Source organism: Anabrus simplex, chromosome 2 (assembly GCF_040414725.1).
Source record: "Anabrus simplex isolate iqAnaSimp1 chromosome 2, ASM4041472v1, whole genome shotgun sequence".
In the NCBI taxonomy this organism is placed as follows: Eukaryota; Metazoa; Arthropoda; class Insecta; order Orthoptera; family Tettigoniidae; genus Anabrus; species Anabrus simplex.
Window position 1 is genome coordinate 242242285 of NC_090266.1, and position 124791 is coordinate 242367075.

The window sequence follows — 124791 nt, forward strand, 5'->3', positions numbered from 1 at the left end:
TCTATGTTGATTAATCCCACTACCCAGTCTAGTTACTTGTTCATAGGTATATCTGATGCTACCAGGGCCTTGCTTCTCGTTATACGTGGTTTTTCTATTTGTATAATAGATCCACTTGGGGAACTAATTATTTCCTCCTCTGACCCTCTAGCTTCCTCTGACCTAGTCAATCCTTTCCTTGCCCATATGTCCTTTAAATTTAACGCTGGCTTACGTTTCTTTTCTTCTTTTCTCCCTGCGGTGTCTTGCTTTCTCTGGATCACATCTCCTTCTTGGGTTGATCTCCTGGGTTGGTGATGTCCGGTTTCTGTCGTCACAACATCCAGTTCGTTGTCCCTGCTTGGTAGGATTGCACACGTACCTGTTGACTCAGGAGTGCTGGCGTTGCTCACTGTACTGCTGTTCTTCCGCTTAGTTGACGTATCAGGACAATGCCCTAGCTCACGTAGTTGACCAGCTGTCCATGCCCTGCTCCACGAATCGTCTGATATAATAAGTCTGTTTCCACGTATAAAGGCTTTTAGTCCCGAATGCCTAGCTTTTCCTTGATGAAAACGTAGTGTTCGTACATTCTCCATTTCTTCCTTGTCGAGATCTTTCTTTATCCATATCTTCGTGCCTTTCAAGTTTCTGGTGTTTTCCAAAATTTTACGGGCCTTCAAACCAGATACCATGCAGACTTTTACTGGTCTTTTCCCCATATTTCTTCCTAATCTGAAGGCGTTATCAATATCACTATCATTGCACTCTATTTTCAAATTCTCTCTGATTAGAGAGAGTACTCTATCTATCAAGTCATTGAAGTTCTCTCTCCCTTGTTCTGCCAATCCGTAGATTATTATGTTTTTCTTCCTCTCTTCTTTCGACCGTGTTTTTTCTTTTTCCTCGAGTATCCTTAATTTTTCTTCTACCTCCAGTGCTTTCTTCTTCAAACCATATATTTCATTTTTGTTTTGTAATACACTCTCTTTAATACCCTTCAGTTCTGTTTGTATAAATGATTTCAAGTCCTTGAATTCATTTTTCTGTTCTAGTAGCATTTCTTTGGTCTTTTCTGCATGGCATTTTTGCATGACCTCTTTAATCTTCTCAATATCGTCCCATGTCATTCCTGGGCCAGGGTTCATCTCCACTCCACCAATCACTAATAGTACCATCACTACAACTAATGACACTACTGTATGAGTGATGTTGATATCGTTTTTCACCGTTTGTAACGACTTCTTCCTACATCGGGCCTGCCATCTGCCTATAGCACATCTGTATTGTTCAATTGACACTCCCATGCTCGCGCACTCCTGTACTTCCCGCACGTTCAGCACTACGTCCGTTCACCTCGCTAGCTGAATTGCAACTGAAGAATATACATAATGCGACATTTCTCATAGATCAGGAGGAAATCAAAATGGCAATTCAAGCCTCAAAAAACAAAAAAGCGCCAGGACCGGATGGTATATGCATCGAAAATTTGAAAGACTCACGTGACCTATTGATACTGTACCCATACTGAGTAACTTAGGACAACTATTACATAATTCGGTTTCACAAACAGGTGTATAGATGGAATTGTTGGATGAGAACCTCCAGAAGTCACTTACTAGGCTTGAAGTCTCGTCGTCCCTACTTTCATTGCGTCACCGGCTAAACTCATAAAGCATAATGACAATGGAATGTTTGAAAAGAAAAATAGGCACTACACAAAATACAACGAAAGTAGGATTCTCTATCATGTGAGAGGAATACACTAATATTATTAAATGAGAAGAATCTTCGTTGAAATATATTTGCTAAACATTTTATTATACTGATAAAATCACAAATATATAAACAAAGAAACAATCAAGATTGATGCAAAAATTATATATCTAGTATGCCTTAACGTCCTTGTAGTTTATTCACAATTGTAGTTGGTCCTTGGCATACCTCAATCATTTGATTAATACACACTGATACGTGGATTTGTTTATCTACAACAGTGATACTAAATGGCATCCGTTTAGTTTAATAAGCTGCTGTTAATTAATTACGGTTAATGATGTATTTAATTAACATCATTAGTCATGTATTTAATTGTCATGGTTGTAGAAAGTATACATTACCACAAGTACGTTTCCTTTAAAACACGAGATTACATCGCAGTATATCAAACACATGGTCTATTTGACCATGACAATTTATATATTACACTGAACACATACGTGTACCCTGGGTTTACCTAAAAAATTATATTCAAAGGAAAATCAGCCAACGCCGGAATCGAACCCATCACCATAGAACACTTTGGGGAATAATAAAACACGTAAACACACTACATAAAAAATATTAAACATATATCATACAATACATCTTGAAGATATGGCTTAATCAAGCCATAGTGTCAAGTTAAATTCTTCGTTCCAACATGGGCCGAACTCAGGTACTCCCGCTTCCAAGGTAAAAAATCTGAAACTCCTATCACGAGCTAACTTAAAGCATAAAAATGAGAAGGAATCTATCCTTCGCAAAATCAGAAAGTTATCCGCGTTACTCTTAACGTATCATTAGAATGGAATTGAGACTGCATTGACAAATGAAAGAGATCCTGTATGTAAACATTAAGCTTGTTGGGAACAGCAAACAATCTTCCTCAGATCCTACAAGTCCTCTCGTTGTAAATCTGTCAGTTATGACAATGCCTGCGTCTCCAGCTCTGTGGCTACAAAACACATTGAACTCGTCATTTCTTTCTTTCTTTCTTTCTTTCTTTCTTCCTTTCTTTCTTTTTTTATATATCATCTCGGCTTTTTCTCAAGTACTCATTCACTTGAGAGCCGTTACTTCTTATTATTCATTATTTGGCTATATATTCAGCCTAATTCAATATATCATAACAGCCATAATTATTATTATCTTTTATCATTCCAACATCATAAACATGTCACAAGCTTCACCCTTCCATATCATACCATGGCATCTCAAATCCGTTCTCTTAATTTACAGAGAAGACTCCATTCTTACAGGTTATTTAATTCTTGTCGCATATTTATATAATTCACATAATACCTCGGTTTGGGACATCTTCAATGATCATCTATTATCATACGGGATTTATAAATACCTGAATTACCTTCAAGCAAACATACAGTTTATATTCAAACTACTATGAAAATCTTTACCAGATAGTAACATTACGAAGAAGTTATAAGTTTAGCTAAAGCGCTATTCTTCTCGAAATATGTGCCTCATATACTCTTAGAATTTATAGGATCTATATAATAATTCATGCAAATAAACCTGCTAAAAATCAATGATTATTCTTAAATCACTTGAAAACCCTAACTAAAATAATAAATCTTTTCCCAGTCACACGCGTATAGTGTTCCCTGCATTTAAAATGATTAATTATAACATTCTAATATTTACAAAATAAAAATAGCTACTGGCATGCAAATCTCATGGTTTAATGTATTCAAATCAGTTGTACTCATCAAATGCTGGGTACGGTTTGCCGTCATCTCGAGATACATCTTAGATTTTTACTCCGTCATGACGAGCGGTCTTCTCTTTGATAGTCCTTGGTTCCTCTTCATACTACCACAATCCATGTCTCTAACTGTGGTCTTCTTAGTTGAATCTCTGGACGTTCCTTGTAGAAATGACTGCAGGCACTTAGGCGCGATTCTTGTAGGCTCCAGATCTCGGGGTTAGACGACCACTCACGAACATACAGGCAAAAATGGGAAATCAGTTATCAAACACTGTTTATGTACTTTCAAAGGAATCTACTGATGATAAGATCCACTAATAATTTTAACTAGATTAATGCAAATAGTGGCAAGTTCGTAGAAATCACTGTTCATTTCCCCATTAATCAGACAGTCTATTACCACGAGTGTCCATGGAGTATGCAAACGCTAACTTTATCAGGAATAGTTCTTTAATTTTTACTGAACGTCACTCACTCTTAAAATGCTTGAGATCGGTCACTATTAATTACTGAACGTAATTAGCTGTCTCACTACCTCTAAACAACCTGACGCGTTTGCCCTTTCACTGATGATTGCATCATGAGCCGCAACTGACTGTCGTTGTTATTTAAAATATAAAATGTTGAGATGAGACTTTTATTCATCAATACTGCACATTATCTTGTACCACACGGCTTATTTCGCGATATTTTACATCGCACTGGTGTGTTTTTCTTCTATGACACAACACTCCATACACTGATATCCAAGTTCACTCCTAAGTGTGTGTACACAAATGACAATGGGATACTGTATCTAGGTCCTGGCTCTACTTATAGCCTCCGGACAAAATGGTCAGGGGGGAGGTAAATCATGCCCCTGCTGAAACTGAAGGTCCGGTAATCGGAATCTTTCAGCGACGTGTAAACAATCAAATTATAGCTTGCGACTTCTGCTTTCTACTGATCACATATAAAACCAAAGCGATGAGTGGATCATTCACAATCTCAAAAGCGTCCTTTTAGAAAATCACGCGTCATGGTTCATCACGCAAGACCTCCCACTTTTTTCCACACGTTGTCAGATTTCAGCAGTCATCTTTAATCTGCGTACTACCATATGACAAGCGTCATTATCTATCCACCATTAAAGTATTGCATTTATATGCATCAACAATTAGCATTAAATACATCGGTTCGAATGAGACCTGACTCATAAATTTCCAAAAATTATTTCAGATGAAGGTGTTCTTCTTCTTCGTCTTTTTTAGTAAATTGTGGTGAAGTGGCACCAATGAATGCGGTGTTGAATTAGTAGAGGACATTTATTTCTCAGGGGTTAACACACCTTAACTCAGCCCACTCTCCGACAACCTGCATTCCTACGCGTAGCGTCAGCTTTCCTTCTCGCTCCCTCGAAAAGAGAGTGCGATTTCAAGGTTCAGCAGTACTACGTTATCCTTTTCTCGTTACAGCGCAGAAAACTGATCCCTTCGGGCTGGGATATCGCAAATCACATCCCGGTTCGGCATGTAGACTGCTAATTACTACATTATATGTCACAGAATGTTGCGGAAAACGGCATATATAATTGATCAAACCTCCTAACATGCCTATGGCATGGTGATGAACGGTCACAATACATATATGGTCCACCCTATTCAACACATGCATGACAATAGGAGAAATACCGGATATATGGAGACAGGCTGATATAAGGATGCTCTACAAAGGCAAGGGATACAGAGAGGACCCTGACGCCTACAGAGGCATTGCTCTTGAAAATGACATCTTCAAGATATATACCAAGATTCTAGAGAATAGACTCGCTTTAGAAACGGCAAGATCGATACCCGAAGAGCAGTTCGGCTTCATGAAAGGCAGGGGAACTCTCAGTACAATACAAAACTTCATCGACAGCATACAGAATGCAGCGAGACATCAAAAAAGGGAAATATTACGTTGTTTTTGTTAACTTCAGGAAAGCTTTCGACCTTCTAAACAGAGAAATACTCCTTGGTAAACTGGGAAGCATAATCGGATAAAATAATCCACTGACAATAACGATAAACGACGGCCTGGCACACAACATAGTCAGAGTTCACGATGGCAAGGCATCTTCGGTCCCCATAATACAAACAAATGGAGTGCTGCAAGGTGATCCACTCAGCCCCCTGCTATTCAATATAGCCGTTGCTGATATCATAAACACCGAGCTCGATAGCTGCAGTCGCTTAAGTGCGGCCAGTGTCCAGTAATCGGGAGATAGTGGGTTCGAATCCCACTGTCGGCAGCTCTGAAGATGGTTTTCCGTGGTTTCCCATTTTCACACCAGGCAAATGCTGGGGCTGTACCTTAATTAAGGCCAGGGCCGCATCCTTCCTATTCCTAGGCCTTTCCTATCCCATCGTCGCCATAAGACCTATCTGTGTCAGTGCGATGTAAAGCAAATAGGAAAAAATCATAAACATCACTCACAACAATTCGGTTGCAATATACATGTATGCAGACGACATAGCCATAGGTTCAAACAACAGAGATGAACTCCAAGAAGTAATGGTTAAACTTGAAGTTTATGCCGCAAACAACAGCCTAGCAATCAACACTAGCAAGACGGTGCAGATGGTTTTCCGAAAGGGAGGAAGAATCTCACGCAATGGCAGAATGCAATGTGGCGGGAAAGACATTAAAAAATGTAAAATCGTTTAAATACCTCAGAATAACACTTCAACCTTCAGCCACCTCATTTAGGAACCATATAAAGGAGAGGGCTATGGCAGCGATAAAAAGTGTATATGATATCAGTGAACCCGATTTTCTATATCCACAGCCATGACTCTGTTCTACGCCAAGGGGCTTCGAGTACTAACCTATGGGCTAGAACTTGTCCTTAAAAGGATTCTAGGAATCTCCAAGATGTCACGCTCAAGACTGGCAATATTTCTAATAGAAGATTTGAGAATCAGACTGCCACTCCCATCCACACAGCAGGGACAGGCGAAGGAAAAGGGCAGAGATTGACCCAGACTTCTACTCAACAGAAGCCATGTAGGACCGAAGCTGGACAGGAGCAAACAACGACCTAAGACGCGCCTTGAACAGACTAGCGGTACATGGATTTCACCACGAACTATGTGCGCGCCGAGGTTTTCACGACCCGTCTCCACAGTTTATGTGTGTGTTGTGCAATAAACAATGTGAACTGTACCATTTCAACAAATGTACAATGAGAACAAAATCATTACTGGAATATTGTAAATGATAACGTTTTGTATACCATAATAGCCGTTCGGCTGCAATATATTCTTATTATTAAAAAGGAAAAGTCCCAGAAAATGACATTTTGCTTCCTTTTCCCCTCATTTACTCTGTTTTTCATTACTTGAGCTAGGCTGTGCAACATCACTTTCAGAATTTTCTGATTCACAGTCTTTTGATCTGTCACTGTCATCACTCATCACTACTACTTGACAGTTCTTCACAATATCACAGTTCTGACTCACTTTCAGTCTGGTTTCTGTTCAGAATTTCAGAAATATATTTGTTTGGTAACAATAGCCTTGTATGCAACAGGATTATTGCAATTGGCATTGGGTTGGGTGAGGCAAGCGCGAAATATATTCACACTTATTGAATAAGATAGGGAATCTGCCACTTGGGCGACTGCCCTAAATGCAGATCAATGTTGATTGATTGTTGTTGTTGATTGTTCGTTCCATACGCTGGCGCTTAGTTTCCGAGGATCATTCTCCAGAATTTCTGATAAGACATTCTCCAGAAAGTTCAGGTACAATACACGAGTCATATGCAGTGTTTATGAAAAAAATATTTTTAAAATGTAGTTTTTGTTGGGTCCTTGATGGGTCACATCTGTCTATATAAAACGAATATTTTAAGTTTCTGTATTATAATAGGAATTGGGACAGGAAAGCTGTTTGTCCCTACAGAAAAGAGGGTATAGACACACGGTTTGATTTATTTTCCCGTGTAGGACTGTACAGTATCGCCCATTAATTTCAATAGACCAGGTATTTTTCAGGAAATCGACATGTAATGCAATTACAAGTTATTGCTTTACAGTTGATCGTTTAACTGCCCAAATACATGGCGTATTTATGACCCATTTCTGTCTAGTTTAATACATATGTAGTACCCACGAGTGGGTCTTCCAGTAGCAGTGTACCCCTCTATAATGTTTATATTTTTCATTACACTTATTCTGTTAGAGCCAATTTTTGATATTTGAGAAGTTTTCTATCACCTACGATGAGACTTTGATTGTTATAGTTACTTGAACAGCTCACTATGCTGAAATTAAAAATGTTATTTAACAGCTCAGAAAAGTTACCTTAATATTTATTCTTTCTTTAAATTCATTAAATAATTTTATAACCTTTTAAATTGTCGAATAAACTCATTTTACATGAATAGGTTTATATCACGCACACGGAGGCCTAGTTTATTCTGTATTATATGCATAATTGGCATATTTAGGGACATTTATTATATTTATAATATAACATCATATTAATCTATATTATGTTCATCAACTTTTCCATAGTAATAAATTCAGGCAGATTTGATTTAAAATGCCAGTGTAAAATTTGTATGTTTGATAAAGAAAGCGATGTGTTTGCATTAGGTAAAATCATGTTCTTTACATAAATATAGATACCTGGAGCTGTGTTTCACTTCTTGGCCCAGGGATCGAATGCGCTAGCCTAAGTAACATAGACATCGGTGCTGCCTCTTTGCTACTTTCAAGAACACTGTGTACATCAGGACATTGCTATGATAAACTGTTTAACACAGTTCAGTTTACTGGTGATAGTTGAAGGGACTACATGATTTCTTTTACTTCAGGAGTGAAAATATCGCTTGAAAAACATGCTGCAATTGTAGCATTTGCGAAGGTTGCTTCGTCGAAACGTCAAATTGCTAAAGAATGTCAGGTATCTTGCGGTACATCTTAAGTATGGTCTTACTCCCTATACTAATACAGGCAGCAACCAAGGCCAGTAAACCTCACAAACTACAAAAGGTAAATGATAAATTTATCAGAATTACCAATAAAAGGAAATGATCTAAAACTGCACCACAAATAAGTGAAGAACTAGCAGAAATGAACGGAAAGACTGTGTATGTTGTAACAGTAACAAAGAGACAAGTTGTTCTAGAGGGATATCTTCAGGGCGGCCGAAGATGGGATTCGAACGCACGATCTCCCGAATGCCAGTTTCCAACTACGTGGCCCGTACCACGCTTCCAAATCACTCTGAAGAGAAGAATGCAAGCCCACCGTCATAAAGGAGAGAATATATCCCACCAGTGTGTCCTGCCAACCATTAAACATGGTGCGGTGGCTTAATATTGCTTGGGAATGATTTTCCGGCATTGATGTAGGGATATTGTGGACATCGAAAGAAAAATGGACTAAAAAGACTACTACAAAAATTCTTCAGTACTTTGAAATACCATTTGTATTGTGTACAGTAGGGAAAGATTTCACCTTGCTACAAGATAAGGGACCTAAACATCCATCTGTCTGGAACCAGGTAACATGATAACGGAAGTCACCGCTTGTGACAATGTTTTCAACAATTATGGTACGATTTGTTAAAATATTTCTTCATTGTTCACTGCCATACTGGGTCAGCATGTCTCCTGCACGAACCCATATCTCTGAGTTAAACCACAAGAAACATTGCCACCCCTTCGCAGAGAAGGAGGTAGTTAATTATATGGAGAAATGTTCAAACGAAATTGACGGGCAAAGTCCGAGATAAGAGAGAAAATTGACATTTCTTGTTCCTAATGTAACTTAATTGTCTGTTAGTACAATATAATAGCTAGTGATAAAAGATATTGTCCTGATGTGTTAGAGGCTGAGTCTTGTGTGTGTTGTATTTATTATAATAAACCAGGATTGAAAAGGACGTTTAATTTTATTCAAATTACAATACATACAAACAGCACATACACATATATACATAAATTATTTGTCATGGATATAGGTCCATATAACTACCAGACATACACAGGAATCAAATGAAATAACAATTTGGCTATTGTGGAAACTGATAAAACTAAATTCACACTCTTATAATAAGAACCATGTACTTCAATTTTGTTATCTAATTTTTACATTATAATATATATATATAGTAGCAATAATAAATAATCAATAATCCTAATAATTTAACTGAAAATATAGATAAATAAATTAGAAAATAAATACATTACATTTATGACTATTTTCTAACTATCAGAACAATCAGGAAAACGGAATATCATTGTAACACGTACATCTTAATCATAATACAAGAAATTGTAGTATGTGCAAGTTTATTTTGATGTCCTTGTGTTCATATATCTTGCAAATATTTATCAGTGGAATTATAATGGTCATAATATAAATATATCTAATACTGGATTGTAACCTTACATGAACCTAACGCCTGATATATTTCCAGGAAATACTACTTCACATATAAATATCTGCTCAACAAGTACAAACCATTCATATGCCGCTTCTAAAATAAAGAAGCTTGGAAGTTAAATTTTGAGGAATTTCTCGGAAAGATGGGGCCAACTCCACGTTGAGAACAAATTATCTTTGAGCCAGTTTGAATAGAAAGGTCTCATTACCACTATGTTGCTGTGTCTGGGAATACTAATTTTGTTTCAATTCTTTCAGCTATCTATCTATCTATCTATCTATCTATCTATCTATCTATCTATCTATCTATCTATCTATCTATCTATCTATCTATCTATCTATCTATCTATCTATCTATCTATCTATCTATCTATATATTTATCTATCTATTAAGTGTAAACAGTTCAGTGTACAACATTACAATATACATATCGTGATGTTACCTAACTAACTTAAACTTCAGAAAGGAAAAAAAGATGTTTATTCAAGAAAGCCAGTTGACAAGGGACCGCATGTGACTCCACTTCATAGCTATAAATATGGATATAGATCGTTAGAGGTTACAGTGGTAATGTTGCTGTGCAATATGTCCCGAACTATTAGATATTTAAAATCAAAGCCACATGAAAACGAAAAAGAAGACCAGGAAGAAAAGAAACTTTTCATTATCACTTTACATTCGACACACGTTCAATACATGCTACATCCAATTTTATACCTTAAAATGAACATTTAAACTTTTATATCAATATATTATGTTGTATAGTATATTATTGTACACATTATGAAATTATTTGTCTAACATCTAAAATTTATCTTAGATCGGAGAACAGTACAGTCATTTGGACTGTTATAGCTCTGAATATACAGCAATATTCAGACAAATATTTCGCAATATCTATCTTAATAATAATAGTAATACAGGATCGAACCTGCCAAGCTTGCATCAGAAGAGCAGCGCCTCGACCGTCTAAGCCACTCAGCCCGGTAATATATATCTTACTATTTGAGCCGAGATAATTCAGTTCTTGTCACAACGTATCTGTAAACATTATTTAACTGCAAATTTTAAGATCATATTCAGTCGCTGAGCACTGGTGACATGGTAAGGGGCCTACGCCAGTGCAAAGGAATCAAATACCTGTCATACTGAGTCAGAAATTATGGACAGCAGGGTGATATTTTCTGTTCCTTTATCAACCAAGTCATCAAATATAGATCAAACTTCAGTTTCCTTTGCAACTTCAGGTATCACTCCCGTCTTAATTTTTTCCCCATAGATGATACAAATATGACGTAGGTTTCAGATTATACTGCAGATAACAATTTTCACCATTAATTACCCAGTTTGTTTTGTTATTAGTTTATGTGTATTTCTGAAACTCGTTTATTCATAGAAACGATGATAACTGTGGTTACTAGTAGCCCTACAGGTGGCCGTGAGCGTTAAGGCGTGAAGTCTTTCTGGTCTGACAGCGTGTTCAGCTGATTCGAGAAAATGTCACCATCAGGATGTTGGCCGGCAGGGTAGGAAATGTGATTGTATACAATTTCTAAGTCTGCCTCTGTGGCGTGAATAGCTGCCACCCCCGGAGGCCCGGGTTCGATTCCCGGCTCTGCTACGAAATTTGAAAAGTGGTACATGGGCTGGAACGGGGACCACTCAGCCTCGGGAGGTCAACTGAGTAGAGAGGAACTAGATTCCCACCTCAGCCATCCTCGAAGTGGTTTTCGTTGATTTCCTACTTCTCCTCCAGGCGAATGCCGGGATGGTACATAACTTAAGGCCACGGCCGCTTCCTTCCCTCTTCCTTGTCTATCCCTTCCGATCTACCCATCCCCCACGAGGCCCCTGTTCAGCATAGTAGGTGAAGTGGTCCTCCTCCCCATTTGTAATCCAGCCCCGACCCAAAGTCTCACGATCCAGGACACTGCCCTTGAGGCGGTAGAGGTGGAATCTCTCCCTGAGTCCGAGAGAAAAACCAACCATGGAGGGTAAACGGATTAGGAAAGAATATAATTTCTAATCACTGGATTGCATACCGAAAGCCCTGATTCATTGTTCATATGGAGTCAGGGCGTAAGACGCTTTTGATGGTGAATCGTCCATCAGTTGGCGACGTTAGTTTTATTCGACATGAGCAGACTATGCCCCGACACCAGGTTTCCACCTCTTCCTACCTCATTATCGTCATTTCGAACGCGAAGATCACCCCTGGGCGTCATTTCTTAAAAATTTGCTCTGCTTTACCTATAACCGAGCTCGATAGCTGCAGTCGCTTAAGTGCGGCCAGTATCCAATAATCGGGAGATAGTGGGTTTGAGCCCCACTGTCGGCAACCCTGAAGATGGTTTTCCGTGGTTTCCCATTTTCACAATAGGCAAATGCCGGGGCTGTTCCTTAATTAAGGCCATCGTAGCCGTAAGACATATCTGTGTCGGTCCGACGTAAAGCAAATAGCAAAAAAATAAAATAATAGCTTTACCGATACAAATAGATCTAATGGCGACGATGGGATAGGAAAGGGCTAGTTGTGGACAGGAAGTGACCGTGGTCTTAATTAAGGTAGAGCGCCGCATTTTCATGGCGTGAAAATGAGAAACCACGGAAAACCATCTTCAGGGTTGCCAATAGTGGGGTTTAAACCCTGAGCGTCAACTAGAAAGAATTACACTAGACCTCTACTTTGGGCCACACCGAATCACATGGCGAATAGTTCCTAAGCGGATGTTATTACCAAATTTCATATTTCGCTTCATTGTGGACAGAGATCAATAATAATAATAATAATAATAATCGTATGGCCTCAGCTACCGTGTGCAGACATTTCGATTTGACGCCATCTGGCTGTCTGCTCGTCAATTTCGACGTTCCGTTTTACTCTAGGTCCGCTAGATGGCAGACAGAGTAAACCGGATCTCTCTTGGGCGTCTATGGCTGAGATTTAATTAATTTTGTCGGGTAAATACCAAATGTATCACCAGAGATCTTTTACATGCCGACATCGTACGACATGGAGTGTCGAATGGACTTTTTTCCGCCCTTCAAAAATCCGACTACCTCTGCCGGGTTTGAACCCGCTATCTTGGGATCCGGAAGCCGACACTCTACCACGGATCCACAGAGGCAGCTACAGAGATCAATAAATTACCAAGACCTTATCTTTAAGAATATTTAGGTGATAAGCAATTTCACACATTCATGTATCAAACCTAGCTCCACAATTATCACCTCTTAATCACTTAGCACAGCAGCGATAAACATTCTTCAGTGATGATGACTTATTCCCTAGGCCATAAATAATGCATAGTGAACTTGTTTCTTCCCTAGGAGAGTTTGTAATTTATTTTTCTTGTTCCAAATGGTGGACTTATTTTTACCACAAAATAACATTTTAATTATTACTAGGCGCAAACATCATCACAATTCCCTCCTTTGGCCCAACGTTTACAGCATTCGTATATCTGAAACAGAAGATGTGAAGTATTGTAATTATTGTTCGGAAAGTATAACAAGAGAAATGTTGGGTAATCGTTGGAGCAAGAGGTTTATTTCCCTTAGCCCCATAGAGAATGTGTTTGTTCAGTTTCTCCATGGTTTGTACCCTAATGAGGGGTGTAATTGAGCTTGAAATCATTCTGGTTTTGAAATGTAAACGGGAACAAGGAGTCTGTCTCACACCCAGGTGACGGTACGTAGGTCAATCTGTAGAAGAGGGATGGTTGCTTACAGGAAACTGACATACCTTTGAGTGTTTCGGTAGTCATCCTTACTTACGTACTTTTATTTTAGATCGCAAATGGGAAATGTCCCAGTGGCAGTGGTCACTTACAGTAGTGTAATAATAAAGTAAAGTTAACATAATTACCCAACAACCAGACAAACAAACAAACAAACAAACAAACAAACAAGAGTACAACAAGTAATTCCATGGAAAGGAAATATTACAGGAAATACTACTAGTTTAATATTCGAAATCCAGCATCATCATCATGTACAAATTCACAACCAACTTAAGTATTTCCAGTGCTTAACACTACGGCTTGCAATACTATAGGTTGAGCTTACTATTAGCTTAACATTATATGTGATAATAAAGTGAAGTTAAACCACAATCACCCTACAACAACAACGACAACAATAGTACAACAAGCAATTCCATGGAAAGAAAATATGACAAGAAATACTACTAGTCTAACTTTCTAAATCCAGCGTCATTATATACAAATTCGCACACAACTTAAGTATTTCCAGTACTTAACACTACGGCTTACAGTACTATAGGTTGAGCTTACTACTGTCTTAACACTACAAGTGATAATAAAGTAAACTTAAAACATAACTACCCAACAACAACAACAACAACAACAACGACAACAACAACTGGACTACAACAAGCAATTCCATGGAAAAAGCATTACAAGAAATACTACTAGTTTAATATTCTAAATCCAGCATCGTCGTATATGTGGATGTACCAGGCAAGGCATTGGGTGCGAAAACGAAATGATCTCGCATTTATTCAACTAGGTGACGTCCGGCTGCATGGCTAAATGGTTAGGGTGCTGTTCCTTAGGTCAAGGGGTCGCGGGTTCGAAACCCGGCCAGGTCGAGGACTTTAATCTTCGCTAATTAATTCCGATGTAGCTAAGCTGTGTGTGAGTGTGCAGTCTACAGCATTGGAATTTGATTTGTTAAGAAGGAAACCATACTTTTCAATGTCGACTTACAGTAGTTAATATAACAATAAGGATTCCGGTTGAGAACAAACACTAATTATAGCATATACAACACGATAACATTCCTGTTAAAATACTATTAAATTTAAAATGACATGTTTCACTCTATAGGAATATTCTCAGATTCTATCAAATCCCTTTAAAACATGCGCACATGTTTACAATATTGTTTACGTTGCGTGAACGTGTCAGTGCTTCTCAATTGGTGATGTAATGAACAGCTGTTCCGCAGATTGGGTAGAGGAGGAAAGGGGTAAGGGGAATGAAGCAGGAGTTCATTCCGTTCATTAGAGAAGGGAGAGGAAGGGCTGTTCCTTCAGCTTATAATGTATTTTTGTGTGTTGGGGAGTAAATGTAAGTTAATAATTTTGAATAAATAAAAGTATGGAATTGAATTAAAAAGTATCTTCTAAGATACCAGTAAACGTTTTAGGGATAAATAACAATGACCTACCAAAACGAGTCGCGTAATGAAGGCGCTGCGTAAATACAGAAAATTTGTGGGATTCATTACTGACTAATGCAAAGAAGTGTGAAATGTTGTACAGAAAAATTAAATAATTAGGGCGAGGAATGGGGGATTTTTAAACGTGTGATTAGTGAGGACAGTTTGTTTAGCATTCTTGTGAGGTAAATTTCGATAGCATCTTTAATGTTCAAAGATTTCCTTTTATTTTCGATGTGTAAAATGTTTTGACTCGTTTTGCTGTTTGTGAGATGATATAAGTTGTCGGATATGTGTACTCTGAAGGCTTAATGCCGATTACGTCGAATCGTATATTTATGCACTGTGTATCTGGTATGGAAATTATGCTTTAGCTGGCCTATATACTGTATGTTGCGTTGCAACTTGGGTCTTGACATTTGAGTTCGTAAACTCCTGACTTGGAGAAAAGTTTATTTTCTATTTTTTAAGAATAGGTTGCACTTGCTGATGATTCTTTGCAATGTGTTGTTCGTACTGAACCATTCTGTTCATGGACCAATAGTATAGATTTTAGTATTAGATATTGGGATTACATAAGACCACCCAGGGAGTCATTGTCTTATGGTTTATTTCATAAAAGATTCCAGAAGAAGCGTTCTCGTGTGAAGAGAGCTAGAGCGTCATTATGAAAATCTCCAGAACCTCATTAAAGGGAGTTATGTCCCAAGCCAAGCCTCTTAATGAAGATTGGGGACGCTCCCCAGATCTCGGCAAAACTAACCTTCGGAGGGAAGGAGGAATTAAATTAATATCTTTGGTTACAGAAGAGATGCATTGGATCTGATACAAGAATTGCAACCTGCATAATTTATGCTTAATTTTGATATGCATTAGGACTGCAATCATAAATGCATTCGTTAAGTAGGGTACTTGACGTGCTTTGTGCGGGAAAACTTCGAGTCGCGGGCGCGCGTATCCTGCACGCGATCAAGCGGCGTGGCTACGCCAACCTGATTATAAATGCAAGGCCGCCTGGCGCATCAGCCTCATTCTCTGACCGTAAGGCTGCTTGAACGAAGTCGCCATGCTACAAGTCGGCACCGCGAACAACGTTTTATCTTCGAGCTGCACATACAACTATTACTACTGAATCTGCGAGGAAGTAAGTAATTAACTAGCATATTCAGCTAAATTCTTGATATTACCTGTGTTGATATGCTATGGTGAGATGAGGTACTGCCTATAATAGACTGATGAACTAGTAGCTTCATATTTCTGTGAGGTCAAGTTGTAACTGACGTAATGCTAGAATAAATGTAGGCTCAGGGTAGTTCTGATACCACTACATGTTGTCCGAGTGAAAGGATGGAATAACAGTGTTACTAAGAGTGGTGAAGAAACTATAGTGTACCAGGTTTAAAATTCAGAAAAAGACTTGGTCAATGTAACGTGTGAGGCACAATATTGGTGGAAACAGGCATCGAGTCTGGACAGTCTGTAATAAGGAAATTTGTTTTCAGTTACCCCTGCATCAAGCCAGAACGAGCTTCTACATCATCATTGCGAGGAAGCCACAACGGGAGCTGAAGTCGGCACGACATCGGGAATCGATCCAGCAACGTTGGGCGTACCTGATCAGCGCGACGTCGAAGAGGACATCTTCCAACCATCTAAGGAGCTGTACGAAGGACTTACGCAAGATATAATGTCTCCAATTGTTCACCAGTATCTGCTGCAAGCGTCGCAGTTTGTCATGATGTGGTAAATTCAGTGGTCCACAGGAAGGGCCGCTCCGTCATGTCATCAATCCTATAAGGTCAGAGCTTTCCAATTCTGTTTCAAGCATGTCATTTAAATTTAGATAGGAACAAAGGGGGCCGTCAGCCAACCGGTTAGTTTATGGTAGGAAAATTCTTTGTAATAAAGAGCTAGGCCTCAAGCTCGAACCCCGTACATTAGGGTAGATGATAGTTTGTGGATCCCTTATTGGTGTGTTTATATTACATTTCGATGGTATTATATTAGTGTACGTGTTATCTTCATGGGTCAGGTCGAACTCCCTTGGTCATGGTAGGTTAGTCAGACAGGCAGGCACTGTTTATTGTGTCGCGTTTAGGCATTTGTCTCTGCAGACGTAGGCTGTATAGTTGAGACCAGGATTTACCCCGTAATTCACCTAGCTTTACTGACAGGGCGAGCGAGTCCGAATGTTTGAGAGATGTGGGCATTATGCATGTAGCTGACTGTATGAATTGATATGAGAGAGCCCCAGCACAGTTTGAGAGTGTATTGGATGCATTTGAGATGCCTTATTATGGCCATGTGACTATAGCTTACTGTATTGTGCCTTTGTATTATCAAGGTTGAGCCCATGGGAGGCGGAAATAAGATTTGTTATATTGCTGGTGATATTGAGATGAGGGCGGATAGCCCGTGTGTATTTAAAAGAGTGCTTTTAGCAGCCAGATTATGTGAGGTACTTTGAAAGGCGAAGTTTCTTAGCACGCAGTCAGTCAGCTGGGCTCATAAATTGTGTGGCCTGCCGCCTGTCGAGTGCTCGGTTGGTGAGGGTTATTGTGCCTGACGTCACAGTCTTGAAACTTGGTTATATGGCTGTCTGCGGCTTGTCGAGTGTGTAAGGGGGAGAAGACGACCTTGATGTTTTGAATGCAAGGAGAGATTTTTGTTCTGTTTGTTCTACTTTAATTTTAACACTGGCCCATTTGATATTGACCCCTTGGACATGTTGGTTGTGTTCCTTTTACACTGACTGACTGACAGAGCAAATGCAACACCAAGAAGGAGTGGTTCGAAAGGGATGAAAGTTGGGAAAAAAACAGAGACGGCACGGACGAATAATTGATGTTTATTTCAAACCGATATGCAGGTTACACAATGCGCACGGCATCGACTCAGTAGGATGTAGGACCACCGCGAGCGGCGATGCACGCAGAAACACGTCGAGGTACAGAGTCAATAAGAGTGCGGATGGTGTCCTGAGGGATGGTTCTCCATTCTCTGTCAACCATTTGCCACAGTTGGTCGTCCGTACGAGGCTGGGGCAGAGTTTGCAAACGGCGTCCAATGAGATCCCACACGTGTTCGATTGGTGAGAGATCCGGAGAGTACGCTGGCCACGGAAGCATCTGTACACCTCGTAGAGCCTGTTAGGAGATGCGAGCAGTGTGTGGGCGGGCATTATCCTGCTGAAACAGAGCATTGGGCAGCCCCTGAAGGTACGGGAGTGCCACCGGCCGTAGCACATGCTGCACGTAGCGGTGGGCATTTAACGTGCCTTGAATACGCACTAGAGGTGACGTGGAATCATACGCAATAGCGCCCCAAACCATGATGCCGCGTTGTCTAGCGGTAGGGTGCTCCACAGTTACTGCCGGATTTGACCTTTCTCCACGCCGACGCCACACTCGTCTGCGGTGACTATCACTGACAGAACAGAAGCGTGACTCATCGGAGAACACGACGTTCCGCCAGTCCCTCATCCAAGTCGCTCTAGCCCGGCACCATGCCAGGCGTGCACGTCTATGCTGTGGAGTCAATGGTAGTCTTCTGAGCGGACGCCGGGAGTGCAGGCCTCCTTCAACCAATCGACGGGAAATTGTTCTGGTCGATATTGGAACAGCCAGGGTGTCTTGCACATGCTGAAGAATGGCGGTTGAGGTGGCGTGAGGGGCTGCCACCGCTTGGCGGCGGATGCGCCGATCCTCGCGTGCTGACGTCACTCGGGCTGCGCCTGGACCCCTCGCACGTGCCACATGTCCCTGCGCCAACCATCTTCGCCACAGGCGCTGCACCGTGGACACATCCCTATGGGTATCGGCTGCGATTTGACGAAGCGACCAACCTGCCCTTCTCAGCCCGATCACCATACCCCTCGTAAAGTCGTCTGTCTGCTGGAAATGCCTCCGTTGACGGCGGCCTGGCATTCTTAGCTATACACGTGTCCTGTGGCACACGACAGCACGTTCTACAATGACTGTCGGCTGAGAAATCACGGTACGAAGTGGGCCATTCGCCAACGCCGTGTCCCATTTATCGTTCGCTACGTGCGCAGCACAGCGGCGCATTTCACATCATGAGCATACCTCAGTGACGTCAGTCTACCCTGCAATTGGCATAAAGTTCTGACCACTCCTTCTTGGTGTTGCATTTGCTCTGTCAGTCAGTGTATATGAATATTCAACGCCTTGCTTTTCATGGGACCAGGGTTCGAGACCGGGTCAGGCCACTGTACATTATGTGTTTATATTTGTTTGCACCGGGGTTAGATGGTACGAGGCATAGTAAATTTTATGGAAATTACTGTTAGATGTGTATTTCAGCAGATATCCATTTTTCTAGATTTCATTACTTACACAATTGTAACATGCTTGTTACAGCAGAGCTGTTTCGTGAAGGCAGTGAACTGGTTGTCATCGGCTCAACGTTATCTTTACCCCAATCATATTTGAAAGCTCTTATATTTGTAAATAGTATGTTTTATGTAATAAATCCCTGGTTGTAAAACTTTGAATGCAGCGATGTTTTCTGTTAGATATTGTTTTTCATTTTATTTTAGCTGATTCTTACCTGATTAGTCACATATCCTAGTATTTAATATTGCCCTTTGTTCTCCCTTGTTATGCCTGAGAAGTGCGCGATTGTGCGGCCGAGCGTGGATATGTGTTCAGGTAAGACTATGTGCACAAGCTCACGGTTGTGGGAGTTCTTTCACTACTGTACTCTGGGTTCGAGACCGGCATTCGCCTGGCCGGAACCATAGGGTCCTGTAGGGCACAGTACTAAAGCCTACTTTTGGACCTTATTTTTTTCAAAATGTTAGGTATATTGTATGTGTTCTTGTTTATTTTATTGAGGACAATGCATTTTTCTCATGTGTCTTATTTCTGCTATTTTCCTTTATTTATTTAATAGTTTATCTACTGTGCTAGGAGGGAGGTTGTTTTATTGCGCAGTTTGGTTTATTATTAACTATATCACTGAAATTTGTTGTGCTCATTGGTATGGAAATTGCTCTGAATATCACTGTATAGTCATGCTATTTTGTGTGTGTATGGATGGTTGGATTCTTTGTCAGTTGTGTGTGATATCTGAGTGGTTTCTCTGTATATTTTGTTTGACAACCTAGAATGTTAAACTAGTAGTATTTATTCTAATATTTTCTTTCCATGGACTTGCTTGTTGTACTCTTGTAGTAGTAGTAGTAGTGGTAGTTGTTGTTCTTTTAACTTTATTGTTACACTTCTGTAAGTGACCACTGCCAATGGGGATATTTCCCAACTGCGATGTAATTGTTAACAATAAAAAACAGAACTAGTCAAAGAACTAAGTTAACTAAATATAGCACAGGGCACAAAAATGGTACCATCACCAATATGTACGCTAATGTACCAGTAGATGTATGAATTAAAATACAAATATATCTACTAGACATCAATTCATTGCCAGAAACAAACGAAATAATTAACCTTCTTAGAACAACCTTATAGTGTGATTAGCTGCCACCCCCGGAGGCCCAGGTTCGATTCCCGGCTCTGCCGCGAAATTTGAAAAGTGGTACGAGGGCTGGAACGGGGTCCACTCAGCCTCGGGAGCTCAACTGAGTAGAGGTGGGTTCGATTCCCACCTCAGCCATCTTCGAAGTGGTTTTCCGTGGTTTCCCACTTCTCCAGGCAAATGCCGGGATGGTACCTAACTTAAGGCCATGGCCGCTTCCTTCCTTTTCCTTGTCTATCCCTTCCAATCTTCCCATCCCCCCCCCCGCAAGGCCTCTGTTCAGCATAGCAGGTGAGGCCGCCTGGGTGAGGTACTGGTCATCCTCCCACGACCCAATGTCTGAAGCTCCAGGACACTGCCCTTGAGGCGGTAGAGGTGGGATCCCTCGCTGAGTCCGAGGGAAAAACCGACCCTGGAGGATAAGCAGATTAAGAAAGAAAGAAAGAAAGAAAGAAAGAAAGAAAGAAAGAAAGAAAGAAAGAACAACCTTAAGTCAAGAATGTTTTACATTCCCAACCAAAGAGGTTCCTAGTTTAACACACAGGCTTAGTGGTCAGCTCACGTGCTTCTCTGAGTAATAGTTCGTACACTCGTAGTTGAGGATACCCGGCCCTGATTGTTTTAATTATTGGGATGTGGGACTCTCAGCTTCCTTTGTACTCATGCTTGGAATCCAGCCTGCCTACGAGCTAGAATACCGGATCGAGCCCCTGAGAATACACTGCGAATGCCTTAGGTGCTGTATCTTGGTCCTGGGATCGAATACGGACGGGTCAATAGTAAGATAAATAAAACCATGGTGTAGCAAAGCTAATATTGTGAGTTTTCAATTTTCATCAACAGTATTCTGTGTGAATGGCTTGAGTTCGCAGTCGAAATCATCATTCATAGCTATGTTTTCAGGTCCATTTTACTGGAATGAAAAGTAGATGTAGTTGGAATTTTTTATACAGCAGCTACAGCTCGCATGGTAAAATCAGTGAGATGATTCCTGGTACAAAACGATAGGAGCATTCACAGAAGGCTGTTGGTAATTAAAGTAATTCGATTGATGAAGCAGTGCTTATGTGGCTGTTTTGGTGGTGTTGTCATGTGAGGTGAATGGAGGGGAGAAATTATTTTGGAGTGTAATGAACACAACCAGAAGCTGGCGTTTAGACTTGTTTATTCATTATTTCATAGTAAGAGGCATAGAAGGAGATAACATGGCACCAGTAGCTGCATTTAGAGTATTGTAAAGTCACTTAGTTCATTTACAGTGACTTGCAGACTGAAAGTTGAAAGACATAACACTCGACAATGAAAATATACCAGTAGAGGCAAATGGTAAGTGAATATGTGTGGAGAATTTTATTCCAGAGCACATGGAATCTCTAACAGAAAACCACCTGCAAAATGTACGCCTCCTTATCGTAACGGTTAACACTATTAGCTGGCATCTTCAGAGGTCCTTGTTCGATTCCCGGTACTGCCAAAGGTTTAAGAATGACAGAAGTGCTGGTATGTGGTTAAAGTGGTACATGCAGCTTACCTCAATTGGAGGTGTGACTGAAAAGAGGGGTACGGTACCACCTCGGCAGGAGAACACGTAATTACTTTTTTACTGTCATGATAAGCCACTTGGGCAGTGACACACTTTTGCCAGCTTCTTCGTAAAAAATGCCGCAGTCCATCGTTAGTCACTTCCCGTGGAGCGCACCTAGCTTTCGTCTTCATCTCTTTGACCGATGTAAACGCGTGCCTCTTCAGCAGGGATTTGACTTTCGGAAAACTGTCGTAATCCGCTGGAGCAAAATCTGAACAATGCCTAAAATGAGGAAGGAGCGGTATGTTACGGGGTGATCGGTGAGCTGGTGCGTCGTCATGATGGAAAAACCTATTCCTTTATTGCCACAAGGGAGGCTTTTTACGTCGCTCTGAACCATGAGTGGCAATGTACTTACAATATGTACTTATGCATGATAGATAGATAATGTCTTTATTGGTGGCGAAGTTAGGGCTCAACGCCCTCTCTTACATTCAACCACTAGAAGAGTATACATGTAAATAACTTTTACAGTAATTACAAATATAAATAACACAAATAATATTAATAACATTAACAATATAGACATGATGCTGTATAGGCTTTTGGGCTTATGCCGTGTCAAGAAAATATGGTGAAATTCTAAATTGACCTGTATAGGCTTTTGGGCTTATGCCGTGTCAAGAAAATAAGGTGAAATTCCTTAATTTTAAAATATACAAAATAAAATACACTTAAATGACGTAACTACAGTAATCCATTCATTCATTCATCCAACAGTTATCCAGCAAGTCAACGGGATCTACTCAACAAATTCTCGCGGCACGCCACTTTAAACTTGCGATGGGAGGGATTGTCCCTAATGTTTGCAGGTAGCAAATTCTATGTCCTGGACTCTGATATTATGAAGAAGTGGTTGTATTGTATCCGGCAGAGGCATGAACCAAGGATCAAGAGAATAAAGGTGAAATTATACTTCATTGTCTGTAAGTTCGCGGGAGGGTGCGGTTTCTTGCTAACTAATTCTCCAACCCATATGAAAACAGATTAACAAACATTGTTTCCATTGCAGTGCATTTCAATTACCGTAATGAAGTTATACGACACTGAACATGAAATTAAAAGATTAGTAAATCAATTAGTGGAATTTATAAAGACCCGTGGCATACTTTATGGTAATAATAACTGAAGAGAAGGGAAACTAACGTATTATGTAAGAGCGGAAAGGTCCATAGCCATTTGGCAAATGTTCGTGAGACACTCAAGACTGGGGAATCACCAGCACGAAGAGAGCATCTATATTATCATATTGTAAAAACCCAAGTTCGAATCCTGTACAAAATTACCCCAGTCTGATACTAATGATATTGGCCACCCGATTGCCGCATTATTTCATCCGTAGCACCGCGTGAAAAGAGGGAACCCAATTTTGAGAGGGGGAAATTAGGCGGAGTTACGCCATTATGTAGTTTAGGTGACAAAAGTAACCAGAGGCACTTCCTAAACATCATTTGACTGGTCTATCTCGTACGTAAAACAGGTACGTCCGTGTTCGGGAAAATCTTCCTTTGTTAGATTGACTTTTGTGAATAATAAAATAGTAAAATGTATTCAATAAAAGAGATTAGGGAAATAATACCAGTGAAATAAGCGCGAGTGCGGGAAACGAATATTTGATAAACTTTCCGGGAGGACAAACTCGGATCATCAAAGCAGGTCGGGAACCGCAAGTAACACGGGACAACATAAGAATCTGATATGGGACCTAGTAAAACGCGTCAGAACGTATAAAAGCTCGTTAAATCAGAATGCAGAACAGTTTGTCATTAAAAGCCGAACATAACAAAGTGCATGTGAATTGTAAACTCCTGAACGAAACAATAACTTTGTGTGTCTCCCAGTAGCTAGGATTGGATACGCAAACGATTCAGCGCCATGATGAAATGTAATGGCGTATGGCTTTTAATGCTGGGAGTGTCCGAGGATATGTTCGGCTCGCCAGGTGCAAGTCTTTTGATTTGACTCCCGTAGACGACCTGCGCGTCGTGATGAGGATGAAATGATGATGAAGACAACACATACCCCAGCCCCCGTGCCGGCGAAAATAACCAATGTTGGTTAAAATTCCTGGCCCTGCCAGGAATCGAACCCGGGACACCTGTGACCAAAGGCCAGTACGCTAACCATTTAGCCATGGAGCCGGACAGTGCCATGATTATCATGGTAGTAACAGGATTCTGAACCAGGACTTCACGGAATTCAACGCCAGTAAATTGCAGTGTTGGACTCCCAGGAGCTTGAACGGTGTGGAGATGACTCGGAAAGGCTGAATACCTCATTTGCATTTATTATTGCATGGTCATATGGCGTGGTTTTTCAATTTTCTAAATATTAAATGATAGGGCTAGATTTGGAAGATGCCTGTAGGGCATATAATTAATGTTGGGTGTGATCTGAGTGGTTAGATTTATTTAATTCAATATAAATATGCATGCAGATTTGTTTGGGAATATAGTTGATTTTTTCTTTCTGGGGTAGATTTTTATATATTTCTTAAAACGTATATCACGTGTGTTTTGGGAAACATTTAAAAGTTGTAGTGCCAGTGTTGGTATCGTAAGGTCACGACTGGGAGGATGCAGGATTTTGTTAGTGTTTATGTGAGGGTCATTTGTTAGGACATGAGATGTTTTTTTGTGAATTAGGACTAGGTCCGGCATTCAAATCCAAAGTGTAATTTTCATGTGCTTGTTAAGTAGTAAAATAAGCCTACAAAAATCATGTCATGAAAAGAGGAGATGTCAAAGAGGTTCGAACAACGTCCACACGATAGCTAGGCGAGAGACAGAGATAAATTAAAGGCAGAGAATATGGCAGTTTCACCCTACTTTAGACCAATTACTTTTAAAAAGGAGTTAAGTTAGTTATGAGTTTACCTAAGGGTACAATTGGGTCTGGAAGCCAGTACTCTGGTGTGGAGAGATTTATTATGCACTGTGCAATGGATTATGTATGAGATGTGCCTCAATGAAATAACATTGATTATATAAGCGACGAAGTTTAAAAGCTGGGAAGGCAGAATGCATATACTGAGAATGAAAACGTTTTAACCCATATGTGAGGATGATTTGTAGATATCGGCTGCTCCAGTGAAACAGTAGAAAGGCAGCGATAATTCTGTATTTTTTTGTGAGGCGAAAACATAGCGAGAGTCTGTTTACGGTGGGACTGAATACCAAACATCCATTTTTGGTGGATTCATTAGAGAAGGTTATATTTCCTTCATTCTAATTTGATCGGTGGTAGGGTCATTGGTGTATTGTAATACAGCAATTATCTCGAATAAGGTAGTTAAGGTGTTCAGGACCCATTTTCGGAGAACATAGTCCTCTCGTTCGAACCTCAACGGCCGAACCATGTGTGGCCAATAATACAGAATGGTCCTGTGTTCGACCGGATTTATTGTGTCTACATTTGTATTAGTGTGCATTGTACATAATTTGTGTGTATATTGATGACGCAGGTTCTGTTCTTGGGTCAAAAATGTATGTCCAATGTTCGAGTCCGAACCAGAGTAGATTTGAGTTTTAGTGTGTTTCCAGTTGGTGTTATTTTAAATGGTTTTTCTTTGAGTTGGTCAGGTTTGTAATATAGGTGCCACTCAGACACGCATTGTAATCGAGTAATAGGTACGTTTCCAGTGTTTATGGAACCATCTCAATAATTCGTACCGCACACACATGGTCATTGCGATGAGTTTTAATCAAATTGTATTCAGTCATGCCTTATCAATAAAAAAATGCTCAACTACCAAAACGTAAAAATGAATGAACGTTAGTGAAGAAGTAACCTTATATTAAATGCTCAGCGGACAGGTTCATATTTGTTTATTTACCCCGGTTAGTGTTATTTTTTTGTTTTATTGCTCATAATGACCAAGAGTTAATAAACCCCTTTGTATTTAAAGCCGATATTGATTCTTATTCGTTGTAGCTAGATGTTACCCGTTTCCAGCCCAGTATAGACCCATAAGTTTTATAATACCATCTACCCGATGACACAGTATATGACGCTGATGAAAATGCCGGAGATCTTTTGAAAGGTAGGGTGACGGGTGCATCATGTATGCATGTATGAATATATATGTGTGTTTTAGAGATGGGGAATCTGATTCATTTAGAAGAACCGATTCATTTGAAACGATTCACCAAAATGATTCGTTTATTTGATTCCTTCATTTGATTCGTTCATTCGATTACCACGTGACTGAGAGCCGGAAGCGAAACCATGGACTCAGATGAACCATTTCGTTATGTTCGTTATAACTGCTACTGCTTTACAAGTTTACAGGTTACAAGAAGTGAAATATTGAAGGTAAACGCTAGCATTTTAACGAGAGTAATATCCTTTTTAGGGGTTACAGTCGAAAAATGCTACACCACTCTCCGACTAATCCTTTCCAAACTTAAGTAGGTTAAGAACTGCCGATGTTTAACTGTGATTTTAAGAAAGTAATGTACGTTCTTCAAAGCTACGATTCGAAACTATACGACAATCGAATTTGAAATTTATAGCTGATATGAACATTTTTGTGGCAATTCGAAAGTGAATATTGACAGCAGCTCACCATCAGTTATTTACTTTTCATTATTTTTTAGTGAAGAAATATTTTTAACATATCTGAAACTAAATGTAAACGTGGTTATCTGACTGTGAAATAATCAACCGTGACAAAGTAACTGCTACGTTACGGTTTTTTGAACTTCGATTGTTCTTAACAACATTCCTTACGATTTTCATTAAGTTCACAAGCTACTCACTAGATAGCAAATTTAGGCAAGTCACTCACTCTCTGTAGTAGGCAATGCAATAATAGGAAACAAATCTGTGCCAGGGATGAGAACGAAAACGGGGAATCTTCCATGTTCCACAAGTTAGTTCACAGTACTTCACGAGAACGAGAACGGGAACCTTGAAGTAAACTTAACCTAATATTTCGCAACGAGCTGGAAATTGAGTGTATATTACAGTTCCGTGAAATGTGTGACTTGAAACGGTGTTATAATTTCTTATTTAAAAAACTGACTTGTGAACCGGACTTTTAGTTCAGGTTAAATAAAAAATAACAGAGTTGTTCTTCACAAGTTGTCATTGATTCAAAAAAGGTAGATGCCCGATTTGGCGATATGAATCAGAACGAACGAGGAACGAGGAACCAAGGAACGAGTTGCGGCTGCCATCTCTCGATTCAGCTTTCGATTCACAAACGAGTCGATTCATTTCGTATACTGAATCATGATTCAATCGTTCAGTGCAATGATTCGTTCATTATGAATCACTCGTTCAGAATCTCCCCATCTCTAGTATGTAGGTAACGGAAATCAGTCTACACTATTAGCCCACTCCAGAGCGTAATCATTGCAAGGAGTTCCAATAATAATAATAATAATAATAATAATAATAATAATAATAATAATAATAATAATAATAATAATAATAATAATGATAATAACTTTTTCTTCTGCGTTTGTCCCTCCTGCTGGCGGAGTCCGCTACATGGATTCGTTACCTCCATTTAGTTCTGTCCTGTCAGGTCAAGGTGGAGATTGACGCACTTCAGATCTTTATGAAGAGTATCGGCCCATCGCTGTTTTGGTCGTCCTTTTGGTCTCCTACAGGCGACTTCTAACATGTAATCCGTCTTAGCGATAGTGTTTGCGTCTGCCCTTTGTACATGCCCAAACCATCGCAGACGACACGCGCACATTTTTCTTGAATCGGTGCAACGCCAAATCTCTCCCTCATGGAGTCATTGGAGATGCGATCCAGTTAAGTGACGCCAGCTGTCCGTCTCAGCATCTTAGTCTCCAAGACACCCAGTCGACGCTCTGTCTCAGTCGTAGTCAGCCAACATTTGCAGCCATACAGTGCAACAGGTCGGATTTGAGATTATCTTTCGTCCTCCGCTCGCAAGTGACGCCGGTTGTTGTTCTCCATAATAATAATAATAATAATAATAATAATAATAATAATAATAATAATAATAATAATAATAATAATAATAATAATAATAATTGCAATAATAATGGCGCCTGGCCTCCGGAGAGGCCTGGTGAAGGTCATTCGAGTTGACGTCTGATAGGCAACCTGCGCGTCTTTGAGAATGGGGCCGTACTTATGATGAATTATAATGCTGATGATGGCACACAAACACACCCAAGCCCCGATACCTCGGAATTATCCAGTGAAGCTTAAAGTCACCGACCCAGCCAGGAATCGAACCCTGGACCAAAGGCCAACGTACTTACAATTTAGCCATGTAGCCGGACAAAGGAGCGTTAATGGGAAATATTTAAATCGCATTGATTAAACAGTTAAATACATTTTGTTTGAAATTCTATATCAATGTAATTTGAATTTGGTACCTTGATATCTTAGCAATCGAGAACATTGGTTATAAAATTAAGCTATACTTTATTTGAAATCAACTCAATGAAACAAATATGTAAGCTGGTATCTTACAAAATTCTGGATGATACAGTTGTGGTTCTGATGCTGCGAACGTACACTTCTGCAGTGTCAGGCACGTGGAAGAATACTCCGAGGTCAACTACTTGAGATGTGTTGCTCCAGTTCATAACCGTGGCATATCCTGGTGTGCCTGGGTATTCCCTGCAATTTCAAAACAATTGTCAAGTTTTTCATAATGAATATGCACTCATTTTAACAATACAGTACGTTTGTGTGTGTTAATTCATGTGCAGTCTTATACAATGTGACTAAAAATTCATGCAACTGAAATTACGAAGCTTTGGTAGCGGCTAACACAGAACCAGACACGGACAATCGATGTCATATCTACATGTTGCAGCGTATTAATGACATTGGTTAACATCAAAGGGTTCTTAAATGCCAGGGACGCGTGTCCGTCGATTTAATGGAATGTCAGAATTTTAGCTCTCAGACCTGTCTTAATACCGCCAATAGTTTAACGGATTTGCTGACTGGCAGATGTATATTTTAGTCTTAGATAGTCTTTGTACTGTAGTTCATCTGTGGAGTGCATCCCGCATGTCTGAAGTCTATCCATAAATGAAATGGAGTATGGCTTTTAGTGCCGGGAGTGTCCAAGAACAAGTTCTGCTCGCCAGATGCAGGTCTTTTGATTTGACTCCCGTAGGCGACCTGCGTGTCGTGATGAGGATGAAATTATGATGAAGACGACACATATACTCAGGCCCCCATGTCAGCGAAATTAACCAATTATGGTTAAAATTCCCGACCCTGTCGGGAATCGAACCCGGGACCCCTATGGCCAAAGGCTAGCACGCTAACCATCTAGCCATGGAGCCGGATAGTCTATCCATAGATTATTTATGATGTTCGGGGCTTAGAAAGACGAAGTATATAAATCAAATCTGAAAATACGAAGATAAAGCCATTTCCAAGCAGAACATCACGAAGAAAAATAAATTTTCCGGAAGATAACAGCTATAAGTGGGTTTTAAACGAAGGTCAAAAATTTCACTTTCCCCTTTAATGTAGATATATATTGACACCTAAGTTGTATGTCATTAGTTTCTATATTTTTTCGCATTTATACGCTACATATTCCAGGCAGTGACCTTTCTCCACTAACATTTTGCTCAGTTACACAATTTTCCTTTAAAAGTGTTACTCATTAACTGATAAGTATATATACTGTATTTTAAAAAACAATGAGAAATTAGAATTGAAATACCACGGCAGGGTGTAATGGAAAACATCATACATGGAAATAACAGCTACGGCCTTCATCAGCTGGTCTTAGGAATGATGCCAGAGAAACGTATTATTCCGTACAGTAATGTGTACAGCTCATTGTCAGTATCTGCATCTTTCCATCCCATTAAAATCACTTCAGAAATCGCCGGGGCTTGATCGGCGTGCGGTCAGAACCGGACCCGCGAAAGATAGCCCGGAAAACAATGGGAAGTTGTGGGTGAAGCAAAACCCCGCGAGAAAAAGCGCTCTCAAGTGTAAGACATAGAAGGAGAAAAGACGCGACGCAACGAACAGTCTAATACGCCCTGAGGTGTGGCCTAATTTCCAGGGCCCAACACTAACAGGAGAAACTTCCTGTTTTTGCTGCATGTTTCACGTGTGCCAACGTCGAATTTTGACGAGCAAAATTATGTGATATTCTGATCCAGACATAGGAAAAATATGCGAGGCACATCAATGAATAAAGTTGAATTTTCTGTGTATCCCAGACTGAAAATACGGAATACTTTATTCACGGTGCGAATTGAGGCCACCAGATGTCCAGCTGTAATATATTGCTAACACATGTGAATATAGCGCGTGTCTCCCAAGCCGAGAATCTCGCCCAAAGTTAAATCCTCGCTCGATGGAACGCGAGTGCGCTAATTAATATACGGGAGCTTGATAACTTAAGAACTGCCGGTCGGATTGCGATCACATTTGGCTTGGGTGAAAGAGGGAATCAAGATCTACAATAAGCACCCCTTAAATGTCTTGAACTCCAGTTATTAACGGAGCCAATTTCCTTAATTCAGCGTGAAGGAGTCTCCCACCCCAAGGACCAGCGAGTTGACAATATAAGACGGTCCTGGCCCTCGCTGAGCAGAGTCTATTGACCACTTACAAAGACTAGGTTGTTGTGCCCGTCGCGACCGTGAACTTTATAACCCGGGAACACATTTTGTGAACTGTGTATTAGGAACATGAACAATAGCCAAACGAGCCTAGTCAAGTGTCTCAGTGCTGTGCATCAGTAGGTAGATAGAAAAATTTGTATAAATGAATAGGGGGAGTTGGCTATGAACAACGCCGGCATCAATTAGTACCCACTGTCAGTGAATTAGTGGTATCCAATTCGGAGCAGTAACTTTCGGCGATAGAATAGCGTAGACAGGGACAATCCGGAGGAAGGGTTTCTCAAGCCTTATGAGTCACCCTGCTCATTGTGTTAATGCGTGCCGACCTTGAATAGAGTGACCTGCCTCCATAAGGGAAACTCCTGTGTAAATTCTGTGTATGTGTCGTTGTAGGCCAAGGGAACTTATGACGAGTTCTGGAGCTGATACCAATTGGATTACTTCAAGACTTGTAGCAGTTGAACGAGCCGATCACGGTGATGGATTGTCGCAGACCAGGTTCGAAGGCTGATAATCTCCGTCCACAGCGCCGAGAGGATGGACGAGTAGAACTCTACCATGGGTTTCCCGCGGAAGCAAAAACGACCACCAAACAGATGAGTTGTCATTTTATTTCTTAGCACGTTAAAGTATAACAGGAGTGACATAATGTAAGATTTTCTTTTGTCAATACAGAAATTCTGGAAATAATGCCATGGAAATTGAATTTTCCTTTGGCATGTGTCCTTCGAACCCAGACGACGACCAGAATGAGCCGGCATGCGCAAGCTTGCATTAAGCTATCGCCGGGGGCAGAAGAAAGTGATATCCATGTTTTTCTTACAGGAGTGTCCCCATTTGTACATATAATAATTAATCATTTCGTGTGGCTATTTCTAGCCGAGTGCAGCCCTTGTAAGACAGACCAATCGATGAGGGTGGGTTGCATCTGCCATGTGTAGGTAACTGCGTGTTTTTGTGGTAGAAGATAGTGTTATGTGAGGTGTGTGAGTTGCAGGGATGTTGAGGACAGCACCATCACCCAGCCCCCGGGCCATTGGAATTAACCAATGGAGGTTAAAATCCCCGACCCTGCCGGGAATCGAATCCGGGACCCTATGAAGAGAAGGCCAGTACGCTGACCATTCAGCCAACGAGTCGGACCATCTGTACATAAATTGTACATATGACTTCATTCAGGGTATTGTTTTATTTCTTTGAGTTCAAACAGAACCGATGTTCAACATTGTGTGTCTTGGTGTCCGGGGCAACGGAGAGTCCGGGGAGTTTTAATCATTGTTGTATGTTTTTTATGTAAATATTTTTCTCATGTGTTACCTATGTAGCGTAGTGGCCAGTTAATTACGTGCTAAGAATAGAGTATATTATTTAGGGGACATCGTCTCAAATGATATGGTGAAAGTCAATCAGTCACTACTGATCTGCATTTAGGGCAGTCGCCCGAGTGGCAGATTTCCTAGTCTTTTCTTAAATGATTGCAAAAAAATTGGAAATTTATTGAACGTCTCCCTTGGTAAGTTATTCCAATCCCTAACTCCCCTTCCTATAAACGAATATTTGCCTCAATTTGTCCTCTTGAATTCTAACTTTATCTTCATATTGTGATCTGTCCTACTTTTAAAGACACCGTCCAAATTTATTCGTCTACTGATGTCCTCCCACGCCAATCCCCGGTCAATCCCCGACCCTGCCAGGAATCGAACCCGGGACCCTATGAACAGAAGACCAGTACGCTGACCATTCAGCCAACGAGTCGGACCATCTGTACATAAATTGTACATATGATTTCATTCAGGGTATTGTTTTATTTCTTTGAGTTCAAACAGAACCGATGTTCGACGTTGTGTGTCTTAGTGTCCGGGGCAACGGAGAGTCCGGGGAGTTTTGCTCATTGATCGACTGAAAGAAAGTAAATTAAGGACGGAAAGATAGATGATTTTTAATTTCCAGACTTCGATTGTATTTCATTGCCAAATGAAGTCTGTGCTGAGTGAGATCACTGAACACCCTTCAGGCGAGTCAATTGAGTTTGCATATTTTTTCTTCTTACCTCCGTGCACGGAGATTTTATTATAACAGTGTTCTTTTTCTCTTGTCACAATTCAGGAATAAATTGATATTCGTGACCACATTACATGATTCTTGTCATTTCTAGCAGTGCTAAGCAGTATCCAGTAGATAGTTGAACCCAGAAATCCTACTTTCACATTCGACAAGACATCTTAAGTTTTTTTCTTATTATCCTTTTTTTTCGAACGTTACCATCCCCCAAGTACTCGAGTGGCCGAGGCTAGCACAGAAAGTAGGAGGAGGGCGGTTCGAAGCCCATGTTGGCAGCTCGGACCGCTCTTCGATATGGTCCGAACCGTGGTTGTTCGCCAGGTTACGCTGACGCATTATTATGCTTGGTCTCCCATCGAACCCCGCATGGGTCTAGTATATACACTGTATTTTAAAAAAACAATAAGAGATCACAATTAAAATACCACGGCAGTGTATTTTTTGCTAGGGGCTTTACGTCGCACCGACACAGATAGGTCTTATGGCGACGATGGGATAGGAGAGGCCTAGGAGCTGGAAGGAAGCGGCCGTGGCCTTAATTAAGGTACAGCCCACCATTTGCCTGGTGTGAAAATGGGAAACCACGGAAAACTATCTTCAGGGCTGCCGATAGTGGGATTCGAACCTACCATCTCCACGGCCGTGTACAATGGAAAACATCATACATAGAAATAACAGCTACGGCCTTCATCATATGTTGCGGAAAGTACAGGTTACTGGAATGTACATATACAGATAAATAACACATAACTCCCAGCATATTAAAACAAACACCCATGAACTATCTACTTACCAACTCAATTCGTCGGTTACTGGACTTTCGAAAGCTTGCGTTAAGATTTGGCGGATGTTCGAGATTGTAAATTTCGCCGAATTTCCTTCGTTCTGAAGAAAAATCGGCGCTTTAGATAATGATAAACAAGTCTGGGGATTATATCCATAAAATGTTGAAAACAACAGCCAGCTCCTGAAGTATCAACTGAATATTTTTCTATGGAATCGATGCAATCAAAAAAATATTTCGCTCAACAATAAACTCTCTAACATGAATTCATTGCTCTCCCTCATTACATTAGAAGATTTCACCGGGCATTTCTTAAGCATGGTGTCGATTATCATCCTTTCCTTCTTGCTAAGGTCTTTGTTATCTCTATAATTAATTTATTGTATATTTATAACCTGATTTTCCAGCAAATTATCTCTCGATTTTGCTGAGTTGCGACTGAGTCTAACTCGAATTTAATTTCGATAGCATTTTTAGGCGCCTTTTGAGCGATAATATTGTCTTTTCAGCATCAGAAAGTACACTAGAATAACCCAAATTTTGTTCAACATTAGAATTACCTTTCTATTCCCCATTCGCTGCTGCACTCCCGAGTTCAGTCTTCTTTCTTCTTTTCCCAATGGTGTCTAGGTTCTTTTACCTGTTGGCAGTTTCATGGGATTTAACTTCACTTGAAGGGTATTTTGGCAAATTAGGGAAAATGTGAGGCACTGCTCCTGGACGTAATTTCCATCTCACACGAGAGATATCCACTTTTTCATAGTTGAATATTAAATTGTCTGATTTTAATATCAAATCATCAGAGAAATGAACGTGACAAATTCTGCTATTACGCGTTAACTCCTTGTCCTTCCATGGAATAGCTCTGGCCCATTTTTCAAATTAATTTCTATCCTTTGGGGAGAAAAAACTCATTACATCAACCACTCTACCATAGACTGACTTACAGCCAGGCACAAAACAGTACGGCATGTTGAACTATTAAATTAATCGAGCCACATAAGATACATGCTTGGAGCACACAACACACAATGAACTGAGTTCAGGAACGGAAAGCAAAGACAACTTACTCACTGAAGTATCTTTTTTTTCAAATTTTATTTTCTAGAACAAAGTAAAGGATACATAATTAATTACAGTGCTGCGTAAATTAGACATACTGTTACAGATAAACATCAAATACAAAATCAACAAAAAAACACCAAACAAATCTTGAGAGATATCACGACCTTTAAGATATCGTGTTTTTAAATAAATATAATTAACACACGTGATCCATCACTTTAATGAGGAACGGGAAGGCGACCCACTTTCGTCAGTGACCGATACACTATACAATTACATCGTTAATTTAGATTATTAAATAGAGAAACAAATAAATGCAAACAGAAACAAAGTATTATTTACACAATCTGTATCATCACAAGTTAAGAACACAAAGTTCATTGAATTTCTCCTGACCTCCAGAAGCACTATACACTTTCAGTTTTTGTCTCACTGTCTTGAGAAACTGCCTAAAACCTTGTACAGAGCATTTTTCGTTGGTCTGTGCATAATGAAGAAAGCCCATTGCTAGCCATACTAGGGCAAACTTGTTGTTCCTGTTGGGTATGTCCAAAGCTAACAAGATACGATATATATCGTTAGGGTTATTGGAAGATGATAACTGCTGCACCAGAGTCAGTGTCCATCGCCAAACGTCCATCATACCATCACATCGAGTTAGTCTGTGGAGTTGTGTGTCAATAGTTGGAATCTCACATTTGTGGCACAAGGGTGACTGGACCAAGTTGTGGCGAAATTTTTTCTCCTCGGTTGGTATTGTGACCGTGAAGGCCACCGATGAGTGAACAGGTGTTGGTGCGGCTTGTGTTCGCTTGTCGGCGAGATGGGGTGCGCGCGACCTTGGACAAGGGCGAGAACGAGTTTTTTTGTGCAGAGGGCGGCCAGCTGGCTAACGGAATAAAAATAAAAAAATGAAGGTTGGCGAGTGAGAGAAGGAGGCCAGCGCGTGTCACCTGTAATTGCGAGGAATGATATGAATGAAATATTTGTAATATCTTTGATGGCGACGTGCATAATTACGGAAGGCTCAAGGACTAAATTAAAATAAACTGGATAAAAGAATAGCACATATGGAGGATATAAATTAAAAACTGAAATTTTGGAATAATTTACACGACCTTGTGGCTAAAATGGTGATGAAGTTGTAGATTCGTACAGTAGAAGAATTTAGTGTCTAAATTGACTTTACTTCCGTGCATGTGCACCAGACATGATATTTAAGTCATGTGATACGAATACTCATTCTCACACACACTCTGGCGTGTCTTGGACTATCACCTTCAGTCGCTCAGCGTGGAACGTCGTGAATACTGGCTTCACTCCTGTGCTCTACACCTCCGATAATTGGATACAATTTAGGACAGTGCTGTGATCAGACGTCGAATGTGCAGATATTAATCCCTTAAGTACGTGTCATTTCTAAAATACAGTTACGTGTGTGTTTGGAGCCTACTCTAAAGCATTTTGTGTAAGTTTCAGCTTTCTTACGAGTGGACGCGGAAGACGTGGACGTGAATATTTCCAGAAGAGGACGGAATCTCACACCATGGATTACCAGTGCTTCACCATGAAGTTCTAAACCTTTGACCATCGTTGGCGGCGTCGGGATGCAGATTCTTTCATCCTGGCATGGCTGATTGAGAACCCAGACTTCCAGACATGAAGATTTCTCTATAAGTTAAGTCGATTACGTCTCATTTATATCTGTTCTATGTAGTTTTGTTCTATTCTTTCTTTCTTCTTAGTAAGCTATTTTGACACATTTTATGGTTGTTTATTTGCTCGAATACGTCGTAAAACTGACACATGTGATTACTTAACGACCATGTGGCCATGAATTTGACAGTGAGGGTTCTGATAGAGTTATCCATGTGTTATCGACACCATCTTTGCTTATTGAGTAAATTTCGTCACGAATATGAATTAATTTATGTCTGATAGATTTACTGGTAGGATATTTCGTCCATATTTTCTATATTTTCCTTGTAATGGAACTTCTACTTGTGCCTCGTGTCTGAGACAACGTGTCATCGGGATATTGAGTCCGAATTCTATGTACGAATTTAATGTGAACATGTGCATCGGGAGCATGTGATAATTAGTTGGAGTAATTAATCATCGAGACACTTTTAAGTGGATATTATGTATTTGCAGGACGTTGGTAGGTCCTGATATTTCATGGCTACACATATTTGAGATTAAGATGCGACAAGTTAGGGTCGTCATTGTGGTACACTGTACGGGTAGAGTATATGGAATAATTGTGCGTGGCACAAATCTTCGCGAAACTGAGCTTTTCACATGTTTATGGATTATTCGCGATAAATGCAGTGTAGCCTAATATTGGTGTCTTCAGATGAAGAAAATGAAAGTCCATGTTACTTGATGTACTTTTTTTAATTCGTGGGAATATCCCAAATTTTCTCAGGTAATCCAGTCATTTCAAGCTCAAGGTACAGATGAATGTTCGAGAAGGCCTTAGGTCTAAAGAACAGGTCTTCGACGAAATATCTAAATAATATCTGATTCGTGACTATATCAGCTCATTCGTTGATGCAATTTGTCGCTCTCATGTGATAACTCAATCTTGCTGTAACTCAATAAATTTGTTAATAGGAGAGTAATACGGTTGATCGACACTCGTCGACATGTACATAGTGTAAATATTTTCTTCTTGGTACTCACAGTCTTCTTGCCAATTTCCGTAGTTAGCTGTAGGAGTAGTTATTTGTTAGTATTTAGAGGATTATTTTTTTATGTGTTCTGTTCTGAAACATGTGATACTGATATTATCGATTGATAGTGAACAGGATTTCCACATGGATGGTATTCTCCCCATTTACTTACGTTTGCAAGCCCAGGAGGCGTTTTATTTTGTTTAATTATTGGTCAAATACTTAACGTTCAGTATAATTCTCACGGAAAGAGATGTGAGACGGCGTGAACAGGTATATCCGACGTCTCGGATTAACTTAGAGAAAACCAAGGCAAATTCAACTTTTCATTTTATTGTTAAGACAACGACTGTAAATTTTATTTTTGCTATGAGTGTTAACTTTTGAATCTTGGATATCTCTTTATTATACTCGTTCTTACAATTACTGCATTTTTTCCAGATTATCGATGAAGGCTTGGCCCAGACCTCATTTTTCTGAATGAAAATTTTAATTCAACTTTAAACCAATAACTTAATAACTTTAAAGACGAGAAAAAAATATTTTTTCACAATGTAAATACTCTGTTAGAATGTCAGGGAAATAACTGTCGTGTACCATCCCATTTGATTGCACATAGGTTTGTTACATCAAGAGCCATATTAAATTCCATAACGTAACGATCATAATCATAATCACAGATTTCAGGATGGCCAATACTGCATTTAATTAAATAAAAGTGTCACATTTGTTTTATACTTGGAACGTGCTTATTTGATGAACCCTATGATAAAATCCTGCCACATTCATTTATTTTATAAGCCTACAGCCACCGGACTGAGCACCCCTGGGGTGTCTCGTGTTCACGACTGACTATGACGGGCACATCTTAGTGGCTAGTCCCTTCCGTGGGGCTCGATTTGTGGCTTAAAAGTGGCTTAATCCATCGTGGAATTTGATTAATTGCTTCTCCACGTGGTTTAAATTGACTTGCTCAAATTACTAATTATTCAAGGTTCGGCAGGTTCATTTCAGATTTAATGCCATCCCAGTTAGGTAAAATTCTAACAGAGTACGCGGAATTTTCAGAATATTTTACTTATGATGATGTGTTTCACATGGAAAAATGAGGGTTAGGAATTTTCTTCATGAAACTTGAATTTGCCTTATCACAATCAACATGTCTGGGGGGAAAGTTTCTGCATTTCGGCGTTTGCTGACACAGGTCACTTTATGAATAATAGAATGGATCTCGAGGAGATTAGGAAGTTATTAGAGACTCTGACAGTAGAGAGTAGGAGAGCACAGGACGAGAATAAAGAGGAACTCAGAAAAATACAGGAAGAGAGTAGGAGAGCACAGGAAGAGAGTAGGAAAATGCAGGAAGAGAATAAAGAGGAATTTAGGAAAATTCAGGAAGATAGTAATGAACGGTTGAGTCAAAAAATGAACATTATGGGTGCTGCGATACAGGAAGAGGCGAAAAAGGGTCGTGACGAACTATATGCAAAACTGGAGGAAACTAGTTGTCGGATTGACAATATCGTGTTAGAGTGCAGGGAAAATCAGAAAAAAAACCCTGGAACAAGTTGTTACTTTGACAAGCCAGATTAAAGAGGATAATAAGGTTATCACCGGGAAGGTCACCGCTCTTCAGAGTGACGTAGTCCTAGTCAGAAATAACATTGAATCCGTGAGGAAGGAGATAGATGTTATAAAGGTAGAGATTTCTACGGCACAAGAAGAGATGTCAGAACAAGTGAAAAATCTTAGAGGAGAGGTCACAGAAGACTTAAAGAAAATAAAAGAGAAGGTCGACGATGATCTCCGTTCCGTAAAGGACAGTATCTCAGTCAACCAAATGGAGATACAAGATATTTCACTCCAGTTCGATGATATCAAGAGCATGATTGACAAAGACAAGTCGGAAATACTCGAGCAAATTATTAATCTTGCCGGAGATGTCAAGTCCGGGAAACAGAAGATGGAGGAAAATATGGACGCCCTCCAAAAATTAGAAAAGGAAGTAGGATTCTTGAAGTTGCAGGATAGGAGCACTAGGGTCTTAGTGACATCATTAATGGACCGACAGAGTAATGTCGAAGAGGTCGTACAGGCTAAATCTACTGTAACAGAAGGAATATCGCCCGTAGCTGAATCGTCTCAGAATATTACCCACATTGAACAACCCACAGTAAATCTCAGTACTACACCGGCACAAAGCGTACCTCAAATCATTAATTTTATCCGAATGAGCGAGGACAGGCCTAGAAAATTCAACAACTTAAACGGGGTCACGCCTAAAAATTTCATTAGGGACCTTGATGAATATATTCGTGAACAGAAGATCCCTACTGAAAAACATCTGCGAACAGCGGAGAAATTTTTAGAGGGAGACGTGCTCAACTGGTACCATGCTTTCCGTTATACGTTTGAAGACTATGAAGGTTTCAAGCGCTTATTCCTACAGAGATACTGGGGAGCGGATCTGCAACAAGCACTACGGTTGGATTTGTATTCACGAAAATATTCCACAGATGGGCAGACGCAGTACGCTAATTACTTCTGTAATCAAGTACGACGAATGAAAGACCTCGACACTCCACCATCTGAAAATGAGTTGGTCCAGGCGATAACAAAGCAGTTTCCTGTGGAAGTACAGCGTTTACTCATTGCTGCCAATGTTCAGACTGCGGTGCAGGCTGAGGCTATCCTCAGACAACTCGACCATACTATGAATGTCTCAACACTACCTAAAACTCAAAGAAGCAATACTTATCAGGTCAACGTAATAGACACTCCTAAAAACCGAAATTCAACTCCAATGCCTGAAAACGGAAATCAGAGTGGACCTAAAGAGTACAAAAACCATCCCAGAGTGTACGATCGTCGATGGGAAGAGAGAAGAGCGAGACCCAGAGAGGACAGGATGGAAGATCCGAAGAATGTCCGAAGAAGGGGAAATTACAGGATACGGGACCGACCACAGGACTACAGACGGAATAGGCCCTATGATAGACCTAGATATTATTCAGATCGCAACTACCGGAATTTCAGAGATGAAATGGAGAACCGTCATCGAGAAAGCATGAGGTACATTGAAGAATTAAGGAAGGAAACTGAAAAAGGCTCGAAATGGAAGGACGCCATTCATAATCAAGACACCGATCCAGATGTGATGGGAGCCGAGAGCCCACAGTTCCAGCGATACCGGAATTCACCTCATGACGATAGATTAAATCCTTCGACACCACAATATCAACCTGAAAATCAGGGCGCCAGAAGAAAGACTCCGATGTGAAGATATCAAACCATTACTCTCCTGTGAACATTTTTATTCAATGCCTCGAACCTAAGACTCTACCGTAAAGCAGAAGAGTGAAGAGAAAAAAGAAAAAACCCAGGTCGGCTGTCGAAGAAATACCAGTTTGTGTCGTGCAGAACGATTACCGTTCAGACAACTGACAGATGTTTGGAAATTATAAATACCATGGAAAATTAAACAGTGAAGTGGACAGCATACGGACCACATTTTAAGGAACGAACATAATTTAAAAATTTTTTAACCTTGTTTAAAAATGTTTGTCCCAGTAAGAGGTGGATGTGACCGTGAAGGCCACCGATGAGTGAACAGGTGTTGGTGCGGCTTGTGTTCGCTTGTCGGCGAGATGGGGTGCGCGCGACCTTGGGCAAGGGCGAGAACGAGTTTTATTGTGCAGAGGGCGGCCAGCTGGCTAACGGAATAAAAATAAAAAAATGAAGGTTGGCGAGTGAGAGAAGGAGGCCAGCGCGTGTCACCTGTAATTGCGAGGAATGATATGAATGAAATATTTGTAATATCTTTGATGGCGACGTGCATAATTACGGAAGGCTCAAGGACTAAATTAAAATAAACTGGATAAAAGAATAGCACATATGGAGGATATAAATTAAAAACTGAAATTTTGGAATAATTTACACGACCTTGTGGCTAAAATGGTGATGAAGTTGTAGATTCGTACAGTAGAAGAATTTAGTGTCTAAATTGACTTTACTTCCGTGCATGTGCACCAGACATGATATTTAAGTCATGTGATACGAATACTCATTCTCACACACACTCTGGCGTGTCTTGGACTATCACCTTCAGTCGCTCAGCGTGGAACGTCGTGAATACTGGCTTCACTCCTGTGCTCTACACCTCCGATAATTGGATACAATTTAGGACAGTGCTGTGATCAGACGTCGAATGTGCAGATATTAATCCCTTAAGTACGTGTCATTTCTAAAATACAGTTACGTGTGTGTTTGGAGCCTACTCTAAAGCATTTTGTGTAAGTTTCAGCTTTCTTACGAGTGGACGCGGAAGACGTGGACGTGAATATTTCCAGAAGAGGACGGAATCTCACACCATGGATTACCAGTGCTTCACCATGAAGTTCTAAACCTTTGACCATCGTTGGCGGCGTCGGGATGCAGATTCTTTCATCCTGGCATGGCTGATTGAGAACCCAGACTTCCAGACATGAAGATTTCTCTATAAGTTAAGTCGATTACGTCTCATTTATATCTGTTCTATGTAGTTTTGTTCTATTCTTTCTTTCTTCTTAGTAAGCTATTTTGACACATTTTATGGTTGTTTATTTGCTCGAATACGTCGTAAAACTGACACATGTGATTACTTAACGACCATGTGGCCATGAATTTGACAGTGAGGGTTCTGATAGAGTTATCCATGTGTTATCGACACCATCTTTGCTTATTGAGTAAATTTCGTCACGAATATGAATTAATTTATGTCTGATAGATTTACTGGTAGGATATTTCGTCCATATTTTCTATATTTTCCTTTAATGGAACTTCTACTTGTGCCTCGTGTCTGAGACAACGTGTCATCGGGATATTGAGTCCGAATTCTATGTACGAATTTAATGTGAACATGTGCATCGGGAGCATGTGATAATTAGTTGGAGTAATTAATCATCGAGACACTTTTAAGTGGATATTATGTATTTGCAGGACGTTGGTAGGTCCTGATATTTCATGGCTACACATATTTGAGATTAAGATGCGACAAGTTAGGGTCGTCATTGTGGTACACTGTACGGGTAGAGTATATGGAATAATTGTGCGTGGCACAAATCTTCGCGAAACTGAGCTTTTCACATGTTTATGGATTATTCGCGATAAATGCAGTGTAGCCTAATATTGGTGTCTTCAGATGAAGAAAATGAAAGTCCATGTTACTTGATGTACTTTTTTTAATTCGTGGGAATATCCCAAATTTTCTCAGGTAATCCAGTCATTTCAAGCTCAAGGTACAGATGAATGTTCGAGAAGGCCTTAGGTCTAAAGAACAGGTCTTCGACGAAATATCTAAATAATATCTGATTCGTGACTATATCAGCTCATTCGTTGATGCAATTTGTCGCTCTCATGTGATAACTCAATCTTGCTGTAACTCAATAAATTTGTTAATAGGAGAGTAATACGGTTGATCGACACTCGTCGACATGTACATAGTGTAAATATTTTCTTCTTGGTACTCACAGTCTTCTTGCCAATTTCCGTAGTTAGCTGTAGGAGTAGTTATTTGTTAGTATTTAGAGGATTATTTTTTTATGTGTTCTGTTCTGAAACATGTGATACTGATATTATCGATTGATAGTGGACAGGATTTCCACATGGATGGTATTCTCCCCATTTACTTACGTTTGCAAGCCCAGGAGGCGTTTTATTTTGTTTAATTATTGGTCAAATACTTAACGTTCAGTATAATTCTCACGGAAAGAGATGTGAGACGGCGTGAACAGGTATATCCGACGTCTCGGATTAACTTAGAGAAAACCAAGGCAAATTCAACTTTTCATTTTATTGTTAAGACAACGACTGTAAATTTTATTTTTGCTATGAGTGTTAACTTTTGAATCTTGGATATCTCTTTATTATACTCGTTCTTACAATTACTGCATTTTTTCCAGATTATCGATGAAGGCTTGGCCCAGACCTCATTTTTCTGAATGAAAATTTTAATTCAACTTTAAACCAATAACTTAATAACTTTAAAGACGAGAAAAAAATATTTTTTCACAATGTAAATACTCTGTTAGAATGTCAGGGAAATAACTGTCGTGTACCATCCCATTTGATTGCACATAGGTTTGTTACATCAAGAGCCATATTAAATTCCATAACGTAACGATCATAATCATAATCACAGATTTCAGGATGGCCAATACTGCATTTAATTAAATAAAAGTGTCACATTTGTTTTATACTTGGAACGTGCTTATTTGATGAACCCTATGATAAAATCCTGCCACATTCATTTATTTTATAAGCCTACAGCCACCGGACTGAGCACCCCTGGGGTGTCTCGTGTTCACGACTGACTATGACGGGCACAGTATGGCATCTTGGATGGCTATGTATGCTGAACTTTTCCAGTCTGTTGGGATCTCTTGTGTTGTGAACTGCTTCCAGATATTTTTCCAATTTCTGTTGGGGAATTTTTCCATGATCTGTGGGGTAACAAGTTGACGATTTAAAAGACGACGGTAGATGATTTGCGTGGGTGGAATGCACTGTTGATTCACATGAGGACAGAAAGATTCAATAGTATGCAGTACTCGTTTAAAGCTTCCAGTTCGAGGTGATGTCCAAAAATGCATATCATTAATATCCCCGAGTCCGTTCTTTGCCAGTAGAATTGACCTCAGAAGCAGAGCCTGGCATTTAGCGGAGACGGCGATGAGACCTAGGCCCCCTTGATCAACTGGCCTTCTGAGCTGATTTCTTGATATGCGATATATTTATCCTCTCCATAGATAGTAACTAATTCCAAGTTCTGCTCTTTGTGCATGTTTCTCTGAAATGGGGAAGACCTGAGCCGCGTACCATATCTTGGACGGAGCGAATGAGTTAATGTGCCATACTTTCTGTATTAGATTAAGATTTCTGCTGAGATCCTTCGTCATTATGTTCCGGACAGTGTTGATGACTGCAGTCCAATTCTTTTCGACTGTCTCCTGAAATTTGCCTGTAAATTTCAAACCGAGAATTGTTATTTCTTCTTTGACAGGGATTCCAGCAATTGTGATGTGGTTTGGCCAGGTACCGAGAGGTAACAAGACAGATTTCTGATAATTCACTTTCGCGTTGGCGGCTCTTTCGTACACAGATATTATTCCAATCAGCTGATCCGCTTGGGCTCGGTTCCGTAATAAAAGTGTTACGTCGTCAGCATACGCTCGGACGGTAAACATCTTGTGCGGATTTGGTACATCCTTTAGGAGGTGATGGACAGCTCGAATGAAGGGTTCTATACTTAAGAGAAGAATTCGGGAATGAGCATGAGTGTATAGAGATCTAATGATACTACATATTGACTGTGGAATACCAAACTTATCGAGAATCGTAAACAAATAACCATGGTGAACTCGATCAAAAGCCTTTTCAAAGTCAAGATTAAGTATTGCTGCGTCATTGTGAGGGTAGTATTCACATAATAATATAGCATCTCTAATTGCTTGGAGATTAAAAGTGATTTTCTTGTTCGGAATGCCACACGTCTGCCCTAGCTGAATGATGGTTGCCAGAAACGGCCGTAACCTGTTGGCCAGAATTTTCATAAATAATTTGTAGTCTGCATTTAGTAAGGTTATAGGACGATAGTCTGATAAAGTTCGGGGCATTGACACTTTTGGAATAAGAATGATTATGCCTTCGCTGAATCCAGTTGATTCTTCGGAGTTGTTTAATAGAATGTTCATCAATTCTACGAGCGTATGTTTAATGACTGGCCAGTACTTTTTGTAGAAGGTGAAGCTGAGACCGTCTGGGCCAGGAGATGATCTGTCACTTGCAGTGCGCAGGGAATTTAGAACTTCCTCCTCGGTGATCTCACGGGTCAGTTGCTGTTTCCCTTCCTCAGGCAAACGTTGATCTAAGTAGGATAGTATTTTGTTTTGGTCTGGTATCGATATCTCACTTTCACTACATGTTCTCTGGAAGAATTTTTCGGCTTCAGTAATGCAGTCTCTTGTAGTGTTAAGACTCCTATTGTCATCTGTAATTAACGAGTGAATGTATTTATTTTTCGCTTTATTCTTTTCGGAGGCAAGGTGGTACAACTGTGCTTTCTCTTCGTGTATGACTGATGTTGCACGGGAGCGAATGATTGCTCCTCGGAGAATAGTTTCCTGTATTGAGTTGATTCGGCGTTTAACAGCGGTCAAATGATTGGATACGTCATTTCCGGCTTGCTGACGGGTGACAAGATCGTGAAGAATCACGTAATAAGAATGCAGCGTACGGCGTCTGTTGATGGCCTTTTCTACTCCCTTTCGTTTGAAAAAGCTCTGAATAGCTGGCTTAAACTTGTATAGCCAAGATTTGATCGAAAGTTGTCCACCTCTTCGCACTCGAGTTTACAGATCATTCCACAGGAGTGAAAATTCATTTTGTATATCGTCGTCAGACAGTAAGGAGCTGTTTATTTTCCAGTAACCCCTTCCCATCTGTGCCGCCGGTCTATGCCCCGCAGTCTTCATCACTACTGCATGATGATCGCTGAATGGTGCAACATTAACAGTTACTGCTCGGATATTATTCTCTGATTCTTTATTTACATAAAAGCGGTCGATACGTGAAGCAGCCGTACCTCGGAAGAAAGTATATTCGACTCTGTTACCATGAAGAACTTCCCACACATCACAAAGCCGAAGTTCGCGATATACTCTCCCTAATGCCAGGGAGGGATGGAATTCACCTGTCTGATCTTTTGCATTTAATACACAGTTGAAATCACCTCCGAGAATAATGTTATCATAATTGTGACGCAGAAAATAAGGCAGTTCCTTCTGAATGAAATCTTCCCGTTCTTGGCGTCTGTGTGTTCCTGAGTGTAGATATATATTAATCATCAGTGTATTATCTTCGGTAAGTATGCATGAAATTCTTCCACTCGGGTGACATTCACTGAGCTTGATATTTATCCCAGCTCTATAGACGATGGCAGTTCCTCTTAAATTTTCTCCGGCATTGATTATATAACTGTATTGAGATCCAAGGAAAGCTAAGTTCGTGACGTTAACCTCTTGCAAGAAAACTACGTCTAAATCATAATCTTTAATAAATTCTTTTAGCAAGACCTGCTTGCTCTGACTTCGGAGGCAGTTCACATTCAGAGTACCGTAGCAGCTAACTACTGACGTCACAGCTAAGATTACCAAGAAAAAAACATTAGCAGCTTCCATACTCGTTTAGCGTTACCCAACAGCACGTAAATATTCTTCAGATTAGGTTTGTGAAAGACATTTACTTAATTTTATTACTTTCTTCCTATCATTCCCCCTCAACCGATCTTTTTAATCTTGGATCCCTGTGACTAACTGCTTGGTTGGATTTTGAATTGGTGGTTTCCGTTTCCATTAAACTACCTTCGTCACCGCCTACTTTGTTTGTGCACTGTGCGGAATGCGTCGGCACAGACTGTGTGGTGGTGTCATTTTTTAAGCCATTCATGTCACTGGTAGGTGTCGGGAACGGTTCGCTGACAGGTTCACAAAGTTGTGTCTGGTGCTGTGAGGGTGGTTCTGATAGTACCGGTACATCATTTAACTGGGTATTATTTTGGTTGGTTGATAAGCTGAGCGACTGTTCCACTGGGGAATTTCTATCGCAAACAGGTTCTGTTGTCTCCTCAAGGTGGTTGTGTGCTGGCTGCACTACTTGTGTCTCTTCCTCTTCTGTGGTTATTTCTGCCTGTTGTGCGGACGGTGTGTTTACATGTGAGTCTGGTGTATCAGCTGATCGTGTGTCCACCTCTGGAAAATCTGGGGTGAATTGTGTTGTTGTGAGAGGTATACGTTGCGTCGGTAGCTTCCCCAAGGCTGAAGTCAAGGTCGCCCAGGTTGGCTTGTCGGGTGTAGCAGGTGTTTGGACTGGTAAACGTCGCGTTGGGCACTCACTACGGTAATGGCCTATCTTACTGCAGCTGGCACAGGTTGGTGGTTGGTTATCATAACTTACTAAAGCCTTATTTCCTACTATGTCTACGTAGGAAGGGATATGTTTTTTAAGCATGATGCGTACTGCACGTATGCCATTGTGCACCTTATATCGAAAATTGGAACTCCACGTTTCATCACTTTCTGAAAATACAGTCCCGTACTGACGCAAAACGTCTGAAATGTGTCCATGAGATGTTTCGGTGGGGAGGTTAAAAACTCTCACAAGTTTAATCCCTAGGCCGGCCGAATCAACAGTTATTTTACTACGATAGCCATTGCTATGAACAAAATATTGCTCACCTGCATAGTGCTTGAGGAGATGATCAACTGTCTCTTGCCTCCTGCACTTAATGAAGACTTGTCGGGAAATTCCGTTGAGCTGTAATGTTTCGATGTCGGCTTCATCAAGTTTCAAATTTTCAAAAATCCACTCGTGGATTTCGTAGGGGGCTGGTCTTGGTATATCTCGTTCTGTGAAAGTGATGACGATTGTATTTTTCCTTTCAACTATCATCATTCCGTAAGGTCGTTAGTTCCCTAAGCGTATAATACGCAAAACACTGAAACCAAACGGGCTTTCCCCATCCCCACTTCACTGTACGGCTCCACACTTGTACACACTTGCTCGAGATACGTGTTGCTCGTGCTAAGGCTAAAGCGGAACTGATCGCACAGTAACGTCTCCCGCACTTTTCTATACCCGGCTTGCTGGAACCACTGGAGCACGTGCTTGCAGTGGCGGGACCACAAACTACCATGGTATAATGGCTGAGTCTCCACACTTCGTCTTATATTCGTCATGCTTATATGTAGGGTGTCCAGATGTCCCGGTTTTATCAGTGCAGTCCGTCGTTTTTCACAAATAGTCCCGGTGTTCCGAAAAAGTTACTCGGGACGACTGAATATCCCGGTTTTTATTTTTGAAGTATCAATGTGAATGCAGTTTCAGCAGCAATTTTCTAATCGCATTGGAAAGTTGCTAGCACCACTTTGACAGTGGTGATTATCGTCCCAGAAATATCATGCCACTAAGGCAGTGTCTCAAGTGTTGGTATGTCGGATTTTTGATGCTGGCATTTCTGCTTCCAGCGTTCATAGTGAAAGCAATAATTGCAAAGCGGATAGCATGCATGGAGTGAGTTTACGGCTTGTTAAAAAGTGTAATACGTGCTCTATATTTTTCACCTAAAACTTAAACAACTAACCGTAGAATATTTAGGAAAGTTAACAATTTTCAACAAGCCTAAAAAAATGTACATTCAGTGATAAATTCAAAAGAGACTTTCCGTATATTCGAAAGTCAAAATTTGAAGAGGAAGTCGAGTGTTGTACGTGGTGTAACTCCACGTTTCAGTAGCATAGCATACGGCAGCAGAGCAAACATCAACGACCGCATTAGAAAGAAATGAAAGAAATGAAATGGCGTATGGCTTTTAGTGCCAGGAGTGTCCGAGGACATGTTCGGCTCGCCAGGTCCAGGTCTTTTGATTTGACACCCGTAGGTGACCTGCGCGTCATGATGAGGATGAAATGATGATGAAGACGACACATACACCCAGCCCCCGTGTCAGCGAAATTAACCAATGATGGTTAAAATTTCCGACCCTGCCGGGAATCGAACCCGGGACCCCTGTGACCAAGGGCCAGCACGCTAACCATTTAGCCATGGAGCCGGACATTAGAAAGAAAAAACATAAAGATGCACGTTACCATCATCGTTGAAAAAATGACGGATTTATGCAAGCCTATTGTTGCAGGGAAAAAGAACTACCAGATACAGCAGAAGAACGAATATTTCGTCTTATGAACGCTTACTGGAATGATGAGAAAAACAGGGTTTCACTTAGTTTAGTTAAATCAGTTTTAGTTGTTAAAAGTCACTTTGATCTTACTTATGTATATTTTTATGACTTAAATAAAAAATAGTCCGCCTCTGTGGTGTAGTGGTTAGCGTGATTAGCTGCCACCCCCGGAGGCCCGGGTTCGATTCCCGGCTCTGCCACGAAATTTGAAAAGTGGTACGAGGGCTGGAACGGGGTCCACTCAGCCTCGGGAGGTCACCTGAGTAGAGGTGGGTTCGATTCCCACCTCAGCCATCCTGGAAGTGGTTTTCCGTGGTTTCCCACTTCTCCTCCAGGCAAATGCCGGGATGGTACCTAACTTAAGGCCACGGCCGCTTCCTTCCCTCTTCCTTGCCTGTCCCATCCAATCGCCCCATCCCTCCACAAGGCCCCTGTTCAGCATAGCAGGTGAGGCCGCCTGGGCGAGGTACTGGTCATTCTCCCCAGTTGTATCCCCCGACCCAAAGTCTGAAACTCCAGGACACTGCCCTTGCGGCGGTAGAGGTGGGATCCCTCGCTGAGTCCGAGGGAAAAACCGACCCTGGAGGGTAAACAGATTAAGAAGAAGAAGAAATAAAAAAGAATCTAAACTGTTTTCAGATATACAGGATTCCAAGAAATACAAAATAGAAAATGTTGAAGGTGATTGAAAGTTATAATGTATGCAAATACATTGTGGCACTACCATAGTAGTCCGGATCCACGGTTAATTGGTTAGCGTGCTGGCCTTTGGTCACAGGGGTCCTGGGTTCGATTCCCAGCAGGGTGAGGAATTTTAACCATCATTGGTTAATTTCGCTAGCACGGGAGCTGGGTGTATGTGTGGTCTTCATCAACATTTCATCCTCATCACGATGTGCAGGTCACATACGGGTGTCAAATCAAAAGACCTGCACCTGGCGAGCCGAACATGTCCTCGGACACTCCTGGCACTCAAAGCCATACGCCATATCATATAGTATCATAGTTATTTTTTCCAATTTTAGAGATATTTTTGAAAATGTACAAGAGAGTCCCGGTTTTTCATTTCCAGAATATCCGACTCGTTGGCTGAACGGTCAGCGTACTGGCCTTCTGTTCAGTGGGTTCTGGGTTCGATTCCAGGCCGGGTCGGGGTTTTAACCTTAATTGGTTAATTCCAAAGGCACGGGGGCTGGGTGTATGTGTTGTCTTCATCATCATTTCATCCTCATCACGACGTGCAGGTCTCCTACGGGTGTCAAATAGAAAGACCTGCACCTGGCGAGCCGAACCCGTCCTGAGATATCCCGGCACTAAAAGCCATACGACATTTCATTTCATTTCCAGATTCTGCTTATATCGCGTGTCCACAATTAAAGTTATGTTATTCAGCGCGGTACAGCACCGACTATAATGATCGCAGGATTCCCAAATTTCGTAGATATGCTAACTAAGCCATGCGCCTTCGAATTATGCCACAAAAATTATTAGTTCCAAATTTTGCCACCAGCCGAAAATATGGCGCTGTACGCGGTCAGAACGTGCAATATTCCGTAACTCTGGCGTCAAAACATTCTTCCAGTAGAATTGCGTTGTGTCAGTCCCTTGGTTAACCCTGATAGTAACACCATACATTTTCTGACGTGTTGTGCGAATGAATGCCATCTATTCCTCTTAATAAGGGGAGAGTTATCCCCTCCACCACCTCTATTCCTTGTTCATTCCATCCGGTAACTTTAATGTAACTTTAAATAACAGGCTTTGAGTGACACGTCTTCGAAACGTGTGGTGTAACTACAGCGTTGTTTATAGACTTTATAGACGTGTTACTGTCAGGGTTAATTGGTGATGCATGTTGATTCCTTTTGTGAAGTGAATCTTCGTTGTAACGAAAGAAAGCTGAACTTTTTCGTGTGAAACATAATGTGTATTGGAAAGAGAGATCGCGCACTACTAGTGAAGTTGTTTTATCAGAATGGTAGCAATAGCAACGGTGAACTGCCGGAATATCACAGACAGAAATAGTAGAGAAGAAGTCTCATGACAAGTAATGGGCTGAAGAAAATGATTAAGAAATTCGAGGAAACAAGTGAATTAGATGTCACACCAGCGAGAGGACGATGGCCCATCCAAATGGATGTTTTTGATGAAGTTTCTGTAGCTGTAGCAGATCATGCAGCACATTCTCCCAGTGCTCGAGCTGTGTCACGTGAACTGTCGCTACCCCGTTCAACAGTTCACAAGATTTTGCGGTTCATTTTACACTGGTAATATCCCTACAAACTTCATACTGTTCACAAATTGAAACCCCAAGATGTTGCACAACGCGTGACATTGCCCTTCGGTTTCTGGCGCGCATGAAAGTGGACATATTCTGTGGCCTGACGAGGCGCATTTTACTCTGGAGGGTGCAGTGAATGCACAGAACTGTCGCATATGGGATTCGACTCCTCCAAACGTTGTGCAGGAACATCCATTGCATTCAGCTTACTTGACTGTTTCTGTTTACGTTTTTCTTTGAGGAGATGACCCCTCGTGGGCTTGTTAGGTTTACAGTGACATCTGCACGTTACAGGGAGCTCCTTGTGCAACACGTGATTTCAGCTTTCAGGAACGCAGCTGTGACCACACAGTTATTTTCATGTAAGATGGGGCAACACCACATATCGCTCGCCAGGTGAAAGAATTGTTTCGAGAAACCTTCGGTAACGACCGCATTATCTCTAGGCATTTTCCAGATGCGTGGCCTCCGATGTCCCCCGACCTAAACCCATGTGACTTTTGGTTGTTGGGATATTTGAAAGATCGTGTCTATCAGGGACCCGTCCGGTCTCTGCCTGATTTAAAGGCATGCCGCACTGATTTCACCCGATATGCTGCAGGCAACTGTCGACCATGCCGTGTTACAGATGTAGCATGTTGCTGAGTTCGGAGGCCATATTAGACAGTGTTTTTGACCATAAATGCTAATAAACCTCCTAGAACCACCGTTATCACGTGTTTAATCTTTCCTGCCTTTTTTCTGCGACCCTACCATTGCATACAGCGCCATGCGTTCGTCTGCTGGCAAAACATGGAACTAATATTTTTGTGGGATAATTCGCGAGCACATTGCTTAGTTAGCATATCTACGAAATTTCAGACTCCTACGAATATTACAGCACGTGCTGTACCGCGCTGAATAACATAACTTTAATTGTGGACACCCGGTGCATAACAATTTTTCCAACCCCGAACGCAATGTCTATTTCTTATTTCATTAATTTTTATAATCTGATTAACGTCCCACCGACACAGATAGGTCTTATGGCGACGACGGGAAAGGAAAGGGCTAGGAGTAGGAAGGAAGCGTCCGTGTCCTTGATTAAGGCACAGTGTGAAAATTGAAAACCACGGAAAACCACCTTCAAGGCTGACGATAGTGTGGTATATTAATTTATAGGCCTACATCAATTTTTATTTTTTTCAATTATAACGTGTGTAGCCTCCGTGGCCCAGGCGGCAGCGCGCCGGCCTCTCACCGCTGGATACCGTGGTTCAAATCCCGACCACTTCATGTGAGATTTGTGCTGAACAAAGCGGAAGCGGGACAGATTTTTCTCCGGGTACTCCGGTTTTCCCTGTCATCTTTCGTTCCAGAAACACTCTGCACTATAATTTCATTTCATCTGTCAGTCATTAATCATTGCCCCAGAGGAATGCGACGGGCCTCGGCAGCCGGCACAATTCCTATCCTCGCCACAAGTTGGGGGCTTCATTCATCCCATCCCTGACTCGATCATTGACTGGAAAACATGTTGTAGGTTTTCATTATAACTTGTGTTCTAGAAACTTCTTCGCCAAGTCCTTTCGTAAGCTAGATGGTCAACTTGTGCGACGTTTTGATCTACACTGAAGTCACATTTTTCTTTGAAGCGATCTCAAGGTTGTGTAGCGTATAAGAAAAGAGTAGTCACTCAGAATATTACCATGTTTTAATAAATATATTTGTCATATTGATCGCCACTCGTATCAGTCCTTTTCATCGGGAATCCCCTTGGCAAACCGGAATCATTCCCGCTGAGTAAGGTGGCATGCATATACAAAGACAAGAAAAGCATGCATCCCTTCTATCCTATTGTTGCGTACTGTATCATATTTTGGCTGTTGTTTGGCAATATTCTTTGAATTGTTTGTTAAGAAGGAAGCCATATTTCCCAGTGTTGTGTATTGTTTTACAGGTTTTTGGTAGTGTTATATGTGTTATAATTATTGTTTTAGGCAGACTGAAAAGATTTAAAGTTACTATATTTCTGTGAAGGCATTTTCTTCTGCTGTTTTACATTTTAAGCGGCTAATAAGGAGACAGTTGGTGAATATCGTGTAATCTTGGAATTCGCGTTGATGTTCTATCGTGTTAATTTACTTTACTGTTACTATTTGTCACGATGCAGTTTAATAATTAGTTCTAATTAAAAATGTCCATTTTTTCCACTTGCACATTTTCTCATGTATACGTTATTTAATCCATGTCCCTTGAGAAAGTGTAATTGTATTTAAAAGTCATCTTCATAAACTTCACGATTTAGATCTGTTCTGTCTTCAAGGATACTTGATCTTAGCATATTTTGATGGGTGTTCCTATCTGCCTGTCGGTTGAAGCTAGTTGATTCGGTCTAGAATACGGTTGTCGTCCATTCTCGATACATAATTATACCAATAATTCCTACATTAAATAAACAAGGTGTCCATAATCTTTAACATGCCCAGTTGGTATTGGATACCTGCATTCCGTTGATGATCCAAAAAACTGAAATTAGTCAAAGACCACAGCATTAACATTTCTGATGTTTCAATAATATTTCTTGTGGCAGATAGTAAGACTTATTTTTCTCATCTAAAATGTAAGTTTAGAATAGCCATTGTCATGCAGAACGTTAGAACTTTATTAGGCCTTTTGTTTCTCAGCATGATCTTTGTCATAGTTCCAGCAAGTATACCGATTTAAATTAGTTTTACCTCAGTCAAATCACCCTTACCATTTATTTATTCCAAGTCTTTTACCTTTAAATGGAGCAAATAGAGTAGTAGCAACAACTATAGGAATAGTCCAGGGAAACCATGCAGCCAAGGTATTCAAAAGAGCTAACCTTTATTTTAATTTTAACTTTAACATTTAATTAGAATAATTTGTTTGTTGTTAATATTTTTATCCATATAACAGATCACACAAACCTACGTGCGTTCTACATGCTATAGTTTCATATAACTTACGGTCACCACTAGTAATGCGATATTCGAAGATACAAGCATAAGTTCATTTTCGATTTATGATTCCGTAGATATATTCTTGTTCACAATTTAATTTCACCTAGTGGTCTAACGTCGTACTAATACATTGGTGGTTTTCGGCGACGCAAGGATGGGAAAGGGCTAGGATTGGGAAGGTAGTGACCGTTGCCTTAAGGGACAGCCCCAGCATTTGCATGGTGTGAAAATGGGAAACCACGGAATTCAAATCCACCTCTCCCAAGTGCAAGCTCACAGCTGCCCAACCCTAACCGCACAGCCAACTCGCTCGGTCAAAAGTTTTTTTTTTTAAATCGAAACCATTTTATAGCATAGATTGAGGGCTTAGTGTGAAGGTAACCTAATTACAAACCATTAATTTTTCAGGTGACAAAATAGTATTTTGTACATAGAAGAGAAATTGTTTTATATCTTTAAGAACCAAAAACATCATGTATGAAGGAAATATTTTTATAAAATATGTTTTAGAATGCTCTTTAAACGTAATCAAAGCCTTCCATTATGTTAATAATTACTGAGGTACGTTTTTATGTCACTAAACAAGCCAAAGTAAATATATATACGCGTAAATTACAAAGTTTTGTTTGTCATTACGAAGAACTACAACTTTTCTTAACTCTCTTCTTCATTGTTATCACTACATATATCCCCTTTCTCATCTGTCTGATTATGTTTTTAATTGACTTGTAGAAATGATAGGATTAGGAACATGCGTTTCTTTTACATTAACATGCTGAAATGTTATTCACACAAAATTCTTAACAGGAAATACGTTCATTCCAAATGAAATATGCCATCATACTTTGTAGTTAACAACTGCATTGTATACAAAACTGCTAGGAACTGCGTTGCGATATGTTGTCACCAAGTACAGGAATGAATTCGCTAACAGTAGGTCTCAAAACATAAAAATGTTAATTATTGTAGATACGATTGTGTTACACTAAGCCCTTGAGACGTAGTAGGAATAAAGAGTGTAATAGTGTCAAAATTATGATATGTAACTGATATCATTTACGTACTTACCTAGTAAATGCAAGGACAGTGTTGTTGTTAAGGACTTTCATATCCAAACTGCCATACATGATCGCAGGGCTCTTCCTGGCTTTCACTAGTGCTTTGTATACACTTAGATGACTTGGACCATTTAATTGGGCTTCGACATTGACTGTTTTATAATTTTCATTGATGGGTAACCATGTAGAGTTAGCGTCAGAGAAACCTGAAAAATGGGATAGCAGTAATAAAAACAAAACAAGAGTTGGAAATATAACCATATATATGGAGTTAACAACAGATCGTTGTAGATAAAACTCGAACCTAATGTTCGGTATTTTCATCAAGGCGTGTTTTTGAGAGATGTTAATTCTTACATCCGGATAAACCAGCTATGGTATTCTGGGATATTCTGATAAGGTGCCCAAACAGTCAAGATACTGGCCCTGAGAATGACTAGTATCGATTAACGGTAATTTAGTACATAGTATGTGGTTGAATTTAGAGTTTATAAGGTTTATTGGGACTTATATATGTCTTGAAACCATTCTTATCAAGGTGTGGAAAGAGTTAAGACCCTATTTATAGTTTTGTACAGAAACTGTTATTTAGGGTATGGTAGTGGAATTGGATCTTCTCCATGGCGGGTACGTCTTGAATCTCAGTTAAGACACGTTAGACCTTTAAAACGAAACGATACGTCGCTGTAGCCTGAATTACTGTACGGTACGTGTGAAAGTGGCGAGCTCGTTGTTATGATCACAATATCAAAAGTCACGTAAAACCACAAGGTTTTAAAAGATATTATTGTGAAACACTCAACAAGCTGGCCCAACCATCTAGGGGTAGTGAATCTACCATTTACCGGAAGGACCCGAGTTCGATCGGCAAGATCAGGGATTTATACCTGGATCTGAGGGCTGGTTTGAGGTCCGCCCAGCCTACGCGAGAACAATCAAGGAAGCCATCTGACGGTGAAATAGTGGTCTCTGCCTGGAAAACCAAGAATAATGGTAGCGAGTATTCGTCCTGTTGATCACACGTCACCTCGTAATCTGCATGCCTTCGGGCTGAGCACTTGGCACTTCGTAGTCCAAGTCCCACTAGAGCTCTAGTGCAATGAGGTTTGTTTGTTTCTGTTTCAATAACTCAGGAAACAAAGGAAATTATGCATGTGAGGACTTTAAATGAAAGTGGGTGGTGGGAGAGGCTGAATGAGAATTTGACTTCAGCTTGTACTTCATCATCAATAGCAGAACACTGGATTTGAAAAGATATGTTTGCTGTTAAGCGATATTTGTAACTTCGCTGCATCAAATGCAGTATTCTTAAGGTCATTGAAGGTTTAGTGATAGGGCCTGCTTCGCTGAAGAATTTTATTGTTCCTACAGCAAACGAGACAGAAAACTTTAGAATAGCTGAAGAAGGGTTTTAACGCAGAATGTAGCGATGAAGTTCGTGATTTGTCTCGAGACCTTCGCAGGTCTCTTAGAGATCTGAGAACCTACTATGCAATTTTGTGTAGAAATGTTTTCGTTTTTAGTTGAGTGAACAAAAATTACTTCGAATGGATTATATTTTCACGAATCTTTCCTTTACAAGTTGTTTTACGTCGCACCGACACAGATAGGTCTTGTGGCGACAATAGGATATGAAAGGGCCAGGAGTGGGAAGGAAGTGGCCGTGGCCTTATTTAAGGTACAGCCCCGACATTCGTCTGGTGTGAAAATGGGAAACTACGGAAAACCATATTCAGGGCTGCCGACAGTGGCATTCGAACCCACTATTTCCCCAATACTGGATACTGGCCGCACTTAACCGACTGCAGCTATTGAGCTCGGTCTTTCATGAATCAGGTCCATTCCTGTCTTAAGGATCATAATAGTACAATATGCAACAAGCCTATAATGGCAATAATTAAGACGAGTATGTTTATAAAACGAGCGAAGCGAATTACTCGTGTCTTCATTACCATTATAGGCGAGTTGCATACGACTATTAATGCTCGACGATAATTATAACTCTATTTTTTTAATATTAATAAATTTCTGTCGAGATTTCGCTTGAAGGTTGAGTTTACTGAACAGAGCGCAGAGCGCATGCGCTGGGTTACTTATTTTCCGTGAGTGGATCAGAGACCTTGACAATGTCATAACCGGGCGAGTTGGCCGTGCGGTTAGAGGCGCGCGGCTCTGGGCTTGCATCCGGGAGATAATGGGTTCGAATCCCACTGTCGGCTGCCCTGAAGATGGTTTTCCGTGGGTTTCCCACTTTCACATCAGGCAAATGCTGGGGCTGTACCTTAATTAAGGCCACGGCCGCTTCCTTCCAACTCCTAGGCCTTTCCTATCCCATCGTCGCCGTAAGACTTATCTGTGTCGGAGCGACGTAAAGCAACTAGCAAAAAAAAATGACAATGTCATATGTTTTCCAAGCTTTAATAGAAGGTTATCATAACCTAGTTTTATTTCAAATAGAAAATGTTTATTGTACAGTTGGTGAAGTGAATTTGCGGGAATATACCGTGTGGTTGTGGAATATTGGAAGTAGAAGGTGCATTGATGTTAATATGTTTGTCCGACACGTTTGATTTTGGAAACAAGTGCGAAGCTAGTGCATTGAGCGCAGGCGCGATGCTATCCTTACCTAATTGGTCAAACAGTTGTATCATAATGAACAATCTGAACTCTGATTGGTGGAGAACCTGTATCATAATGAAAATCTGAATTCTGATTGGTGGAGAACCTGTATCATAGTGAAACTTGATCAATAATGAGCCTCATTAAGATTCAGTTTTCTGGCATATAATATTTATATTTCAGCATCGTCGAGCATAAAATATGCATTAATGTTTATGTGTACATTAACATGCTAGTACCCAATACATTCGTAGAATTTAGGACTAAATTGATGAAGGAAAGGTTGCAGCCGGGAAAAATAATGAAAATTGTCCTTGAATCAAATCAGATAAGTCATATATAAGTTAGCCCTTTATTAATGATGGATTCGCTCTAATTTTTAAACAGCAGTCGGTACCGTAACAGGAGGTATCATCTAGATAGTGCGGGTAGGGCGTAAACAAATCTCTGCGAAACCCGACGTAGAAAAATTTCACGAAGTTTCAGGGATGTGTTGGACATCAAATTCTGTAATTCCGTAATTTTAGTGAAGTTTAAAATTAAATATGGAATTTTTCATGACATTTTTATTGTTTGTAATATGATAATTTTGGTAAGGACAAATATAAAATGAGAGTAGTTAACTTTCTTTGTATTGAACACTGGCATTTATTAACAAATAAAAGATGTCGAAAATGAATTGAATTATCATGCAAACTCATCCAGTTGATTAGTATACAATGAAAATCTCTCGAAGATTAGTGAGTTTAGAGTTTCAATGATCATGAAATGATTTGATTTAACCATTAACTTGAAACAAGTTTTACACTCACTTATTATCACAAACTATTATTTTATATTATCTTTCGCTGTTCGTGTACTATTTTTAAATCGATAATGCAACTTCTTTGATCTCGAATTAAATGAAACATATTTTAATCAAATCAATAATGTAATTTAGCTGAATTTAACATAAAGAAAATAATTATTTGACTGAAGTGGTTTAAATGGTGAAAAATAAATTAATGTATGAGGAAAATAAAAATTAAATCTTTCTTCTTTAAATTAATTCATCATTCAGAGCTCATAGTCTCATTTAGATTTAACTGAACAATATTTTGTCGATGATAAACACAAGATCATTGGATCTAAAATCTTTAGTACTTAAATTTACAATAAAATTAACTGCTGAAACGTTGTTGAGTTTATATTAAAATTTAGGTTTTGAAGTATTGTTGGGTTTACAATAAACATTTAAGTATTGAAATATCGTTGGGCTTATTTAACTTAAAATACGTTCTGGTGACGATCAATTATAACTCTGACATTTAATCACAGATCCATTTCACTAGTACATTACCTAAATAACGCTCCAATAAGGTTCCCCTGTGACAGAACGCAAGGAAATCAACATCCAATGATAAATAAAACAATAATCACTACCATCAAATAACTAACCAACTACACCAAAAATCATATTCACATCAGCACACAAGTTTGTTTAACAAGGATATGAGCACCATTAATTTTATCAATATCTTTAAAACCTAAAAATAGGTGAGAACTAAATTTTAGAGGATTTTATAACTTCTAACTATAAATTCCGTAGTCTACGAGTAAGTTTGTGACTTGGTTGATCTGTTAAATCCAACAGCAAAAGCATGCACATCAAATTAAACCATGTTGAAGAGTAAGCTAAGGAACGACCCTACTACACATACATAATTCCTATCTCGTCTGGCATGGACTTGTATTCGGTTACGATCACCATAATTTATTTTGAGTGAGCATTAAAATTCTTTACTTCATTAATCACATAATGTCTGATATAATGTCCATAATCCATATAATTCTAGGTACGACAACCTGACCGTTTGTTCCACCGATAAATTCACACGTAAATTGAGCACACAACTCCGTATATTCATTTAAATACCAGCAATATGTAAAAAAAAGGAAAGTCATCTCCTTACAGGCCATGAAGGCCCTTGGAGGGGTGGAAGGTAACGGCTTCCACTATCCGTAACCTCAGCACTTGATGGGGTAGAGTGGTTAGCTCTACGCCCGGCCACCTTTGACCTCAGGAATTAACGTGTTACTCATTTTTGTTGTAGGCTGAGTGAACGTCAGGATCATATGCACCTCCAGAAGTGGAAATATCGTTTCTTAAATTTTTCGACTTCCTTACAGGGAACCACGTCCTTCCGGGAGAACCGAGCACGCCTTTACCGCCTCGGCCAGACAACTCCTTCAGCAACATGTAAATACTAAACTCGTCATTTTAACAGATCAGTTATCTTGGTGATTCACTATTTAAATTTATAACAGTTATTATTACTCCTGTAACCCAGCCATGTCAAGATTAGTCATAATAAATCTGATGACTTGCACAAATATCCTCGATGTAGAATTATAATTCAAGAAGAATTCAACTAGCTCCTCTTAACATTCATTTGAACAATTTTAACACTGAAAATAGCCTTTCGGTGCATTGGTTTAACGTTTGGGGCTGTTATTAGTCTTCATCTTCTTCTTAATCTGTTTACCCTTCAGCGAGGGATCTCACCTCTACCGCCTCAAGGGCAGTGTCCTGGAGCTTCAGACTCTGGGTCGGGGATACAACTGGGGAGGATTACCAGTACCTCGCCCAGGCGACCTCATCTGCTATGCTTAACAGGGGCCTGGTGGGGGGATGGGGAGTTTGGAAGGGATAAACAAGGGAGAGGGAAGGAAGCGGCCGTGGCCTTAAGTTAGGTACCATCCCGGCATTTGCCCGGAGGAGAAGTTGGAAACCACGGAAATCCACTTCCAGGATGGCTGAGGAGGGAATCGAATCCCCCTCTACTCAGTTGACCTCCCGAGGCTGAGTGGACCCCATTCCAGCCCTAGTATCACTTTTCAAATTTCGTGGCAGAACCGGGAATCGAACCCGGGCCTCCGGGGGTGGCAGCTAATCACACTAACCACTACACTACAGAGGCGGACGCTGTTATTAGTACTTCACTGATTATGAACTTTCAACATTGATCTAATAAATACTGATTGCGCACAAGTTATAACAGTTCTACTCCCACAGTCAAGTCACAAAATTGACCGTTACCAATGTAAGAGAGAAACGGAAAGTATACTACTACAAGAATTGAAGCTAATGGAACCCCCCCACCACGGCACTTAACGCCCTTGAAAGGGCTTTGGCCTGCCCAGCGACCGCCGCTCAGCCCGAAGGCCTGCAGATTACGAGGGGCCGTGTGGTCAGCACGACGCATCCTCTCGGTCGTTATTCTGGGCTTTCGAGACCGGGACCGCTATCTCACCGTCAGATAGTTCCTCAATTCTAATCACGTAGACTGAGTGGACCTCGAACCAGCCGTCAGGTCGAGAGAAAAATCCCTGACCTGGCCGGGAATCGAACCCGGGGCCTCCGGGCGAGAGGCAGGCACGCTACCCCTACACCACGGGGTCAGCAGCTAATGGAAAAGTACACTATAAAAATAAGAAAGATCGTAATATATTTTTAGGAAAGCTTGAAAGAAAGTTTACATTATAAAATGGTACTCAGTTTGATTATGGGAATCGATCTCGTGGTGCCTTTATTTCTCCGGGTGCCCCATTCCTAGAATCAGAGTGGCGATGACTCACAGGTAGAAACCCTCTCATTTTTGCTGGATACTCTTGAAAATGTAGCATTGAATGTTCCGCTGGCACTACAAAGTTCATTTCGCGTTGTCAGGATGTGCACTTCATTTTCAGGAAGATGAAACTGATCCAAAAGTTTAAAAAATTTCGTTCACGACCACGTGAACATTTACGATTTCGCAGCTGCGTGAAGATTACTTAACTTGGATCGGTGCGATGAATCAAGAAAGTAGAACGAGTACTCTCCTCAGTTGCTTATATGGATTTTACGTGCCTGGAGGCGTGACAAGACACAAATGTACTATTGATTTTCACACGTCATTCCCTGGAGCTCATTGGTTCTTATACCGCGGTTAGAATATTCCGGAATAACACGCGCTGTCACCCAATCTGGCCCGGAAACAATACGCTTGATATCATGTGCTACGAGTCTCCTCTTACACGCAAAAAGCAAAGAAATAAGACACCCTAGTTAGCGAGCTGGATATCATAGTTGGCTGCTGACCTGGTCAATGTTATGCAAAGATAGTGGATAGCAGATGATTCATTCACACGGCGAGCAAAATGATGTTTACCGCGGCCTCCCAATTGTAATTGCAATTCGTACAGTTAATGTGACGTGGACAGTATGTGGTAGGTACCTCATAAATGAAAATCCACAGCCTGTTTCCAGTCATTCGACGGGGGTCAGGAATGGAATGACTGAAGCCCCCTTCTAGCGGCGAGGATAGGAATTGTGCCGGCTGCCGAAGCCTGTCGCACTCCTCTGGGGCAATGATTAAAGAATGACAGATGAAATGAAATGATATTGGAGAGTGTTGCTGGAATGAAGTATACGGAGAAAACCGGAGTATCCGGAGAAAAACCTGTCACGCCTCCACTTTGTCCGGCAGAAATCTCACATGGAGTGACCGGGATTTGAACCATGGAACCCAGCGGTGAAAGGCCGGCGCGCTGCCGCCTGAGCCACGGAGGCTCCCTAGGTACCTTGTAAACCCTAGCATATACAGTATCAATCGCAACCATCTCGAACAGGTGTGTCATAATGAAAACAATAAATTAAAAGCCGTCCCTGCAACACGGGTTGCCGACTTTACTGCAAAGACGTATTGAATCAACGTTTTCCGTTTGCTCTTACAGGATTTTCAGTGAAGGACACATATACGCAGTTTTACGCGTGGACAGCGATGCAGATTGAAAGCATTGTCCTTATTCTTCTGTTATACCCGTGAATGATATTCGGTAATCGCTTAAATTGTTGAGTGATCTGTTTTATATACTAATCAGTTGTACACAACCACAACTGTGTAATTTGATGTCTATATGCAAAATAAAGTCTTTGCTTTTTACAGCTTATAAAGAGTACATTATTTATAAGATACTCCGTAGATGAACACAGGACACGCTACTGATGTACGTCATAGCTGTAGGTAGTAGCGTAGCCAGGATCGACCGGATGGGGGTGGGGGTGGGGAAGTATAGTTACAAGACGATGATTTTTTAATTTAAAAATGGAATTCGTTCTGGGTGTCGACCTAAAAAGATCTTTTGCCCCTACTTGCGTGTATTTGGATATTGTGGAAGTGTAAAGTGTTTAATGTGAGGAAAGGAACGTTAAGGACGACACAAACATCCAGTCCCCAGGCCAGGGATATTAATCATTTACAATTAAAAACCCCTGACCCGGCGGGGAATCGAACCTGGGGCCGCCGGGTGACAAGATGATGACAGATTATAATGAAGGTGCTTATGCGTGTGTGGTGCGCGGAAGCATGAGTGTCGTTATAAGGGCACTGATAAGAGTGAATTATGTTGATATTCAGATTGCAGTACCGATACACTACAAAATCTTACATTAAAATACAGAACAAGGACAGTACGATCAAGGTCAACAGTTTTACAGCGAATGGTATGTTCAGGTTCTCAGAAAATTGATTCAAGGTTTATCGGTTTTACAATTATGACCACCGGGCGAGTTGGCCGTGCGGGTAGAGGCGCGCGGCTGCGAGTTTGTATCCGGGAGATAGTGGCTTCGAATCCCACTGCCGGCAGCCATGAAGATGGTTTACCGCGGTTTCCCATTTTCACATCAGGTAATTGCTGGGGCTGTACCTTAATTAAGGCCACGGCCACTTCCTTCCAACTCCTAACCCTTTCCTATCCCATCGTGGCCATAAGACCTATCTGTGTCAGTGCGACGTAAAGCCTAAAAAAAAAAAAAAAAAAAAAAAAAAAAACATGCCTCTGTGAATGTTCAAAAGAGCCAACCCATTGAATCGACTTTCACTTGTTTGTTGTCAGTTTCTGTTTATTTTCTTTTGTAAAAATTCCATGGAGCGAGTTCTAACCCCCAGTGCCCCCTTTCGCTACGCCCGTGGCTGTAGTGTAGACTACCCGTGCTGCATGGATGGTTTTTAATCGTTTTCACTTTGCCACACCCACCGGAGAGGGTTATGTTTGTTACTATGTATACTCGGGGTTACTGAGGTGCCATACACTAAGGACGTTAGTCACTCGAATATTTGTATTTGTTCTTGCCAGAATTATCACACTGTAAACAATAACAATGCCATGAATGTGATATTATTTAATTTTAAACTTTGTAAACATTATAGGATGTTTGTACTGATGCCTCTCTTGTCCCTGAGATTTTGTGAAGTTTTCTATCCCAGATTTCGCAGAGATGCACTTAGGCCCTGTCCACACGTTCAAGTTCACACCTCCTCTTACGATATCGACAGCGGTTTGAAAAGTAACACGGCCGGGCTGAGAGGCTCAGACTGTGGAGACTCTGGCCTTCTGACCCCAACTTGGCAGGTTCGATCCTGGCTCAGTCCGGTGGTATTTGAAGGTGCTCAAATACGTCAGCCTTCTGTCGGTAGATATACTGGCACGTAAAAGAATTCATGCACCTTCGGCGTCTCCTAAAACCGTCAAGAAGTAGTTAGTTGGACGTAAGAAACAGTAACATTATTATTAAAAGTGGCACGAAGGTTTTTTAATGAAGGGCTAACGATTGGTATATGACTTGTCCGATTTGACTCCAGCGCAATTTTCACTGTCTTATCCGGTTACGGCCTTTAAACTGCCGCTACAAATGTGATATGATTTTAAAGTTAATAATAATAATAATAATAATAATAATAATAATAATAATAATAATAATCACAGAACGATTTGGCCGTCCGGTTAGGAGCGCGAAGCTCTGAGTTTGAATTCTGGAGATAGTGGATTCGAGCCCCACAGTCGGCAGCTCTGAAAATGGTTTTCCATGGTTTCCCCATTTTCACACCAGGCAAATGCTGAGGCCGTACCTTTATTAAGACCACGGCTGCTTACTTCCCACTCCTAGCTCTTTTCTGTCCCATTATCGCCATAAGACCTGTCTGCGTTGGTGCGACGTAAAGCCAATTGTAAAAGAAAAAATCACTATTATCATCTCAGACATATTTATGTAAATTTGCACCAGAATACGTTCTGCTTTATCAATACAAATTGAAGGGATGTTTAACTGGCTATATTTACAGTGACGTGCTCTCACTGAATTTATTTTCTCTCTCAAACTCCAGGCAAGTTTTCGAGGCACCTCTCATGGCCTGCAGTGCTATGCAGCCTGGTATCCACTATCGTATCTCAGACCGTGCCACGTTCAGGGCAGCGAAATTGCACCTAAGGCCCTGCGCACATTGGGACGCGGGCGAAACAGCTTACGCAGCGCAGATTGGTTTTTTGTAATTCACACAAATCATTGTATCATCGCAAGTTGAGAGGCAGGACAGGGCAGGGCAGAGCAGTACAGGACAGTTCTACACCTACTACCGCCTACCCCACGCAGTGTTCGGTACACTGTTTCCTGCGCATTTGCGCATAGTTTGTTGAGAAATAAAGCAAATTATCAAAGCCATTCGGTCTCACTGTGCTTTATACGAAGTGAACTATGTGGACTACAACACAGTTTTTTAATGTTAATTTCCACCAGGTATGTGTGCACTGTACAAGCATCATGAGAAAATGGCTAAACATAATTTAATGAAAATAGGTATGTAATGTCTGGGAGTAAAGTACTACAATCTAGGCTAGAAATAATTTTATTCACACTGGTGAAATGGTTTAGGAGAAGGCCTAAAATGTAATTCTCAAATATCAGTTATTAGTAGTCCTATCCATAAATACTACACAACATAAGTTATAGATAATACAATTTCGGATCACTGATGTTGTCTACAGTGTATCGTACCGGTTATGATAACAAAGATATTAAGGAATTCAGGCTTTTGTTGTTTAGTCCATTTGAACGCCGAGTACCACTAACATAGAAATATTGCTCAATGGTATTAACTGGCGAAGGTGGTGGTTTTTTGTCGTGATTGTGTTGAGGTGAGAATCCGCGTGGTCTTCAGGCCATATCGACAAAGAAAATTGTGAAGATGACTGTAAAATAAATATAAAGTCGCGAAGGAACGGACGCTTGAAGAATAAGAAAAGAAGTCATAAAAGGAAGAAGAAGGGCACTCTTTATATTGGTTGGAAGAAAGCATTATTCTTTATTTCTTTCTTTCTTTCTTTATTTCTTTCTTTCTGAAAACCGGCGAGACACTGCGTAGCAATGGGTGCTCACAGTTTCGTCTGCTCTACACTATCCTGCTCTGCGGTCAACTCATTCAATGTGAGCCCGGCCTAAGCGTATCCGAGTTTCGAATCTTTGCGTTAACAGCAGACATCCTAAGGTCGATATTCTCTCCTAATTTCTCCATAATTTTTTATGGTAAATAATGGGAAAACTTTTCTCAGTTTCCTGAACTCCTACCCAAATTATTGTCCCAAATACATTTACAGTCTCCGTCTCTATCAGTTATTACTACCCACAGAATTCTTTATAATGTATTTAAACCTATGTAGTCAATTCATAACAGAGATAATAGGTTTATAAAGACTTATACTTCAATTCCCGTCCCTATAGCACTGAATTTAAGAAATATTTTATTTGCACATCACACATTCTTAATGCCTTCAACCTTCGCAATTTCACAGATACTGCAAACTATGCCCTACTCAAATAGTTCTTGCCATTGTTCTTCCTGGTGGAGTATATAGCGGGATGACAATACGTAAACTTGTTTTTCTCAATCAAAAAGCCGGATATTTCGTAAATAATTTGTTTTTATTACTACTATTTTTTAATTCTTGAGTATCAAAAATAAATGAAGACTCCACTTCCAAAACTGGTTCCTTCCAATTTGTAGAAAAAATGAGGTAATTGCGGTTTTAATCTCTCGCCAACTCTTCTAATAAATCTGTTACCCATTTCATGGCTAAAATTGATATTGACCTGCGTAACTTAGCTTCAAAGTATATGTAATTTTTCAAAACTCTCTCCTTCCACCACGTGTACTGCTCCAAAACTCTCTCTTTCCCTACATGAATTGTTTTCAGAACTTCTTCAGTCCATATGCAAGATTACTATTACTTGTTGTTTGGGTTCCATCCATTTAAGTTCATGTTTTCAACCATTACTAACAATGTATAAGCTATATTGCTATCACCTCCTGGTAGAGGACGAAATAAATTAAATGATCCGTCAAAATAGAGGAAAAACAAAGAGAAATATAAGAGGCAAGAGTACCTAAATTTTTTAATTCCGAGGGTGCGTGTCCTAATGCTGTAAACAATTAAAAAATAATGTCAGTATTAATTACTTTTGATGTATTTCATTTTAATAATGAAAATAAAACATTTACTCCCCACTGCACTTGAAATGGGGCCTGTCTTAGGTCTACCCGATGGAGATTCTCCACGCTCCAATAGTGCATATTGTGCTATTGTGATACTGGCTTTACGTCCCATTAACTACTTTCAGGGTTTTCGGGGACGCCGAGGTGGAGGAATTTAGTCCTGCAGGAGTTCTGTTACATGCCAGTAAATATACCGACAAGAGGATGTCGTATTTGAGAAACCTTTAAATACCACCGGACTGAGCCAGGATCGAACCTTCCATGTTTGTGTCTGAAGGCCAGCGCCTCAACCGTCTGAGCCGCTCAACCCGGCTATTTCTTTTTAGATATAGGCCTACTTCTCTCGCTAATCTTACAGTATGTAATAAGAAACTGTGTGTTTATTGTTGTGATGATTTGACAATGCAGGATATACAAAATTTTCATGCAGGCCTTTATGCCAACTATTCAAAAATAGACCAAGATAAATTCACAATGAAGCACACATGTCAAAGTATTCCTACAAGAAGTATTCCGTCAAAGGCATTCGACCAGGAAATTCAGTTACTATCGGTTATTTTGTAAAAAGTAAAAAGTCTGAAGTACGCCTTTCTGAATATGGAATCTCAAAATTTCGAATGCAGAATCTGAGTCGCAAATTTACGAACACGGGCAGCATCCATAAGGAAAATAGAGGTGGTAATAATAATAATCGTATGGCCTCAGCTACCGTGTGCAGACATTTCAATTTGACGCCATCTGGCTGTCTGCTCGTCAATTTCGACGTTCCGTTTTACTATAGTCCCTCACGAGATGGCAGACCGAGTAAACCGAAACTCTCTTGGGCGTCTATGGCTGACATTTAATGAATTTTGTCGGGTAAACACCAAATGTGTCACCCGAGATCTTTTACATGCCGACATCGTACGACATGGAGTGTCGAATGGACTTTTTTCCGCCCTTCAAAAATCCGACTACCTCTGCCGGGTTTCAACCCGCTAGCTTGGGATCCGGAGGCCGACACTCTACCGCTGATCCACATAGGCAGCTATAGAGGTGGTGATAAACGTAGAAATATTGTCAAGGGGCATAAGGAGTCAGTTATTACTTTCATTTCCAATCTAAAATGAGTTGATTTGGACTATGGTAGAGAAGGTCTGCACGGCAATATCTTCCTAGTGAGAGTAGCATTAAAAAGCTGTGGAAAACGTAACCTATTGCACAGAAAACAAGGATCTGTTGGTTAAATATGAATATTTTTAGAAAGGTTTTTGTCACAATCTTCAATATTGGCTTCAAATCTCCAGCAACGGTTGCCTGCTCTGAGTGCATCGGACTTAACGGCTTAATTGTCGCATATGAAGTGCCTCATGAAAAACTGAACTCATGAAAAAATTTAGGGTGCATACGCAAAAAGCAAAAGCATTTTATAAAGACCTTAAAACTCCTGAATGAAAACCAGTTCAATTGTCATTTGATTGTCAGAAAAATATGCTTCTTCCCAGGGTTCTTAATCAATCATAATTATAATATTACTTTAGTCCAAATGATAAAGTAATTTTCAAAACTCTCTCACTCCGGTGTACAATTCCAAAACTTTCTACCTCCAACCACATTTCTTTATTAACTTCGCAAATATCGAGCCTTGATTTTCTTAATTATGACTATAATAAATGTGTGTTCACTCAGCTATAAAACTGAAAATAGTTGGCCACTGCCACCAAAACGAAAGGAGTTATTAGTTTTCCGCGATTTTTACAAGATCGTGTTAAGGATATAGGCAGTTTTGGAAGTGGAGTCTTCAATTATGTTTATGCTTTAGTTTTCAATCATAGTGAGCAATGTATGTCTTAATTTAACTCGAGTTGATATTTGTACAAGCAGTCCTGATATGAATCTCTTTTAAATTTAATATTTAATTAATTCAATATTATATTAATTTAGTTAGCGATTGCATGCAGAGGCATTTCAGTAGTTATCTACGTTTCGCATACACAAAATACCTGACAGAATATCTCTAAATAATGTAACAGTGCTAACATTTTATCCGGAGGTATCATTTCCGTTGCAGAAACATCACAGGGAGGTAGGCAACTCTCTCGACACTCACGGTGATGTGGGTGTCTAATCTTGGATGGAGTGGGCTCGCGAAGCGAGGATGTGCTGTATAACTGTGAAGATCGCAACCTCATTCTCTTCCACCATCAGCCAGCAGCAAAAGGTTATCTTCAACTAAGTGCATTATTCTCTTCTGAGAGGCCTACAGCTTACTACAGCTCTCATTAACGACTGTAATGTTAAATGTGCGCAGGTGGATGTATCTGTGGAGGGACCTTTTTTGACCTCGAAGTCCGGAAAGCACAATGTTGTTGATAACACTGAAAGTGTCACACAACGTCTAGATTACGCTCATGATATTAGCTGCTATTGGAAAGCCTCGACCCAGGAGAATGAAGGAAATTTGAGAGGTTCGAGAAACATCTGTCTCTGAATAGGAAGATGATATATAGGATATAGGAGTCACTTTTCACAAAGTGGTCAACGTAAGAGTACACAAAATTATTAAACCAGGGCTCACTACTTGCATTATTAACAACGAATGAAGAACGAATTACTAAAACATGTGGTTAACAAAAGACGTGCCCCGCGTTGTGGTGACAATTTGTGGTTATCCTTATTATTAATTAACTCATTAACCATACTGCAGTGCCTGACTGTGATTTACAACTATAATCTCCATCAATATAATTGATTATTACTATTATTATTATTATTAGTAGTAGTAGTATTAGTAGTAGTAGTAGTAGTAGTAGTAGTAGTAACTGACATTGAATAACTCTTATTATCACTGCTATTAAATTGATTGTTAAACATTAAACATGTATTTATATATATTATTCATTATTGAGCACCGATCACTATCAAAACGTGACAATTAGGTAGAGAATGACTCCTTCGTATTCTCAAAGATGTGGGGTGATACCTCACTCGACAACATACTGTACGATGATACAGATTTTGGAGGAGGACAAAGTGGTTAGATTTCCACATTGATTTAGGATTACTTTAAGCTGTTCTACTTGAAATAATTAACTGAACGCATTTTATAACAAAACCAAATTATATTGGCTCAAATTTAAAAGAGCAATTGTGAGATTTGATGTTACAAGAAACTGAAATTTCCAGAAACATGAAATAAAAATGAAAAAGAAGCTATTGGTGTCCGCTTGAATTAAAATATCGTCGGAACATATCTCACCATCTTTGGAATATGGTATTCCTCCCACTGGCTTGTGTTACCTTAAACAGCCCCGGAACGGCTGCTAAATCTTCCTTCTGGTGCGTGATATCAGATGATGTGTCCTTGGTTCCACTGCACGTCTGTCCACTTATGTAAGCGAATCTAGTTGAACCAGTCCTGACTACCTAGTTTCATGTTCGTGACCCAATGTCAGCTTCTGAATATGCTTTCGTTTCGTCAATGGAAAGATTAACCAGATACAGAGCCTGCTACAGTTAGGTATACTGCTTTCTGTAAAGATTTCACTCGCTCTGCTTTTTATATTTCCGGTATTACTGATCGGACTTATATCCACACTGGTGGCACAGCGCACAGTATTTCCTCTTTATAATAACTTGGATAGAGTCGTACTTGTAATTTCTTAACCATGGTGACAGACAGAATCAATTGGAATAAATCTGAAGTAGATAATAAGTTATCAGTATAAATGAGCTCTCCGAAAAATGCAAGCCCTTATAACACCTTGCTCGATCACGTGGCTTCTCCTATAATAAATATCCCCGTCTTTAAGAACATCGGTCATCCTGCTAATTTCATCCCCTAATTACATCCCATATTTTGACACTTTATTCAAAATTTTTCCGCTCCTTCTTGGCGTCCTTGCGTTTCAATGATTGTTGGCCTTGTGCCGTGAGCGACCTCGCCCTCGGGCAGTGGCTATTCCGACGCATTCCCACACTTCCTCTTATTAATACCTAGCTTTGCACAACTACATGTCAGCTTCTGAATTACTTTAGGTTAAAATATTACGTTATTCAACAAATCTCACCGAATATGCAAGTTTTACCTACTCTAATAAACATGGTACATGATCCGTCCTAATATTATATAATACATAGTTAATGATATGAAGTGGTGTGAGCTAAAAATAATTAGTATAGAAAATCGATGATGGTATTGAATACAAAAATAATGTAATTAATAATAACTGATGATAACGGATGTTTGTAACTAAGTTGAACAGTAGCAACCTATCACAGAATTTCAACAGATCTAAAACAAAAGTAAATTTGTTCAGGACGAACATACGCGGTACACATATGAAATAACCTGGCTGTATTTTTATGAACGTCCTGAAATAATTAGCACACCAAAGATTTCGCTTTTGACTTTAAAAAAGTGAACTTCCGTGATCAGTGCAATGACTCCTTCTTCAGTCGTTGCTCATGAAGCATGTGTTAATCACTCTGTGAACTCTGACCATGGCCACTTTGTGAAATATAACTTCTTTTTCTTCTTGTTCCTCCTCCTGACCTTCTCCCAGTTACCCGGTGTCGGCACTTCTTGTAGATGTATCCCATTTTTAAGGACGGATGTCTCTTCTGACGCCAAACTTTGTGACATACTCGTATAACTCCTGTCACTTTTCTATACAGAGGCAGATGCTTTTCGCAACACCCAAAGGACTGAGAGGTACGGGCCGTGTAGCTCTAAATTTGCATTGAAGTGTTAATGTGTTTGAACATCACCAACGGTAGACATGAAGGTGATTTTCCGTGGTTTGCCACCTTCACACCAGGCTGTAAGTTAATTAAGGCAACGGCTGTTTCCTTCTCAGTTCTACCCTATCGTCACCAGAAACCTATGTGAGTTACTGCGGAGTAAATCCGCCAGCAAAAAATAAATACAAAGTTCCAGCATTCTCATGAAGACAAGGTTTTCCATTGGCAAATAACATTACGTATGCAAACTAGTCCCTGTGAGATTACTTTCAATGATATAAACAACGCCGTGTTTTTTCGACCTCGAAGTGGGATAGGTTCCTCTCGAGTCAAACGAATGGGAACGAGCTCCGGGATACGACATACAATACCGTTTCATTATTTACTAGTAGTGAGATCAAGGCAAGCCTTTCTGATATTGATAACTAAGTATGTTAGTTAGAAAATTTGAATACATCGGCTTCCTTCGTGTCTTCATCTTCCGGTCATATTTTCCCAATTCACTGAAGTCGACAATTGTAGCTAATTTGGCCCAGTTTTATGGCCGGATGCCCCTACTGACGCCAACCCTATGTTCAGGGACGTATTCACTACTGCCTGTTTGTTGTGGTGATTGGTAGTGCAGTCTGTTTTGTGTAAATGATGGGGCGTGTATTAAGCTGAACACATATACCTAATTCCCGAGGTGGGGGGATTAAGTTAAAATCCCCGGTCTAGCCGGGAATCAAACTAAGGATTCTCTGAACCTAAGACCAGCACGCTGGCAACTCAGCCAAAGAGTCCGAATAGCCTCATGTTTCGTGAGTTAATAGGCCTGCAGTTGGACAAGAGTTCATTTGAACAAACGTCAAATTAAATCGACTGAATTTGACCAGTCCACTCTTGTGATGAAGATTGCAGGCCGAATCTGGGAACGATCAATTAGGATTTAAGAGTGTCTAGATGCAAGGATGGCTGGCCGCGTTGCTCATTTAGTTAGATAATCTTCTCCTCCACTAAATGTTGCTGGTTCCAATCTCGATGTGCTCGTTGGCGTGTAAATTCGATAATCTGTTGTCATTACATACACTGGCACGTTAGTAAGTCTCATTTTCGGAGAATAATCCCAACGTCTCTTAAGTCTATCGACTGTTAAAATCTAAATTATTAAAATATCAGCGTAAATATGCCATGTAGTCCAGTGGGAGCATAGTAGCCTTCCATTCGAATGGAGAGGGTTTCATAATGGACACCACAGAAAATGAAGACGTTTTGAGTACACTCCCCTTCAGGTAACATAATTGGAAATAAAAGTGAGTCAAAAACCACTTTTCGTCATTCTAGGAGTAGTTTTCTGTATTTTTTCTACATCAAATCCTGGCGATTACCGGAAGAGTACCTAACATAGTTCAAGATCACTTCGTTCCCAATTCTAGCTCAACTCATTGTATACAAGATGCACACACACACACACACACACACAGCTACTAAGTTCAACGGATGCACATCACACGTGTTAAGTATACAGATATGTTGTCCTTGACGTTCCAGGTCATACAATGAAGTAGCAGCAACAACAACAAAAACAACAACAGCATATTCTTGCACATTCATATTAAATATATTAGAGCAGTTTGAAGTATTAAGTCTCGTATATTACAAACCACAAGCCTTCATTTAAATTTGTTTAAACAATGACAATACTTATTATTTCCAGTAGGCTATGTCTGGTGGTGGTGATTATTGTTTTAAAGAGAAGTACAACTACGAAATCATCCCCTATTAACAACAATCATAACAGAAAAAAGAGGCCAGATCCTTCGAAGCCTGAAGATGTCAACGAATGAATGGGGAACCCCCTCGAAGGGCGTGGAATCGAAAGACTCCCTATACTTCGTAGACATAATACAGTACAATCGGGATCGGAAGAAAGCAGGAGCTGACCAAGAAAAGATCGGATAGGAAAGTAGAAAGTGAGGGCTGACATCCGAACTTCTCCGACTTGTTATGATCAATTTCAACTAATTTTGCCCATTATCAGACAATATCCATTAATGCTGATATCCGCGCAAATTGAGAGGATACACGTGCGAGTGATCCCCGTTTTGTACCTTTTCTCCTTTAAAAGCCTCTTTTTTCAAGAAATAGAAAGTAGAATATCGTAACTGAATCTGTTATTCGATAAACTGGACAAGTCCAGAAGGGTATATTTTACATCAATTAAAAAAGTATGTCTTTAACACAAACAAAATATGAAAGGATTGTGAGTGCTACACCTTTCGAAAGAACATCTTAAAATTACTTGACCATCACATGACTAAAATGTTTTCGTTATATGGCATATTTTTTTAACTAGGACTTGTGCTATTTCTCAAACAAACGTAAATAATTTTCATCTTTTCTATTTTTAAGACTCTTAATGTCCATAATATTTACTGGATTTCTTAACAGTGACCAATTTAACATTCCTATGTGCTTTAATTTACATTTTATAATTACTTCTAAAAACTATAATGTTCTGTGCTCCAAAAACTCTACGACACACTATCGACACACTATGTTGACGCTTTACTGCTAACATTTCCAGGCAGAGGCACAGGTGCTTTCACTCTATTTCGATTTCCATATCCTTCGTAACAGTTAATCCTGGACATGTATTATTTCTCAAACTACCATGATTTTTAAATTGCGATATTGGGATAGGAAATCATTGTACTTGTGTCAGTTCTGTGTAGCAGGATGCACTTACGTTTGAAATACGTAACTATGTTCATAACACAAATCTTCAAAAAATGGACTTGTGCTGTTTCTCAAACAACAGATTAATTTGTATTTGGAATAGATTTCCTAATGAATTGAACCGAGTGGTATTTTCTTTTGAAGCATTACCTGCATTCTTCTCTGAATTCCATTGCATAGGCGTTCTTTGAGGGTCACGTGTGATGTATTGATAATACTTGGGACCCGCATTTCGTCCGGCGGGGTCGAGATTCTCGTCCCAGGTAACGGGTGTATCCTCCATACCAATCTCCTCGCCAGCGTACGTGATGGCTGTCCCAGGAAGGAGAAGTGCAAGCATATTCAGTCCATCAACAAGTTCAGCTCCAAATCGTGTGGCTACACGGCTGTTGTCGAGGTCTCCCAACTGCAAGAAACAGTGGCATTGCGTGAATGTCAAGGAATTCGTATCTTACGAGTTTTCACACGAATACAGGATAGAAGAGGTAGGGTTTATCGCTCAGGAATGATCATTTATAATTATTTTTAGGTTGTACCAATTATGAACGTCATAATTTTCAAAGTTTTGCTCACTGGTCTCACCGAGCATGTAGATGTAAGATTGAATTCGGTAGGTGGTGGTATCGAATCCCGGCATCGGCAGACTGGAATATGGTTTCCAGTGATTACCCATGTTCATACCAGACTGTACCTTAATTAGGGCTACAGTTGTTTCTTCCCAGTCCATGCCCCTTCCTGTCAATCAAAAGAACGATGAATCACTACTGATCTGCATTTAGGACAGTCATCAAGATGGCATATTCCCTATCTGTTGTTTTCTTAGCCTTTTCTTAAATGATTGCAAAGAAATTGGAATTTCTTTAAATATCTCCCTCGGTAAATTATTCCAATCCCTAACTCCCCTTCCTATAAACAAATATTTGCCCCAATTTGTCCTCTTGAATTCCAACTTTACCTTCACATAGCGATATTTCCTACTTTTAAAGACACCACTCAAAAGTATTCATCTATTAATGTCATTCCACGCTATCTCTCCACTAACAGCTCGGAACATACCACTTAGTCGAGCAGCTCGTCTTGTTTCTCCCAAGTCTTCCCAGCCCAAACATTGCAACATTTTTGTAACGCTACTCTTTTGTCGGAAATCACCCAGAACAAATCGAACTGTTTTTCTTTGCATTTTTTTTCCAGTTCTTGGATGAAGTAATCCTGGTGAGGGTCCCATACATTGGAACCATACTCTAGTTTGGGTCTTACCAGAGACTTATATGTCCTCTCCCTCACATCGTTACTACAACCCCTAAATACCCTCATAACCATGTGCAGAGATCCGTACCCTTTATTTACAATCCCATATGGTGATTACCCCAGTGAAGATCTTTATTAACACCTAGGTACCTACAATGATCCCCAAAAGGAACTCTGTATCCCACACATCCAAAATCTATAGGTGTTAGTGCGACGTCAAAACGCCAGTAAAACAGTCACTAGTCTCAAATATAAGTCTCTCCGATCTGCAGGCATACATTCACTGGAACTGGAGGTCGAATTATTGCTTAACCCTTCCCCATAAACTTCAATACTCTCTTCGCTGACCTCTTCTTGATTCGTGTCACATGATCCTACCATCGAACCAATTTCATTTTGTATGTTTATTCCGAACTGCTGTGTTATTCCTGCATTCGAATATCGTCCTCTCGTCTATTGTCAACCAAAAAATATAAAGACTGTTCAATTGGAACAAGGAATAAAACGTGACATGATTCATTTCTTTTACAAAGAAGGTCTTTTGACCAGGAAAACTGTCACGAAGTGTGTATGTGCTCCACGCCAACGCAACCATGTACACTCGGCGCCGTTATCGCTGGGGTTTTATGGATCACCCACCTTAGAGCCAAGACCTCCCCCGTCAATCAATCAATCAATCAATCAATCAATCAATGATCTGCATTTAGAGCTGACACCTAGGTGGCAGATTCCTAACTGTTGCTTACCTATACTTTTCTTAAGTGATTTCATATAAGTTGGAAATTTATCGAACGCCTCCCTCGGTAATCCCTAACTCCTCTTCCTATAGAATAATATTTGCCCCAATTTACCCTCTTGAATTCTAACTTCATCTTCATATTAAGATTTTTCCTACTTTCAATAACTCCACACAAGCTTATTCGTCTGCTAGCGTAATTCTACGCCATCTCTCCACTGACAGCTCGGAACATACCACTTAGTCGAGCAGTTCGTCTCCTTACATCCACGTCTTCCCAGCGCATACTTTCCAACATATTCGTAACACTATTCTTTTGTCGGATGTCGGATATCACCCAGAACAAAAAATGAAATGGCGTATGGCTTTTAGTGCTGGGAGTGTCCGAGGACATGTTCGGCTCGCCAGATGCAGGTATTTGGATTTGACACCCGTAGGCGACCTGCGCGTCATGATGAGGATGAAATGATGATGAAGACGACACATACACCCAGCCCTCGAGCCGGCGAAATTAACCAATGATGGTTAAAATTCCCGACCCTACCGGGAATCGAACCCGGGACCCCTCTTACCAAAGGCCAGAACGCTAACCATATAGCCATGGAGCCGGACACCCAGAATAAATTGTGCTGCTTTCTTTTGGATCCTTTCCAGCTCCCCTTGAGACCATCACGTATTCGACCATTTGAAGAAAGAAGTCCCTAAAGAGAAAGTATTTTACCACTAATCAAGCGGTTCGCGATCCAGGGTGCAGGGATACGTTTTCGGCGTTGAGATAAATACCTGAACGGTGACAGTGATTATCTACAGACTTCCTTGAACCCTTATCAGTATGTAGTCGTTGTAGCGTAATTGTCCAACACACATAAAGTAAAAAAAAAGTAAAGTAAAGTAAAAAGTAAAAAAAGTTTATAGACATCAGTCTATGTTTCAGTTGAACAACAGTTGCATCTAAAGATTATTTTGGTGTCATCAGTTTAAGAAGCTACTCACCCCCCAATTGGACCATTTGTTGGGCGGGACGTTGCTCAGCCACATGTTCACAGTTTCCATCACGTCCTCGGCGGTGGAATGGTTGTTCAGCTGTGTGATAAGTAGAAAGTTGAAAGGGAAATCTGCCAGGGGATGTTTCTCATCTCCATAGAATTTCATTGTGTTTTCTACGGAGTCATATACTTCAGCCATCATAAGCCTAAAACATTCAAAGTGCACAGTGTATTATTCTCTCAACACCCGGCACTCCAAAGATAGCTCCATACACGCCAATGAGTATTAGCATATAACAAATTACACTGACTGACAGAGCAAATGCAACACCAAGAAGGAGTGGTTCGAAAGGGATGAAAGTTGGGGAAAAACCAGAGACGGCACGGACGAATAATTGATGTTTATTTCAAACCGATATGCAGGTTACACAATGCGCACGGCATCGACTCAGTAGGATGTAGGACCACAGCGAGCGGCGATGCACGCAGAAACACGTCGAGGTACAGAGTCAATAAGAGTGCGGATGGTGTCCTGAGGGATGGTTCTCCATTCTCTGCCAACCATTTGCCACAGTTGGTCGTCCGTACGAGGCTGGGGCAGAGTTTGCAAACGGCGTCCAATGAGATCCCACACGTGTTCGATTGGTGAGAGATCCGGAGAGTACGCTGGCCACGGAAGCATCTGTACACCTCGTAGAGCCTGTTGGGAGATGCGAGCAGTGTGTGGGCGGGCATTATCCTGCTGAAACAGAGCATTGGGCAGCCCCTGAAGGTACGGGAGTGCCACCGGCCGCAGCACATGCTGCACGTAGCGGTGGGCATTTAACGCGCCTTGAATACGCACTAGAGGTGACGTGGAATCATACGCAATAGCGCCCCAAACCATGATGCCGCGTTGTCTAGCGGTAGGGCGCTCCACAGTTACTGCCGGATTTGATCTTTCTCCACGCCGACGCCACACTCGTCTGCGGTGACTATCACTGACAGAACAGAAGCGTGATTCATCGGAGAACACGACGTTCCGCCATTCCCTCATCCAAGTCGCTCTAGTCCGGCACCATGCCAGGCGTGCACGTCTATGCTGTGGAGTCAATGGTAGTCTTCTGAGCGGACGCCGGGAGTGCAGGCCTCCTTCAACCAATCGACGGGAAATTGTTCTGGTCGATATTGGAACAGCCAGGGTGTCTTGCACATGCTGAAGAATGGCGGTTGACGTGGCGTGCGGGGCTGCCACCGCTTGGCGGCGGATGCGCCGATCCTCGCGTGCTGACGTCACTCGGGCTGCGCCTGGACCCCTCGCATGTGCCACATGTCCCTGCGCCAACCATCTTCGCCACAGGCGCTGCACCGTGGACACATCCCTATGGGTATCGGCTGCGATTTGACGAAGCGACCAACCTGCCCTTCTCAGCCCGATCACCATACCCCTCGTAAAGTCGTCTGTCTGCTGGAAATGCCTCCGTTGACGGCGGCCTGGCATTCTTAGCTATACACGTGTCCTGTGGCACACGACAACACGTTCTACAATGACTGTCGGCTGAGAAATCACGGTACGAAGTGGGCCATTCACCAACGCCGTGTCCCATTTATCGTTCGCTACGTGCGCAGCACAGCGGCGCATTTCACATCATGAGCATACCTCAGTGACGTCAGTCTACCCTGCAATTGGCATAAAGTTCTGACCACTCCTTCTTGGTGCTGCATTTGCTCTGTCAGTCAGTGTATTACAAACTTTACAGTTGTGTGCTCCCAGCTCTAACAGTTACTTTCTTAGCCCAGCTTTCTATACTTTCCATCAGAAAAAGTTACGTTCCTTTTATTTCGAGTGTATGTAAGTTCTGGTTTTATTTCTAAAGACAGCATCGTAGTGTGAAGTCAAGTCGTAGTGTTAACACTGGAAATAGTTATGTGTGAATTTGTATATGACGATGCTGGACTTAGAATATTAAACTAGTTGTATTTCTTGTTATATTTTCTTTCCACGGAATTGCTTGTTGTGCTCTTGTTGTTGTTGGGTAATCATGTTTTAACTTTATTATCACACTACTGTAAGTGATCATTGCCACCAGAATACTTGAGTTGCCAAGATGCAAAGAGCCTTAAGTCCACAAAAAATAAAAATTGAGATAAGACTACCATTTCCTTCTTCACATCATTTAGCATTGATTAACATTAGCGTAGCCAAAATCCTCTATTTGCAACTAGTGCGGTGGCCTCATTTAGTTCTATACCCCTTATCTTTAAATCGTTAGAAACTGAGTCTAACCATCGTCGTCTTGGTCTCCCTCTATTTCTCTTACCCTCCATAACATAGTCCATTATTCTCCTAGATAACCTATCCTCCTCCATTCGCCTCACATGGACCAACCACCGAAGCCGGTTTATGCGTACAGCTTCATCCACAGAGTTCATTCCCAACTTAGCCTTATTCCCCTTATTCCGAGTGCCCTCCTGCCATTGTTTCCACCTGTTTGTACCAGCATTCATTCTTGGTACTTTCATGTCTGTTACTTCTAACTTAAGAATAAGTTATCCTGAGTCCACCCAACTTTCGCTCCCGTAAACCAAAGTTGGTCTGAAAACAGACCTATGTAAAGATAGTTTCATCCGGGAGCTAACTTCCTTTTTTTGTTTTTTTTTTTGTTTTTTGCTTTTTTGTTTTATGTCGCACCGACACAGATAGGTCTTATAGCGACGATGGGATAGGAAAGGCCTAGGAGTTGGAAGGAAGCGGCCGTGGCCTTAATTAAGGTACAGCCCCAGCATTTGCCTGGTGTGAAAATGGGAAACCACGGAAAACCATCTTCAGGGCTGCCGATAGTGGGATTCGAACCTACTATCTCCCGGATGCAAGCTCACAGCCGCACGCCTCTACGCGCACGGCTAACTCGCCCAGTAACTTCCTTTTCTACAGAATACTGTTGATCGCAACTGCGAGCTCACTGCATTAGCTTTATTGCACCTTGATTCAATCTCACTTATATATTACCATCCTAGGATAACACACATCCTAAATACTTGATATTATCTACCTGTTTCAGCTTTGTATCACCAGTCTAACATTCAGTTGTTTTGGATGTCTTACTGACATCAATTTAGTCTTCAAAAGGCCAATTTTCATACCATACTCATTGCACCTATTTTCAAGTTCGGCACAATGTGCCATTAAGATCAAGTCGTCAGCATAGGCCAGACTGCTTATTGCATTTCCACGTAACTGAATCCCTCCCTGCAACTTTATACCTTTCAGCAGATGATCCATGTAAACTACGAACAACAAACCCTTGTCTAACCCCTGTAAGTACCCTGAACTATGAAATCATTCTACCATCAATTCTCACTGAAGCCCAATTGTCAACATAAATGCATCTGATTGATTTTAATAATTTACCCTTAATCCCATGGTCCCCCAGTATAGTTAACATCTTTTCCCTCGGTACCCTGTCATATGCTTTTATACAGCCTGAAGAATGACAAGTAGATCAGCTGAAACTTGACGGTTTAAATTAATGTAAAGTACCTGCTGCCTTCTAAGTTAATATTTTGTGAAATATTGTTTTGTTTCTCTGCCACAAAATAACGGAAATGTAAGAAGAATAAAACAAATGGAAATAATATATCGTAATTAAATGATTTTGGTCCGCCTCTGTGGTGTAGTGGTTAGTGTGATTAGCTGCCACCCCCGGAGGCCCGGGTTCGATTCCCGGCTCTGCCACGAAATTTGAAAAGTGGTACTAGGGATGGAATGGGATCCACTCAGCCTCGGGAGATCAACTGAGTAGAGCTGGGTTAGATTCCCTCCTCAGCCATCCTCGAAGTGGTTTTCCGTGCTTTCCCACTTCTCCAGGCAAATATCGGGATGGTACCTAACTTAAGGCCACGGTCACTTCCTTCCCTCTTCCTTGTCTATCCCTTCCAAACTTCCCATCCCCCCGCAAGGCCCCTGTTCAGCATAGCAGGTGAGGCCGCCTGGGCGAGGTACTGGCCCTCCTCCCCAGTTGTATCCCCCGACCCAGAGTCTGAATCTCCAGGACACTGCCCTTGAGGCGGCAGAGGTGGGATCCCTCGCTGAGTCCGAGGGAACAACCAACCCTGGAGGGTAAGCAGATTAAGAAGAAGAAGAAGAATGAAATGATTTCTCAGATTTTCTTCTTCCTCCAGTCCACCTAAGGTTTTGTTCCCAGTACTGTAGCATATGCCATTAATTACATTAAGCTGCTTACTGTTGCAAATACCCTTATCTACAATGCAATGCAGCATAATGCCTTATGTCCAAACTAAACATTTAAATATCTAGAGAATCATAGATATTTCTTGGCAACTCATTTTCCAATTGCGATGTATTTGTCAACAAAAATTGTAGCTAATAACTCGTGTAGGGGACATCGCCAAATCAGACTGATGTTCATTAAAGGGGTAAAATGACTTGGCACGGTGTATGATCATCATCATATTTAGAGACCGCTAAATTTTGAACTACTATAACAGTACAGGAAGACCTACACAGGTTATCAGAAAGTACTCACAAGAGGCTATTGACCATGACGTTCCATGCCCTTTAAATGAAACAACAATAGTAACATTCACTTCGATCCCAGTTTTTGCCATGCATTTCCAGCTCTTAGTACACACCTGTACAGAGCCTCCGTGGCTCAGACGGCAGCGCGTCGGCCTCGCACCGCTGGATACCGTGGTTCAAATCCCGGTGACTCCATGTGAGATTTGTGCTGGACAAAGCGGAGGCGGAACAGGTTTTTCTCCGGGTACTCCGGTTTTCCCTGTCACATTTCGTTCCAGCAACACTCTCCATTATCATTTCATAGCATTTATCACTCATTAATAAATCACCTTGGGAGTGGCGACCCCATTGTAATAACAGCCTATATATGTTTCATTCATTCCATCCCTGACCCGGTCAAAGACTGGAAAACAGGTTGTAGGTTTTCATTTTCAGTACACACCTGTACATGATATAAGTGTACACCACGAGAACTAGTGGCTGCAAAACCTAATGCGAAATCAGGGTAGTCATGGAAATTCTACTATTGTAGTTTTGTTACTTTTATGGACGAATGTGGTGACTGTATAAGGATAAGAATAAGAAGAAATTTCAAGTCACAATTACGACCAGTCAATCTCCACAGGTAACCGAATATGTTGACCGGATCCACTGCTAAATGGTTAGCATGCTGGCCATTGGTCCAAAGGTCCCGGGTTCGATTCTCAGCCGGGTTGGAGATTTTAATATTTCCCTTAGCTCCGGGACTGGGTGTTTTTGGTGTTCCCGACATCCCTGCAACTCACACACCACACATAACACTATCCTCCACCACAATAACACGCAGTTACCTACACATGACAGATGCCGCCCACCCTCATCGGAGGGTCTGCCTTACAAGGGCTGCACCCGGCTAGAAATAGCTACATGAAATTATTATTATTATTATTATTATTATTATTATTATTATTATTATTATTATTATTATTATTACCGAATATGTTTGAATTCCATCAAATGTATGTAATTCTCTAAATTTGTATGATTTTAATTCTAAATCAGGAAGAATTCCCTTCCGTTTTATTTTCTTAGCTGAAAATGTAGGCTATTTCTTTGTCGAATATCAATATTTTCTTGTTTCTAACAAATGAAAAACACAATACCAAACGAGTACAAACGCAGCGACGTGGACAACTTTGACTAGAAGATCACTGATCAACTATTCATTGCCTTTATGTCCAGTCGCTGAAAGAAAAGAGCGCATTGTAAGTTCCTTACAGGTACACTTTTATTTTTCATTTTTTTATTTACTTTACGTCACACCGACACAGATGGGTTTTATGGCGACGATGGGATAAGAGAGGCCTAGGAGTGGGAAGGTAGCGGCCGTGGCCTTAATTAAGGTACAGTTCCAGCATTTGGTTGGTGTAAAAATAGAAAACCACGGGAAAATCATCTTCAAGGCTGCCGACAGTGGGGTTCGAACCCACTATCTGCCGTACGCAAACCCACAGCTGCGCGCCCCTAACCACTCGGCCAACTCGCCCGGTACACTTTGCTCAGAAATAATTTAACCTATGGGTATAATGTGTGTTGTGGGTTTCCACCACAGGGTTTATATCTATATGGAAGGTGAATTATATTTAATTACAATTCAAGTTACGTTTGATGAAATACAGCGTATTAAATGTGAGTAACATACAATATAATCCGCTCATATTTTGAACGACTGTGCATATGATATACAAGGTGATAGTAGTTTAATGTGAATCATTTTAAGGACGTATTCTTTTTTGAATTCTACATCGTAATTCAACATACCTCAGCACATCTCTAGTAGTTTTTGAGATTGATGAACCTAAATTTGGGAGCTTCAGACGATTATTTCTGTGATGAAGAATGTTAGAATAGTGTGACAGTAATCACAGGATACACGTCTTTATCTGGAAATGAACAGCAGTCGACAAAAATGCAACTTAAAAAAATACGAATGACAATAAGAGTTAATAAGTTTTCAGGAGTCCGCCTCTGTGGTGTAGTGGTTAGCGTGATTAGCTGCCATCCCTGGAGGTCCGGGTTCGATTCGCGCCTCTGCCACGAAATTTGAAAAGTGGTACGAGGGCAGGAACGGGGTCCACTCAGCCTCGGGAGGTCAACTGAGTAGTGGTGGGTTCGATTCCCACCTCAGCCATCCTGGAAGTGGTTTTCCGTGGTTTCCCACTTCTCCTCCAGGCAAATGCCGGGATGGTACCTAACTTAAGGCCACGGCCGCTTCCTTCCCTCTTCCTTGCCTGTCCCATCCAACCTTCCCATCCCTCCACTAGGCCCCTATTCAGCATAGCCGACCCTGGAGGGTAAACATGTAAAGGAGGAGAAGAAGAAGCCATATGAAGAGTATGGTCTGTGTGACCGACAAGGAGATTGACACATAGGCCTACATTTCGGGAAGAGTTTCGTTTGTTGCAGAGAACGTAAGATATCAATCATCTCACCACTACTATGAATGCTACAAAATTCTTTTCAAATGACTGTCACGTGACGTACGACGGGAATGGAATAGAAAACTTGGAACAGCCCAAAGAACTTAGGGGAGCATTTGCTACACTTCTACATCATATTGAAGACCATTCATCCTCAACTGCCACACCTAAATTGCCGGAAACTTTAGGCAAAAAAAGAGTTTCTCTCTGCTTTTCACCTCACTATAACCGCAGGAATATTACGTATGTTCTGTGTTGTTTCCTTTATGTTTTCTCTGTTGCTGCAACAGATTGTTGCAAATTTATGAAGAGCAGAAAGCAGCCTCCAGTGATATTTCGATAACGTATCTGCGTTACATGTGCGGCAGTATGTGTTTAACACCCCTTTCATACTCATGGCCTTTAAGATAAAACGAGCTGCTGAAATTTTGCCTCGAAATCATGAACCATCAGGCTGTCATATATAGCTCAATATTTGATAGCTCTTCATCTTCTTGGCCTTTTTGTATTAGTTGGGACCGATATAATGTATGTATGTATGTATGTATGTATGTATGTATGTATGTATGTATGTATGTATGTATGTATGTATGTATGTATGTATGTATTGTCCCCTTCAAAAGTGGTAAAAATCATTTACTGGAGAATATTTTGTTTCTACTGTAAATTGGAACATTATTTCGTGAACCAGGAAGGGAGTTTTAGCACGTCGAGTCGGCTAGAACCAGTCACCAGGTGTTCGGAAATCCCAGCCAAGGGCGAGCAAGAGGGGGAGAGCAGATACCGCTAGCCAAGTAACCTTCAAATCAGCCGTGAATACCACGTGATCAGGCGAAATGTGTGTCAAGTGTTCGATCGATATTAGTAAAGGTATATGACGTCTGACTATGGCAGCCAATCAAGTGATCAATTTGGTGTGAAGTTAATGAAGTGACCAATCGTGTATAATGAAAAGACGCACCCCTGTCTTAAGACGGTGAATTATGGATTTTCCTAGGGAAACTTTACTCTGAAATTTCTACCTCTGAACGCGACGAGTGGGAATTTATTCTGACTTCAACTACAGACGTGAGAAGACGCATTTTGCTTACTGGGGAACTTCGTCTTATTTAGAGCTTCCAACATCTTGCAGATAGCAGTTCAGACATCCACGGATTCTACTTACAATTAACTGAAGATATTAAAAGATAAGTTGCTTTTCCATCTCGTCAAACAGCGGTGTGTGTTTTGGACTTGTCTCAGACTTAATTTTCAGTTTCAGCTTTCGCAAGAACTTCCACAGAGGAGATCATTGGTTCGAGTGCAAGTCAGGATGCCTGTCTTCCTACGAGATGAATGGTATGGTTTCCAGCGAGCCAGCATGTCCTCAATGAACGAGTAGAATGTAAAGCAGCTCAGACGGGCGAGACCAGGATCGATGGTGCGTAACGCGGTAATGCACTAGGTCATCAGCCCGAGTTTTACGATCGACAGTCACCACCAAGTAATATTTAAACATTGTTATTCTTTCTTCCTATTTGTAAATGTAAAGTGTAATGATATAGCCTCTACTTATTTGCTTAGAAGAATTTCTATTAGTTAGAATTTTTTCCGCCTCTTCTTTCTTGGTGAAGGTAGTTTGGGAATGAGTGTGTGTATTTTGAACCTATTAGCTTGTTTTGAGTGAATGTCATCGAGAAATGTTTCAACTGTCCCGAGTTCATTGTGCCAGGAGAGATAAAAGTAATACGACCTCAACGTTAAACTAGGATTATTTGAATAATTTTTTATACTTGAATTGAGATCAGATGGGACAGTAATTTCGTGGATTCCATTATATCAGAGTTCGTTCCTCGATTATACGACGTATGGTTGGATTCCGAGTGCGATAGAGTCATCTGAGATATTCTTGTGCAGTAGCTTCCGCATGTATGATCTTGCGCGGCCAGGGATAATAATAATAATAAAAATAAAAATAAATTAACCTAATTATCGCGTAAAAGAACACCTAAGGTCATGAGCATGATAATAATTATTATTGAATAAGGTTGATGTGCGCTCATTTGTATTAATTTAGGCCTGGGAAATGGCAGTATCTGACCGATACATTTGTATATATTTTTGCTGTGCTATTATAATTATTTGACTGGTAGATGGATATTATTGAATTTAGCAGATAAGTTGTGCATCCATTATTGAGTCAATTTAAGAAGAAAATATGTTACCTGACGTAATTTCTTCGTTGTGAGCGCAGATTAATTGAGAGCCACAATTATGGTGGAGAAGTAAAAATAAATATCGCAGCTCATGAACCGCATGCGCGGAATGTTCATTCTGACCTGTGTTTAAGCAATTTTGTCGATGATTTTCGGATGATTTTTGCTCGTAAATTTTCCCTGAACATCGTCGTATGACTGAGTTCTTCAATAAAGTGATAATCATTGCTCTATCACATCTCAAGTTGATGAGAGGAAGTCCCCACGATATTGTCATCATGAGAATATTTTCCCTGACTTTGACTAAACATGAAAATAATAATCAAGGGCTAGCATTCGTGTAAATATGTATATAATATTCCCGTGTATCTTTGTGTGAATGTGGTGTGTGTGATTTGTCTGTATTTTGCTTATTGTAATTTTACAGCCAATATTTGTGATGATGCTCTTCGCTGTTTCGTGGATTTTTTGGCCAAATTTATGCCAACTTTAGTGGTTCACTATTGACAGAATTTAAACCTTTAGTGAATTTTATTCGTTTTTAAGGAAGAATAGGGTCTTAACTAGCGAAAACATATAAATAAGTATAGGCCATGTCATTGGATTGAACTCACAAAATCGAAGTTGTAAAAGTAATATAACTAATTATTTTCAATCAATGGGTAAATGTCGGTTGACATGATGTCAAGTTCCAAAGTATTGTGTGAAGATCAACTACTGAATAATTATAAAAGGGAATTTATTAACTAATTTAAAGGTCAAGGAAGACGATTCAACCATAATTTCATGGGAGAAAATTTTTGTATTTAATTTTCAGAAAGGAATGAAAATGATCATTTTCAAACTCGATTTAAGTTAAGTCCATTGAGGAAGGAAATTTTATTTTCAAATCATTTAATTATTAATGGAAGAGATAATCTCAAATTAATTATTATTAATCGTTTAATTATTTTTCAACTAAAAGTCTAAATATTATATTTACAGACTCAGGCATTTGCAGTTCCATTTATCGATGGAGTGTCCATGTTGGTAACGACATAAAAGAAGACAAGTCATATGAAAATTCCTAGATTTTGTACATTATTTGTAGAATTGAGAAGAGCAGTAGTTGTAATAAATGTGTGAAACCTATTTAGCTTTCTCTCATTTGCCACTAGTTCATCATCTATCCCTGCACTTGAAATTTTCGCACAGCCGATAAGCGAACGATCTACCCCCTGGAGATCCTCGCTCACCGGCCGAGCTGAGCCCGGCATGACGGGTGCAGTATGTATGTATGTATGTATGTATGTATGTATGTATGTATGTATGCATAAGCCCAGTTTTACCGCCACGTGCCCTTCCTGACGCCAAACCTATATGGAGGGATATATTGTTTGCTGCGTTTTCATACGGTGGTGTTTTGTGTAAACGAAAATATGTATAAAGTTGAACGCAAACACTCAGCCCCTGAGCTAGAGGAATTAACCAGTCGTGGCTAAAATCCCCACCCACCCGAGATTAGAACTCAGGACTCTCTGAATCGAAGGCTACTAGGCTCACCTTCTAGCCGAAAACCTGATCAATGTTTAATATATTGAACTTTATAATGTCTACTCACCTATTTATTTGGTCCGTGCTATTGGCATATTTATCAAGAACATGACGAAACTGAGCCACCGTATCCCTCACTTCCGGGAGATTGTACGTGTAAACGTGATCCAGTTTGGCATAATCAGATGCAGCAGTTGGATTACTGGAGTGGGGCTCATCTCTGAGACTGATATCTTCATACAGATATGCTAGAGATTCTATTCGGAAGCCATCCACCCCAATTTCCAACCAGAACTCGATAATTTCCTGAAAGTGTAAACAATTACGGAATTAGTTATGTGTTTCCTTTCTGTTATTAAGGTTGAGAGATTATTAAAGGAAGGATATCTGAAGGATAATGTATGAATAGTGAAATAGTCTCACTAAGTAAGATTGGCAATCTTAATAAGTAATATTACTTCGTTATTTAGGAGTTGATGGCTTTATGATACATCATGAGCTAAGTTTTGCTCTGAAAACTGTTCTTCAACATGGCAGTCAAAATATTCTTATAGCCTCTCACATTCCAGCAATATAAAAACCCAACCAATTGCGTAGGTTTGTGATCCACAACCTGATAGCATGGGGAGAATGGTTAATTAACTACGCTACACAGTTATCCGTGGGAAATCTGTCGTAGAGATGGCAAGAACTGACAGAATACAGAATTACGGTGGGAAATTTAATAGATATTTCCGTCGCTAAATAAATGCTTGCGTTCCCACAAAATGTCTGTAGCCTATACTGTACGAGAAAATAAGAACAGGATGGTATCCAAGATGGACGTTGATTTTATGTAGAAGGACTATGCATTATATAGAATTTTGAGTCAGGATGTAAGGGTTTTCTACTTTTCAAGCTCGAATAGAACAAATTATTCATAACTACAGGTACAACATGAAATCTATACTGCACACATTATAAGATCTAACAAGTTGGCTTACAGACGACGATTTAAATAGAGCATGAACAATGTCATCCATCTGCAAAATGACCATAGGGACAAATTAGATACAACTACAAATAAAACAGATACTGAGTGTGGCAATACGTAAAATTCAGAGGTAAAAAGATGAGTAAGATATTCTAACAAGAACTGAACAACGATAGCTACCAACTTGTATAGCTGACTACTTCAGACAAACCTTAAAATGACTTGCTATGGGATTGTAAAATCCGGCATATTCTGTTTGGACGACAGACGACACCATTCTAGCCTGGACATTTAGGGTGTATACATTTTTACAAAGGCCCGCTCAGCGTTTGCGCGAAATGTGGCTCACTTCATTGCTGGAAGGAACAAATAAGGCCTGTAAATCACTTCATAAATCTGGTACTCGTGACAGAGATCCGTTGAAGGTACAGTAATACCATCACAATGAGATGATTTACTTGACAAGTACAAAGACTCGGCTCTGATTGAACATAAAACAAACTGGCGAAGACTTTTTTTCTTGCTATTTGTTTTACGCCGCACCGACACAGAGAGGTCTTATGGCGACGATGGGACAGGAAAGTGCTAGGAATGGGAAGGAAGCGGCCGTGGCCTTAATTAAGGTACAGCCCCGGCATTTGCCTGGTGTGAAAATGGGAAACCACGGAAAACCATCTTCAGGGTTGCCGACAGTGGGATACGAACCGCACGGCCAACTCGCCCGGTGGCGAAGACTTGAAAACATGGCCAATATGATACAAGATCTTTGAATCTGTGTCATGGCGCAGAATAGAGCAAAATGTAGCTTCCACTGAAGTCTCAGTCTCATTTTAATTTTTTTTTATAAGTTGCTTTACGTCACACTGACACAGATAGGTCTACGGCGACGATGGGATAGGAAAGGACAAGGAGTGGAAAGGAAGCGGCCGTAGGCCGTAGGCTTAATTAAGGTAATTAAGGGAAACCACGGAAGACAATATTGAGAGCTACCGACAGTGTGGTTCCAACCGACTATCTCCCTAATGCAAGCTCACAGCTGCGTGGCCCTAACCGCAAGGCCAACTCGCTCGGTAGTCTCATTTATGGCTGCGACCGTATGAAAGCTGCTAATAATAATAATTCCGTGTGGCTATTGCTAGCCTGGTGCAGTCCCCGAGTCAGGGGAATTAACCATTTAAGGTTAATATCTCCGACCCGACCTGTGAATCGAACCCGGGGCCCGCTGAACCGAAAGCGACTACGCTGACCATTCAGCGAAGGACCCGGACATGGAAGGTAATGAGTTATGGGTAGTAGTGTGTAATGACAGTCGGAGCACGACTGCATCGTCCGTCTAAAACTGTTGTGAAAGGTGCTGATCACAGGGTCACGTTCTGCACATTCTGGCCCGATGAGGAAAGCAGAGGCAAAACTGGTCCATTCATTATGCCCTGTTCGCCTCATTGTGCCTTGTACGCCTCATTATGACGCTGCCATCAATTCTTGCGGTTTCTCAATAACCACAAAACCTTTGGTGGTGCTATATGAGAATCTAACCAATCTTCGGGTTGAATACTTCACTAAAACAGGACAAGGAAGTGCTCTGTGAAACACATAGCAGCAGTTATGAAAAAATATGCTTGACTCAGGTAAGAATGTACCTAAAGATTACATTGAAAGCTTTATCAACAGCCTCCGAAAAAGTAAAGGATAGACGTCGAAGGAACTGATGAATATGTTAAAATTGCTTAATTTCAGTGAGGAACATCTTATGTGTGAGAATAACTTTCGATTAGTTATATTAATTTTACGTCATTGACTAAAGATAGCTTTAGAAAACTGAGAAAAGTTCTTTATGTTTGAATTTAGAGTGATTTTAGAGGACAATTATGCCATTGAGGGAAGACGTAAACCACGTCACATACGTGATCATCGGTGATTTTCTTAAATAATGGAATATTATGTGCAAGTCATTTAGATCAATAGAAACTCGGCAAATCGTTTCATCAGACCTAGTATTGTACCCGGACGGCCTAGGCTTCGTGTCAAATTTTGAGATATCATTGGAATATTATAATTTTACGCTGGTATATAGTTTCATATCCCACAGTTTTTCGCAATGACGAAATATTTACTACCCTCAAATAGTTACAGAAGCAGACAATGAGCATTAATGAAGTTCCACACTTTAACAGTAGAGTAGTGGTAATCCTCGACGTTAAAAGCATTCCTAATTCAGGAGCTTACTGTATGTCTTGAGTGACTGGCAAGGCAGATAAAACTGACATTAGAAGGAGCAGCATGACCATTTAGCGCATTACCTGGAAAGCAAGATGGGAACACCTGCTCCACTCACCCCTTCCATATTTCTGGAATAGGCCCTACTCAGAAAGAGGGTACATGCCCGCCCAATGCCTCAGGGCCTGTTGTCATGAAGTTTATCACGCCTGAAAAGATGGAATATTCAAACTCCCTCCTACTCCGAGCACCAATACTAAAAATCAATTTGAAAATCAAAAACAAAGTAGGGATTAAACTACTTTCAAAAAACAAATAAAAAGAAAATCTTGTAGACTCATAAATCTTATTAAACAATAATTATCTACTAAAAATATATCTTAACAAAATCAATGCCAATCTCACTTCATAAGAAATCGCGCACCTTCGTACAGTAATGCCTCCTAAGATTTTTGCGAGGGCTTAATCTACTAACTTTCACTGTTCATGATACATAAGTTATGCTGATTACGGAATCATAACCGTGAGAATTTTCGAAGGTCATCTCCATAAAAGAAGGTGCAAAAACTTTATTGATTTAACGTATCGATTTCTAAGAACTGACCCCAGCTATCTCCTAATACAAATGACGCCAAGACCGAAGCTGAAATGCCCGCGAAAGGGCGAGGACAAGGATTTGATCACAACTTTTGATCCAACGACCCATTATGGATCAAACTACGTTGAGAAGGTCAAAATCACGTCTCATACGAGTGGGCCACGCTTCGATACCCGGCTTAGTCTGCAAACGTCGATATGGGAAACCTGTAGTCTCTCTCCGACATGACCTCGGAAAAGTCACGGAAGTATTATTTATGCTGCCTAACGACTTCAACCACTACTACTTCTGAACAGTCAATCGCGGGGTCAATCTATGATTTTCAATGGACGACTACTCGTTACACAACTAAGAACAGTACTGAAGTACTCGGAGTGACAGCGAACACTTCAGCATCGGGCAGTATTATCATTTCACTAATTGGGTGGTGTTACCTTAATTAATATTTACTGACGGACGCCAGGGGCAGAAACAGCATAGACAATGTACCTACGTGAAATACAAGAAGAGACTCAGCCTGCATTTGCTCATCATAACTACCGGCTACACTTGCGCACACTGCGATAGGGACACATATGCGCTCCCTCATGGGGTTGCACGTCATGCAGAAGTTAGAGTTACCGCGAGATTAATTCACACAATAGACAGTGAGCAGATAAGTTAATGATCATTTTTAGCATTCGTTGGAAGGAGAGACTGGTTACGGTCACACATACTGCAGCCCAGCTGTCACAGACTTCGAAGCACAGTCATCCTTTGGAAATGTACATGGTCAACGAAACAAACACTAACTGACAAAGACACAGACATTTTCAGAAGTGCCTCATTCGATTACCATGGAGTGTGCGCCGCATCGCCTGATGCGATATTGGACGAAACTTATCGCAGTTTCCTTGGTTCGGGAGAGGAATGAAGATTGTACCGCGAAGGTGTTAGTTGCATTAGGCACCAAGGTATTCGAATATGCTTGAACTTTATTTGTTGTTAGGTGAAGATGCGTGTGTCCGGCAAATGCCTTGGATAAATTCACCTCCTTGGTACCGCTACCAGCGCCATGGGTTTCTAGGCGGATTTGGGGACTCAGCCCTTTGTCCGTTTAGCACGCCGAAGAATCAGATGAGTACCCTGATATTAAAATTATGTAGAATTGCTATCGCATTAACAGAAGGGGGATAAATTTTCTTAAAAATGATTACTTGTGTGTAGTAGATGGGCCGCTTCACGGTTACATGATTAAGTTTTAAACGCGATGAAGGGACACGTTAAAATGGGAACAATGGGTTGAAGCATTAATTGAAGTTTGCGTTCTAGTATATATTTTGTTTTCGATTTCTTTGTTTGTTTATTTGCAATGCGTTTCATGCATGTCTTTTGAAGAATGAGATCCAGGCTGAGCTGTGTGCTGTTAGTAGGCCTATTACGCGTAGTTGTACGGCTTATAGTTTGTATTGTTAGATATAAGGCATGTTGTTGTGCTAAAGGTTGCTTCTGTTAATAATAAATGTGACTGAGATGCCGAGATTTTGCCGGTGGCTGTCAATAGCGTCAACTTTCCGGATTAAAAATGAAATATAAATGTGAACAGTGCTAAATGGTAGATATTAAGGGTTTAAATGTAGGAGTGACTAGGGACCACCAATGTCATGCTCAACTCATGAACCCGGTTTCCAAATTTTATGTAAATAAGAAATTATGATAATTAAATGTGTCCGAACGCTGCCATCGGGTGCGAGCAAGTTCTAAATGTGATCTAAATTTATTGCTTAAATTGTGGTTAAAGACCACGGAATGTGCCCGTGAACGTTAATGTTTCGTAGGAATATAAATTCACACCGCAAAGTCAGTTGCGTAGATTAACCTCAGAGAAACAAGTCAAGTGTTGTATGGGGTCAATTGAATAATATGCAGTTTGATAAATAATTAGACCGTACTGTTGCCGTCGAGGGAAATGAAATCTATGAATAACAATTGAGGAAAATATTGCTTTGATGTAAGAGTGGGAGAAGGATCCCAGCATCATGAAGATTAATAAAGAAGCTACGAGAGAAATAAGGAATATATACGCAATCCGGGTGACTGGAGATATTGAATTATTGAGCCGCGGGCCGTGCGCGAATATAGACTGAATTACGAAGTGTGTATGGGATTGCACGCTAGTACGGTAGGTCTACGAACGAACGAGGACAAGCTGCATGTATGGTTATGTATGGTTATATTTGAAGCATCACAGTCCGAGAAATAATAGAGGTTAACTCGCCGTAAGAACGAGAGTGTGGTGGAATGCTAATTATTACAAATTAAACGAAGTTAGGCTGGGATAACTATAATAATAATAATAATAATAATAATAATAATAATAATAATAATAATAATAATAATAATAATAATAATAATAATATATATCAGTGATAGTAAACTAATAAGGATAGTGGTGTCCGCGAGTTAGGCTGTTTAGATGCCAAAGTGTTAGGTTTCCCTTCGGGGCCGATGTTCATAAAGCCTTGTGATTAAGACCACGGCTAGTGAATATCAATCATATGAGATTTCAGGGACACCTTCCTAGGATGTGTTGAAGTGATGACGTAAATAATAAGATAAGATTCCTTCAGGAGAACTGACACTGGCATGCTCGTACATCTAGACGGTTAGACTAGGGTGCCTCCGTCGAGTTCCTTCTTGTTAACGATAGCATTCCTTAGGTAGGATTCAGACTATATATTGTATAGTATATGTGTGTAAATAGCTCTGGAGGCAGCTCATCACGCGGAACGTGAATGCGACTGCAAGGTCTCTTTGTATTAGCGCCCACGGCCCTCAAATGGTCATCGGTTCGACCCATGCGGGTCAGTCGTGTGACCGATACAGGTGGATGTGACAAAGTACACGGGTCTCTGCTCGACCCCAGTTGGTCATTGTTCCAGCAATCAGAATGGTCTGATGGATATTATATGGTTTTGTATGTTCAGCTTCAGGTTTATTTATAAATGTACTAGCAAGATACCCGTGCTTCGCTACGCTATTATACTGAAATTTATAATTGAATGCTTATTGTTTTAGATATATAATCCGCTGAAATTCGCGATCTGACTCGTTTTCTGCGAGAATCCACCAAAATTCGCGATCTGACTCGTTTCCTAATATATTACGGCCAGTTTCCTCCCATTTTTCAATCTTTCTTTCCAGCAATCGACTTCGTACTTCCCGGGCTAGGTCCAGGTATTCAACCCGGCCAGTTGGGTCCCTAAATCTTTGCCATCTTTTCGTATAAGAATTTTTTAATATGGATCAAATAATTCAGGAGATACGGCGTGGTGTCGTCTTGGGTTCCTTGGCGGTACTTAACCCGCGACCGGACTGCATTCTTAGTCATTACCCGTCCAGGACCCGTTTCCAGCGCGGTCCGCACATTTGACGACGGTCCAAAACAATATTATTATTATTATTATTATTATTATTATTATTATTATTATTAATGATGATGTTCTGGACACCACAGCAAGATGTAAGACCGCTACTTGGCGGTAAATTACATCTGCTGCCATTGTCATTGTTGACAATGTGATCAGCACCATTGTCGCGCGTAGGCAAGTGTGCGGGATTTCTGGCGATACGAATGACATACTTCCGTGCATTATTGACCTTATTATAGAGGTGAACAATTTGACGGTCAATCTCATTCCTATCGTTTATTTCAAATGTGTTTAATTTTTTATTTATATGCCAGGAGAATCTACTGTAATCTAAGAACGTTCTCCGAAGGAAAATATGGTTGTTGAAAACGAACCCAGGAAATATTAAGAATGATCGGTTTATGATCAGAATAAGTACATCGAAAATCTAGAGCCTGTTTCCAGTCATTCGACAGGGTCAGGAATGGAATGAATAAAGCCTCATCTAGCGGCGAAAATAGGAATTGTGCCGGCTGCCGAAGCACTTCTCTGGGGCAATGATCGATTAATGACAAATGAAACGAAATGAAATGAAATGAAATTTTGGACTGTGTTGCTGGAAAGAATGATGACAGGGAAAACCGGAGTATCCGGAGAGAAAGCTGCCCTACCTCCGTTTTGTCCAGCACGAATGTCACATGCAGTGACCGGGACTTGAACCACGGAACCCAGCAGTGAGAGGCCGGCGCGATGCCACCTGAGCAACGGAGGCCCCTTATAAGTACATTATGAACAGTAAAATCAATTAGTCTCACCTCCTTTTACACCCCACTGCCGTTAAGTTTATTCACCTCCCCCCCCCACAAAAAAAATTAAAAGAAGGCGTGTTTCTTTATGTTTAAAGGAGATTGCAAACACCAATGTTCACGTCTATTACCTTCAGTTTTGAGATATAAGTATCCCCATAAAAATAATTCACATTTTTCACTTCCTTTCACACTCCCCCCTCCCACCCTAAGTGAATTTTGCGGCAAAAAAATACTTATTTCTTTAATAGTAAAGGATATTTTAAATACCAATTATCGAGTTTTTGATGTATGTGTCCTCATGAAAGGAATTCAACTCCTTTTCACTCCCGCCCCCCAAGGTGGTTTGCCCCCCGCCCCACAAAACGTGTTCTTCTTTGTTTTTAAAGGAGATCCAAATACCAATTTTCACGTCAGTAACAATTTTAGTTTTTACTAGCAAGATACCCGTGCTTCGCTACGGTATTATACTGAAATTTATAATTGAATGCTTATTGTTTTAGATATATAATCCTCCGAAATTCGCGATCTGACTCGTTTTCTGCGAGAATCCACCAAAATTCCCGATCTGACTCGTTTTCTATTATTTTACGGCACGTTTTCTCCCATTTTTCAATCTTCCATTTCAGCAATCGATTTCGTACTTCCCGGGTTAGGCTCAGGTATTCCTCCCGGTCAGTTGGGTCCGTAAATCTGTGCCATCTTTTCCTATAATCATTTTTAATATGGATAAAATCATTCGGGAGATCCGGCGTGGTGTCATATTGGGTGCCTCGGCGGCACTGAACCCGCGGCCAGGATGCATTCTTAGTCATTACCCGTCCAGGAGCCGTTTCCAGCGCGGTCCGCACATCTGACGACGGTCCGGAACATTATTATTATTATTATTATTATTATTATGTGTTGCTGGAATGGCTGATGACAGGGAAAACCGGAGTATCCTGAGAAAAACCTGTCCCGCCTCCGTTTTGTCCAGCACGAATGACACATGGAGCGAACGGGATTTGAACCACGGAACCCAGCTGTGAGAGGCCGGCACGCTTGCGTCTGAGCAACGGAGGATCCTTATAAGCACATTAATAACAGTAAAATCAATTGGTCTCACCTCCTTCTACACCCCACCGCCGTTTAGTTTATTTACCGCCGCCCCCCCCCCCCCCCCACGAAAAATTAAAAGAAGGCTTGTTTCTTTATGTTTAAGAGAGATTCCAAACACCAATGTTCACATCTATTACCTTCAGCTTTGAGATATAAGTATCCTCATAAAAATAATTTACTTTTTGCACTTCATTTCACACTACTCCCCCCTCCCCAAGTGAATTTTCCCGCAAAAAATACTTGTTTCTTTAATAGTAAAGGATCTTCTAAATACCAATTATCACGACTCAAAATTCTTCAGTTTTTGATTTATGTGTCCTCATTAAAGGAATTCAACTCCTTTACACTCCCGCCCTCCAAGATAGTTCCCCCCCCCCGCCCCCCACAAACGCGTTCTTCTTTGCTTTTAAAGGAGATCCAAATACGAATTATCACGTCTGTAACAACTTTAGTTTTTAATAGATGTATGTATTCTCATACAATTAAGTCAATTAATTTTTCAATTCTTTCACACACACCACCCCCCTCCCCTTCATTGGATTTTCCGACAATACGTGTTTCTTTACTTTTAAAGCAGATTCCAAATATCAAATTTCACGTCTGTGACATCTTCATATTTGAGATATCAGTAGCCTAATTAAAAGAATTCAACACCATTTTCAGTCACTTTTACCCCCCCCCCACCCGCTCTACCCAAGTGGTATTTCAGAAAACTAAAAATACACGTTTCTTTATGTTTAATAGAGATTAAAAATACCATTTTTCAGTTCTGTAACATGTTAAGTTTTTTTAGATATACTGTAAAAATTCTCATTTTAAAATTTCACCCCTTTTGAGTTCCCCTTAAGTGGAGTTTCCCAAAACAAATCACCTATGTTTCTTTACATTTACAGGAGATTCCAAACACCCACTTTTTACGTCTGTAACATTTTACGTTTCCAAGATATTCTGTAGTCTTTCAAAAAATTCACCCCATTTTGTCACTCCTGTTTAACCGCCATTAATTGGATTTTCCAAAAACTAAAAAATACGTGTTTCTTTATTTTAAAGGAGATCCCATATACAAATTTTCAGTTCTGTAATAGCTTTCGTTTCTGATATATATGTATCCTTATCAAAGGCATTCAACCCATTTTTCACCCTTTTAAACCCCTCCTATTGGGATTTAAGGAAACAAAAAAATATGTTCCTTTATGTTTAGAGGAGATTCTAAGTACCAATTTTACATGTGTAAATTTTAAAGTTTTAAGATGTAGACACACTCATTTTAAAAATTCACCCCCCTTTTCACCCCCCAATATTTGGATTTTCCAAAAACGAAAAAATACGTGTTTCTTTACTTTTAATGTAGATCTCAAATACAAATTTTCAGGTCTGTAATATCTTTAGGTTCTGAAATATAAGTAGCCTCATTAAAGGCATTCAACCCATTACTCACCCTTTTACACCCTTCCTATTGGGATTTTCCGAAAACAAAAGAATACGTGTTTCTTTATTTTTAAAGGAGATTCTAAATACCAATTTTTACGTCTATAAACTATAAAGTTTTGAGATATAGATACACTCACTTTAAAAAATCACCCCCTTTTCACCCCCCATTAATTGGATTTTCCAAAAACAAAAATACGTGTTTCTTTATTTTTAAAAGAGATCCCAAACACCAATTTTCAGATCTGTAATATCTTCAGTTTCTGTGATATAAGTAGCCTCATTAAAGGCATTCAACCGCTTTTTCACCCCTTTTCACTCCTCCTATTGCGATTTTCCGAAAACAAAAAAATACGTGTTTCTTTATTTTTAATGAAGATTCTAAATACCAATTTTTTACATCTGCAAACTTTAAAAGTTTGGAGATATAGATTCACTCATTTTAAAAAATCACCCCCTTTTCACCCTCCGATTAATTGGATTTTCCAAAAACAAAAAATACATGTTTCTTTATTTTTAAAGGACATTCTAAATACCAATGTTTACATCTATAAACTTTAAAAGTTTTGAGGTATAGATACACTCATATTAAAAAATCATCCCTCTTTTACCCCGCACCATTAATTGGATTTTCTAAAAACAGAAAAATACGCGTTTCTTTATTTTTAAAAGAGATCCCAAACACCAATTTTCAGGTCTGTAATATCTTCAGTTTCTAAGATATAAGTATTCTCTTTAAAGGCATTCTACCCCCTTTTTCACCCCTTTTCTCCCCTCTTATTGGGATTTTCCGAAAACAAAAAATACGTGTTCCTTTATTATTAATGAAGATTCTAAATACCAATTTTTACATCTCTAAACTTTAAAACTTTTGAGATATAGATGCACTCATTTTAAAAATTCACCCCCTTTTCACCCTCGCATTAATTGGATTTTCCAAAAACAAAAAAATATGTGTTTCTTTATTTTTGAAAGAGATCAAAAGTACCAATTTTGAGGTCTGTAATATCTTCAGTTTCTGAGATATAAGTACCGGTATCCTGATTAAAGGCATTCAACCCCTTTTTCACCCTTTTTAACCCTTTTTCACCCCTCCTATTGGGATTTTCTGAAAACAAAAAAATACATGTTTCCTTATTTTTAAAGAAGATTCTAAATACCAATTTTCACATCTGTAAACTTTTAAAGTTTTGAGATATAGACAGACTCATTTTAAAATTTCACCCCCCTTTTTACCCCCTTAGCGACCGAATATCCAAAAATCCTCCCTTAGCGAGCACCTACGTCTTAATATGAATATATCCCCAAAATTTCATTTCTTTATGTCCAGTAGTTTTGGCTCGGCGATGATGAATCTGTCAGTCAGTCAGTCAGTCAGTCAGTCAGGACAAGCTACTTTATATATATAGATTACTAGCAAGATACCCCTGCTTCGCTACGGTATTATACTGAAATTTATAGTTGAATGCTTATTGTTTTAGATATATAATCCGCCGAAATTCGCGATCTGACTCGTTTTCTGCGAGAATCCACCAAAATTACCGATCTGACTCGTTTTCTATTATTTTACAGCACGTTTCCTCCCATTTTTCTATCTTCCTTTCCAGCAATGGATTTCGTACTTCCCGGGCTAGGCTCAGGTATTCCTCCTGGTCAGTTGGGTCCGTAAATCTTTGCCATCTTTTCATTTAATCATTTTTAATATGGATAAAATCCTTCAGGAGATCCGGCGTGGTGTCATATTGGGTGCCTTGGCGGCACTGAACACGCGGCCGGACTGCATTCTTAGTCATTACCCGTCCTGGAGCCGTTACCAGCGCGGTCCGCACATTTGACGACGGAGAAAAACCTGTCCCGCCTCCGTTTTGTCCAGCACGAATGTCACATGGAGTGACCGGGATTTGAACCACGGAACCCAGCTGTGAGAGGCCGGCGCGCTGCCACCTGAGCAACGGAGGATCCTTATAAGTACATTAATAACAGTAGAATCAATTGGACCGGGCGAGTTGGCCGTGCGCGTAGAGGCGCGCGGCTGTGAGCTTGCATCCGGGAGATAGTAGGTTCGAATCCCACTATCGGCAGCCCTGAAGATGGTTTTCCGTGGTTTCCCATTTTCACACCAGGCAAATGCTGGGGCTGTACCTTAATTAAGGCCACGGCCGCTTCCTTCCAACTCCTAGGCCTTTCCTATCCCATCGTCGCCATAAGACCTATCTGTGTCGGTGCGACGTAAAGCCCCTAGCAAAAAAAAAAAGAATCAATTGGTCTCACCTCTTTCTACATCCCACCGCCGTTAAGTTTATTTACCGCCACCCCCGCCCCCAAAAAGAAAATTAAAAGAAGGCTTGTTTCTTTATGTTTAAGGGAGATTCCAAACACCAATGTTCACGTCTATTACCTTCAGTTTTGAGTTATAAGTATCCCCATAAAAGTAATTTACTTTTTCACTTCATTTCACACTATTTCCCCCCCCCCCAGTAAGTGAAATTTCCCGCAAAAAATACTTGTTTCCTTAATAGTAAAGGATCTTCTAAATACCAATTATCACGACTCTAACTTCTTATTTTTTGATTTACGTGTCCTCATGAAAGGAATTCAACTCCTTTACACTCCCGCCCTCCAAGATGATTTCCCGCCCAAAACGCGTTTTTCTTTCTTTTAAAGGAGATCCAAATACGAATTTTCACGTCTGTAACAACTTTAGTTTTTATTAGATGAATGTATTCTCATACAATTAAGCCAATTAATTTTTCAATTCTTTCAACCCCCCCGCTCCATTGGATTTTAAGAGAATAAGTGTTTCTTTACTTTTAAAGCAGATTGAAAATATCAAATTTCACGTCTGTAACATCTTCATTTTTGATATATCAGTAGCCTAATTAAAAGAATTCAACACCATTTTCAGTCACTTTTACCCCCCCCCCCCTCCACCCAAGTGATATTTTCGAAAACTAAAAATACACGTTCCTTTATGTTTAATAGAGATAAAGAAATGCCTCTTTTCACTTGTGTAACATGTTAAGTTTTTTTGGATATACTGTAAAAATTCTCATTTTAAAATTTCACCCCTTTTGAGTTCCCCTTAAGTGGAGTTTCCAAAAACAAATCACCTGTGTTTCTTTACATTTACAGGAGATACCAATCACCCACTTTTTACGTCTGTAATATTTTACGTTTCCAAGATATTCTGTAGATGTAGATATAGTCTTTCCCTCCTCTGCGAACCATGTGACCTTGCCGCGGTGGGGAGGCTTGCGTGTCCCAATGATGCAGATAGCCGAGCCGCAGGTGCAACCATATCGGATGGGTATCTGTTGAGAGACCAGACTAACGAATGGTTCGTCGAAAGGGCGGTAGCAGCCTTTCGGTAGTTGCAAGGGCGGCAGTCTGGATGATTGACTGATACGGCCTTGTAATAATACTCAACATGGCTTAGCTGTGTTGATACTGCTACACGGCTGAAAGCAACGGGAAACTACAGCCGTAACTAACTCCCGAGGACATGCAGCTCTCTCTGTATGAATGATGTACTGATGATGGCTTCCTCCCGGGTAAAATATTCCGGAGGTAAACTAGTCCCCCATTCGGATCTCCGGGTGGGGACTACACGAGAGGGGGCGATCATCAGGAAGATGGATACTAACATTCTGCGAGTCGGAGCGTGGAATGTTAGAAGTTTGAATCGTTGTGGTAGGTTAGAGAATCTGAAAAGGGAGATGGATAGGCTAAAGTTAGATGTAGTTGGCATAAGTGAAGTACGTTGGCAGGAAGAACAAGATTTTTGGCCAGGCGACTACCGAATTATCAACACAGAATCAAACAGAGGAAATGCAGGAGCTGGTTTAATAATGAATAAGAAAATAGGGCAGCGGGTAAGCTACTACGACCAGCATAGTGAAAGAATTATTGTCGTCAAGATAGACACCAAACCAATGCCCACCACAATAGTGCAGGTCTATATGCCTACTAGTTCAGCGGATGATGAAGAAATCGAAAGAATATATGAGGAGATAGAAGATTTAATACAATATGTAAAAGGTGACGAGAATCTAATTGTGATGGGAGACTGGAATGCAGTGGTAGGCCAAGGAAGAGAAGGTAGTACAGTAGGAGAATTTGGATTGGGACGAAGGAACGAAAGAGGAAGTCGTCTGGTTGAATTCTGCACTGATCATAATTTAGTCCTTGCCAATACTTGGTTCAAACACCACAAACGACGGCTGTATACGTGGACGAGACCTGGAGACACTGGAAGGTATCAAATAGACTTCATTATGATTAGGCAGAGATTCAGAAACCAGGTGTTGGATTGCAAAACTTTCCCAGGAGCAGACGTGGACTCTGACCACAACTTGTTGGTCATGAAATGCCATCTGAAGTTGAAGAAATTGAAGAAAGGAAAGAATGCAAAAAGATGGGATCTAGACAAGTTGAAAGAAAAGAATGTGAGGGATTGTTTCAAGGAACATGTTGCACAAGGACTAAATGAAAAGGCTGAAGGAAACACTATAGAGGAAGAGTGGAGAGTCATGAAAAATGAAGTCAGTAGGGCTGCTGAAGAAATGTTAGGAAGGAAGAAAAGATCAACTAAGAATCAGTGGATAACTCAGGAGATACTAGACCTGATTGATGAACGACGAAAATACAAGAATGCTAGAAATGAAGAGGGCAGGAAAGAATACAGGCGATTAAAGAATGAAGTGGATAGAAAGTGCAAGGCAGCTAAGGAAGAATGGCTGAAGGAGAAATGCAAGGATGTCGAAGGCTGTATGGTCCTGGGTAAGGTAGATGCTGCATACAGGAAAATCAAGGAAACCTTTGGAGAAAGGGAATCTAGGTGTATGAATATTAAGAGCTCAGATGGAAAACCACTTCTAGGGAAAGAAGACAAAGCAGAAAGATGGCAGGAGCATATCCAACAGTTGTATCAAGGTAAAGATGTAGATAATTTGGTTCTGGAACATGAAGAGGCTGTTGATGCTGATGAAAAGGGAGACCCAATTTTGAGGTCAGAGTTTGACAGAGCTGCGAGTGACCTCAATAGGAACAAGGCACCTGGAATTGATGACATTCCCTCTGAATTACTGACTGCCTTAGGAGAAACCAGCATGGCAAGGTTATTTCATTTAGTCTGCAAGATGTATGAGACAGGAGAAGTCCCATCCGATTTTCAGCAGAATGTTGTTATACCTATTCCCAAGAAAGCCGGTGCTGACAGGTGTGAAAACTACCGCACCATTAGTTTAGTATCTCATGCCTGCAAAATTTTAACACGTATTATTTACAGAAGAATGGAAAAACAAGTTGAAGCTGAGTTGGGAGAAGATCAATTTGGCTTCAGAAGAAATGTAGGAACACGCGAAGCTATCCTGACTTTACGTCTGATCTTAGAGGATCGAATCAAGAAGGACAAGCCCACGTACATGGCATTCGTAGATCTAGAAAAGGCATTCGATAATGTTGATTGGACCAAGCTATTTATGATTCTGAAGATGATAGGGATCAGATACCGAGAACGAAGAATTATCTACAATCTATATAAAAATCAGTCTGCAGTGATAAGAATCGAGGGCTTTGAAAAAGAAGCAGCAATCCAGAAAGGAGTGAGGCAAGGCTGCAGTTTGTCCCCTCTCCTTTTCAATGTTTACATAGAACAGGCAGTAAAGGAAATCAAAGAGAAATTTGGAAAGGGAATCACAGTCCAAGGAGAGGAAATCAAAACCTTGAGATTTGCCGATGATATTGTTATTTTATCTGAGACTGCAGAAGATCTCGAGAAGTTGCTGAATGGTATGGATGAAGTCTTGGGTAAGGAGTACAAGATGAAAATAAATAAGTCCAAAACAAAAGTAATGGAGTGCAGTCGAACGAAGGCAGGTGATGCAGGAAATATTAGATTAGGAAATGAAGTCTTAAAGGAAGTAGATGAATATTGTTACTTGGGTAGTAAAATAACTAACGATGGCAGAAGTAAGGAGGACATAAAATGCAGACTAGCACAAGCAAGGAAGAGCTTTCTTAAGAAAAGAAATTTGCTCACTTCAAACATTGATATCGGAATTAGAAAGATGTTTTTGAAGACTTTCGTGTGGAGCGTGGCATTGTATGGAAGTGAAACATGGACGATAACTGGCTCAGAAAGAAAGAGAATAGAAGCTTTTGAAATGTGGTGTTACAGAAGAATGCTGAAGGTGAGATGGATAGATCGAATCACGAATGAAGAGATACTGAATCGAATTGGTGAGAGGAGATCGATTTGGCTAAATTTGACGAGAAGAAGAGATAGAATGATAGGACACATCTTAAGACACCCAGGACTTGTTCAGTTGGTTTTTGAAGGAAGTGTAGGGGGTAAGAACGGTAGGGGTAGACCAAGATATGAATATGACAAGCAGATTAGAGCAGATGTAGGATGCAATAGTTACGTAGAAATGAAAAGGTTAGCACAGGATAGGGTGGCATGGAGAGCTGCATCAAACCAGTCTAAGGACTGATGACTCAAACAACAACAACATAGTCTTTCAAAAAATTCACCCCAATTTGTCACTCCTGTTTAACCGCCATTAATTGGATTTTCCAAAAACTAAAAAATACGTGTTTCTTTATTTTTAAAGGAGATCCCATATACAAACTTTCACTTCTGTAATATCTTTCGTTTCTGACATATGTGTATCCTCATTAAAGGCATTCAACCCTTTTCAACCCCTCCTACTGGGATTTAAGGAAACAAAAAGATACGTGTTCCTTTATTTTTAGAGGAGATTCCAAGTACCAATTTTACATCTGTAAATTTTAAAGTTTTAAGATGTAGACACACTCATTTTAAAAAATTCACCCCCGCTTTTCACCCTCCAATAGTTGGATTTTCCAAAAAACGAAAAAATACGTGTTTCTTTACTTTTAAAGTAGATCGCAAATACCAATTTTCAGGCCTGTAATATCTTCAGGTTCTGAAATATAAGTAACCTCGTTAAAGACATTCAACCCATTATTCACCCTTTTACACCCTTCCCATTGGGATTTTCCGAAAACAAAAGAATACGTGTTTCTTTATTTTTAAAGGAGATTCTAAATACCAACTTTTACATCTATAAACTTTAAAAGTTTTGAGATATAGGTACACAAATTTTAAAAAAATCACCCCCTTTTCACCCCCGCCCATTAATTGGATTTTCCAAAAACAAAAAATACGTGTTTCTTTTTTAAAGGAGATCCCAAACACCAATTCTCAGGTCTGTAATATCTTCAGGTTCTGAAATATAAGCAGACTCATGAAAGGCATTCGATTCCTTCTTCAACCTTCTCCACCCTTCCTATTAGGATTTTCCGAAAACAAAATATACGTGTTTCTTTATTTTTAAAGGAAATTCTAAATACCAATTTTCACATCTATAACCTTTAAAAGTTTTGAGATATAGATACACTAATTTTAAAATATTACCCCCATTTCACCCCCTCCCTTAATTGGATTTTCCAGAAACAAAAAAATACTTGTTTGTAATATCTTCACTTTCTGAGATATAAGTAGCCTCATTAAAGGCATTCAACCCTTTTTCCACCCCTTTTCACTCCTCCTATTGCGATTTTCCGAAAGCAAAAAAAATACGTGTTTCTTTATTTTTAACGAAGATTCTAAATACCAGTTTTTACATCTGCAAACTTTAAAAGTTTGGAGATATAGATTCACTCATTTTAAAAATTCACCCCCTTTTCACCCTCCCATTAATTGGATTTTCCAAAAACAAAAAAAAAATACGTGTTTCTTTATTTTTAAAAGAGATTAAAAGTACCAATTTTCAGGTCTGTAATATCTTCAGTTTCTGAGATATAAGTACCGGTATCCTGATTGAAGGCATTCAACCCATTTTTCCCCATTTTCACCCTTTTTCACCCCTCCTAATGTGGTTTTCAGAAAACAAAAAAATACGTGTATCCTTATTTTTAAAGAAGATTCTAAATACCAATTTTCACATCTGTAAACTTTCAAAGTTTTGAGATTTGGACACACTCATTTTAAAATTTCACCCCCCTTTTCACCCCCTCAGCGACGGAATATCCAAAACTCCTCTCTTAGAGAGCACCTACATCTTAATATGATTATATCCCCAAAATTTCATTTCTTTATGTCCAGTAGTTTTGGCTCGGCGATGATGAATCAGTCAGTCAGTCAGTCAGTCAGGACAAGCTACTTTATATATATAGATATACATGTATTCTCATACAATTAAGTCAATTAATTTTTCAATTCTTTAAACTCCCCCCCCCACTTCATTGTTTTTTCCGAGAATACGTGTTTCTTTACTTTTAAAGCAGATTCCAATGATCAAATTTCACGTCTGTAACATCTTCATTTTTGAGATATCAGTAGCCTAATTAAAAGAATTCAACACCATTTTCAGTCACTTTTAACCCCCCCCCCCTTCCACCCAAGTGGTATTACCGAAAACTAAAAATACACGTTTCTTTTTCTAAATAGATATAAAAAATGCCATTTTTCACTTCTGTAACATATTAAGTGTTTGAGATATACTGTAGAAATTCACATTTTAAAATTTCACCCCTTTTTAGTTTCCCTTAATTGGAGTTTCCAAAGGCAAGTCACCTATGTTTCTTTACATTTACAGGAGATTCCAAATACCCACTTTTTACGTCTGTAAGATTTTACGTTTCTCAGATATTCTGTAGATATAGTCTGTGATAGTACATATATCACACCCCAGAATTATATGTAGAAGTTTGAGATATTATTGTCAGTATTCGATTTACTATTATTATTATTATTATTATTATTATTATTATTATTATTATTATTATTATTATTATTATTATTATTATTATCAGTATTTCATTTGTATATTTTGCCATTTATATTGGTAAGCTGGAAGATATCCACATATGTAGGTATGAGTAATTTGTTTTGCACGAGTGGGAAAACATTGCTTTAATAACTCTGGTAATTTGAATGAGTCATATGGCTACCCCAGTATTTGTTGTGGTCGTCGGGAAGTTCGTATGAGTCATGTATATATCCCAGCCTGATGAGATGAGCTTGTTGTTGTATTAGGAAAGTTTGGTGATTCATGGAATATACCCCAGAGTTTGTTATTTTCTTGGGAGGAAGAAGTAGTTCAGGGCTTGGTCTTGACAAGAGGTTCACTCATGATTGGTGGGCAAGCACCAATCCAGACGTATCATATGAGAGGAGGGGGATGTTGATGTCTATAAAGGTTGATGATACGGCGGCAACCAGGGTCATTGTAAGAAACATTGTAAGGGTGATTGTAGAGGTGATTGTAAAGGAACGAGAAGGAAGATAACTACAACCAGTGACATTGTATAAGAGAACTACAACTGACGCACTGTACGGGAAGGAAGTAGTGCTGATACACGGTACAGGAGTGACACGGCAGCAATGGACTGGACTTCAAACGTTCGTGGAGCGTAGTCTTGTTATGTTTGTGGAAAGTGGCTGATTGTGGAGAGTGCTTGCGCATTAAGTATTGTAGCACTTGTGGCGGCCTAGCATTATATGTTGGTGAAAGCTATCTCAGACTTTCCATAAATTTATATGTTGAGGATCGACAGACGTGTGTATATATCTTTACAACAAGTGTTAAAATATGTGAACACAGTAGTACAAGGTACAGTATCTGTGTGATGTGATAACTGCCGATTATGAGAATCGGTGAATCGAATCGATATAGAGACAGTGAAGGGTGTTTATCTTCATACATGTACATTGTTCATCGGACCATCTACAAATGGTAGCTTAGTTCTCGCTTTCGTTTTCCCACGGTTTTCATTATTGTTGTTGTTGTAAATATGGAGTCTTCCAGCAATATTTTATGTGTGTATTATATGTATAATGTTGTATGTTGATGAGGTGCTCATGCACGGAATTTGTTCAGAATATAGTTAGCTATTTTAGAATCAGTGTTATTGATGAACCTAGGTGCAGTTCCTACCTAATTAGTCGTTTTCAGGAGGTTAGGTAAGGCCTGCAGCAGATGTACCAGTACGCAGCATTATGTACACGCCCTGGGATATAAAGTTTATCATGCTCTTATCTAAATTCGAGGGATCCATTCTGGTGAACTCTGGCGCCCATACTACGGACATTTCGGTTAATTATGCTTATTAATTTTATTAAGTTTTTGAGTAATTTTATTTATATATTTTTATTCATGATATTAATTATCAGTAGTCATCAACTTGTTACAAGTCTTTCGAAAAATTCACCCCAAATTGTCACTCCTGTTTAACCGCCATTAATTGGATTTTCCATAAACAAAAGAAAAACGAGTTTCTGTATTTTTAAAGGAGATCCCATATACAAATTTTCAGTTCTGTAATATCTTCAGTTTCTGAGATGTATGTATCCTCATTAAAGGCATTCAACCCATTATTCACCCTTTTACACCCCTCCTATTGGGATTTACAGAAAACAAAAATACGTGTTCCTTTATTTTTAAAGGAGATTCTAAATACCAATTTTTACATCTGTAAACTTTTAAAGTTTTAAGATGTAGATACACTCATTTTAAAAATTCACCCCAATTTTCACCCCCCCCCATTATTTGGATTTTCCTAAAACGGAATAGTACCTGTTTAAAGTAGATCCCAAATATACGTGTTTCTTTATTTTTAATGAAGATTCTGAATACCAATTTTTACATCTGTAAACTTTAAACGTTTTGAGATATAGATGCACTCATTTTCAAAATTCACCCCCGTTTTCACCCTCCCATTAATTGGATTTTCCAAAAACAAAAAATACGTGTTTCTTTATTTTTAAGAGCGATCAAAAGTACCAATTTTCAGGTCTATAATATCTTCAGTTTCTGAGTTATAATTACCGGTATCCTGATTAAAGGCATTCAACCCCTTTTTCACCCCTCCTAATGGGATTTTCTGAAAACAAAAAATACGTGTTTCCTTACTTTTAATGAAGATTATAAATACCAATTTTCACATCTGTAGACTTTTAAAGTTTTGAGATATAGATACACTCATTTTAAAATTTCACCCCCCTTTTCACCCCCTTAGCGACGGAATATCCAAAAATCCTCTCTTAGCGAGCACCTACATGTTAATAGTAATATATCCCCAAAATTTCATTTTTTATGTCCAGTAGTTTTGGCTCGGCGATGATGAATCAGTCAGTCAGTCAGTCAGTCAGTCAGTCAGTCAGTCAGTCAGTCAGTCAGTCAGTCAGTCAGTCAGTCAGTCAGGACAAGTTATTTTATATATATAAATTACGTCAGCTCAACACAGTAATTAACCTTGCATTACCTGGATTGCTCCTTTGTGCTTTTCAAAAGGAAATACTTCCATTATCTTTTTCTTGTAGATAGTTGGTCCTGCCCGTGGTGAGCGATCACGTTATCTTCCAAATCCTATTGTGGAGCCTCCCAACTCAGCCCCCTTTGATTTAACATGGATAAGCCCTTATCCCTGTACATTTGTCTTTCCCCGTTCACCACCGTAGTATTAATTGAGCGCCTTATTAGAATATATGTTTGATTTTAGATTTTTAGAGATGAACCGAACACCCCTGAGATAAATGCTAGTCTGTGATTCAGGTGTGAGCGGGTCGGGTCCGGTATTAAATGTCTGATAAACTACGTATCTTTCCCGGTCCTGTAGCCATTATTTCAAATAGTGATGCTCTAAGAATTATTTAGACTAATCCTTTTCGAAGACGTATGTCTGAATACTAACAGTTTTATATACTTAATTTTAATCAACCAAAAGGGATCCAGTTTAAAGGAAGAGGCGGAAGTAACTGAACTAAGTCAGAACAAATGAATGATTACAACAGTAAGCATGTTGATAAATGCCATATAAGAGGAAATATTATGTGCGGAAATGATGGAACACTCACCAGCATCTCCCTCACCACCGCTGGATTGCGGAAATTGAGGTCTGGCTGGTGCTTGCTGAATTGATGCAGGTAGAAACTGGCTCTTTCCTCGTTCCATTCCCAGGCGGATCCACCGAAAACACTAACCTGTAGTGGCATTCGCTTGGTTATTATCATTGTTCATTATAACTTATTATAACCGTCTAAAAAAAGACGTATCGGTAAAATGCAATTCAACTTATTTGGAAACTGTATTTTTAGCATTATAACAAATTCATTGGGAAATAGAATGTCACACATAATATTAATATGCCCTACTTACAGTGTGTGAGTTTAAAAATAACGTTAGCTTATCTGTTGATAATCTATTGGTTACTATAATAAAATGGAATGAGATGTTTAAATATTCGTTTATCCTGAAATAAAATTTTGATTACATAAGGACAGGCATTTGTATGTTGTTTATTTTTTTAAATGAAGTCAAACTTTAAAGTTTTACACAGTACCAAGAGGCACAAGACAAAAGAAAAGTGGCAGTTTTATGCATATTTTATTGGAGTAGGAAGTACAATGAATACAATTTTTCTTATCTGTCAATAATCTTACCCAGTTGTTAGGAGGAATGGGTTTGCCATTCACAATGGCTTTCGGCGGTGCCCATACATAGTAGTCCTTATATGGATCTTCCCCAAGAATTGACTTCTGAAACCACTCATGTTGGTCACTGGAATGATTGGGCACGAAGTCCATCACTAGCTTTAAGCCTGAAACCAAGCAAGGGAATATGAAAGTGTCGTCTAATAATCGTTTACTAGTACTAGTAGTCTTAATTAAAGAAGCTTTTATTTTGTTACTACTTTAACGTCGCACTAACACACCAAAGGTTTTCGGAGATGGTTGGGATAAGAAAGGGCTAGGATTGGGAAGGTAGCGGTCGTGGCCTTAATTAAGGTTCAGTTCCAGCATCTGCGAGATGTGAAAATGGGAAACCAAGAAAGGAGGAGAAGAAGATACAATCAACTTAACAAATTTGGGTCTTGAAGGTATTGCGAAGTGAATTTCGATAACAGAATGAATAGCAAGGTAAGGAGTTACAACCTAGTAATAAACAGACACGCAACTCCTACATCACGGTGCTGGTCACATATTCTGCTGAGTGCCTGAACTAGTCACACACACGGCAGCAATATATTGACATATTAGAATATCGCCGCACTAACTTCCTAAGTCAGATAAATCTCCTCTCATGTTAGTAGAAACTCACTGTTCTTGGATATTGATTAGTTCATTAACAGCTACTAATGAAAACAGGCTATACCCCTAAGACAATAATCGAAAAATTACCGAAACTTATTATTATTTTGTTACTATTATCATCTGATTTTCTCATTGATTTTATGTCGCATTAAATACTTTAACAACCGGGCGAGTTGGTCGTGCGGTTAGGAGCGCGCGGCTGTGAGCTCGCATCCGGGAGATAGTGGGTTCGAACCCCACTGTCGGCAGCTCTGAAGATGGTTTTCCGTGGTTTCCCATTTTCATACCAGGCAAATGCTGGGGCTGTACCTTAATCGAGGCCACGGACGTTCCCTTCCCAATCCTATGCCTTTCCTAACCCATCGTCACCATAAGACCTATCTATGTCGGTGCGACGTAAAACAACTTAGGAAAATGTTTCCTTCCCATTTCTAGGCCTTTCCTGTCCAATCGTCGCAATAAGACATATCTGTGTCGGTGCGACGTAAAGCAAATAGCAAAAAAAGAAAAAAGAGTCGCAAAACCACTCACCGTTGCGAAGAACATACGACATTCCTTCGCGCATGACACAGCTTGGTAAATAATTAAATTAAGTTCGTGCAAAGTCATGAAGGCCCTTGGAGGAGTGGAAGGTAACGGCTTCCACCATTGTTAACCTCGGCACGTGATGGGGTAGAGTGGTTAACTCTACGCCCGGCCGCCTTTGCCCCCAGGAATTAACCTGGTACTCATTTTTGGTCTAGGCTGAGCGAACTTCAGGGCCATATGCACCTCCGGAACTGGAAATTTCGTTTCTTAAATTTTACGACTTCCTGGCGGGGATACGAACCCACGTCCTTCCGGGCGAACCGAGCACGCCTTTACCGCCTCGGCCAGGCAGCCCCGAGCCTCAGAAACCACTTCTTTTAATTTAGCTTGCACACCATTCAGGTTACCTGCAAGCATTGCCGCTCCATCGAAAGTCTGCGCAACTATTTTTTCACGGCAGTCAAAATTATCCAGACACTCAATCGCAAGTCTCACCTATGTATTCGCTGTCCTATCAGAGGTTACATTATGGGAACCAAGCAAACTTTCAACAACATGAACGTATCTACGAGCCAAGCAGTTTTTCTGTAAGTTTCTGGTTTGAACGTGTGAACATAATTCTTGTTTTCTGTTTTTTTTTAAATCTAAATGTTAAATTTTCATCAAACGAACGGATTGTAAAAGGCTTTTCAGAGATTCTTTCTTTCTTTCTTTCTTTCTTTCTTTCTTAATCCGTTTACCTTCCAGGGTTGGCTTTTCCCTCGGACTCAGCGAAGGATCCCACCTCTACCACCTGAAGGGCAGTACCCTGGAGCGTGATACATTTAGTCGCGGATACAACTGGGGAGGAGGAGTAGAACCTCGCCCAGTCTGCCTCACCTTGTACGCTGAACAGGGGCCTTGTGGGGGGGGGAGGGGTGAAGGAAGCTACCATGGCCTTAAGTTAGGTTCCATTCCGGCGTTTGCCTGGAGTAGAAGTGGGAAAACACGGAAAACTACTTCAAAGATGGTTGAGATGGGAATCAAACTCTGTTGACCTCCCAAGGCTGAGTGGACACCGTTCCAGTCCTCGTACTACTTTTCAAATTTCGTGACAGAGCCGGGAATCGAACCACCCGGCCTCCGGGGATGGCAGCTAATCACACTAACCACTACACCACAGAGGTAGGCTGTTTTAGACTCATATATCGTTGATACATAAAACATCGAACACGAGGAATAGCACAGAAACAACACACAATTAATGAATTCACTAACCAACAAAACACAATGAATGAACTCCCTTCTCAGCCACTACTCAAGCACTGGAAATAAATCACCCCAGTGACAGTGGTCACTTTCGTCACGTTGGGTTCTCACTAGGGTGTAATCAGTGGTTCCCGCTCGCTGTAAGATTGGACATACCGATTTTCTCCAAGTTGTTAACAGATGGCAGAGGGTAGCACATGGATGGTGACCAAATTTCAATTGCAGCGACATCATTCGGAGGGTTTCAGAACTATGTCTGCCACCGAATGCAATTTAATGTTTGAATGCGTTACGTCCTTAACTTCTCCATTTGCTTTCTCTTTCTATCTACAGTGGATTAGATGGCGAGACTACACCAGCACCACACGTAGTCAAGCAATGGAACTAGTGCAGTTGCGTGGAAATTGTGAACTTCTGAGAGATGAAATTGTCAATAGTTGTCTTCAAACAACCTCAAATCGTACTTCAGACAGTTCTTCGCCCTATCATAACGCATGCAATGAATGCCTTACATGCAAGGAGAATACGCCACTGAATCTAAGGCTCCTACATCACCGGGAAAGTGGATAATTGATACGTCTTAAATGATTTTTGGGCATTATTTTACTGCGAGGAAAATAATGTAATGTCTTATTAATGCCGCAAAGGCAGCAGGAATTCTTCGCAGAATTCTACATACTCTTGTATTGCACTCGTGAACATAGTCGCCTACAATTACATGAACAATTCTGAAGCATAATATCTAAGAACTATAAGCAGCTGCTGCACTAGAGACACTGGTAAGTTTCAATCTGTAGGAAACTACTGTATTTTCAATGTCTTTAGTACCTTCTTCATTACGGCTTTGGTAATTAGGTATCCTTTTAGACAACTTTCTTCTGACAACTTTAAAAAGTCGTTTTTTTTTAGTATGTGTCATCCTTCGCCTTCTTCCGTTTATAAAACAATAGTCTTCATACAGGAGTAAAGCTTCAAACTTACGTCTTCTGCATGCTACCATTTTGAGATTTAACACAGGGGTACTGCAATGTTAATTTAACACAAGTATTAACAATTTGTTAGAGCTAACAATTCTTGATGATACGGCCATTTTGTTAAATTATGTGTTAAGTCTCCTTAACAGCAGTGTTAATACTTAACATTCGTTGAAGAAACTGGGCGTAAGTCTCATGCAAACTGATGAGATACTTTGAACTTACCTCTCTGTTTTACTTCTTTTAACAAGTTCTGGAAGTCGTCTAGAGTCCCAAATTTCTGATCGATGCTCTTGAAATCTTGGATATCGTACCCAAAATCCACCATCGGTGACGTGTAGATAGGAGAAAGGCATATAGCTTTCACGCCAAGAGAAGATATATAATCCAATTTCGATTGAATTCCTAGAAATAAAAAGAAGGTTGAGGTTTAATTGTCGGTAAGTTTTAATAACATTCACTGGAAGAGGGTGGGGAAAAACGCACAGGAATGCGCGAGGCAGTGAGGTGAAAGTGAATCCAGTCGTAGTTTTATGGTAGCTGCCTCACTTTCTAAAAACATAATTTGAGTTGTAACACTTATAATTCGTTGGTTAGACAGTAAGAACGTGGGCTACTATCATGGCTGTGAAAATGGTGGCCAACCTTAATTAGTTCTATGATTGTGCTCAGTTTCTCTTGAACAAGTGGTGTTTTTGCTGTTGTTCAGTAGTGATTAATGCATTGGGATCATTCTTGCACCGCTGCTTGTAACCAAGTATTCTGACACCAACGCAGCTTCGTCTGGGTACAAGCGTAAGTTGACCGACTGAAACTGGCCTTTGACGCACGGGTCATCGCTCCACTTCTACACCGAGCAAGTGTCTGTGCGGTTTGGGTCACGTAGCTATTAGCTTGCATTCGGAATATGATGGGTTCGAACACCACTGCCGGCAGCCCTGAAGATGGTTTTCCGTTGTTTCTCATTTTTACACCAGACAAATGCTGGGGATGTACGTTGCTTAAGGCCACGGCCGTTTCCTTCCCACTCCTAGGCCTTTCCTATCACATCGTCGCCGTAAGACCTATCTGTGGCGGTGCGACGTGAAGCAAAATTGTAAATAAAACATTTAAAAACTGTCCGCCTCCATGGCTAAATGGTTAGCGTGCTTGCCTTTGGTTACAGGGGTCCCGGGTTCGATTCCCGGCAGGGTCGGGAATTTTAACCATCATTGGTTGATTTCGCTGGCACGGGGGCTTCATCATCGTTTCATGTTCATCACGACGTGCAGGTCGCCTACAGGAGTCAAATCAAAAGACCTGCACCTGGCGAGCCGAACATGTCCTCGGACACTCCCGGCACTAAAAGCAATACGAGATTTAATTCCTTTTTTTTCAATTTTTTTCATTTAAAAACTAATATGAGTAATTAACTGAGGCTGGGGTTGGGTAGGACAGCCTCGTGGTCTATGGGTGGCAAGCCTTTCCCTTCCCGGTCAGGTCAGTTACCTTTACCTTGATCTGAGGGCTGGTTCGAGGTCCTACTTGGCCTGTGTCAGGATAGACGAGGAGCTATCTGACTGAGATATACCGGCCCGGTCTAGAAAGCCTTGAATAACGGCCGAAAGGAACTGTAGCGCTGACCACGCGTTACTTCGTAATAAGCAACCCTTCGAGCTGAAGAGCGGTCGCTTGGTAGGCCAAGGTCCACCTTGGCTGTTGCGGCATGGAGGAGGTTTAGGACTTGTGAGGAAGCCTTCGTGGTCTGTATGTTACGAAGTATCCACCTGAAGTTGAAGGAATCGAACGCGTCCACTGCGCAGATTCGGATCAAGTAGCTCTAAGCTTACATTTGGAAGATAATGGGTTCGAAACCCACTTTCAGTAGCCCTGAAGCTTTTTTTTCCACGGTTTCCAATTTTCACACGATAAACATGTTGGGACTACCTTAATTAAGGCCACGGTCTCTTCCTTCCCAGTCCAATCCTATCCTATCCTATCCTATCCTATCCTATCCTCTCCTATCGTCACCTTAGGTCCGGCTCCGTGGCTAAACGGATAGCGTGCTGGCCTTTGGTCACAGGAGTCCTGGGTTCGATTCCCGGTAGGGTCGGGAATTTTAACCATCATTGGTTAATTTCTCTGACACGGGGGCTGGGTATATGTGTCGTCTTCATCGTCATTTCATCCTCATCATGACGCGCAGGTCGCCTACGGACGTCAAATCAAAAGACCTGCACCTGGCGAGCCGAACCCGTCCTGGGATCTCCCGGCACTAAAAACCATACGCCATTTCATTTTTTTTGTCACCATAAGATCTGCGTGAGTCGATGCGAAGTAAATCCAATAGCAGAGAAAATTTTGAGTGGGAAAATTAGGAAATTCCACCTCTGAGAGCCGGGTTTTACCTATTTCTCTACTCAATATCGTTTTCTAGCGTTGTGTGCATTCCTCTCCGGTCCATCAAACCAGTCTTAAATTGTTAACAGAGCTGGGAATCGAATCTATTGACATGCAAAATTATACCATGGCTGCAGACACGAGTAAACACTTACTAGTGACGTCATTATGCTGCTCTTAACCTCGCTTGGTCCCTTATCTTCGGTCTATGTACTAATTACTGGAACGGTCACATCCGCGGCCATCAGCTGACTGATAAGCTTAAACTGGGACTAGCGCACACAGTTTAAACAGTGTGTTGTTTTATTTTGTTGCACAGGAATGTGAAAGTTCCAGATAATCTTACATTTCCCCACTAGATATGAATGACACATTTCTCACAGCTGCCAACAACATTCATTCATTGTCTATGGGTAGGATTTATTTCCGTTGAATTTGAAGTCAAGAAGGTTAATGAATGTTCATCTCCCTGTAGTTTTAGAAACTAATGCAGCCAAGCAAATGAATATAATAATAATAATAATAATAATAATAATAATAATAATAATAATAATAATAATAATAATAATAATAATAATAATAATAATAATAATTTAAAATCTTTAAGTTCTCAGTCTATCGAGCACTAAATATAACAATTATAATCCTAAACATACCTACTGTACTACTTATTACTAAACAAAGAAAAGTACACTACTAAACAATGAATTCTTTCTTTAAAATGTGTTTTTTACAGGTATGTTATAGGATTGTAATTGTTATATTTAGTGTTCCACAGACTGGAGAACTTAAAGTTACATTAACTGAGTCGACTTGGAAAGTGTGGCTTCATTTTCAACAAAGTAATAATAATAGTAGGCCTAATAGTGTTAGGCCTACGTCTGGTCTTAATAGACACTTGAGTGACCTGACTGTTCTTCATTGCGCCACTATGTCTTCCATTAGAAAATTTCTAACCAGGGGAGATGACCGCGCGGTTAGGGGCGCGCAGCTGTGCGCTGCATCGGGAGATGGTGGGTTTGAACCCCACTGTCGGCAGCCCTGAAGATGGTTTTCCGTGGATTCCCATTTCACACCAGACAATTGATGAGGTTTAGCAGCTTCCTTCCCACTCCTAGGCCTTTCCTATTCCATCGTCGTCATAAGACCTATCTGTGTCGGTGCGATGTAAAGCCAATTGTAAAAGAAAAGAGCCGGGCTGAGTGGCTCAGACGGTTAAGGCGCTGGCCTTCTAACCGCAACTTGGCAGATTCGATCCTGGCTCAGTCCGGTGGTATTTGAAGGTGCTCAAATACGACAGCCCCGTGTCCGTTGATTTACTGGCACGTAAAAGAACTCCTGCGGGACTAAATTCCGGCACCTCGGCGTCTCCGAAGACCTTAAAAAGTAGTTAGTGGGACGTAAAACAAATATTATTATTATTATTATTATTATTATTATTATTATTATTATTATTATTATTATTATTATTATTATTATTATTATTATTATTATTATTATTATTATTAAAAGAAAAGAAGTCTAAACGCCAGACGAATGCGTCGGGATTCGACAACTCCCCTCCCCAACTCTCTCTGAGAATCGAAGACCTGTGTCTAACTGGCAACGGTATGAGGTCAGTCAGCAGATAATTCCGTCCATTGTCATTCATATCCAAATTATAGTTCACGCTAGTGGCCTAATGATTCTTGTGCTCGAATTCATGAGTTCTATTGTGGCCAAATTCGGAGTATTTTTGAAGCCAGGGAAATTCAATACACATGATATCGTTCATCTCGCCTTATGAACAAACCCCGTAGCACATATTATAAGTCAACTCTGAGTATTGTTCTACACACAGTTTTCAGTTTAGCTACTAGGAAAACTTACCATTGTGGCGTCGTCGCAAGAACTTAACTACTGCATTGGAGCACAAAAAGTGCGCCTAGATGGAATCAAATAACAAGCCCTGCAGTAATCAGTCGTGCGATATTACTATTGTTATTATTAACCTCCAACAAAACTCCACCCCAGACCGGTGACAGTGTGAGGCATTCAGGACGGTATTCTTCTTCTTTTACAATTTTTCTAACACACTACTGGGGTTACGGAAGCGGACTTGTCGCATATGTGAATTTGGCCATGTATTGGGGCCGGTTGCCCTTTCTGACGCAATCCCTATGTGGACGGATGTATTCATTATTGCGTTTTTCTGTGGTGGTTGGTTATGTGTTTTCTTATGAGTTTCCTGCTGTAGCTTTTTCTCTTGCCACCTCCGTTCTTTTATCTCCTTTTCCATTATCTTCACATTATCCCTCAAATTTGCTATTTCCTTATTGCTTTGGACCACTCTCTCTGTTATCTATTTTAGCTCTTCTTTCATACAGTACTTAATTTCTCTCATTTCACTGGCTTGTTCCCGTAAGAGCTCTCTTGCTTGTTCTGCTTGGCAAGCCTCCTTGACAGTTTCCCTTATCTTCTCCATCTCTTCCTATCCAACTGTACCAGCAGGACCGCATCCAGGGTTCATTTCCAATGACCAACAGCACCGCCATTACTGAGGCTGCCATCAAATTTGAAGTAAGCCCCACTTGCTGTCCGGCACTGTATTCCAAGGTACGCTTCGCGGGCCTCCCACTACAGTGCCAACGACCTATCGCCGCTCGTCACTGTTCATTCGAAGTCCTCATGTCAGCATTCACTCAATGCACAACCTTCCTCTTCGCTTGCACGATTACAACTGATTAGTGATGGGCAAACCAGTTTTGCCAACTCTACATCCTAAAATATCGCTTAATTCCTTTATGAAAGTCTCTAAAAATAACTAAATTTTGTTAAAATCGCTATGGAAAGTTGCACACATTAAATCGCAAGTAAACATAATTAAAATGGACATATGGACATACCCATGCAGAAAAAGATTAATCTTCATCGTCTTCCATTTCCTCCTCAGCAATCTATGTAGTTTGTGAAGTGGAAGGTTGTTGAGCTGTTGATGGAGCAGGTAATTGTTCAGCCGTTGTAGAATAAGCATTTTTAGTGCCGATATTCCTGACCACGTTCTGTGGAATTAAGCAAGCTCGAGCAGTCACGTGACCGAAGGCAGTCTGGCTCGGACTGTTAGGTTCAAGCAGCTGTGAGTTTTCATTCGGGAGATAATGGGTTCGAACCGCACTGTCAGCAGCCCTGAAGATGATTTTCCGTAGTTTCACATTTTCACACCAGGCAAATCTTAATTAAGGCCACGGCCGCTTCCTTCCCACTCCTAGCCCTTTCGTATCCCATCGTCGCCATAGGACGTATTGCCTCAGTGCGACGTAAAGTAAATTGTTTCTCTGTATGCTCGCGTTAATTTTTCTCTCTGTATGCAGGATATTGTGTTAGTATAGTTAGTTTGGGTGTAATTTCCATCCGACGAGTGCGTTTCGACGGTTCATTATTACAGTTGTTCCGGTATTGTAAAGCTAGATGTTTAGCTACTATTCATTTCGGTTCTGTATGTGGACGAAGTATCCACATATTTAGTCGCCTACTACCCACACGAAAAGGTAATGAAGAATGTGAGCGTTAAGGGGTTTAACAGACCCAGCTGAGAATTTACCCTCTGAACCGAACTCATATCAAATATACAGTGCTGTTTACCGCGATATTCCAAGTCCTTACATGACACGCCAGTGGTTTTCCTCGACAAAGTTTTACTCCCGATATTCATTCTTTGTCTCTACTGATACTTAAAGCATTTCCTTGGCGTGTGCTGATGACATACGCAACTTACAGAGAATGAAGTAAGTCGAAAACAGTCCGTAAGTTACAGAATTATGATATCCTCAGCTGTGATAAATTCAAGAGTTATAATCGACAAAAGAGCTTTGGGATTATCAGCTCTTTTTTCTGTGACTTGCACGGATGGTAATGACGTTCTCTAGCAAGGAACGTGACGTGGAGAACCATGTCACTGCTATAAAATAAACCAAATTATATTTAAAACATTATCAAGTCCTGATATTGGACTATCAACTAGTTATTTCACTTAAAATAGGACGTGTTTATATACTCATCGGATACTCATGCGCATCCATAAGCTATCCATCTATGCGTTCCTTCTTTTTTGGCATTGCTCGGATACAGGAGAGATGGATTCGTCTTCTCATCATAAGGCCCATGAGGACATCCTGTGGCAAATGTGAGTAAGCCATGAATCAGAAGGAGATAGGAGTGTTGTAGTTCTGATAGGGTAAGATCGATGCTAGGTGAAGGTCTTAGATTCGCAGTCCAATGTCAGAAAGAAATGCATATAACTCAAAGGAAGCAGATTAGTCACTTTTGTGGAGAATTGACGAAATAATAGGTGGTAATTGGCATCCCAATGCCAATAAATTTTGTAGTAGGTAAATAGTGCGAACAGAGTGGTGTGGACATCCAAAGAATATATGATTAAGATCGGCAACTGTATCAGCTGAACATGAACAGAAGGGAGATCGCAATACGTGGATTTTGTGCAGGTGCTGAGGAAAACAACCATGATGAAACTTCATTCTTGCGATTGCTCTGATGAAATGACGCGAATAGGGACGCTTATGGTGCCAAAGAACGTTAGGAATATCTGGATGGATAGTGGCATAGTGTTTTCCACATTGTTGAGAGGTATCATGCCACTCGTTGTTCCACTCCGTCAATTGCCGTCGACGAAGCAAGGAGGTGTAATCCGATGCCGGAACTGTAGTGTATGTCTGTTGGCGTTCAGTGACAGCAGATCGTGCTGCTTTGTCTGCTAGCTCATTGCCTACATGGGCTTTTACTCACACAAATGAAACTTTCTTCCCCTGTGTCTCAAGTCGATGTACCAGTGCAATAATCTCGTGTACGAGAATCAAGGATGTTGTCCGTGAGTTAATGATTTATAGACTCCGCAGTGCTGATCTGGAATCGGACACCACCACAATCAACCGATCAGGAAGATTTGCAGCGTATTCGAGGGCCCCCAAAATGGCTGTAAGCTCGGCTGTAAATATGGATGCTGTCGGAGGTAGCTTGAATTTGCCACATCTGCCTGATTGAACATCGATATAGGCACTACCCACTGTATTACAGCCTTTGATCCACCTGTGTAGATATGTCGGGCGTATGGCCATTCTGCCAGGTAACGTTTCAGGCTGACATCGTTGAAGTTCACAGCGATTTCAAATGATGTTTCTAGTCGTATATACAGGTTCTTAATCGTGGTTTCAAAATAACATATAAAACTGGGATGGGTATCTGTACTGCTTATAGTACGTCTGCCACCACTGCGATTGGTAAATTCATCCACTAGGATCGGTTGACGTTTCTTCCTCCAGTAGCGTGAAGTTAGTACTAGGGTAGTCAGCTTGGATATCTTGTGAAGTATTGGAGACTTCCTGTATTGAAACAGTTTGAAGATATATTTCCCCGCTAGATACTACCTTCGTAAATGGAGAGGAGATTCAAGTGTTTCAACTAGCAGAGCATTTGTATGTGTTGACTGCATTGCTCCTATGCAGAGTCTAAGAGCCTTATACTGACATTTGTATAGTTTAGTTAACAATGTTTTGGAGGCCGTAGCAAAATACCCACTTTCATAATCCAGGAAAGGTCGAATAAAGGATCTGTACAAAAGCAGCTCAATTTTAGGATCGCAGCCCCACCAGGAGCCTCTAACGGCTCGTAAGGGATTGACTTAAATATCATATTTACGGAGGACGTGATGAATATGTGGAGACCATGTCAATTTATGATCGATGATAAGTACCAGATAAGACACCACCACCTTGTAGGGAAATAAGTAGGTACCCCAATGAAGCGTGCCCAGTGGGGTCTCGAATTTCGAGTGTAGATAGAGACTGCTGATTTTTCTGCTGATATCGTTAAACCGTGGTTATGAAGCCAAATCGTGAATGTCCTCATGGCAACCGTAATCTGTTCTTGACACTTGTCCAAGGATTCAGCTTCAGTATAAATGCAAATATCATCAGCATACTGAAGAATTTGTATCTCAGGAGAAAAGATAGATGTGAGGTCTGCTGTGTAAATGTTAAAAAGTAACGGAGCCAAGATAGAGCATCCTGGAAGACCTAGAGATGCCATTCGAGGACCAATTGTCATGCCATTGTGAAACATGATGAAATGTCTATCTTTTAGAAGGCAACTGAGATTCCCAATAAAGTCTTAAGGGAGATGTACGAAGCGTAATTTGTCTTCTAAGACGGGAATAAGCACGATATCATACGCAGAAGACAGATCAGTGTATAATGCTACAACGTAATTGTTATTGCTCAGACCTCGTTGGACGTCTGCAATTCTAATCGATGCTTAATCATCCTTTGCATAGTCTTGTACAAGCAGGATATCAAGGACAGTGAGCGATATGATGAAGATAGTCGTGGATTTTTTCCATTCTTCAATAAGGGTACCAGACGAATAAGTCTAAATGACGGAGGATTCACTCTTTGGAACCACATCCTGTTCATAAGCTTAAGTAGTTTCTTATGTCCAGCACTGGACATGTTCAATAACATTAGGTAATGGATGTTATCTGGGCCTGGGGTGGTATTATTGCTCGTCTTTATGGCTTTATTAAGTTCGTGAAATGCAAAGGGACGAAGTAGTGGATGTAAGTTCTCGTCATGGCCATTGCGTCGTAAATAACCTATATGAGCTGAAGGAGGTGCCATTTGTCTCAGGATATCCTCTTTTATTGGTATCGTACATGTAGATGTAAACTGAGGGCAGTTCTGTGAGTTTCGGAAACGACGGATATTCCGCCACATCGTAGCACGCCTGTCATGCAGCGCAGCTTGACATTCGTCATCCCACCAGGGAGTTGGAGGTCGTTTGCTGTTTGCATATAGTCTGTTTTTTGGAATTATAAGACAGGCTGCTAGATTAATGGAGTCTCAGAATGTTCCGTAGTCTCTGACAATGTTTTTTTTTGGTAGTTGTTTTACGTCGCACCGACACAGATAGCTCTTATCGCGACGATGGGACAGGGAAGGGCTAGGAGTGGGAAGGAAGCGACCGTGGCCTTAATTAAGGTACAGCCCCAGCATTTGCCTGGTGTGAAAATGGGAAACCACGGAAAACCATTTTCAGGGCTGCCGACAGTGGGGTTCGAACCTACTATCTCCCGAATACTGGACACTGGCCGCACTTAAGCGACTGCAGCTATCGAGCTCGGTCTGACAATGTCATTCGTTGCGTGGTATTCTTCAAGGATGAGATCTATTGGTTCCTTGTAACTTGCCCAGTCAGCTTGTCGAATTTTCCAGAGATATGTTGGGAAGATGGTTAAACTAATTTCGTGTGGCTATTTCTAGCCGAGTGCAGCCCTTGTAAGGCAGACCCTCCGATGAGGGTTGGTTGTAGCTACACCCATTAGTTGTTAGTTAGGTGTTAGGTGGTCGGTATACGGAAACAATAGTTAACGGTGAACCTCTGTAAATAACCTTAATGGCACATGTTTCCAATCAAGAACCTCGAAGATTAAGAGTTACTTGATCATAAATGATGTTCATCTGGAGGAGAATTCCAACCCCTCCATAACC

General features: G+C 40.4%; 1 protein-coding gene across 1 annotated transcript; it reads right to left on the minus strand.

Annotated features, from left to right (window-relative positions):
* Nucleotides 1-55419: 55419 nt before the first annotated feature.
* LOC136863502 (maltase 1-like) lies at nt 55420-120142 on the minus strand. The gene is made up of 8 exons (XM_068225968.1): nt 120139-120142; nt 115100-115279; nt 111474-111631; nt 110889-111014; nt 88563-88801; nt 77797-77995; nt 74970-75225; nt 55420-55619 (listed from the first exon to the last, which is right to left on the minus strand). Exons 1-8 carry the CDS (start codon nt 120140-120142, stop codon nt 55420-55422), a joined length of 1362 nt encoding a protein of 453 aa, XP_068082069.1.
* Between the last annotated feature and the right edge of the window lie 4649 nt (nt 120143-124791).

What these genes read in the sequence shown, in the direction of transcription:
- LOC136863502 (XM_068225968.1), bottom strand. An exon ending in CGGTGGTGAGGGAGATGCTG is followed by an intron (nt 88,802 to 110,888) that starts GTGAGTGTTCCA and finishes TTACACTTTCAG; the next exon opens with GAAATTATCGAGTTCTGGTT. An exon ending in AGCACGGACCAAATAAATAG is followed by an intron (nt 77,996 to 88,562) that starts GTGAGTAGACAT and finishes TGAATGTTTTAG; the next exon opens with GCTTATGATGGCTGAAGTAT.